This window comes from Miniopterus natalensis, chromosome 5 (genome assembly GCF_054644295.1).
Source record: "Miniopterus natalensis isolate mMinNat1 chromosome 5, mMinNat1.hap1, whole genome shotgun sequence".
NCBI classification, from domain to species: Eukaryota; Metazoa; Chordata; class Mammalia; order Chiroptera; family Miniopteridae; genus Miniopterus; species Miniopterus natalensis.
The window spans coordinates 15,401,072-15,515,536 of NC_142085.1; the positions used below are offsets into that span (position 1 = coordinate 15,401,072).

Here is a 114,465-nt window from a genome sequence, read left to right on the forward strand (position 1 = left end):
CGGGGGCGGGGGGGAGGTTCCACACCCCCTTCCTCTTCCTCCCGCGCCCGCCCTCGCGCCGTCGCTGTCACTCACGCCTTCCGCAGCTGGGCGCCGCTGGGCGCGCGGGGCGAGACCCCGGCCCCGGCCCCGCGCCTGTCCCCGGGGCTGTCGGGCTTTGGGAGAGCGACGGGGAAATGTACCCTCATTTCTAGAGCTGGTGGGAGGGATTTGCCACCGGAAGTGAATGAGCCCAGCGGACGGCCGGGACCCGCCCGAGGTGTGAGTGGGCGGCCGCGGCGCCGCAGCCGCTGGCGGAACCCCGGCCGCGGGCGGCCGGCGCGGGGCGGCCTCGCGTGCTCGGGGCGGCGGCCGCTGTGACCCGGCCCACCCCGCCAGTCTTGGGTTTCACCCTCTCTCTCCAACACGCGCACACACGGACGCCTCCCGGGTTCATCGTTTTTAATTGGGGTATTTAACTGCCCAAGAAAATGGCACTTGACGTTCCCCGACATGCCTGCGCTTGTGGTGCAGAGAAAGATGGGAGGAAAGGAAAGAATAAGACCCGGCACCAATTCTGCACGCCCCGCTTTCCTCCTTTGCTTCCCATTTAATGCAAAAAAAAAAAAAAAGGCCAAACGCATATATTCCCGTATTTCTCCGCCGAAAGTCGGCACGGGTCACCCGCTGGCGAGTTGCGCGCGGGGCGCGGCGTGTCTGTGTGTCTGCACGGGCGCCCGGTGGGCATGGGGGTGCTGGAAAGTCCCTGCGCTCGCTTGCGCTCGAATGTGCTGTTCTTTGTCTTCATTTGCTTTGTTAATGACCAAGGCAGACGAGGCTTTGGGGTTTGTGCGGCGGCTCCGAGGCCGGTGAATAACTGGAGCTGTTTGTCTTGAAGTCACCCGGAGGAGTGCGCCAGCTGCTTCATTTTATGAGGAGTTGATTTAACCGAGGGAGGTTTAGAGGAGATTTATTTTGCCAGGGGGAAAAGACACCCTGACCTGCCTTAAGTTTTTCAGCAATCAAGTCTGTCTCACAAAAATTAAGAAACTTTGTAGCGAAACAAGGTTTCTTGGACTTGGGAGTTGCAGCTGGGCTCAGGCAACGTTTCTGCAGGAGCCGTAGCGAATCTGTGAGTGGTGGTTAGTGTCTCTATCAGAAGGCAACTGACTGTCATTAAACTCTTTCAGGAATTTTATTTCTGCCCAGCATCAGATTTTGGCACAGAGTCCAGCAGACTTTAGAAGTTTCTGAATATTTATAAGTTGGCTAGTTCAAACTTTTATGAGAAAGAAGCAGTAAAGGGCAAAAGTGAGCAGGTCACCCGGCTGACCCAGTGTGTTAGGGGCAGTTTCAAAGGCTGATGTGAAGCCGAGTGGGAATGGGCAGGGGGCAGGGGTGTGGTCCTCATGAAGCATTGGCTTGACAGCGTTTGACAGCCCCCAGCACAAGGGCTGGATGAAGATATTGATGTAAAGCTACATGCCTGGCCCTAGCCAGTTTGCTCAGTGGTTAGAGCGTCGCCCCGGCCACCGGAGGGTCTCAGGTTCACTCCGGCCAAGGGCACGTACTTTGGTTGTAGGCTTGGTCCCTGGCCCAACCGGCTGTGTGTGCAGGAGGCAACCAACTGATGGGTCTCTCTCACATCGATGTTTTTCTCTCTCTCTTTCTCTCCCACTCTCTCTGAAAAGCAATGGAAAAAATATCCTCAGGCGAGGATTAAAAAAAAATAAATGATAAAGCTACCTGTCTGAGTAGGAAGGCTGTGAAACCTTGGGCACTGTCGGACTGTATTTGTATCTTTTTGACATTTGAGGGCAGCCGGTGGGTGCACATCCTTGAGTGGGTCCCAGCTCCTGAGAGGCAGGTGCCGGATGTGCTGGGAGTAAAGGGGATGTGCTGCAGCAGGGACGAGACCAAAGCCAGCAGCCAGGAGGCCTGAATCCTGCCTTCAGAGGTGCCTTGAAAGGCTCGTAAATCAAAGTACCTCTCTCTTTTAGACGTCTTTAAAAAATGAAAGAATTCTAAGTTAGTACAGACTTTAAAAATTATTTAACGAAAACTTAGGTACTTTGGGGTTCTCTTAGTTAGATTCACGTCTTAACTTTTTGAAAATTTCAGTTCTCTAAGCATGTCAGGTGTACCCATCACCCAGCTTCCCCCATTAACAACTGACCGTCTTCTTTCTTCTAAATCCCTGGCCTCTTCCCCACTCAACTTCACTCTGATTATTTTATAGCAAATCGCAGACATTATATTACTTAATATTTTACGATCTATAAATATTTCAACACATATCTCAAAAAGATTAGGACTTCCCCTTTAAAACATAACCACAATACTATCAGCTATCACCAGACTCCAAAAAAGGGGTGATGTGGCCTTAATATAATCAGAGTTCTAGTCTATATTCACATTTCTCTGATTATCCTATAATTTCCTTTTTACATTATTTTATTTGAATAAAGATCCAAACAAGTTCCATACAGTTGTCTAGTTAATACGCCCCTTAAATCACTTTTAAATCCCCCCCACCCCCTCAATTGTTTTGTGGGGGGGAACCTGCTCATTTGTTCAGTAGCGTTTCTGACAGGCCGCATTTTGCCGGTTGCACCTCCATACCATGCTTGTTAGATTTTAGATATTTGTCATATGTGTTTGATCTTTTAATGTCATAAAATGAATGTCTGTGTATGGATATGCCACAGGAAATCAATAACCACGTAGTGAAAGCGTTAAGCACAATTAAACGGTCATTGGCTATGGCTCTACAGCGCAGAATAAGGTCTTTTGCTGTTCTGTGGAGTTTGTCAGGGACCGGTGCTGTGGAAGATGCCGGCCACGCGAAAACACAATAAAACAGATACATGCCCTGTATTCTGGTAGCTTGGTGCCAGAAAGAGGTGTCACTTATAGTGGACAGAAAGCATTCATTAAAGAGCTCTATCTGTCAGGTATCAAATGGTGAGCAAATATTCCTACCTTGGCCACATTCTCACACAAAGACAGTGAAAGATGACAGCCCTGGGGGTAAATGCAGATCTTGAAAAGGCTCCAGATGGTCTGGGAAGCTGGACAGGAGCAGCCCCTCCCTTTTCCTTTTGCCCCTGGCTCTCCTCCTTCCCAGCACCCTTCCCTTTCCAGAACTTCTTTCCTTGTACTCCTAAAGGCTAGCACGGAGGCCGGCACTGTGTATTTATCTCACCTTAGTTTATTAAGCACCTACTGTGTCCAGCACCGAGCCAGGGAGGCCCTCAGGCTACCAAGGTAAATAAAAACAGACTCGGCCTCTCACCTTGGGGAGGCTAATCTAGGCAAATAATCGCACAAACATGTAAAATTTGAACAGTGACAACTGACAGCCGTTACAAAGGAAAGAGGAACAGAGAGCGCCACTAGTGGGTGGTTTGACCTTGTTAGGAAGGTCAGTGAAGGCTTCCCAAGGGGCCGGAGGGGTAAGAGGAAATTAACAAAAAGCGAGTGAACACTGAAAAGTGTCTTCTGGATGTGTGGGCTCCGGGGGTCACGGGGACTTTCTGGAGAGCTGGGCCAGGGGAGCGCGGTGGGCGGGAGGCGACTGCAGGGGTGGGAGTGGGGTGACGGAGCTGGTGACAGACTCTTTGGAGAAGTTTGACTGGGAAGCGGAAGGGAGAGTAACTGGGGGGTGGGAGGCCAGTGAGGTGTTCTTGATTTTTACAGAAAGAGAAGACTTCAAGTCCAGAATATAAGGGTCCTGAAGAGGTGGTGGTGGGAGGGGACCCAAAACAAGGCTTAGCTGTGGGTAGGAGGAGGGACAGCTTCTCTGTTGCAGTGTTGTTGTTTTAACTTTTTATTATGAAAGTTTTCCAGTATACACATACTTTTTAACCTCAACCCATTGTAACAGTTGCTTCATAATTGAAACAGAAGTTTTAAGAAACATAAATTACTCTGTGCAATAGTTAATATTTTTTTGCTCTATTTATTGCATTAAAAAATGCTGATCGAGACCCCCTAAATGAAACTGCAGCTTAAAAATGTTGTATCAGCAGGAGAGGGTGCAGCAGTAGGTAAATTTGTGTGGTTGGTAGATGAATCTGAGGATTTCTATGTTCTTTATAAAGGAGGCAGTGAGGTCCCCTATTGTTGTGGGAGGGAGGGACTGGGGGTGTCTGAAAAGTGTGGGGAAGGTTTGAAAGGCCTGTGGGGAGAGGGAGAGTATGTCGCCCGGACAAGTGGGGCTCGGCGGTATGGATGTCCAGCAAATACTTGGAGAATGAATGAGGGAATGAATGAGAACCTTCCAGGGGGCAGTCTAGGCTGGGGACCAGTTCCGGGGAGGGAGATGGAATTGGGGGGCAGGCCAGAGGAGAGAAGCTGCTATTGAGAGCCAGACCCTCAGGAGCAGGAAAGCCTCATAGGAGTCTCGAGTCTTGACTCCTGCGGCCCCTCACGCATTCCCTACAAAACTTAGGAAACTATGTCAGTCTTCCCAAGACCCGCACTGCCTGTCGCCAGATGACCTTCCCCACTCCTCACGGAGGAAAAAGGCCACTAGATGTGAACCTCACCTTGCCTCCATCTCACTGACAACTTACCTGTGAAGTTCCACCTCTCTGTCTGTCTTCTCACCCAAAGGAAAACTTTCCACCTGAGTACCTCGTCCCTTCCCTCCCATGTCCTAGGACCTCCAGCCACCAGTCATCCTCTCTCTTCGGGACCTTTAATCTGTGTCGTCTTTGGCATTTTCTTTGGCATCGTCTAGTAGCGAGCAAGTTCCCTGAACTTAAAATAATTTTCCTTTTGTCCTGTCATCCACCCCAGCAAATACTCTAAGTTTCTTCCTTCTTTTAACAACGGATTTTTAATTTTATTCTATTCCCCTCCCCGGCTTTATGGAGATATAATTGATATGCGATATTGTGTGAGTTTAAGATGTACAATGTGATGCTTCTGTATATGTATATATTGCCATGATAAGGTTAATTAACATATTGATCACCTCACAGTTACCTTTTTTTGTTTATGTGGTGAGACCTTTGAGATACACACTTAGCAACATTCGAGTGTGCAATACTATTATTAACTGTAGTCACGTTGTACATTACACCCCCAAACTTACTCACCTTAGGATGGAAGTGTGTACCCTTTGGCCACCTTCACCATTTCCCACCCCCCCAGCCCCAGCAACCACTAACCTATCTCTGTTTCTATGACTTCCATTTTTACAGCAGACTTTTAAAAACAGTCATCAGCATCTGCCGTGTCCAGTTTCTCAATCATCACTCCCTCCTTAGCCCTTCATCATCCAACTTCCACCTCTGTCGCTTGATTTTTATTTTCTTTTAAGAGAGAGGGAGAGAGAGGGAGAAAGAGAAACATCGATCGGCTGCCCCCTGCACACCCCACACAGGGGATCGAGCCTGTCACCTTGCATGCGCCCTGGCCAGGAATTGCACTGAGGCTCCTGAGTCAATGCTCAACCACTGAGCCACACCAGCTGGCCTCTGCCACTTTATTTTATTTTTTGTAATCCTCACCCAAGGATATTTTTTCCATTCATTTATAGAGAGTGGAAGGGAGGAGGAGAAGGAGAGAGAGAGAGAAACATCGATTGGTTGCCTCAAGACCAGGGCTGGGGGCTGGGGTCGAACCTGCTACCAAGGTACATGCCCTTGACCTGGAATTGAACCTGCGACGCTTCAGGCTGCAGGCCGATGCTCTAACTCCTGAGCCGCACCAGCCAGGGCTGCCGCTTTATTTGAAACAAATTCCTCCTAACTTTCAAATCCATTGCCCTTTGTAGCTGTAAGTTCTCAGTTCTCCCTTCTCAAAGCACAGCTCCCTGGTCCTGTCCCAGCTCTCTGTCCGTCCTTGATCACTGCTTCTTGTCTCCGTCACAGACTTCTCTCCGTCCACCCCTTAAATGTCCGTGAGGCCGGAGTTCTGTCCTGGTGCCTCTTTTCTTGCGCCTCTCACCTCCTTTGACCAGCTTGCTTTCTCCCAGGGCACCAAGTGCCGTCCATATGCTGACTCTTAAACTGCTCTCTTCCCTCCATCTCTCCTGAGCCCAAACATGAACTTCCAGCGCCTTTCTAGATATTGCCATGTAATTATCTCGCTATTTCCACATAACTGTGTACCCTCCTGTAAATGATCTACTGTCCAAAATACCGAACAGTTAGGATGGCCTCAGATGAAGTCCTCACTGCTCCAGTTACGTTTTTGTCCTTCTGTACGTAAGTTCCAGTCATTTATTGCTGTGTAACAAACCAGCCCAAGCTTACGGGCTTAAAACAGCAATAATTTCTTATTTCTCATAATTCCGTGGGCTCAGCTGAGGCTGTAGCCGCCAAGACAGCCTCGCTCAGCCTGGGGCCTCGGTGCCGGCCGCCAGCCGGCTCACCTCGCTTCCCCTGTGTGGCCTCTGTCGCACTTGGTCCCCTAGCATTCGGGAGTCGGCTCAAGCTTCTCCACACGGCGGCTGGCTCCCACGGGGCGGTGTCACAGTGTAGTGCATGCATTGCGTCAAAGCAGATCAAAGCCAGCCCAGCCCTGGCCAGTGTGGCTCAGTGGTTAGACCATCGGCCTGCAGGCTGAAGGGTCACAGGTTCGATTCCTGGTCAACGACACGTACCTGGCTTGCGGTTGGCTCCCAGCCCCCTGTCGGGGCGCATTCAGGAGCAACCAGCGGAACCAGTCAGTGCGTCTCTCTTACATCGATGTTTCTCTCTCTCCCCCTCCCTCCCTCCCTTCCACTCTTGCTCTGAAAAGCAATGGAAAAAATTCTCACTAAAAACAAAAAAGCCAACCCAGATTCAAGAGGGGGAGAAACAGACCCTCCCTCCTGACAGGTGGGCAGCGGGCACTTAAAGGGATGGAGGGAATTGCTGGCAGCCATCTGTGCAGATAACCCACCCTGCTGTGTGTGCATGGCTTTGCTGACTCTCTTATGGCACCTGCTATGTGACAGGCGATGGCTGAGCATCTACAAGTATTACCTTGCTCGGTCTTCACAACATCCCTGCGCTGCAGGTACTACTATCCCCACTTAGCAGGTGAACTGAAGAGGCGGCTCCCTCAGGACTGAGAGCCAGTAAGTGGGGGAGCTAAGGCGTGAATCGAGGCCATGTGGCCGCTGGGCGCGGTGCCACACCCGGCCACGCTCCCAGTGCCGCATCCACTGTCTTCCAGGCGGGAAGCCGGTGGCCCGCAGCGCCTCCGTGTCCCTCACTGGTCCACAGGCTCGGCCAGTACTGTCCTCCCTTTCTGTCTCTCAGGTCTGGCCCCTCTCTTCTTGCCTTGGCCCCCTCCGCATCTTCTCCCCTGCATACCCACCTGGGCCCCGGCCCTTGTGTTTCTCTGAATTCCCCCGGTCCCGCCCGCATGCCTCAGCACCTTATTGCCTTAAAATTCAAGCTGGTCCTGTCACTTTACTTAACACACCTCTGCTGGCTCCCCGTTGTCTACACTGTTCAGAATCCTTAGCGTGGGTGCCAGGCCCTTGACGACCGGTGTAGCCATGCCTCTCCAGCCCCCTCTCCCACCGCCGCTTTTACTCCAGCCACGCCATGGCCTCCGTCGGGCGGGCACACCGCGCGCATTCGCTGCCCTTCGTTCATGCCGCGCTGACTGAGTGAGCGCCGACCATCTGCTAGGCGCTCTGCCCGGTGATGGAGGCACATTGGTGAACACACAGCCTGGGCTCCCTCGGAGCTTACAGGCTGAGCGAGGGGTACAGTTACGGGGTGGTATGACACAGGCTACACTGGGAGGGATCTTAGGTGCTGAGATCACCAAGGGCTTCCTAACCCAGACCAGGGGCATCAGGGCTGGGGGTCGGAGTGTCTTTCAGGAAATCTAAGCCGGATCCTAAAGAATGACCGAGATCTAACCCGGTGAAGGGAGGAAGGAGAGTCTCTCATTCATTCCTTTCTTTCTACAAATATTCGTGGAGCACCAACTATGTTCCAGGCACTGTTCTAGGTGCTGGAAACACAGCAGTGAACAAGACAGACAAAAAGTCGCAGGCTTCGTGGCCAGGAAGCAACGGACAGAGCATGGGCCGCAAGCCTGGACGTGAGGAAAAGACGTGCTAGACTCACGCAGTGTCCGCAACCTGGCTGCACATTAGTGTCGGGGGGGGGGGGTGTGTGTGCAGCATCCTGATGGCCAGGCCTTCCCTGGGTAATTCAGCCAGGATCTCTGGGAGTGGGACCTTGGCACTGGTATTTGTTAGAGCTCCCCGGGTGGTTCTCATGGGCAACCAGGGTGCTAAGCCACCGTGGCAGAGGAACTGAAGCACATTGAGCCTGGAAGCGGAGATCAGAGATGCGGTTAGGGAGGTGGGCGGAGGCCAGACCACCAAGGGTTTCATAAATCCCTTTAGGAGGTTTTGGCTTAATCATGAAGGACTGGGAGCTACTGAAGGATTTAAGCAGGATAATGACAGAATCAGATTACCCTTCCCCCCCATTTTTTTCCGTTTAACAAAGGCTCAGACGGGATGCTCTGTGTGGAATAGATTCAAATGGAGCAAAAGTAAACTGATGTCAGCTTGGAGGCTGTTGCAGGAGCCAGGGAGAAGCGGTGCTGTTGGGCGACAGTGATGGGAGTGAGGACAGAGACGGAGGGGAACTGTCAGAGATTTAGAAGGCGGCCAGACGGGACTCGGTGATTAATCGGAAGTAAAGGATGCAGGAGGGCAAAAAGTTATGGAGGAGAATGGCTTGAGGAGCTGATCTTGGTGCCTGAGACAGTGAGCCAGGAGGAGCAGGGTTGGAGAGAGGCTGGTGGGACCATTGGGGACCCACTGCTTGCTCCCCTCTCTCCTGCCTGCGATCCTGTGCTTTATCTCGTCTTGGGCCGAAGCAAGACGTTTCCTAGAACTGTGGTTAGAAGTGACTCAGGGGGCTTCCTCCCATTTCTAGCGTAAGGGACACAAGGAATCCAGGGGGGATCTGCTGAGTGATCAGGGAAGAGGCCAAGTTAAAGAGGTGCCTCAGCTGTTGACTCTACGATAAAGTGATAGATATATATAGTCAGCTATCTACATTGTCTTTTGAATATAGTTTCACATAAATCTCTTAAAACTGCTCTGCACCTATTCTCCTCTGAGTCTCTTCTGTCAGTGAGGTGTGGTGGCAATAAGTGGACAGATCTGAGTTTGAATTCTGACTACTAGCTGTGTGGCACTGGGCATGATACTTAACCTCTCTGAGCTCAGTTTCCACCAACAGTAAAGTGGGGATAAAGAAGTAATATATTTCTCCTGGGACTGTTGTAATGTTAAATCAAGCAGTGTGTGGAAAAGGACCAATACCGGGCCAGACCTGTAGTCGACCCTCAACAATCCGCAGGTTTCTTCTGTCTTCCTGTCGCTGGGCCCTCATCCCTGTGCTTTTCCCGCCCTCAGAGCGAGTGGCGGAGCCAGGATGTGCGGTGTGCGTCCTGACCTTCTCAGAAAGGGCCTGGGAATGGTTCTTCTATAAACAGGTCTGGCCTTTCTGCAGTTCTGGGGGATAATGGGGCAGAAGTGATATATAAATAGTGCTGAAAAAACAAAAAACCCACTCAGAATCCTAGAAGACTGAGCTGGGCAAGCCCTGGAGGGAGGGGTCCTTCAATTCCAGAACAAAAACTGGCCTATACTAAAAGGAAGAAATGTAGTGCTTATTTTATTATTATTATTTTTTAGTATATCTTTTTATTGATTTCAGAGAGAGGAAGGGAGAGGGAGAGGGAGAGATAGAAACATCAATGATGAGAGAACCATTGATTGGCTGCAGCCCACAACCCGGGCATGTGCCCTGACCGGGAATCGAACCTGATCGCCTGGATCCTAGGTCGATGCTCAACCGCTGAGCCATGCCCGGCTGGGCTGTAGTGCTTATTTTAATGACACTTCATTCATTCAGTTTAAAGAACTGTATTGTGAAATCATATCCCTTTCTCTCTTTTCTTTTTCTCTTTTTAAAGTGTTTCTTTTATGAAAGCCTTTCTATCTGTGGAATCTTCCATTTTGGCAACCACTGATCTGATCTTGCCTCACTACACAGTGCAGAACAGCCACATGTTATGTGTTGTTAATGGAATGTGCAGTATTTCCCCAAACACTAAGCTCTTATTTGACTGTAGGCTCCATGAGGGCTCTGGTGTGCTATTTTTGATACCCCATAATACCCGGGTATGGCATCATGCCCAGCCTAGAAGGCTCACGATAATTATCTGTTGGGGGATAAATGAAATACTCAGCCCAGGCACTCTAGAGTCCTAGTTTGTAATGATATTTAGCCAGTAAACTCCTTGAGGGGACCCTCTGTCCTCTGTTGCCTAGTAGGGCAGGTGCTCAGTGAGTGATTAAGTCTGCAGATCACACAGAAATCAGGCAGGTCCAGGAAAAGATAATCTAAGAACCTGATGATAACAGGAGCCACCAGGCACCTCCCTTATATTATATCATTTAATCTTTGAGGTAACTTTGCTAGGAGGGTGATCATTGGAAGCAACAGCAATTTTAAGATTCATTTTGTTTTTTAATTTGTCTGTATTGTTGAAAATATTACAGATATCCCCCCTTTTCCCCCCATGGATCCCCTCCACCCCGAATGCATCCCCCCAAGGCCTTCTCCGCACTATTGTCTGTGTCCATGGATTATGCATATATGCATATAAGTTCTTTGGTTAATCTCTCCCCACCCACTCCCCCAGACCTGCCTGCCCACTGAGATCCCTCAGTCTGTCCCATCTTTCTCTGACTCTGGATCCATTTTGTTCCTCAGTCTGTTTTGTTTATTAGATTCCACATATGAGTGAGATCATGTAAAACTGAACCAGGGAGAATCAGAGAACCTGAAAAGGCCAATAACAACAACTGATGAAATCAAAGCAGTAATAAAAAAACTCCCAGCAAACAAAAGCCCTGGTCCGGACAGCTTCACAGGGGAGCTTCCTAATTCTTTAAGTTGTAGGATTAGATGGTGTTTTTTGTCTGAAAGATCTATCCAGTGAAGTCAATGGGATGTTAAAGTCCGCGACTGTATTGCTATTGATCTCTCCCTTAAAGTCCTTAAGGTTCTTATTGATAGGTCCTTAGTTATTGCCATTTTAATTCTTTATGCCTATGTTTGTCTATTTCTTCTTCTTATTACAGCAGTCCCTTTAATATTTCCTGCAATGCTGGTTTGGTGGTGATAAACTCCTTTAGCCTTTTTTTGTCTGGGAAGCTATTTATTTCACCATCTATTTTGAATGATAGCCTTGCTGGATAGTAGTCTTGGTTTCAGATCCTTGCTTTTCATTACCTTGAATACTTCATGCCATTCCCTTCTGGCCTGTAGAGTTTCTGATGAGAAGTCAGCTCCCAGCCTTATGGGAGCTCCTTTGTAGGTAACAGATTGCTTTTTTCTTGCTGCTTTTTAAGATTCTCTCTTTGTTTTGAATTTTTGGCATTTTAATTATGATGTGTCTGGGCGTGGGCCTCTTTGGGTTCTTCTTGCTTGGGACTCTGTGCCTCCTGAACTTGTATGACTTTTTCCTTGACCAGATTAGGGAAGTTTTCTGCCATTATTTCTTCAAACAGATTCTCTAAACTTTGCTTACTTTCAACCTCCTCTGGCACTCCAATGATGCAAATATTATTATGTTTCATGTTGTCCCACAGCTCCCTTAGATTGTCCTCCTGTTTGTTAATTGTTTTTTCTTTTTGGGTCTCTGATTGGGTGATTTTTTTCTACCCTGTCTTCTAATTCATTGATCTGATCCTCAGCTTCCTCTAATCTGCTGTTTATTCCTTCCAATGTATTCTTTATTTCTGCTATGTCATTCTTCATTTCCTTCAGTTTCCTTATCTTTTTTCATGCTGTTGAGCATCCTTATAATCAGTATTCTGAAATCTATATCTGATTGCTTATCTCCATTTCATTTAGCTCTTTTTCTGGAGACTTCTCTTGTTCCTTCATTTGGGGCTTGTTTTTTTGTCTCCCCATATTAGCTGCCTATTTTGTTTGTTTCTATGTATTAGGTAGGCCTGCTAGGACTCTCAGTCTTTTTGGAAGGTCTCTGGTGCAGGCCAATGTCAGACGCTGTTTGTGACTGGCCCTGAGTACCCTGTTTGGAGCTATCGAAAGCCCATGGCTTGAGGTCCCCTCTGTTGGGGCTGGGTGCATTTGAACAGGACCAAGATGCACACCAAAGTCTGCTTTTCCAAGGTTTGGGTCCAGAGGCAGATCAGGCAAAAACTCAAAGCACTCTGAGGTCTTCCTCTGCTTGCAGGCTGATTAATCTGATTCTCTTAGTGAGCCTCAGGCTGTAGAAACTCCACAGGGTGGGGTGGCTGATTGTTATCAGTCTCTTAATGAGTCTCAGGCTGTAGAAACTCCACCGCCTAGGGTGAGAGGTTTTCTAGCAGAGAGAGACAATTGCTTCCCCCTCAGGCAAGAGCTGCTTTTTGTGCCTCTGCAGAATGGGGGAGTGACTGGGCACAGGAATCCAGAGGAGTGCCCTCTGAGCTCCATTTCCAGAGCCCACAACCCTAGATTCTCCTCACACAGCTCCAGTCCCCTCTGCCCTCCCTCTGCTGGAGTCCAAGGTGAGTGGCTGCACACGAAACTTTGTGCGTTGGCCCTTTAAGAGGGTGCCTGCATTTCCAGACATCTCTCCCTGGCAGACAGAAACTCAGCTGCTTTTCACAGCCAGATGTCATGTGGGCACCTTTCTCAGTTCTGGTGCTCTTGGCTGGGAAGCCTGGGGTTTAGGCCCCAAAGTCCTCAGTGGGAACCCCCACAGCTGAGACATCCCTCCAGACCTTCAGCTGCTGCCTGTGGGAGCTCAGCCAGTCCTCTCCCTCCTCTGCACTTCCTACCAGTCTCTGTGTGGTCTCTGCTTTTCCTCCTTGGTTCTGAGGGTGCTCGTCAGCTCGTCTTCAATTGCAGTTGATTATTCAGGATGGTTTTTTATATTTTAGTTGTGATTACAGTTTGGTCCTGGGACAGTGTAGAGTGTAGCTTCCACTCAGTCTGCAGCCATATTTAATCTCTTTTTTTTTAAATCCTCACCCAAGGATATTTTTTCCATTGCTTTTCAGAGAGAGTGAAAGGGGGAGAGAGACAGAGAGACAGAGAGACAGAGAGAGAGAGAACATCAATGTGAGAGAGGCACATCGATTGGCTGCCTCTCGCATGTGGCCCAACCGGGACGGAGCCTGCAACCGAGGTATATGCCTTGGCCGGAATCAAACCCAGGACCCTTCAGTCTGCGGGCTGATGCTCTAACCACTGAGCATAACTGGCTAGGGCAGCAATTTTAAGATTCTTTAAAAGACACAGTCAGCCCTGGCCATATCGCTCAGTTTGTTTGGCGTCATCCTGTGCACTGAAATGTCACCCGTTGGATTCCCCATCAGTTTGTGGCTCAATCCCCAGTAGGGGGCTTGTAGGAGTCAGCCAAATAATGTTTCCATCTCACATTGATGTTTCTCTCTCTCTCCCCCCCCCCTTCCTCTCTCCATAAAAGTCAATAAAAAGACACAGCCAAGTTTAAATTCCCAAACAGATGTGAGTTTTTAATACAGATGGGGGGGTGTCTTTTCTGCCTCAGTTTCTTTCTTCTTCAGTGTAAGGGGAATAATGATGCATAGGTTTTGAGATAATTTAAAGGCTTTTGTATAAATGCTCATTCATTGAGATCAGTACTTTTAAAGTATCCTGGCAGTTAAAAGTTAAATAAGACGAAATAATTTCTTCCTCAACTCTTCTGATAGTTTTAAGACTTCTTCCTTTGGTGGGATTTCATTATTTGCTATAAGATGCCACTTTCCTGTGAAATACTGTAAACCACAGGTTTTCACACCATAGGTTCCAACCCAACAACGTCATGAAATCCATTTAGTGGATGACGGTCTGCATTTTTAAAAATGATAAAAGAAAGAAAACAGGCCCTGGCAGGTTTGCTCAGTGGTTAGAGCATCAGCCTGCAGACTGAAGGGTCTTGGGTTCAATTCCAGCCAAGTGCACGTACCTCAGTTGCAGGCTCAATCCCGGCTCCAGTTGGGGCTTGTGCGGGAGGCAGCCAGGTGATGTGTCTCTCTCACATCGATGTTTCTCTCTCTCTCTCCCCCTTCCAATGGAAAAAATATCCTCGGGTGAAGATTAAAAAAAATAAATGGAAAAAATAAAACAGAACATGAGGTGTCAAAGTATACTCTGCGGCATAAATAGGTTTATATTACATATATATTTTTTAAATACATGACTTGTGAGATAAAACGTATTTCTTTTTATAGGTGATGGCCAAAATAGTTTGGGGAAATGGTTTTGTGAGGGAGGCCTTGCACATTATGGTTCTCAGACGTGTTCTTTGATGTGGTTGAAGGGATGTCCCTTGTGTCATGTGACACGACCGCAATAAGGAAATATGGATGCTGAGCCAATTCCTGCAAAATGTCAAGTGGGAGCCTATTTGTGTTGCAGATATTTGTCCTCCGTTTGTAAGAATAATGAAAGTCTGCTTATAAAAAGTGGAAGATGCCGACTTGGACGAGGGAACAGCTGCCCATTCGGGTCAGGAACGTGGGCGGGGTGCAGGGGCTCAATATAAGGCACCGGTGGCTCTCAGAGCTGTGGTCCATGACATGGAGTAATCTGAAATTTGCTGAGGCTCAAATCCGAGTACGTCGTGGGAGGCGAGGCCTCTGGTTGGGGACAGATAGTCATTCAGCTCATGAGTGAGCCGCACCCCTTGCCCTCCATCTGCATTTCAATATTGCATGCAGCTTTTCTATTCCTTGTCTTAAGAGCATAACTCCCTTGCAGTAATGAAAAGCTTCTTTCCGTCAGAATGACCATGAAGTGAAGGGCAAAGCTTGAGTGAAACCTGGGCCGAAGGCTATGCTGAGAAGGATGGGCCCTGGACAAAGCTGCTGCAGGTCAGATTCCTGGAGCCCTCTGGAGGTGGCCCGATAGGGCCCAGGGGTCTGTGTAGTGTGCTTCGCTGCCTTTTTTTTTTTTTTAATTTAATTAATTAATTTATTTTTAAATATATCTTTATTGATTTCAGAGAGAGGAAGGGAGAGGGGGAGAGAGAGACAGAAACATCAATGATGAGAGAGTCATTGATCGGCTGCAGCCCGAAACCTGGGCATGTGCCCTGACCGGGAATTGAACCCCTATCTCCTGGATCCTAGGTCAACGCTCAACCGCTGAGCCACGCCCGGCCGAACAAGGATTTGTTTATTGATTTGAGAGAGAGAGAAACATCGATGTGATAGAAAAACATCAATTGGTTACCTCCCATATGCACCCCAAATGGGGATTGAACCGCAGTCTGGGTATGTGCCCTGACCAGGAATGAGACCCAAAACCTTTTGTTGTGCAAGACAATGCTCCAACCGAGCACCTGGCAGGGACTTACTTTTTATTTAAAAAGAAAGTTAGGCCCAGCCGGCTGTGGCTCAGCAGGTGAGCATAGGCCTAGGATCCAGGAGATCGCGGTTGGATTCCCTGTCAGGGCACATGGCCGGGTTGCGGGCTCGATCCCCAGTCGGGGACGAGCAGGAGACAGCTGATCAATGACTCTCGCATCATTGATGTTTCTCTCTCTCCCTCTCTCTTCCTCTCTCTGAAATCAATAGATATATTTTTTTAAAAGTAATAATAATAATAAAAATAGTGAAGTGACAAATCTTTTAAAAAAAGTAAAAATCCAAAAATAAAAAGAAAGTTAGGCTGAGACTCACTCATGCATCGCTGTACCATGAGTGTCAGCAGGAGTATAACTCTGCTCTCTCAGCTCTGCACATGCGGAGGCCAGGCGGGCACCTCGCCTCAACCACTCCGTCCCCAGGAAGCTTGTCTGTGCTGTCCCAACCGACTGTAACAGGTTCAGTGGCCATTTGTTGAGTGCCTTCCACCTCCAACACCAGCCAGGCGCCTTGGTACAGTAAACCTCAAGAAATATTCGTTTCCTGTGTCCATGCCAGATGCTCTAGCGGGCCCAGGGGTGAGGGGAGGTGTAGAAATGAACAAAACACAGTCCTGTTTCTTTGAGGCTCATGATCCAGGGGTAGACGTGGAGGCAGCTCACTGTAGTCAAGCCGACTGCAGTGTGTGTGAGTTTTCAAGGCAGGGGGAAGTTCTGTGGAGGCGCAAGGACAGCGGGAAGAGGGGCAGAAAGAGGAGTGAGGGAAAAGCGAGCAGCAGGCGAGGCCCCAGAGGAAAGGAGTGCCAGGCAGTGCGACCAACGTGAGCGGAGCTGGGAAGGCACCGGTTGCACCTGAGGAGCTTGGAGTGACGCCTCCTGGCAAGAGTGGAGCTTAGTCAGAAGGAGAAGAGGGGTGGGTGGAAGGGGGGCTGCAGCCCACAGTCTGGAGAGCCTCGGGGACCCATCAGAGGGTTCTGAGCGGGGAGGGCCTGGGGTGGGTGTTTTAGGAAGAGCAGTTCAGGAGAAGGGATTGGAGCTGGGAAGTGCTGTCGCCAGGCCGTTGCAGTGGTTCCCTGGATAAACGACAGGGCTTGACCGAGGGCAGTGGAAATGAAACGGAGGTTGCTCAAGAATGATTTACGCCCGAAAGCCAATTTGTGAATTTATGATGGCCATGAACCTACCCACCACCAGGGTGACTCGGTCAGCTGGCCAGAACACAACTTTTTACATTGAAGTACATTAATAATCAAAGGATTACCCGGTGAAATCGGAGTTAAGGCAAAAGGATTTGGATGGTCTGAAGACCTGCAGCTCAGTCCATAGCAGTAATAATAGAGCTTAGTCTCTGGCAAGTTCTTGTTCTCTGGAGAGATGCTTAGCCTGCCATGTAGGAGGAACTGTGCCCCAGCCAGCGCTGGAAGGAGCTAGCTGGCCGCATATTGGTGTACTCGAGGATCTTTTGGTTGCAGGAAAGGGAACTCACTCAGGGATGAGCAAGTGAAATGGGGAATAAATTATAAGGAAGGGGAATCTTCCAACTCAAACACTAGAAAGGCAGCCAGGCCTTATGTGGGGCTTAGAACATCATCAGGGCCCACCAGAGGGATGGATAAGTGCCCCAGCCCAAACCTAGTGCCCCTGCCCAAACTGCTTGGGCAGGGAGGGTCACGTGGTCAGGCAGGCACACCCAGGGCTGAGGGTCTTTCCCAGGGTGGGGGGGGGTTCCCAAAAAGATGCAGTCCTAACTGAGCATGCTCAGTCAAGGGCCCAACTGTAGGCACCAGCTAGGGGCGAACCCCCAGGGCCCAATGGAGGGAGAAGGAAGACTGGAGTCACTATGGAAAAGTACCAGGCTCCAAGTTGTCTCCTGACCCTGAGGCTTGGGGAGAGGGGGCCGAAGGTCTGGGGCTAGCCCTGGACCTGGACCTCCTGCCACCACCCCCAACCCCTGCTGGTTAAATGGTCACAGCCTCATAGAGACTGCAAGAGAGGTCCCACCCCAGGGAGGCAAGGGACCTGTTTTCTGGCGAGTGTCTGCCCGTAGCTCATAGGCTACCTCCAAAGGTGACTTCTTGGGTGCCCTTTGCCTCTCTGGGCCTCAGTTTACCTCTCTCTAAAATGACAGGTGAAATTAAGGACTCTCCAGCCTCACTTGTCTGAATGTGTGGAGTGGAAGGCAACTCCACCCTTCTCTCCCATGGCTCCATGTGCTTGGGCCCTTGGAGACAGGACACCCTCGGACGTCCAGAATTCATTCATAATCAGAAGCCCCCAAACTCTTAAAACACCCTGTCAGTAGTCCCCCATAGTCCAGGATTTGTGAAAATGTGTAGGACCTATAAACTTCACAGAAGGAAAGCTGCAGAATAAAAATGAATGAATGTTTAATTAAATGCTTCGATACATAATGTCAACTTTATGAAATGTTAGATTCAGTCTTTGTAAAAGCGTCATTAATCTGAAAATAATTTCTAAGTTGGTTTTTCCTCGCTTTGTGTGGGAGGACTACGGGGGGGGGGTCAGTCCGTGGTGAAGCAGATGAGTTTGTGGGGGCCAGAGAATTTGAAAAGCAAAGTTACTTTTTCAGGAAAAAAAATAGTCTTGATCTAACACACAGGTGCATTTTACCATTTAATTTGCTTCCTATGAGGGCCTAAGCATGTATATTCTCACAACAGCACAAACTGCTCAGGACATTGTCCCTGTTGTTCCCTCAGCAGGATTCAGGTCACTCACAGGGGCTGCACTGCAGAAGTCTAAGACTTTTCTGGACTCTGAAAGTCCCCAGACCCAGGGTCCATCCCCTACATCTCTCCTCTGCACCCTGCCCCCTTCCTCCATCCTCTGATAAATGTAATTCCATCATCCAGCCTCACTCCATAACCCCCATGTATGGCATGGCAGCCATCTAAAAAAAAAAAAGAAAGAATATCATCAGGAACTTTGTGCTCCCCTTTTCCCTCCCTCCACGGACCCCGTGAGACTCTCTTCTCCCTGACACACTGGCCTTTCTGTTCCCATCCACTTGCAGGGTCCCATTATTAGTGCTCCAGAATGATGGCCTTGACCCCTAGTCTTTCCAGCCGCTTAGTCTGCTCCCCACAGCTGACCCAGTTTCCCAAGTACTAATATCGGAAGAGAGAACCTGATTGGTCCAGGTTGGGTCAGGGGCCTTTCCTTAATCCAGTCAGGCTGAAGATGAGATATGACAGATTCTTTGAAAAAACAGTGGATAACTTTAATATATTGGTATTATTGACTCTTCTAGACTTCATGAATAACTTAGCGTATTAGTCGTCTACTGCCGTATAACAAAGTTCCCCAAAACTCAGCAGCTGAAAACAGCAAGCATTTATTATATCACAGTTCTGTGGGTCAGGGCCCAGGAACAGCTTAGCTGGCGTTTCTGCCTCAGAGTCTCTCTTGAGGTTGAAGTCAAGCTGTCCCCTGGGGCTGCAGTCATCTGAATGGCGGTCTGGGGGGTGGTCTGATTCCAGGACAAGCAGAAAGCCTCGGTTCCTCACTGACTGTTGGCTGAAGACCTGTTTTTCGACTGTCTCTCCATTGACAGTGTCGTTAGGACGGGACAGCCGGCTTCCCCAGAGTGAGTGTTCCAGAGGAAGCACCTGAGGTGGAGGCTGGTCTTCTATAAGCTAACCTCAGAGTGATGGTCACTCCTGCCCTATTTCTGGGTCACACAGACCAGCCCTGGTACAGTGTGGGAGGGGCATACCACAGCGAGAATACCAAGAGGTGAGGCTCACTGGGAGACGTCTTGAAGCTTAGTTACCATCCTCAGTCAACAAGCATTTATTTAGTGCCTACTGTGTGCCGGGAAGTGAGAGCTATGTGACTCGGGTTTCTGCTATTGAGCCCCCCATACTACCTGGTGTGGGAAAGCCTTGCAGGAACACAAAGCCATCACGTCCCCTGAGCCCTCACCTCTGTCCACTCATCGTTCACACCGCCACCACACTTACCCTCTAGAAATTCAGATCTGTTCACAGCGATATTATTGAACTGTCCTCAGTTGGGTCCCCTTTGCCTAGATGCGGTTTTTACAATTTTTTAATCACCCCCCACAGTGAGAAATACATTTAACATCACAAACCAGTACATACATACACGGACACATTTGTAACAGAAACAAATTTCATGGAAGAGTTTACACTCTCACTACCTGCCATGCAGCTGTTATTTTCTATTCTAGGCTATTTCCGTTTTTATGAAAGCTGGTCACAGTCTCATGAATTTCACAGCCTATTGCCTTGGGACCTGCCGTGTGGAAAGCAGTCTAAAGAATCATCTAAATTCCCTGCCATGAGCTACAAGCCCCTCACATCAGCCTGCCTGCAGCTCCCCCATCATTTATATTTAATGACCTCCCCCCCATCACCACCCCCACCCCCAAAGTTCCTCTACCTGGAGCTCTCTCCCTTCTTTCCCCACAGTATTTGGAGAACTCTGAGCCTTTAAACCCAGCTGTAAAATGTTCCCTCTCCCCTCTCTCCTTGGCCAGAAATGCCTGCTCCCTCCTGGCCCCAGGGCGCTGCAGTGACACTTGGTGCCTGCTCCCCCAAGCCCACAGTGTATTTTCAATGAATCACTCCAAGTACGTTTCCGAGGACACTGAGCAAATGAGCATCACACAAATGACGCTGCTGCAAATGAGCGGTGTGCAGAGTTGTGGGGTGTCGCAGGCAGGTTTCCTGTCGAGGGAGCCACGTGCTGCAGAAAAAGGCTCCCTCCCCCTGCGGGCTGCTGGCTCGCCCGCGCATCCATCACAGGTACAATTCGCACCGGAGCCTGCAGCCGGGCTCGGGGCCGCGGTTCATCTTGGCTGCTCTGGTTTCTCTCTGGTTTTTCTACTTTTTCATTTGTTTGTGCGGATGGGGACAGCCTGGCGAGCGACGGGCTCCAGGCTGTGCAGATCGAAAGGCCTCTGTGTGCGCCCGCCCCGCGGGAGGGGGTTTCCTTTCTGAAGTGGTAGGAAGGAGGGTTTTGAGGTTTTTGAATATTTGCTTCTAAGTATCTAAGTAAGAGATTTGTTGGCCCACATTTGCACTCTCTTGCCAAGCTAGCAATCCGACAAAATATTTTCTGGTTGGTGTTGCCTGTACGCGGTTTTTCTTTTTGAGGGGGGAGAGAATCGACACCTCGGTTACGTGGTGCTGCAATACAATGGCTGTTTTTAGAAATTGCTGTTAACTTAAGGGTTGAAGCCAGTGTGATTCCCAGGCCCAGCCTCTTGGGAGTCGCGGGTAGATTATGCTGCGAACCATACCCGGAAAAGAAAAAAACTAGACACGAGCAAAAGCACTGAAATTATTCCTTCACCAATATTCTCATCTCTGCATTTGTCAGTGGCTGTGTAACCGCCCCAGGATTTGCTGACTTGGTTGTGGTGTGCGCATATCTGGGGTACAGAGGCGGGAGGGAGGGGAAGACAGACTGTAAACAGATAATTACTGTAGAGTGTGATAAATAGTATAATAGAGGCATGTACACATGCACAGAGAGGGAATCATTTGTTCACTTCGAGCAGGATTTTTTAAATGAGGGTCTCCCCCATTGGTGGATCATGAAATCCATTTACAAGGTGGCTAACAGCATTTTTTTAAGTGAGAGAATAGAATGAAATATATCAAGTTGCATCCTCCATAGTAAGTTTAGATAGTGTTTTCCTAAGCCGTTGTTTTAGTTATATATTTATTGCATTGCAGTGTGAAATCTGTCTCTTGGGAGCGAGTCTCAGGCAAAGACGTTTGAAAGCCACGGCTGTAGGGGATGAAAGAGGGCTTCCCAGAGGAGGTGGCATTTGAGCTGGGCCTTGGAGAATGGTGGACTTGCCCCAGAGGAAGAAGAGGGCAATATCCAGGCAGAACAGGGTATGCCCGTATCGGGAGCAGTTTGTTCAGAGGCAGGATATTCTCTGTGATTTGACTGCAGGGTACTAGGGTAGGAGCTGCTGGAGATGCCCCTGGGGAGACAGGTGGAGCTAATTAATGAACCTTAAAAAGTATGTATGTCAGTGCCTCAGCTCTCCCCAGAAATTCCATTTCCCTGGTGATGGGTTTAGCCTTGGGAATCTGTTTCTTTTTTAAAAATTCTTATTTTTTTTCATTCTCACCCTAGGACATGCTTTTTATTACTGTTGATTTTTAGAGAGGATGGGAGAGGGAGAGGGAGAGAAACATTGATGTGGGAGAGAAACATCGATGTGAGAGTGAAACATTGATTGGTTGCCTCCCACATGTGCCCCAACTGGGGACTGAACCTGCAACCTGGGTATGTGCCCTGATCAGGAATTGAACCCACTACATTTCAGTGTATGGGATGACACTGGCCAGGGCAGGAATCTGTATTTCTAATAAGCTTCCTTGGGCAGTGAGGTGCGGACAGAGGTGTGACAGGAGCAGCTCTGGGTTTTAAAAAGGTGATTTAGATAGAAACTTGGTTGAATGGAAATAAAATTGGGAAAACCAGCAGGAGATAAGGGCCTGACTTTAGGTGAAGGTGGTTGGTGGAAAAGAGGGACTGGGCCTGAGGGAGGGTTTGGAGGTGGGTTGCATGGTCTGAGGCAGATGAGAAGGAAGCGTAGACAGTCCTACAGTATCAAGGGGCTGGTCTGTGAACACAGAGACTAGAGACAAGATCAGATTCCGAAGGGGAGATGATTACTTGGCTTTTGGTTTGTGCCCATGGTGGGCAGGAGTAATTCATTAAGTTTTCACCATGCCCCACGTGAACTATACCTCAAGAGTGTACTCTGATTGCCCATCTCTAAACAACCCCCCATTGTCTCATGCTAACCTAACTCACAAGGGACTGATAAAGACGCCCAGCCGCTAGCTGATCAGTATGATTTTCGGTGAGGGAGATGTATAAACCTTTTTGGTACAAGAGTACTTGTACCTTTGCTCAGGGTGTCACCTTCACAGCATCAGAGCACCTGGGAAATGGAACTAGTAATTAAATGATTTAGAGAAGAGAGATTGTATGGTCGGAGGAGTATTTCATGTGGACTCTTATAATGCCTGCTTAACTTTCCTGTGCTCAGATAAGAATATGGCTCTTTAGTGATCAGAATACTTATGGAAGTTATACTTCATTGGCTTTTTGTTTTGTTTTTTCCTGCAGTGTTGAGGATCTATCTTGGTGCCTGTTTAGTACTTAATTTCTTTGCTTCCACTTGTATTTACAAGTCATCTTTTCGGGTGGTTCATTTTTCAGATGTCTTACCTCTTGGGAGTTTCATTTTCAGGAAGGACACTGACATTTGTTGAGCAAGCCCCTTTACGTGGATACCCTATCTTGGAGGCTGGCTTTCTCACTGAATTCTGAGGGTGCTTTATAGAAGCACCCTGCAGCTATGAGACCCCTTCTACTGACTACAGTCCACCTTCCCCGGGGCCCTGGTGGAGTGGAAGGAACGCTCTGTTTTGGACAGTGCGGAGCCTGGCAGGGCACCGCAGGGGCCTGGAGCTGGGGCGGGCGCCTCGCGGCCCTGCCTTCCAGCAGCTGCGCCCTCCTGACTGCGGGCTGTCCTCCCCCTCGCATACTCTGTGGGAAACTGGCTGGATGTGTAAGACAGCAAGACCAGTGGGAGTGCTGAATGCCTCTTTTTTTAACAACAGTTCTGCTTATATTCCTTATCCTTGTACTAGAGGCTTGTAGGAGTTCAGATTTTTATTTTAAAACCTGTCAAGGAAAATAACCAGCTTGAAATATGTCATGACTAGAATAGCCTTAGTCTCTACAAAGGTGATTTAAAGTGTTTATTTCGTGTATCAAATGAAATAACAACGTAGGCAGAGTATTGAAAACATTTGTGATCACTCCAAATAAATTGCTTGTTTACTACTGCTTTGAAAACATTTTCACGTTACTTCTAATAATCGTATTAACCACAACAATAGTGACAACTGTTATTGAGTATTTACTATATGCCAGGCACTAAAGCCAGGGTTTTTACCTAATATCATTTAACTGTCCCCCTACCAACCTGAGATATAGGTATTGTTACTTTCACTTTACAGATGAGAAAACTGAGGTAAGTGAAGTGAAAAAAAGTAGGCCTCATGGGATCACATGGCTAGAAAGTGGCAATGATAAAGCTCTAACTAGTGGTGGTGGGGAAACCACAAGGCTACACTGCCTGTGATCAGTTGGGTCATGGTTTTATGTGGTTCAGGGAGACTTACTGGACTGCCTTAATATGGGGTGAGCAAAAGTAGGTTTACAGTTGTTTGTATGGGAGACAATACAATAATTAATAAATAATAATACAAGAATAAACTGTGTTTCTCATCCTCACAACTATAAACCTATTTTTGCCCACCCCTGTATATAGGTCTAGGTAGAGACACATTCATTTCTTGTGTTCTTACACCTCTTGTGGATGGGGCAGTTTCTCTTTTATCATATAAGTTCTGGTTGTGAGCTAACTACATACAAAGAACTCCGCTAGGCCCTTCGAGAATGGAAAGCCTCTGAGGAGCTTCCTATCATAGGAGAGACATGTGACGTTGAATCACATGAGGTTGCCACTGGGAATTTACATGGGAAGATTTCACATGGTGAGACCTGACACACAACTAAAATAAGGCGCCATGATAAACAGTTTACAAGAGCTAGTTCCTGAATCCTTAAAATAACTCTCAGACGTGGGTACTATAATTACCCCCATTTTATTGATGAGGAAGTTGAAGCACTGAGGGGTGAAGTGACCTGCCCATAGCCACATACCTGGTGTGTGAGACAGAGGTAGAATTTGAACCCAGGTCAGTCTGAGTATAGAGCCAGTGCACTAAAGCCCAAGCATGTAAGTTCCTCTAGAGGTACAGATAAAGGTGTGCACCTTATTTATGCAGATAGGGAATTCTTACATTTTTATTTCATAAACACTGCATGGAGCACTTACTTGCTCACCTGGTATATTTGGGTATTTCTGGGATCTGGGCACATCCAGTCATGCATATCAGCACCTCAGCTCAAGCATTTGCATTTACCCCCTCTGAGAATGGACAACCAACAAGAGAAACATTTGGAGGGAGAACCTACACACACACCAAAAGAACAAACTCAGAAGCATTTTCACTTTTAATTGTTATGTGGACATTGGGCCTGTTTATGTGGAGGCCCAGACTCATGCTCAAAAAGTTCAACTATAATTATACCTCTTTTTTTTTCTTCTGTCCAGTTGCCCTTCTTTCTAGGTCACCTACACAGATAGGAACCATAGGAGTGACCATTTAATTGTACATAATTAAATTGTAGGCAATACAATTAAAGTTATTTGCAATAGTCAAGCCATTTTAAGAAGGTTCCTCTTAAAAAGTTTCCTAATCTTACATTTAGATACCAAAATCCTGTCTACATATACCATAATTTAAATTTTACATACACAGGCATATTCCTTGTTTAAAATGGTTTTTTTAATCACATGGGAAAAATTAAAAAATGGTTTTTTGTTTTGTTTTATTACGTGATTTCAACTTTGGTGGTGCCTGATGAATCTGAAACTCTCCCCACTGCTATCTCAAAAACATTTAAAAGTAGATTTGACAACTGGCATTCTCAAAGTAGGTCTTCATAAAGTACAGAGTTGTTCCCCCTGCCTACACCACAGCACTGAACCCTGTTTATATTCAAACAGCAAGGACTGCTTGTTTCCAGGTCCTTTTCAGGGCTCGAAGAGTGTTTTAGAATCAACCTGAACTGGGTTTCCCCCACCAGCCCTTACTAGACCGATGACTCCAGGCAAATTACTAAAGCCATTAGGAGCCTTATCTGCAAAATCAGGGTAACTAAGCCTCATTCTACAGGTTTTCATGGAGGTTCAGTCAATAATGTATGTAAGTACATAGGAGGCACTTAGTAGGCTCTCTGTAAATGTCAGTGTTCTTACATTTGGGCATTCTTTAAAAAGCCTGCAATGTCTATACTCTTTACCGGTATATGAATTCAGCTTTGTTTGGTGATCTTTCAAAGTCCAATGTGTGTTTCTTTGGGGTTTGGGCCAACTTGAGAGAATCGCTTTCTGAAGTCCATTCATATTTCATGGAGCTGTGGAGCAACAGCTGTAAAACTTGCTTGGTGGGTCCTAATTGCATTGAATTATGGACTCTTTTGAAATGTAATCCTTCAAAAATGGGTATTATAATTAAATTCCAACCAATCCAAAGGCACTTTAAAACATGTTTAAAAATTTCCCAAGCCAATTAGAAAACTGGTCGGTCCAACCGTCAAATGTAGAGAAATATGCTAATTTATGCAAAGACGACTGTTCCAGGAAGGCCTTGGCTGGCTGTGAAACACATGAGAAAACACCTCAATGATACTATGTGATACAAAGTCACTGAATGTATGTATTTATAAGGAAAGCTTAAATACAACTCATACATTGTGAAGGAGAAAGTGGCAATTAGTACAAGAAGATATGGTTTGTTTTTCATGTCAGATCTCCTATCTTGAATATGACAACATTGATGCTAACTCTGACATTCATTTTGTGCAATACAGTATAGTTACAGTACTCGTATATAAGCAAGCAAGGTGCTTGAGGCTAAGGGGATATAATAACTAAACAACAATTTTGTGTAAGTAATTTAAATCTAGGGATAATTTTATTTAGAACTCACTAAATATCTGGGGAACATGGTTTTGGGCATTCTCTTTATCACAAGACCCCATTGCTGTGTGCATTACAAACTAATTTAAAATAATTTTGGAACATTTCTGTGGCTTACATATAAATTTTTTAAAATCCAAATCACATGCTTATACAACTCATCCTTTATCTATCCTTGATGCTTATTTAAACTAAAAGACAGCAACAAAAGCCCCACTGTATTTTCGTGGGCATTTACAGGAAAAATAAATGCAGTTAACCTAGACCACAAAGGCAGCCTCTCCCAATCCACACTATCATAGTTAACATTTACTTAAACGCTCTCTGTGTGCTAGGTGGTTCTTGGAGACTCTCAACAATGAGATTCGAGATTTAAAATGGGCGGTAATTACACTTAAAAGGTTGGGTAGCTCCTTTTTTAAGATGGGGGATTATGTAAGGAAAGTTCCACAAACGTGGTGATAAAGGATATCTACATATAAAGAGGAGGTAGTGGGAATTGGAGGTTTTGAGAGAGACTTAGTTCCTCACCTACTTCTTGGCCGCTAAAGTTGCTTTGTTTTTTCTGTTTAATGTTGATATTCAGGTTTCACAGATAAGGTTTTACAGCATTGTGTTGCAAAGGAAAGCTTAGTACATTTAAAAGTTAGAATGAGTGGATTATTTGCCAAATAACTAAGTTAAAAGTGACGTTTTCGTTTTTTTTTTAAAAAAAAATGCAAAAAAAAAAAGTATTTACTGGGGCTTGTTCTAATTAGAGTTCTAAACAAATATTGTTTTTAACAACCCCCCCACTTCGAGCTAAAACTGGAGAGTGTGAGTGTGTGTGCGTGCGTGCGTGTGTGTGTGTGTGTGTGTGTGTGCAGGGCGCCTGCGGAGAAGAGCACGTATCTTGTCGATTTTAATTTTTTTTTAAAAATAAGCCAAATAAAACCTGTTTCTTGAGTAAACTAGTATATTTCTGAAGTTAAAAAATCCCAAAGGAAACAGGAATTAACATCTTGGGAGCTTGCTTTTTTTTTTTTTTTTAATTTTTTTAATTAAAAAAATCCTAATCTTCACATTTTTTGCTAGGCGAGAACCGAAGTTTGGAGGTAGACGAGCAGCCGAGCGGTTTGCCCGGGCGCAGAGCATGAAGGCCGGGCGGGCGCGGGGAGCGGGCGCCCGCCGCCCGGCGCGGGGGTGAGCGAGAGAGAGAGAGCGGAGCGCGTGTGGCCGGCGCCGCTCGGCCGGGAGCTCCCGCGCCCGCGCCCCGCGCCCCGCGCCCGCCGCCGCCGCCGCCGCCGCCGCCCCTGGTGCGATGGCGCAGAAACCCCGTTGACAAGGCACTGCTTTTTCATGACGGTGAGTTTCCCTTTGAGTGTATTATAATTTTGTGATAAAAATTTCAAGGAGAAAAAAAAAAAAAAACACACAACCTCCTTCCTCTGCCTCTTTCCTTCGGGGAGGGGACAAGCGAGGGAGGGGGGACTGGAGATCTATCTCCAGACAGACAGAAAAGAAAGAGAAGCAAATTAAACACCGAGTTGCCAAAACCAGGATATTAGGTTTCAGCCCAGAGAGCTATTGGCTAAGGCTGTGTTTTTTTTTGGGGGGGGGTGGGTTTGTGGGTGGGTGATGGTGGTGGTGGGTGGATGTTTAATGGACACGGAGAAAAGGGGAATCGAGTGTTTATGCCTTTCCCAGCGCCGCCCGGGCCCGGGAAGACCAAGTTCAGTGTCTCGGGCGGGGGCGCGGGCGGACGGGGGGTGGCGGGGCCGGGCCGGGGGCGCCGCGGCGGGGTGGGGGCCCCCGGCGCCTTTTTTTTTTTTTTTTTTTTTTCCTTCCCCGCGGATGCAAATTTCTGGAGCGGGGAGAGGGAGAGCCTGGGAAGGGGGTGGCGTGGCGGTTGGTGGTGGGGAGGAGAGGGGAGGGAAGCCTTTTAATGACTCATTGATTGAGCCGGTTTAAAATTAGTTGTGTGCGCGAGTGTGTGTTTTCCGCCCCCCGGAGCCGCCGGGAGCCGGGAAGGAGGGAGCGGGCTCGGCGAGGGGAGGACGGCGCGGCGGGGCCGCGAGCAGGGGGCAGGGAGGGCCGAGTGACGGCGGGCGAGGAAGAAAAATCTGCTTTCCAATCTCCTCCCCTCGGCTTTCCCCCCCTCGTTTCTTTTCTTTCTCGGAAGCTCTTGGGTGTGAATCGCATTTTCTTTCTTCTCGGCAAAATGGACCCCGCGCCTCGGCAGGGGGAGGGGAGAGGGTGGGGAGGAGGCGGCGGGGACCGGGTTTATTTTCCACCCCGGCTTCCTCCTCGGCGCTCTCGCGGGCGGCCGCGGCGCGGAGCGGGCCGCCGTGGCGGGGAGAGCGCGGGGCCGCCCGCCCGGCCCGCTCCCCGGCGCGCGCCCGCCCGCCCGCCGGCCGGACCGTCCCTCCCCGCCGCCCGACCCCGGACACGCCGAGGACCCGCGGCCCGGCCGGACGAGCCCCGGCGGCGCGCGGAGGACCGGGGCCCCCGCGGCGGGCCGAAGAGGAGAGGGGCTCTGGCGGCACTATTGTGGCCGAGAGTGCGCGGGCCCGAGGCGGTTCGCGCCCCCCGAGTCGCCCCGAATGCGGGATCTTGCGGGGGGCGGCGGCGGCGGTTGGAAGGTGCTAAGATGGCGCGGGGCCTGGCCGGTCGCCAGGGCTGGTGGCGCAGTTGCTCCGCGGGCGCCATCTTCCCTGGCGGCGCGGGCGGCGCCCTTTGTGGGCGCTTCGGCGGCCCGGGCGCCGTGGGGTTCGGGGCGAGGGGGAGCCAGGCTCCCGGCGCCGAGACCTGCCGGTGGGGCCGGGCGTGCGGAGCCTTGTCCTCCTCCGGGCCCCCAGGCCCAAAGGACGAGCCGCCGGCGCGGAGGGGAAGGGGCCGGGGCGCTGCGCCCCGCTCCTCTCCGCTGTGTCGGAAGAGGGGAGTGGGCTGCGGCCGGCCTGGCGGCCGAGGGGTCCCCTCCCTGGGCCCGCGTCCCCGAGGCCGGCACGGGGGTGAGGGTCCCGTCATCTCTGCGGCCGGAAACTGGGCGGCTTTGTGCCCCGGCCCGGCGGCGGCAGCGCGCTGAGGCTTCTCCTCCGTCGCCTTCCAGTCGATTCTGACGGTGGAGTCTGAGCAGGTTACAGTTGCGGAGAGTCCGGGACGGAGCCAGTCTGCCTTCCAGTAGCGCGGTTCTCTGTAGCTCCCTTGCGTTCGTTTTATGTTTTTTTTTAGCTGCTTGTGTTTTAAAACAACCCTGGAGAGACATTCGTCTAGTTGTCAGGTCGTGGGACGGTGATGGGCTCCAGTGATTTGAAACTCCTTGCTGGCCTTCGTGCTGCCTATTCCCAGCGGCAGTAAATTAAAAAGCCTTAGAACTCTCTCCCCCTCTCCCGTCCTCTCTCTCTCTAAAAACCAGTAGAAATGTTAAAAACAAAAACAAGCACAACTGCCCTGTGTTCTGGGCAGTCTCTTTCTCATCGGTATAAGGCTTCTCACTTCCTTAACTCACTCAAGTGTTTTCTTAAAAGCATCCATTTAAGTATCTGTCCTGCAGTAGCTCCATACTGAGAGAGGTGCAGGTTTTAACGTTTAATTGTTACTGAAAAGATGGTTGGGAGGAGGGGAAAAGTCTGTTAAGCTTCTGTCTCTTTAGGAGTCCACAGAGATGGAAAGTAAATAGTTAATTTCTAGTGGATGAAAGTAACATAGTGGCACCAGTCTGTCCTCGTGTTTTAAAAAAAACCACATCCATTATATAGTATTTGAGAACTGTGCTTGGTGCTTTATTTAATTCCTGTTTATCATATCAGCCCTGCAATACTGATTTTATTCTACCTTTACCAGGGAAAGGAGCTAATGTTAACCAAGATAGACGAAATGGTCAAGATCTTGCAGATTTAAGTGGTAGAATTGACATTGGATCCCAGAAGCCAATGCTCTTGGCTCTGCACCTTTGGTTTCCAAATCTGAGCAATAGAATCCACTAGAGAGAGGTTTTTAAAGAGAGTTGCAACTTCACCTCGTCATTATTTGTTAGGGCCATTTGGGTTTTTCTCAAAGGTTCAATGCTTTAGACAGTCCTGAGTTCTAAGCTGACTTTTGCTTCTTGACGCCCCTAACTCCCTCCAGTTTTGAAATTCTGGCCCACCCAGGGCCTCCTGTATCCGAGTATGTTGCAGTCAGTGTTAGGGAAAAGCTCTCCAGGTGATTCCAGTGTGCCACAGAGACGCATTCAGAATAGCACTGCACTGCTGCTCTTTATGAATTGGACCACGAAACCTGGTCCATTCTCATTTTTATTTTTCTCCTGTAGCTGCCATTTATTCAGTGTCTGAACTATTTTCTTACAGAAAGAAGGCTTAGGTATCCTAAGGCTTTAAAATCTGAGCACATTTTAAAAAGCCTGTCATCTCATTCTACTGAGAAGTAACACGGGCTTCTACGCCTAGATGAGCCCTCTAGTTTATTCCAGACAGTTATGCAATAGAAACAGAGTTGAATCTGGGATTGATAAAGAAATTAGGAATAGGGTAGAAAGGGACCTAAAATAAAAGCCTAGCGAGAAATCCTTGGAAGAAAAGGGTGTTTGGGGGTTTTTTTGCTGATACTTGAATTTTATCTTTTGCGTTTGGGGGAAGTAGGATGGGGAAATTATTCTAAACATGAGGCCTGATAAGAAGAGTATGCATAAAGACACGGAGGTCAGGAAGAAACGTCAGAGCCAGTGGTGACAACTAGCCAACCTCACCAAAATGAGAACCGAGTCAGTGATGAATCATTGACTTCTCTGGAGCAAAGACCACATTTGTGCTTGCTTTTCTTTATTCTCAAATCACTGTTGTGTTTAGTAATTGCTAGGGGAAACGGTTGAAAACTTTGATCTTTTGATGTAAAAATTGTATGTCCACACTTTTAAATTTTTGTAAGCAGTAGCTATTGAATACCTGTGCAGTCTGCATCTAGTCTAGGCCAGTGGGTGGGTGGATTTCTAGTCTTTGCCTGGCCTGTGTGGCTTTTCTCCCCTTGTTTTTCATGGTAAATGCCAAAGTAATTATATTCTTTGACTAAAATCCAATAAAGCTTGAAAGGAAGGGGAATCTAAAATAAACCTGCTTACTGGGAAACAGCAGCTTCTTTATTTTAAAGTAGCCTTTAGTGGAATTCAAGACAAAATCTCTGCCCTTGTGGAATTTACAGTATAGTGGGGAAAACAGGAAATAAGTAAATAATATAATTGCAGGTTAAGAAAAAGTATTAGAAGTTAATAAGCTGGTGAATGTAACAGAGTTTGTTGTGGGGAATGACTTGCTGGTAAGAGCCAAGGAGCGTCCCTTTGAAGGGGTGACGTTGAGTTGGGACTTGAAACATGAGCTTGTGCTAGCCAGGTGAAAAGCTGGGGAGACGGTCCTGGCCTGGGAACAAGTGCAAAGACCAGAAATGCCCAGAAGGTCATGGGTGTTAGAACAGAAGCAGGAGGAGTAGGACTGAGATGGAGTTGGAGGATCCTACAGGGCCTTTTGTATTAGGCAGTATGGCTGTTGGGGGATTTTATTTTAATGAGAATGAGAAGCTTTTGAAGGGCTTTAATTGGGGCAGTGATTCGTTTTTTGTTTTTTAAAGATCACAGCTGCTGTGGGAAGCAGGGAGGCTGTTGCAGTGTCAGCTTGAGACTGGCAGGCGCAGTGGCAGTGGGCATGCAGCAGAGTAGACAGTGGGTTTCAGGTATATTTTGGAGGTGGAATCAGAAGTACTTGCTTACTGGGTTGGCTGTGGAGAGAGGAATCAAGGATGCCTTCAGGATTCTGGCCTAAGCCTTGGGGGCTGCTGGTGTTATTTGCTAGCTGGAGAAGACTGGGAGAGGAACAGGTGGGCGGGGTGGGTAACGAGTTCTGTGTGGAACGTGTTATGTTTTTTAAATATCTGTGAGACATCCAAGTGAAGTGAGGTAGGCAGTGAATATTCAAGTTGCTCTGAGGAGTGGACATGCAGTTTGGGACTCACTAGCATACACGTGCTATGTCATGGAACTGGTTGAGATTATTTGTGACCAGAGAGGCCTTAAGATCGAGCTCAAAACACTCCCAGTGGCTAAAGGAGACAGAGTTTCGGCCATTAAAGTGGGAGAGTGAGTTACCCTTTTCAGGAAAGGGGCTGGTCCCCCTGCCAAGTGCTGCTGAGAAGTTAAACCGTGAGGAGAAAGGTCCATTTGGACTTGGCAGCTGGAGGTGGTGTTTGACAAGTAGTGCCAGCGGCACAGGGGATGGAGGCCAGACTGGAGCACGTTGAGGGGACAGGGAGGGAAGTGAACGGAGACCGCTTGCTGGAGTTTTGTTGTAAAGTGAGGACAGAAGCAGCACAGCAGTGATTGGGGAGAGAAGTGGGGTCAAGGAAGATCTTTTTTTTAAAAAAACACCATGGGAAATAGATGAGCATGTTCAGATAGGCTAATGAGAGTAGCTAAGAGAGGGAGAGACTAAGGCAGAAGAGAGAAGGCAGAAGACCAAAAGGGCAGGATTCTGAGGTGAGAGGGAATTCTGAGCAGAAGAGGGCCTGCCTTTGGTGGGAGCCAAAGACTTGCAGTCGCAGGAGAGAAGGCAGAGCGAATGAGCACAAGGACAAGGCTTATGAATTGGAGGGAGAATATATGGTTGGTTTCCTCGGTGAAGTCTGAGGCAGGGCTAGTAACTTAGAGTAAAGGAAGAAGGGCTGTGGGTGGCTGGAGGTGAGAAGGACACCTCACCTCGGACAGCAGGACAGCGAACTCACTGGAAACCGAGGTAGGAATCCTGGGCGTTGAGTGTCTGGCTGTGGCTTGGGTCTGAATTTAAGGTGACCACTCAGTCGTGTTAGTTGCAAGGTTTTCTGCCAGCAACATCCACCTCTCACAAAGGAAACAAAGACAGGCAGGTGATCAGTTCAACCAGGATTGGAGTTTGCCTCCCAGGGGTGACGGAGAGGAGCTCGGAGATGAGGCCGGTTGCAGCGGTGAACCCTGGAGTGATGGCTGGGCAGCAAGGCGAGGGGAGCCAGTGGGAGTGGGGCCAGTGACTTTAACCATGAAAATCATTCTGGGTTAAAAATGAGTTAATGGGTACAGAATTTCAATTTGGGATGACTAAAAAGTTCTGGAGCCAGCCCTGGCCGGTTTGGCTCAGTGGTGAGAGCGTCAGCCAACAGCCTGAAGGGTCCCAGGTTCGATTCCGGCCAAGGGCACGTACCTCAGTTGCAGGCTTGCCCCCCGGCCCTGGTCGGGGTGCCTGCAGGAGGCAACCAATCGATGTGTCTCTCTCACATCGGTGTTTCTCCCCCCCTTCCACTCTCCCCGAAAAGCAATGGAAAAAATATCCTTGGGTGAGGATTAAAAAAATAAAAAAGTTCTGGAGCCGGCTAATGCCAAGTCGCCCCAACAATGTGAATGTACCTTAATGCCACTGAACTGTACACTTGAAAATGGTAAATCTTATATATATACTTTTTGCCACAATAGAAAAAGAATTAACATTTAAACATTGTGACAGGTACATATATTATTTGCATAATGCCTTGGACTATTTCCAAAGTACTGTATTTTCTGTGGAAGAAAGTAGCTTTAGAAATCAAATCTCAGATTACTGGGACTATGGAGGGTATTTCCTCACATCATGGTCTTGAACTTGAGTATGTGGGACAGTCACCTGTAGACAGATTCTGGGGTGGGACCCAGGAATCTTTATTTCTTTCTCTGTTCACTGACTTATTTTAAGCCTTTAGCATAGCACTTGCTGACTGGGTGCTGATGGGAGCCCGAGGGAGCGGGTTCTAGAGCAGGGGAGTCAGCAGAGCCCTCGCTGGGGGATCCTGGGTGTGACCCTCCACCTCTGCGGGTGGTGAGACAAATCGGAATACTTGGGGGTGGAGGGAGAGAGGTATTTTTTTCCTTTTTTAAATGGAATTTATTGGGGTAACGGTTAATAAAATTACGTAGGTTTCGGGTACAATGGAAATGAGTATTGGGGAATGGTTTTTACAGACAGTACCGAGTGGAAGTGTGTAGCACCCCTCCCCTCCCTCCCCATCCTCCCCTCGGACCCGCCGTCGTTCTCCTTTCGTGAGGCCCCTCGTCCCAGTTGTCTGCAGAACAAGTGGGGTGACGTGAAATCCGAGAACGGGGGAGTAGGGCAGGCGATGGGATGTCTGCAGTCTTCCCTGAGAAGACAGCAGGGACTTGGCGGGGCAGAGGCGGAGGGGTCCGAGCGTGAGGAGGGAGGAGCCGGGGTGCAGACCGCGTCAGGTGGGGGGGCAGCCGGGCCGCGCCTCTGCGCCACGGGCTCGCCGGGGCGGGTAACTTGGGGTGCAGGGGCGCGCGCAGTGGGGGTGCCGGCGGGAAGGGGTGGGGCGTGGACTGCGAGCCCTCAGTGGGAAACCTTGTGGGTGGGGTCCCCGTGGAGCTGCGCGGCCGGGTGCTCCCCTTCTGCAGTGCGGTCCACGAGGCTCACGTGCCGTCCGCGTGTTGTCAGGGAAGGCGAGGGGAAGGTCCTGGGGAGAAGCAGCTGGGGGTTTGGTCTTTTTTTTTTTCTTACCTCATATGCGCTTCCATTGAGGAAAAGATCCTGAGACCTCCCTTAACCAGGTCTCTTAATCCTAATCAATTTTAATTTATATGGTTGTGATGAATAAATTATAAATTTATTTTAAATAAAGTTGTAAAATTGAACATTTCCTGTTTTTGTGGGTTCTTTGGCTATCTTGAAAACACAAACACTTATATTACCTGAAATAAAAACTCTGAGTGTGTGGGAATGAGGTTTGAAAGATACTGCCTTTCTAGAAAAGGCTTATTTCAGTTCAACCAAAATCCAGGATGCTTCATTGTATCATCAGCAGTTAAACTTTGTGTCCTAACCTGTGACTGAAACATTTTCACAAGGAAAGAGAAATAATATTTGTTAAACCTTAATATTATTTCAAGCCTTGATGGGTTTAATATTATGAAATTCTCACAACAACCCTATAGATTGGTTTTATCTTCATTTTCTAGATAATAAAACTGAGGTTTAGAAAGGATAAATAACTTGCCCAAGGTTATATTACTACGCAGAGCTGGGATTTGAATATATACCACCCACCCATGCATCATACATTTTGCCACTGGTATTAAGCCCATGTATAAATTTAATTTACAAATGACTGCCAACCAGGGTAAACAAACATTTTGAGGTCTTAAAATGGGATCACCTTTGTTTCAATAGAAAGAATAGGGAAAAGTAGTGATTTAATGACTAAATAAAAATTGTGACCAAAAAAATAGTCTACTTAGGTGGGTTGTCAAGTTTTAGGTCTAAGCACTTATTCTGCCCCTTCTCCCGATAATTCAGTTTTTATTTGCATAGTATGATGAGTCAGACGTGGAGACCATCATAGCTCTATATTTGGTAGTATTTAGGGATTATGTACCATATCTTTCACTTTAAAAATCCTAATTGGAAAAGAGAATCTTTTAAAAATAAGACCTTTAAAATTGATATTGTGTAGCTCATGTTCTTCTGTTTGAAATATTGTCAATGTAAGCACAGTAATCATAGCACAGATTTGGGAGGAAAGTATTTAAAATATACTACATGTGAATTGCTTTAAGGAAATGTTATTTTAGAGAGGCCATATAAGTTGAGTGTAAGGCAGATTTACTCGGTTGTGGCCAGTGAGATAGCATGTCAAAACGAATCATTTCCTTTTTACTCTACAAGAAAGCTTAACCCTGACAGGCAGCGGTAGTAACAGACCTGGCAGCATTCTCACTGAGGATCCCTGAGTTCCCCGCGCCGGCTTAGAGCTCCTGAGCTTTCTGGTGCTCGCTGAAGCCTGAGGCGGCCCTTCATGCACGGCCGCAAGGACTAGAATTTGCCCCCTCGCCCAGGGAGCACGGCCCTTTCACTCCTTATTAGTGGTCAGCCTAATTTACCTAATTTAGGTAAGCCTGATGAAGAATTTCAAAATCTTGTGGTAAGTATATTGTGGGAGAGAATTTCAAAATTTGGTATGAAGACTAAATATTTTGAACATGAGTCAGGAGTGCTGGGACTGCTGTTGTATGTATGGAAATCAACCATCTTTCAAGTTGCTTGCAGTATATTTTAGATAGGATTCCTATGATAATTTTTTTAAAAAGACAAATCAGTTTATCTGATTTACTGGTTAAGTTTTTATTTTAGAATTGATATTCAGTGCTCCTTAGGAAGTATTTTATAGTGTTTGGGCCACCCCCATGAGTGGATTTTTAGCAACAATTTTTTCCCTTTTTGTTGAATTCATTGGGATGACACTGGTTAACAAAATTATACGGGTTTCAGGTGCACAATTCCACAACACATCTGTACACTGTTTTGTGTGTTCGCCACCCCAAGTCAAGTCTCCTGTCACCATTTATCCCCCCATCCCCTTCTCCACCTCTCCCCACCCCCTCTCCCCCCACAGTCCTCACAGTGCTGTCTCTGTCCATGAGTTTTTTCTCTTTTTTTTCTCAACCCCTCCCATCCCTTAGGAGTAGTTTTTAAAGCCTTAAGCATTTCTCCTGAATTGAAAAACTATAGTTGCTGACTAAACTTAGTTTTAGTGCAATGTACCTGAAAGTTTTACAAATATAAAGTAACTTAGAGAAGTTTATAATTCTTTTCAGAAATCATTTCTTAATAGTAGAACTAGAGACACCTGGATGCCATTTTGAGAGATTACATTTATAATCTTTGTGTTTGGCAAACAAAGATATTCCATACAAAGTTAGACAACTAACAGAAATTTCAAGGGACAGTGTCCAGCCCTGGAAGGAAATACTTGGAAATGTGAAATGGACATTGTGCTGCACAAAACACCTACTGCACGCCAGAGAAGGTGTGTTTACCTTGTTTGTATGATATTTTATGATATATCACTATACATTCTCTCTTCATGTGTGCTATAATATCAAAGTTTCAAGGTTAGATTAGACATATAATCAATTAAGAAATTAGCAGAACCCAGCCTGCGTGCCTCAGCGGTTGAGCATCGACCTATGATCCTGGAGATAACAGTTTGATTCCCGGTCAGGGCACATGCCCTGATTGCAGGCTCGAGCCCCAGCGAGGGGGTGTGCAGGAGGCAGCCAATCAGTGACTCTCTCTTATCATTGATGTTTCTCTCTCTCCCCGCTCCCTTCCTCTCTCTGAAATCAATAAAAAATATATTTTAAAAAAAAGAAATTAGCAGAAGTTGTGCAGGGGTCTGTTTGCAGATCCAGTCCTCACAGAGAACTGTACATGCACTACAGCCAGATGCCTGAAAAGACCTTCATCTAATGTTAGAACATTGTCTAAATGGTTTTTCAAAAATACTTTAGTTCTGTGAATACATGTATAGTATAAATTTAGATAAATTGTTTTATAGAACACATTTTCTTCATTATAGTTAGATGCTCCTCAGTTAGAACTTTCTGCTATCATTAGATTAAAAGATGTGACACAAAACCTATTTGACATTTTTTTATTTTTGTCACATATTACATAAATTCCCAACTCATAATTATTATTTAAAATATGTTCTGCTGGCTGGTGTGTTCGGTGGTTGAGCGTCGACCTATGAACCAGGACGTCAAGGTTCAATTCCTGGTCAGGGTACATGCCAGGGCTGTGGGCTCGGTCCCCAGTAGGGGGTGTGCAGGAGGCAGCCAATCAATGACTCATCATTGATATTTCTACCTCTCTCCCCCTCTCCCTCTCTCTCGAATCAATAAAAACATATTTAAAAATAAAATAAAGTAAAAATATTCCGTGTTTCAAATTACCTTACTATCAAAATGTTACCTTGAGCTTGACTCTCAAGAATGTCTTCAGGATATAAGATGCTGTAAAAGTCATGAAACAAATATCTTCAGAGCATGACATGGATTTGTATAATGTATATGCATTATATACACACACCTTTAAAATATTTCCATCCTTTTATGATTAATTTAAAATTAAATATTTGCATTTTTTCTTCTGCTGCTTTCCAGAATGTCTCTTTTCTAAACGGAATTTGAAAAATCATTACTGTAATGATCTATGAAAGAAAAAGCCACTGCCCTGATATTTCATCATATATTTATTAAGTGCTCATTTTGTACAGGGCCCTTGGAGAGTACAGGAACCCGTAATCTCACTAGATGCATAGCAAAAATACACGACAGTACATGGTAAGTGCCAAGTGCTTGAGACCAGCCATCCACCATTCATACAGCAAATACTGTTGGGCACTGAATGTGTGGCAGGTGCCACTCCAGGCTCTAGGATGCCTCAGTGAAGAAAAGACCAAGGCCCTGTTCTTGCAGGAGGACAGATAGTAAACCTAGGTAAACTTGGTAGTAAGTTACAGGGGAAATAAAGCAAGATGAGGAAGGTGTGGAATACTGGGGGGGGGAAGGGGGTCATAGCAGGTCATGATCATCTGAGCAGAGACTTGAAGAAAGTAAGGGGTGAGCCTGAGGATACCCAAGGAGCAGCCTTCCAGCCAGAGAGCAGCCAGCGCAGAGGGCCTGAGACAGGAGCATGCTGGTGAGGTCAGGGCCTGGCAAGTCAGCAAGGGCCAGAATCAGGTCAGAGAGGTGCGGGGTAGGGGGACACTTGTGTAGGCCTTCACATAGAAAGGATTTTTAAAAAATCTTAGGGAGAGAGAAACATTGATGCAAGTGGGAAACGTGAGTCGGCTGCGTCCTGCACACCACCTACCAGGGATCGAACCCTCAACCCAGGCACGAGCCCTGACCGTAGTCAAACCGGCAGCCTTTCAGTATGCTGGGCCATGCCCAGCCCAACTGAGCCACACCAGCCAGGGCTAGAGAAGGCTTTTGAGCACAGAAAAGGATTTTGGTTTTTACCATGATGGAAATGGGGATACACTGGAGGGTTTTGATTTATGTTTTTTTGTTTGTTTGTTTTTAAATATATCTTTATTGATTTCAGAGAGAGGAAGAGAGAGGGAGAGAGAGATAGAAACATCAATGATGAGAGTCATTGATCGAGCCCGCAACCCGGGCATGTGCCCTGACCGGGAATCGAACCCCGATCACCTGGATCCTAGGTCGACGCTCAGCCGCTGAGCCACGCCCAGCTGGGCTTGATTTACGTTTTAAAGGGCTTACTCTGGAGGCTGGGTTGAGAATAGATAGTAAGAGAGAAGTAAGTAAGGTAGGAAGTAAGAGAGACCAGATGGGAGATGATAGCTTGGACTAGGGAGATGGTGATGGAGATTGTATGTGGTTGAAATTTGGATCTATTTTGAAAGACTAGTCAATGGCATTTATTTTTTTATTTAAACCTCACCCAAGGATATGTTTTATTGATTTTAGAGAGAGAGGAAGGGGGACGGGGAGAGAGTGAGAGAGAAACATCGATGGGAGAGAAACATTGATGTGAGAAATATCAATCGGTTGCCTCCTGACCGGATCGAACCCACAACCTAGGTATGTGTCCTGACTGGGAACCAAACCTGCAGCCTTTTTGGTGGGCAGGACAGCACTCCAACCAGCCGAGCCACCCCGCTGGGGCTCGGTGGCATTTCTTGATGGGTGCGGTGTGGGGCATAAGAGAAGAGCAGCCAAGGGTCACATCTAGGAAATGGAATTTGAACTGAAGCCTAAAGGAGTTTGTTGGCCAAGAGATAGCATAAGCAGGGGGATTTAGATGGGAAAGAGCTAAATTAGGTGAGGAGTGTATGAGGGGAAGGCTGAGGAAACTTCTTTGGATGGAGTGAGCAGCTTGTAAAAGGAGAGGGGAAAATTAAAGGAGGGCTGGGAAGGGACATTGGGATTGGGTTGTGAAATGCTCTAAATGCAAGGCCTGAGTATCTGAATCTCTCCCTCACTTATTAACAAATCAAAGGTTTTCAAGCAAGGGAGTGATTTGACTTAAAAAGAAGGATGCATTGTAGTTAATAATAGCTTTGGAACCAGACAAATCTGAATTCCCTCTCTTGTTCTTTTCCTTGCTGTGCTGTCTTGAGTAACTAACAAGACCTCTCTGAGGGGCTGTGCCTCTCAGTTTCTTTGTCTGGATTGAAATTTGCCTTTCAGCGGGGGTTCATACGGGTTAAGTGAGATCATGCATATAAAACATAAACACAGTACTTGACCCATTTGGGTCTTAACTATGACTGCTTTTTAAAATTATTGTTATAAAAAAGTAGTATTACAGCAGTGTTTAATTAGACTAGTCTGCTCATACCGAATGAATGAGTGGCCCCCTTAGAAAATAAAATAGACTTGTTGTCTAAAGTGAACTATTCCTGTCACCCAGTATTTCCTCCCAGGACTGGGCATTGCCCCCTGAAATTCCTGTTAGTTGTGTAGTAGTACTTTTATCAGAACCGCAAGGAATGTAACACAGAGCTTTCCCCAACAACATATTTAGAGATTAAATCTAACAGATTCCCCTCTTGATATTCCCAGTTTAGTATAGGAAAGGCTCTGAGAAATTTAGTGGTAGAAACCTGATGTCACTTTAAAACCCAGTTTCTAAAAATTAATGTCCTGATAAACTGTTCAGCAGAACACAGGTTTTGAAATTGCTGGGAAAGTGGAGAATAGCGAATGGGTTTTGGTTTCATTTAAATATAAAAATATACCTTGACAAATAAATACATACTAAAAAGCCCTAGCTGGTCTGGCTCGGTGGTTAGAGCGTCGACCTGCAGACTGCAGGGTCCTGGGCTTGATTCCAGCCAAGGGCACGTACCTTGGCTGCAGGATTGATCCCCGGCCCCGGTCACAGCACGTGCAGGAGGCAGCCAGTCAGTGTGTCTCTCACATCGATGTTTTTCTCTCTCTCTCTCTCATCCTTCCTCTCTCTCTGAAAAGCAATGGAAAAATTATCCTCGGGTGAGGATTAAAAATAAGTAAATAAAAATTGACTACTGGAAAGTTTTAAATCACACAGGTGGCTCTCACTTGTGAGACAGCTGTGCTACTCGAGACCCCCTGGGAGTTAATAGGTGTTGAGAGTAGGGTGAGGGGGGTAAGAAAGGAGGGTTCTGTGGCAAAGTCAGTGTGGGAAACAATTAGTTTTTAAAAATGTTTTTATTGATTTTAGAGAGAGGTAGGAAGAGGGAGAAAGAGAAACATGGATCAGCTGCCTCTTACATGCCCCCCACTGGGGGTCGAGCCCAAAACCCCGGGCATATGCCCAGACCGGGAATCGAACTGGTGACCTCTTTGTGAATGGGACGACGCTCAGGCAACTGAGCCACACCGGCCAGGGCAACAATGAGTTTTCAAAAGCCAGAGGCCTGGTATGGAACCTCCGCCACCTTTTGTTGAAAGGACTCCTTCCCCTGAAGTCCTGTGTGGAAAAGACTAAACCACCGCTGTCGGCTGTGGTGTTACCAAAGCTGCTCTCTGCAAGCCAGTGCCGATAGAGTTCTCCCTGCTTAGGCACACCGTGGTCTAGTGATAGATTTAAAACAATATGCTTCACTTTTCTCAGCAAAAACACCTTATAAGTTGATCTTAAATTTTGGAATTTTAATTGATGGAGGAGTGAGGTGTTTTGCTGTGGGAGGAAGTGTTGTAAGATTCTCAATTGCCATCTTTCGACATGGGAAACCTTTACAGAAGTCAAACCTTCCAAAACTCATGTTTTCACCTACGGAGATGAGAAGCCGCAGGGCTTGGGAGTTAGAGATTTGAGATCCAACCTCTGTCTTGCCACTTACAAATTCTGCAGCATTGGCAAGTGTCTTCCATTCACTATAAAAATAGCGATAATAATACATACCTGGCAGGAAAATGTTAAAGGGTTCGACTGTGTGAAGGGCCTGGCAGAGGGTAGGGCTCTTAGGAAATGTTAGCTGCTGTTAGTTTATATCACCTCATGTGCCTTGATATGTCAGGTAGTTGTAAAAGGGGGTTAATATGACTGTAAATATCCCTACTAGCATATGTTTATTTTCATGCACATTAATAATGCTTTCTTACAGTTTGGAAAATTATTTCAGATGTAGGTGTCTTGCCTTTCCAATAAGATAATCAGCTACTTGAGAGCTGGGATACTTTATATACTTGTGTGGGTCTTTTGTGTTTCTTTAATCCTTTACACCACCCCTCCAGCACAGCCTTATTTTAATAAATAATCATTGAATCAAGTCTTTGCTATCATTATGATAAATTATAACAATACTGGGTAATATACCATGCTATTTCAATGTGCTTTCTTAAAGAAAAATTGTGATATTGTTAAGAGGTGCATTAACAAAAGTTACAAGCAAACATCAGAAGTTTAAGAAAAAGTTAAATAATGACAAACCTCCATAGAAAGATAATTTTACTGAGGCAAAATCTAAGAATATAAGTCTTTAGAGAGAGAAATAAGGTGTTCTTAAGGAAAGATTATGAAGACATAATGAAGCAAGGAAATATTATTCTAAAAACCAACCAAAAAAAACACCAAAAAGATAAAGAACAAAAAGAAAAGGAAACATTCTAATTTGTCCAAAAGGATGACACTGAATGATGGTGATGATAGAACTGCGGATCTGCCCTGTTATAAATGACCCAGGATTGATATAAGATAGGCTCAGCCCATCAACTAGCAGAAAAGTCTCTCTCTTTCCCAAGGAAAAGGGCTGTGTTTAGGCACAAACCTCTTAGAAGATGGGCAGTGTTCTAAATCAGCTATACAGTCACCCTAACACCATTCAGTTCTGGCACTGAACTGGGACTGTCACATGCAGAATGATGTGGCTTTAAGTTAAAAAATAACACAATTTTTACAAATCATACTGAGTTGGCCTTAAGAAGGAAATCTAGTAATTTATTCTTAGACCACTGGAGGCTGTTTTAAGTTACTTGACTCTTATGAGGGTTCAATAATCTATAGCATGTCCGGCCAGTGTGGCTCAGTGGTTGAGTGTCAACCCATGAACCAGGAGGTCACAGCTCAAATCGGGGCCAGGGCACTGCCCTGGTTTCCGGCTTGATCCCCAGTAGGGGGCGTGCAGGAGGCAGCCGGTCAATGTTTCTCTCATCGATGTTTCTGTCTCTCTATCCTCTCTTCCTCTCTCTCTAAAATTCAATAAAAACATATTTAAAAAAATAATCTATAGCAGTATAGCCCAGGAGTGAGTATAGAAAAAGGCGTTCATTTAGATGTCTATTAAATTCCCAGCATTAACCTAAAAAGTGGAAAAGAAAATGATTTGTGTGACTGTTTTCCACATTGGATCCCTGGTCTGGGCGCATGCGGAACGCAGCTGACCGATATTTCTCTCTCACATCGATGTTGCCCCCGCTCTCTCCTTCCTTCTCTCTCCCTCCTTCCCTCCCTCTCCCTCTCTAAGCATTTCCTCAGATGGGGGTTAAAAAACAAAATTTGCGTCCAGCCAGTGTGGCTCAGTGGTTGAGCATCGACCTATGATCCGGGAGATCTCGGTTCAATTCCTGGTTCTGTTCCCAGTCAGCACATTCTCGGGCTTCAGGCTCAATCCCCAGTAGGGGGCGTGCAGGAGGCAGCCGATCAACGATTCTCATCATTGATGTTTCTATCTCCCTCCCTCCCTCTCCCTTCCTCTCTCTAAAATCAATAAAGACATTTTTTTAAATTGATTTTTGCCCACATATCTTCCTTTTGCATCTGCTTTTATAAAAGAGAACCTCAGCTGCTTTCCTTGGAAGCATTAACTTTGTAAAATGGAATTTTGCTTCTTAATATTGTTAGTTGTTTTTATAGGGCTTGTTTTTCTTGGAACATACCGTAAAACCAACATATTTTGAATGTTACTCATTGACAGGAAGCAATGAGAGTCAAGAGTTTGCATAACAACTTTAACCAGATTGTTAACACTAATTCTTAACAAAAGAAAAATGGTTTAGAATTACTCCCATTTCAGAGTATTTTTTAAATTGGTTTTAGAGAGGGAAGAATGTGGAGAGAAACAATGTGAGAGATACAGATGCATAGATCGGTTGCCTCCCGTAGGCACCTGAACCGAACCCAAAGCCTAGGTATGTGCACTGACTGGTGCACGGGACGGTGCTCCAACCAATTGAGCCACACGGGCCAGGCTCAAAGTATTTTTTTTTTTAATATGTTTTTATTGATTTCAGGGGGAGGGAGAGAGAGATAGAAACATCAATGATGAGAGTCATTGATCGGCCGCCTCCTGCACGCCCCCTACTGAGGATCGAGCCCGAAACCCGGGCATGTGCCCTGGCCCACAATGGAACTGTGACCTGGTTCATAGGCCGACACTCAGCCACTGAGCCACGCTGGCTGGGCTTAAAGTATTTTTTAAAGCAGTTCCATAGTGAGGATAATAGCATACAAACTACACTCACGCAGAGCAATGGTGTCGTATTATATTTGAGGAAATATGGAAAATTTTCAGGCAGTTTTTATCTTAATAGCTTAATTATTACCATACTGTATTTTAATGAATTTGGGGAATGGAGATGCAAACAGCAGTTCTTTTTACTACTGATGACTGACACTGTGCAACAATATCCATTATTTTAAATTTTATTTATTTATCCATTATTTTTAAAAGTAGAAAAAAACCACATTGGTAGGATTTTTGCTCTTCATTTAAAATGTTTTCTAAAAGTGATCCCCTTTCTATTAGGAAAAAAACAAGTGACTCCGAGAAATCTCCATTTCATTTCATAAAAGATATATTTTCTGAATGAAACTAGAAATCAAAGTAGTGCTAGAGCAGGTTCTGTTTAATACTCAGAGTTTGCTTTCATGGAGCGGGTGCACGGGAGACCGGCTTCGGGCTCTCCTCGTGTTTGTCATCCCTGAAGTTCGACTCCGTGTTTGGTTGATACGGGACCAGGTTGATCTTTGGGTGGTTAGTTTCAGTGTTGGCATGGCCTCCTTTTTAGTGGACAAAAAGTAATAAATGTGTCAATCATGATGAAGACAGGAATTCACCTTTTATTTTGAAATATAGTACAAGAATTATTTAATTGAAATTTAGTAGGCTAGCCCTGGCTGGGTCGCTCAGTTGCTTAGTGTCGTCCCGATGTGCCAAGGTTTCGGGTTTGATCCCCGGTCAGGGCATGTACAAGAAACGACCAATGATGCAGAAATAAGTGGAACAGCAAATTGGTGTTTCTCTCTCTCAAGCCAAATAAATAAATAATAAAAGAAATTTAGTAGTATAACTGCAGAGAACTGACTTTTTTAATACATATTATCCTATGTACTGAAGTAGTATGAATTATCACAAAGATAGTTTCAATTTTATTTTATTTAATATTTAACAGCAGTCAGGCTAGCAGCACCTTATATCGTTTCTCAGTCATATCCTATGTATTGTCTTCCACAGTCACTAAAATGTTCATTCTCTTATAAAGCACAATAAAGAAATTATAAAAACATTTTAGCAGGACATCTCTCTTTTTCTATCTTGTAGAGCTGTTTTTTTCTTTTCTGTAAGGTCTAGTGTTGATTCCCTCAAAACATCATACATGGCTATGCCAGAGACTCTTCAACATAGAGTTTTGCTTCTGGGTTTTTTAATGAACACAACTATTATTAATATAATAAATGACTCTGCTAAAGATTTGGGGACTCCTAGGAATTACATTTATTTCAGTACGTAAAATCCCTGTTTTAAGGAAGTGTATTAAATATTAAATGTATTTCATGGAAGGATACACAATCTTTGTCCTATGGATCTTAAAGAATGACATTTGCTTAGGCCTCAGAGAATTGAACTGTCTGACCTGGAGCAGAGACAGGGAATCAGTTGACTTCTCATAGCTGTTTCTGCACAGCAGGGAAAGATACATAGGGGCCCAGCATAAGCCAGTGGATCCTGGGCGATGGACACCAGCCCTGCATCCCAAGTCCTGTACTTTAGGGTTGAGAAAAAGTGCTCAAGTTTCATATTCTTGGAAACTAAACGGTAAGGAACTAACATCCCTGCTGGAGAAAGTTACTCTTATAGACCAAAATCTTACAAAAATAATTCAGTCGAGTAAAACACATTTATTGGGCATGTTTGTATCAGGATTACACTAAATGCTGGTAACACAAAGATGGAAAGAAACTGATTCAGCTTTCATGGAATTTGCAAGCTAACCAGGGAGTCAGGAAAACAAAATTCTGTCATATGTATGTCATGCTAGTAACATGTCAGACGTTCTACGGATATAAATAAGTGAACAATTAATTTTGCTTGGGGATTGAAAAAATAAGAAAGGCAATATCACTTTACTGAAAGCCTTAAAAGATAAGTTAGGCACTGTCCGGTGAGCACTTGGAGGTGGGTGGAAGGAAGGTCTTCTGTCTTTTAAGTAGACAGGCAAGTGCAAAGCCAAAGAACTGAATACGAGGTATGATAGGTTTGGGGGACATCTAACGGTCAAGATGGCAAAGAGCCAAGGGTTCCTTATGCGGGAGGGTGGGGTGGGTAGAGGTATAAAATGAGGCTGTAGCCTATTATAATGGCCTAGTATTTTCAGTCCACTGATGCCAAAAACCATACAGTCTAAAAAGTTGCTGGGATGGAAGAATGAATGGCTCTCTCATCAGAACTCATAGCACTCAGTGCTGCTCTTATTTGAATTTTAGCTCTGCTTTGGTTGGGAATAGAAGATATGGGGCAATGAGAGTCATACAGGGCAGTGTCTGACCCCTCTCAGAAGGGGTTGTTGCTTTTAGATTCTGGGTAAGAGAATCCTAAAGACCAGGCAAGGTTGTCAGTGAAGGATTCACAGAGGTAGATTCAAGCTAAGTTTTGAATAACAGATGGAATTTTGGTAGCTTCAGAAGAGGAAGAAGAGCATTTTGGACAAGGGTCAGTGCTGGGAAAATGTGCATTGTGTTTGGGGACCAGGAGAGTGGCAGTGTGGGAAATAACTTCAGCCCATTGTACGTTCTAGTTTTAAATATAATTCTTTATTTTCCACTTTAAATTGCTCTGCCATAGGAATAACCTAGTCTCCAAAATAAGCATGCTTCCTTGGAAAACTGAACAGGGTTTCGAGGAGAAGGGAATAAGCCCTGGTAGGCCTGATCCTGTTGCAGGTCTTGCCACCTTGTGGCCAACGTGGTGGAAAGGGCGATGCAGTAGTTTCACTGTTCAGTATCCTCACTGACCACAATGAGATATCACCTCATACCTGTTAGAATGACTGTTGTCGACATGACAAGAGATGACAAGGGACAAAATGGGTCCCTCGTGCACGGTTGGAGGGGTCTGAACTGGTGCAGCTGCGAACTGGAAAACAGTCTGGAGGGTCCTCAAGAAATGGAGACTAGAGCCCAGTTAAGAATATGACCCAGCAGCCCCACTTCCAGACGTGTATCCGAAGGAAATGAAATCACTCCCTCAGACAGACGTCTGCGCCCCCACGTTCACCGCAGGCCCCCTCACAATGGCCGCGGCATGGAAACACCTAAGTATCTGTCGATGAATTATGGATAAAGAAGTTGTGACACGCTCGGGAATATTATTCAGCCCCAGGGAAGGAAATCCTGCGGTGTGTGACCGCGTGGATGGGCCCTGAGGGCGTGCACGTAAGCTAAGTGAAGGAAGTCAGGTAAAGAGAGACAGACACTGTATGTTCTCACTTACGTGTGGAATCTAAAAAAACTTACAGAAAGAGTAGATTGGTGGTTTCCAGGGGCTTTGGGGTAGGTGGGAGAAGTTGGCCAAAGGATACAAATTTTCAGTTGTAAGATGAATAAGCCCAGCCAGGGTGGCCCAGTGATTGAGCACTGACCCATGGACCAAGAGGTCGCTGGTTCGATTCCTGGTCACGGCACATGCGGTTGCGGGCTCGTGCAGGAGGCAGCCCACAGATGTTTCTCTCCCATCGATGTTTCTATCTGTCCCTCTCAATTCCTCTCTCTAAAATCAAGAAAAACTTTTTGTTTTAAAAAGATGAATAAGTCCTGGGGGTCTGATGTATAACATGGTGACTGTAGTTAGCAGCATAGTATTAAATACTTGAAGTTTGTTAAGAGAGTAGATTTTAAGTGTTCTCACCACACAGACACACAGAGAACTAGGTGAGGTGATGGAGGTGTTAACTAACCTTACTGTGATAATCATTTCACAATATATACATGTATCAACTCATCACATGGACACTATCTTATTTGTTATATCTCAGTAAAGCTGGGGGTGGTGAGAAAAAAATGTTCACTGAGCTCCTGTGTGCTAGGTGCTGCTCTGGGTGCTGATGTTCCGCAGTGAGCAGACACGAACCTCCGCCCCGGTGGAGCTGACATTCTGAAGTCAATATGAGTCACTATCATATAGAAGATATAAAGGAATTATTCGATGGGTAGGAGCAGAAAGAGACTGATACTGAAGGTGGCTTAGGGTGATGCATCCCCAAGTAAGATTTCACCTACAGCAATTTTCTTCAGTCAGATTACCAAGAAACTGACCCCTTCCCCTGAGTTTGGAAGCCTCAATTTATATTCCCAAGCTGACCAGAGGCTCTGTTTGCAGGTCCCACCTGACTGCAGTCGGGGACACACTCCCCAGTTTGCCTAAAATTTGCCCAGGGGTGTACTGTAGCGTGGGGGGGGGGGAGGGTGACCAACCTCAGGGGTTCAGAGAGAAAACCCCATAGGAGCCCCAGATTTTTGGTGAATCAGAATCTCCGGAGGGTGTCGGGGAGACTGGATTCCATGTTTTTAATAAGCAGCTCCAGTCTGTATTATTTTGAAGCAAATCCCAGATGTCACGTTAGTTCACTGATACCCATCTCAGTATGGATCTCTAAAAGATACGGTCCGTGTGAACAGTACAATCCCAGTCTCATTAGCACATCTAAACGTTTTTAACAGAATGTAGTATATTTATAAGTCATCAGGAATCACACATTTCAATGGTGATGGAGTCTAGGAAATTCTAACTTTCTTTGCCAGGACCAGCCTAGCATCGTGGAGCTGTTAAGTCTGCAGGGCTTTGGGAGCGCGGTCTCCGCGTGCGCTACGCCGCCTCGGGGTGAACCCGGGTGTTTGGCCAGCGCTCGCTGACCTGCTCGGGTGCCGTTTGCGGGGCACATGAAGACGAACGGAGCACGAGTCCCGATTCTGAGGGCAGCGCTGTGATGTCGTCGATACTGTGACTGTCTCGGTGATGGTTTATTAGTAACATGTATATTTGAGTCAGTCTTTTAGTGCCCGTAACAGAGCCGTAATTAATACCCACAGGCCTTCCCCACCACCCGCTGGGCAGTGCGAGTGAGCGGCCCGGCTCAGCCAACCTGCCGATGCCCGCGGGCCGCCTTTAATTTCAGAGTTGGTATCTCTTTTTCTTTTTTTTAAATATATCTTTATTGATTTCAGAGAGAGGAAAGGAGAGGGAGAGAGAGAAACAGAAACATCAATGATGAGAGAGTCATTGATCGGCTACAGCCCGCAACCCGGGCATGTGCCCTGACCGGGAATCGAACCCTGATCGCCTGGATCCGAGGTCGATGCTCAACCACTGAGCCACGCCCGGCCGGGCAGAGTTGGTATCTCTTGAACCACCACAGGTCTGAATCTAGATTCAGCAGACACTTTCGGAGCTCACCACAGGCTCTTTTGATGCCCTCCTTGGCGTAGACCTGGGACCCCCTCCCCCCCTAGCCTGGCACGAGTTGGCAGAGGAGACTGAAGGGTGGAGAAGAGCGGCCCGGGAATGCTTCCCGAGGGCCGCCTTCGCAGCACGCGGGCCGCGCACACGCAGGTCTGTCAGTACCTTCCCGGGGATCTGGAGATCTGGAGAGGCCTTCAGCAAACAGGCTAAGTGGACTTTTTAATGAGCCCTGAAGTTTTGCAGTGTGTATATTTCTGGATGATTTTAGAATCTGTTAATGTTTTTCAAGCTTGAGAACTCAAACCACCCAAGTTTATTTCTTCAGACCCCAGTTGGAGAAACATTGAAACTGTTGGTTAATGGTGCTATCATCAACAAACTTAGTATCATTAACACTGTGCTGGAATTTATCTTAAAGAAGTTTGATATATTAATCAAATAATATTTATCACTACAGTAGTCTTCTCCTATCCAAGGGGGATATGTTCCAAGACTCCAAGTGAATGCCTGAAACCATGGATAGTACAAAACCCTAAATATACTGGTTTTTTCCTATACACACATTCACTTTACGGCTTCTCTTTTCATATCTGAATTTGCAGCATCACTGCTCTTGTGCTTCTGAGCCATTACTAAGTGAAGTAAGGGTTACTTGAATACAAGCCCTGTGATACCACGAGTCGATCTGATAACCGAGAGGCTACTAAGTGACTGGTGGGTGGGTAGTGAGCACAATGTGGATATGCTGGACAAAGGGATGATTCACGTCATGGGCCAGATGGAGCAGGACGGCACAAGGCTTCATCATGATACTCAGCACTGCACACAGTTTAAAACTTATGAATTGTTTATTTCTGGAATTTTTCATTTAATATTTTCAGGCTGAGGTTGACCACGGGTAACTGAAACCTTGGGAAACAAAAGTGTGGATAAGGGAGACTCCTGTATTCACTGGCTTGCTAAAATAATCGTGAATGTCTTCATTTCTGTGGACCCTGTACTTCCATGGTCAGGTTGACCACCATTGAGAGTCATTCCTTCACAACACCCGACAAACCATGGAGTTCTGAAAGTTGGATAAATTAAGTGGTTTTCAAACTTTTTCCTCCCAGTTGAATAAGAGGCGAGTCACTCTGTTGAAGGGGAGGAGTGGGGAGTGGGAGTGTCAGAGTTCCTCCACAACAACATTTAGGCCTTCAAGACATCTCTTGTACACCTTGGAGGAGCTTAGGTCCCCAAGCAGCAAAGCTTAAAGAAACCACTGATGTAGCTACTAAGTTCATTTAGGAAGAGAAGGACCCTGAGAGATTGGGGCTTGTCGGTCATCACAAGGCTAGTCAATGTTAGTGTCCAAAACGAGCCCTGACTTGCAAATTGAGTGCTTTGCCCCATGTGTCCCTAGCCCTTGGAAAGCCCTGCCAGACTCCTCCCCACTCCTGAGGTTGGTCACTTATCCACTGTTTATCCAGCTGGATTGTTTAATGTATTAGGTTTATTTCTACCCCACCTCATTCTAAGTAGGAGTTAAGGCAGCGTAAAGGCCTTCAAGTTCTGCATTTTATGAGTTGAACCAATGTCTAATACTGCCCACATTCATGCTAACCTTTTCTGACCTTGAGGAATTTTTTTTAAATATGTCTTTATTGATTTCAGACAGAGGAAGGGGGAGGAAAGAGAGAGATAGAAACATCAATGATAAGAGCCATTGATCGGCTGCCTCTCATCAGTGATGAGAGCCATTGATTGGCTGCCTGACCAAGAATCAAACTGCAATCTCCTGGATCATTGGTCGATTTTCAACCGCTAAGCCATGCCAGCCGGGCAAGGAATTTTTTAATTCCTAAATTTTTCTCCTAATAGTGTTCCTTAGTGTTTTCCACCTTCTCTTTCTTGCTGCTAGAAGGCTCTAGCGGTGACAAAAAGGATGACGTTCTTGGTTGAATAATAACTGAAAAATCAAGAGCCTGTCATGTTGAGTTTGACAGCTGCTTTTTATTGCAAATGGGTACAATGTGAAAATATAGTCATGTTTTCTTCTAGTAAAATGTCATTATTTCACAAAAATGCCCAGTGACTTCACCTGTGAAGCTTGGGAACCCCTGCCAGAAACTAGCACGTCTCACGTTGCGTTGTAATGAATTGTTGCATGTCTCTCTTCCAAAGGGAGTGGGTTCCGTAAGATCAGGAACTGTGCCAGAAGGCTTCACACGGTCTTACAATTACAAAATTTACCAGCCTGTAACAATTGCAATACAGTAAAAGGAGTGAATTTTATGTCCTAACTGACATAATAGTTACTTGCCCTGGGTAAGTGGCTATTTTATTCACTTTTCAGTCTTGCTTTTACAATTCGACAAAAGCATTAAGGGTTTTACATTTATTATTACCTTTTATGTCATACTCATTTGATAGTCCCAGCCCTCAACACAGTACCTGGCACATTATAGGTGCTAAATGTGCGTTAAATGAGTAACAAATATTCTTTTCACCCTCTGAAGAGAGGAGAGAGCGGTATAGAGAGAAAACCCTGGAGATGTGCAGTGTCCCCCTCAAGTCTTCAGCTGATAACTGATAAGTACATGTGTGCGGGGAAACCACCCCAGTCATGGGAAAGAACCAGAAGATTGGAAAAACCAAAACTTGCGCCTTAGCCGGTTTGGCTTAGTGGTTAGAGCGTCAGCCTGCGGACTGAAGGGCCCCAGGTTTGATTTTGGCCAAGGGCACGTACCTTAGCTGCAGGCTCGATCCCCTGCCCCAGTCTGGGGTGCATGCAGGAGGCAACCAATCCATGTCTCTCTTTCACTTCCATGTTTTCTCTCTCGCTCGCTTTCTCTTTCTCCCTTCCACACTGAAAAGCAATGGAAAAAATATCCTTGGTGAGGATTAAAAAATTATAAATAAATAAATAAATAAATAAATAAATAAATAAATAAATAAATAAAATGAAAAAAGAAAACTTGGAACTTACACAGGGCAGAGAATAGTTTTTGTTATCACCTGCAACTGTGTGAAAATCCTTGTAATTCATGAGACTTCATGGGAAGTACTCAGAAGGGTATTATTGCCTCAGTATAGGGCAAAATTAGCCTAAAGATTGGCAGATTGACAGAGTTTAAGAGCAGACCTCAAGAAAACCAAACTGTTTACAAGAAACTTAATTGTGTCCTCGACAAAGTTCAAAAATATCTCTAGGGATACAAAAATATCTAGTACTCAATAATGTAAAATTATCAATGTCTATCATCCAATTAAAAATTAACCAGGCATGCGGAGAAGCAGGAAAATACCACCTCTGATGAAGAGGGAGAAATCAGTCAATAGAAACAGACCCAGAAATGATACAAGTGATAGGATTAGTGGAGAACATTAAAATGTTATCACTATTTTGCATAAGTTTAAGAAGGTAGAGGAAAGATTGAATATATTAAAGATATGGAAGATATTAAAAGGACCAAACTTCTGCCCTGGCTTGTGTTGCTCAGTGGTTAGAGCATCAGCCTGTGCACCGAAGGGTCATGGGTTCCATTCCCAGTCAAGGGCCTGTGCCTGGGTTGCAGGTTCAATCACTGGCCCCAGTCTTGCTGGAGGCAACCAATCAATGTGTCTCTCTCACATCAGTATTTCTCTCTCTCTCCCCTCCTCCCTTCCACGCTCTCTGGAAATTAATGGAAAGGGTATCCTCAGGTGAGGATTTTTTTAAAAACACCCAAATTCTAGAGATGAAAACTACAATGTTTGAAAATAAAAATACGTTGGATGGGATTAACAGCAAATTAGGCACTGAAGAAGAAAAGAATAGTGCCCCTGAGACAGTGATGGGAACTTCTAAATGAAAGCCTAAGAGATAAAGGGACTTCAGAGAAAAAAAAGCATCAGTGAGCTGTGGAACAAACTCAGGCAGCCTAATTATATACATGTAATTGGAGTCCCCCAAGGAGGGGTAGGGACACAAAATATATGAAGTAATGGCTGAATTTGTTCTAAATTGGAGCAAAACTATAAAGCTTACATATACTGGAAGTTTAATAAACCCCAAACACAAAAAGCATGAAAACTATGCCAAGGCATAGCTTAATAAAATTACTTAAAACCAGTGATAAAGAGAAAACTCTGGGGAGGGGAGAGATCTATTATGTACAAAAGGACAAAAATAAGAATGACAACATTATTTCTCTTTAGAAATAATGCAAGAAAGAAACTGTGGTCATACAGTTTGGCTCAGTGGTTAGAGGGTCGGCCTGTGGGCTGAAGGGTCCTGGGTTCGATTCCGGCAAAGGGCACGTACCTCAGTGGTTGCAGGCTCGGCCCCGGTCAGGGCTTGAGCAGGAGGCAACCAGGTGATGTGTCTCTCTCACATCGATGTTTCTCTCTCTGCCCCTTCCACTCTCTCTGAAAAAGCAATGGAAAAAACATCCTTAAGTGAGGATTAAAAATAAATAAATAAATAAAATAAAACTTACAAGGTGACCGCCCCGATAAGTGTAGTACCCATCTGCCATAGCCTTAATATCTTTTAGAGGAAAATTTGTAAATGTTTGGGAAATTTTGGCATGTACTGATGCTATGCTAAATTAATTGAAATAAAGCAAATGTCAGTAATTTTTTTCTATGTTGATAAGATAGCCTCTTGATTCTTGGTGGTCTTTTTTGTAGTTGTTGTTAATCACCTGAGGATATTTTCTCCATTGATTTTGAGAGAGGGAGAGGGAGAGAAACATTGATGAAGAGAGAAACATCGATTGGTTGCCTCCAGCACCCCTGACCAGAGCAGGGATCAACCCTACAACCCAGGCACATGCCCTCGACTGGGACTCGAACCCACCACCCTTCAGTGCACAGCCCGACGTTCTAGCCACTGAGCAACCTGCCAGGGCTCTTGATGGTCTTTTAAAGTTTTAGCTTATTAATCATTTTCACTAGGTTGTGTTTTTGGAAGAAGAAACAGAACAGAGAAGCACAGAAGAAAGAACAGAATCATTCGTTAGGCAGTCATAGACCAAAGTTCAGTTTGTGAAGTGTTTGAAATCCTGTCATGACTTTATAAGTGTTCTGCTACCAGCTTATACTATAGGCAGAGTTCATTTGTTTAGCCAGCTTTCCTGAAATACTGTTCTTGAAACCAATACGTTTCTTAATATGAGACCTCAGATTATTTACCGCTGTGTGAAAAAAAAAAGTTGTAATAGCCTGTCATCTTCCTTTATCTCTCTGCCTTGGAGGTCTTTGAAATCTGTGATCTTAATGAAAATCAAACTGTCTTTAAGATATTTCATTCAAGATAGCTGATGTAGATTATTCTTGAGGCCACTAGACTGCTTTAAATTTTCAGAGTTCAGTTGACCCTTGAACAACATGTGTTGAAATGCACAGGTCCACTTAGACACAGATTTTTAAAATAAATATACAATGGGCCCTCCATATCCCTGGGTTTCATATCCACAAATTCAACTAACCAGGAAGCAAAGCAATAATTTCATTCCACAGTTGGGAATCCATGGATGCGGAAGGCTGACTGTATGCACTGTTCCGTGGCATTTTATGTAAGGGACTTGGGCATCCCTGGATTTTGGTATCCTTGGGGGTCCTGGAACCAATCCCCATGGATACAGAGGGATGACTGTAAAGTTTGGTTCTCTTAACAAGTCTCATTATGGATGCTTAGGGTTTCCCAAACGTTTTTTAAATTCAGATATAACTTCTCTAGCGTAAAATTGACCCCTTTAAAGTGTGCAATTTGGCGGTTTAACTCCAGAACATCTTCGTCACCCCAAAAAGAAACCCTGTATCCATGACACCTAGGTTTTTCCAGCCTTGCTAAAACCAGTAATGCTGCTCTGGATGTGGATATTCTCATACCCGTGTCATTTCACACGTGTGCAAGCGTATCTGCAGGACTAGCACCCAGAATTGGATTTGCTGGGTGAAATGATGTGCGCACTTACAATTTTCAAAGGCATTGCTAACTTGCTTCTCTGGAGTTAAGAGTTTACACTCTCACTACCGAGATACACAAATCCCTGTTTCCCGCTCCCTGGCCAGCATAATTCCTCACCTAACTTCATCTTTGCCATCTGACAGGAAATGGTGTCTCATGTAGTTTTAGTTTACAGTAGCCCCCCTTATCCACAAGGGGATGTGTTAGGGGATATGTTCCAAATCGTGCCCCCCAATGCCCGAAACCGTGGATAGTTACCAAACCCTGTATATATTGTTTTTCCTGTACATATATACGCTTCATGGCTTCTCTTTGGCATGTCCAGCATCACTACCCTTGTGCTGTGAGGCCTTATTAAGTAAGAGAAGGGGGGCTCGAACACAAGCACTGCACTCCTGAGACAGCCCAGCTGATCACCGAGACCCTAAGTGTTTAAGGGCGGGGAACACAGACGCTGGACAAAGGGTGAGTCACATCCCTCGTGGGGCAGAGCAGGACAGCGAGAGATTTCATCATGCTCCTAAGAGCAGCGTGCAAGTTCAAACTTACCAATTGTTTATTTCTGGAATTTTCCATTTAATATTTTTGAACTGAGGTTGACCTTGGATAACTGAAACCATGGAAAGAGAAACCATGGATAAGGGGGACTGCTATATAACTTCTCTTATTCGAAGTGAAGTTGATTGTTTTTATACATTTAAGGGCTATCTGTCTTCCTTTTTTATGAATTAATTATTCATACCCCTTGATTTTCTGCAGGGTAGCTGATTTTTTTTTTTTTTTTTTTTCTTATTGATAGCCACTCTTTATGTGTCAGGAGAAGAGCCCTTTGTGATATGAGTTGGAGGTATACTTCCCACTTAAGTTTTCTGGGTGTTTCAGTCTGGCTTTATTTATGATTTTTTCTTTTACCATGCAGAATTTTTAAATTTTATGTCATCAAATGTGTCAGTCTTTTCTTTTATGATTTCTTTGTCTTGTGACATACTTAGACTTCCCCCACTCCAAGATTATAAAAACCAATTTCTCCCATGTGTTAGTCTAGTACTTACAGGTTCTCTTCCGCCACTCCCACCCCATTTAACTCTTAGATTCCTCTGGAATTTATTTCTGTGTAAGATGTGAGGTATGGACCCACCTTCTTTCCTCTATATGGCTAACATTTTTTTCCTAATTTGAAATGTCACTTTCACACTGTTTTGTATTTTGTTTTGTTTTTGGTGGGAAAGGCCAAGTGGATACACTGTGTTCTCTTGATTAAAGGTATTATTCAAAGTGTTTGTTGACTCAGAAGCAATTTTAAATATTCGCTTTAATTTTTTAAGAGTGGTAGTCAGCTCTCTGGGGCAGTGATTTCTGAACTCTTGGGGCGCCTGCCTGTCAGGGAGCTACGGCCCCTTCCGTGCATGACAGGTTCTGCTGTTGTACTCGGCTGTCACTGAGGGCGATGTGTCTCGCTCATGTGTTGTGGGCCAAGTGGTTTTTAACCACTGATCTAGAGATTTCCCTTTAGAGGGGAACTTATATTTCATACAGTCTCATAAAATCCACCTGTTGCCAGAGGCCCATCTAGTGATTCCAGGGCTGTTACTTTAATGAGAAAAGAGCTTTAACAAGAGTTCAGAAGTAAAGGGAGAACCTTTCCAAAGAAAACTGAGCTCTTCACTTTTGAGTCAGTTCCTGATCCTCAGATTGTCTTCCAGCTTCAGAATCGTAGTCACTCTATAAGCTGGCGATAGAGGGGTAAGGGTCACCTCTTTTAATTTGGAATTGTTTTAAGTCAGAAATGAGTGTGGCCCTTTAAAAAGTAGAATTCTCAGGGTGTCCCTGAGTATAAAGGCCCATAGAGTTCTACCCAAGGGGGGCGGGAGGGGCAGGCCTGTCTGCCAGGACCCATGCCACTGCCCAGGGCAGATTCCCCTGAAAGTGTTCTGCCAAGTCAGGTGTTTGAGCGGCCCATGTGGCTTGGTTGGGGAAGATGTACAGTGGCTTTTAATTGCATCCGCTATTGTAAAATTGTTTTTATTTGGGCTACTTGTCACTTTGAACTTTGGGGTAGCAGGTGTTCTCTATGTTTGAAAGTCCCAGTGGCAGTGACGCCTGGGTGGAGTGACTGGCGCTGACTTTCTTTCTCAGTGTGTCTGTTATCTTTGGGCATCTGGTCCTCAAGAGGAACTAGGAACAGGTGTAAACAGTGAGAAAAGCTGGGGTAGTTGTGAAACTGTGATGGGGTTTTGGGGGTTTTTTTAGGTTATCTTTCACTTACATTTTTATTAATTAGTTTGTTCCAGAGCCTGTTAAACACTTAAAAATAAATTCACAAAGAGTGCAGTGCATCTCTAAATAAATGGTCATGTTGAAGTAAAGAAATAAAATCCACTTTATAGGTTTAATTATACATCGTGACTGTGTAATTTAACCCACAGTTTTGATGCCTGGGAGACAAGCACACCGTACAATAATTAGCTATGGCCAGTGCAATGCTACCATAGAAAATATCCGATTTAAGGGAAGCCCTTCACAAATTTCTACATATCTGTTTAATAACAGTTTTCCTTCCTGGGCCGTTTGCGCTCCTGAAAAGCCGAGTTGGGTTAGCACAGTCGGGCTAGCATGCCCTGGAGTCGCTCCGCATCTTAGCCCTAAGAGCGAATTCACTTGCCAGCCGCCCGTCTCACAGCTGTCGCCGTGCAGGTTGCCTCTGGATAAACTCTCCCTCCTTCCTCACACCATCCCTCCTCTCCCTGGAGTTTCACTCGGACGGGTCGCAAACACCCGGCACCCGGCAGCGAGCTCAGCCCCCCGCGGGAAGGCCCACGCGGGGTACTTACCCTGCAGCTCCCTTCCACCGCAGGAGTCGCGTTTACATTTGTTCGGCCGCGTGGCCCGCTGGACGGGCGCTCAGGGGAAGCGGAGAAGAGATGGCAGCTTTAAGGGAGAAAACACAGTTAGTAGAAATGCTCCCTCTGCCTCGCTCGGGCGTGTCCCTCCTCCGGGCACCTCTTCAGGATTTCATTCCTCCGTCCAACTGCCGCTCCCTCTGCCCTTTCCAACCGCTCCAGAACCCTTGGCCCCCGCATTCCGTGATGTAAGTTATTCCACGCATGGCTCGAAATGGGTGTGAAGCAGTGTTGCCAGGTGTCGGATCCCTAGTGTGAGTTTACCGCATGTGGGGACGGCGGGGGAGGGAGGGGAGAGGGGGAGAACTGCTCTTGGAATTCGCCGGTGGTGGTTGTCACCGTGTGAGCCAGGACACCGCCACCGTCACTGCGCCCGGCTGCCCTGGCTGGGGCGGGGGGGTTCTGGGCCCCGCGCCGGGTGAATTGGGGTTGAGATTTTCTAGTGCTGGAATATAGATTGTTTGGAATCGAACAGTTGGCAGCGTTGCTGCCGAGGGAGGAACCTGGGACCTTTGGGGCAAAGCCTGTCCTGGACTGTGGCGTCTCTTCTGTCTCAAAAAGGAGGGACAGGGCTTTTCTGTTTTCCTAAAGAGAGCCAAAATATGGCAAGAAATCCCGATTGCTCACCATGTTTGGAAACATCCAGTCACAAACTTCAAAGACCTCTGTATCCGTGAGATTTTTTTCTGAAACAAAAATACTCTTTCTCCCCTCGTTCACGATACATTTTTGAGGAAGCTGCTGTTGATGGTTTACAGTCCCTCGGGGGAATCTGCGCCTGAGGGGTTGCTGCCAGATCTCTCTGGTTTGTCCAGATTTCTTGTTGACTTGTAAATTGAGGATTTGTGTTCAATAAAAACTATTTAAATTGAATACTTAATCTCTTGAATGATCACACACACACACACACACACACACACAAACAAAATCCCATTAGTAATAAGCAATTAAAGGAAAAACTCACATGAAGTAGTTATTTATCTAGGAAAGCATATGGTGTATTTATTTTTATGTTGGATGGGTGCTATGGCTCTAATCCACTTGCTGAAACACTGCTTTTTTATTCCTTTCTTGTAGTTGTCATGGATGATGATGATGACTCGTGTCTCCTTGATCTTATTGGGTAAGATGCTCGTTCCAAAATCAGAGTGAATCAAATGCGTGAGGTTTGCTCCACTAAAACAACCTAATAAGCATATTAAAACCAGATGGGTTTTTAAAATAAAAATTAATCATCATAGCATGGATTAACAAGTAGAGACTCGGATATGATAGGGGTAAAACTTAGCTATGTTTTATTTACCCTTTATTAAATTTATTTCTAACAAGTCCCAGGAAGTAGAAATGAGTGATAATAGGAAATAGAACAACATCAAAAAATAAAGTAAAACAAAAACTACTGATAAAATTGTTTTAAAATAGGGAGATAATTTTACTCAGGCTATTATGTCATTTTCTTTTTACCCTAGAAAAAAGATCCTTAAATATAGGTAACGTATTTATTGTTGCTTTCCCCCTTTTCACTGTTTTCTAGAGACCCACAAGCATTGAACTATTTTCTACATGGACCTAGTAGTAAATCTGTAAGTAGTACTTAGCACATCGCAGATGTAACTTTTGTTTCTTCTCTACAGTTGAAGTAATCACTGTTGAATTTGTGCCTTTACAGAGCAATGATGACTTGACTAATGCAGGATATTCTGCAGCCAATTCAAATTCAATTTTCGCCAACTCTAGTGTGAGTATTAGAGACAATGCAGTGGTCGGTGTTTCTGTCTCATTGATGCCTGTGAATTGAGGCCTAACTTGCCTTTGTATCTTGATGAGAACTGTATTACCTTGTCTTCTGTAATTGACATGGAAGGAAAATCTCTTGAATTATGTTTACATTCTCTACTTTTAACTTAGTCAAAACAAGCGACATGAGATTTATTCTACCATTTTCCTAAGCTTTCATCTTTCTTTGTAAACTGACTCAGAACTGTTGTAATCTAAGAAAGTAGTAACATCATGTTTTGAACCTGTTACGTAGCTTTAAATAAATTATTCTTTATTGTAGTTACTTGCTAAATATTTTCATCTTAAACAAGAAAAATAATAACAGAAACTTACTGAGCATTTAGTATGTTCGTGGCACTGACGGTTTAACATAATTAACTCTATTAATTCTCCCGATAACTCCATGAAGTAGGTCCTTTTATTATCCTTATTTTATAGACGAGGCCACGTTGCACAGAGAGCTTAGTTCTCCCCAGAATTACACGGCGAGGAGCTGCAGAGCTGGGGTTCCAACCCGGCCACCAGGTCTGGAGCCCATACTCTCAAGTTCCAGGAGCATGTAGACAAGACACCGGAGCTGGAGCATAGGGGCTCCTGCCTGGAGGCCATATCCAAATTACTGTGGTTAACCTGCGGCTCTTCAAATCCTACGGTGGCACCCGGCTAACTGAGACCACATTGGTCTCATTTCAGATGAAGCCGTCTTGGCTTTTCTACGTAGTTCCCGTTTCAGTAGCGTTAAGTGCATTCACATCATCACCACCTTCTAGCCCCCGACACCCTGTCAGCCTAGGGCTGAGGATCTCTACAGCTTTGCACGGTGGACCACTCCTCCTTGATGGATCTACTTTTAATTTTTTTCTTTTTAAAAAAAATTTTAATTGTGTTAAATCCATATATCAAAATTTGCCATCTTAATCTTTTTTTTTTAATCCTCACACAAGGACATTTTTTCCATTGCTTTCCAGAGAGAGTGGAAGGGGGAGAGAGAGAGAGAGAGAAACATTGATGTGAGAGGCACATTGATTGGTTGCCTCCCTCACATGCCCCAACCAAGGCCAGGGATCAAGCCTGCAACTGAGGTACATGTCCTTGGTCGAATTCGAACCTGGGACCCTTCAGTCCACAGACTGACTGTCTAACCACTGAGCCAAACCAGCTAGGGCCCATCTTAATCATTTTAAGCGTGCATTTCAGTAGCGTTAAGTACATTCACATTGTCTCCACCTTATTTTATTTTATTTATTTATTTTTTGCTAATCCTCACATGAGGATTTTTTTTCCATTGATTTTTTAGAGAGAGTGGGGTGGGGGAGAAGCATCTATGTGAGAGACACATCGATTGGTTTCCCTTCCACACGTGCCCCACCTGGGGCCAAGGATCGAACCTACAACCCAGGTATGTGCCCTTGACTGGGAATTGAACCCGAGACCCTCTGGTCTGCAGGCTGGTGCTCTAATCACTGAGCCAAACCGGCCAGGGCTTCACCTTATTTTAAATAGCTGTTGATTCCATACCTTTCTTTTTTAACAAGAGAACAAATTTACAGGCACATACCTAGGTTTTGTGTTCAGTCTCTGGTTGGGGCATTACCAGAGGCAACCGATTAATGTTTCTTTCTCACATTAATGTTCCTCTCTCTCTAAAAATCAATTAAAAAAAAAAAAATCCTCGCCAGGCTGATATGGCTCAGTGGTTGAGCATCAACCCGTGAACCAGCAGGTCACTGGTTCAGTTCCCTGTCAGCACTTGCCTGGGTTTCAGGCTTGATCCCCAGTAAGGGGCACGTAGGAGGGAGCCCGATTGATGTTTCTCTCTCATTGATGTTTCTATCTCTCTATCATTCTCCCTTCCTCTCTCTCTAAAAATCAATAAAACATTTTAAAAACTTAAAAAACAAAACAAACATATCCTCAGGTGAGGATTAAAAAAAAAAAAAAAGAGCTGTGTGCTCCCTCTGGTTCCAGAGACCCCACGTGTAGCCAGCAAAAATGGCCTCGGGCCACAGCCTTCGCACACACTTGTCCTTCGAGAAGCCCTGTCCTGTTCCCAGCAGCCTCCACAGGCTCCAAGATGAGGGATAGGGTCCGTATCTTTTCTTTTATAATTTTAACATATCCCAGGAAAAACTGCTGGCTGGTGGAATATATCTTACTTATGAGTGACCATGTTCTCTTCATATGCCATAAGGACACCTTAAGGACAGAAACAAACACATAAGAGGGTGCTCGATAAGTAAATGTTCATAGACTTTTGAATAAGGTGCTGGAGCAGTTTTTCCAGCATTATGAAAGCTGATTACTTCTAAGAAATCACATGGCCATTTACTCATTTTATGTAGAAAGCTCGTTTTTCCTGGACTGATCTTACGTGGGTGTGAGGGGTTCGAACCAGGGAAGTTCTGAGAAACCTTGAAAGACAGGGCTGAATCTGGGATACCTCCTGGACCTCTAGTAGAACACCCCGAGCTTCCAGAACTCACTTAGACTCTTCTTGTGCAAAGGACTACACATGGCCGTCTCCTCGATACACACCCACCCCAGGCTGAGTTCCACTTAAACGTTGAACTGGAAACAATCCTGAAAATTAATGTCTGTGTGCCAGTATCTCAAAAAATGAAGCTAGCCCTGGCCAGGTAGCTCAGCTGATTAGAGCGTCATCCTAACACACCAAGGTCGTGGGTTCCACCCCTGGTCAGGGCACATACAAGAACCAACCAATGAATGCGTGGATGGGCAGAACAACAAATCGTTGTTTCCCTCTCTCCCTTCCTTTCTCTCTGAATAATTTTTTTTTTTTTTTTAATGAAGCTAAACTCCAGGTAGTTGTCACTATGTTCCTCTTGTTTATCTATTTTCTATAAAATAATTTACCAGAGCAATGAATGTATATAATTATAAAAGTAATGTTCAGCATCATTACCAAGGAAACACAGTATTGGAATCAGGTGAGCAGGTTGGAGAGTTGTGCCTGAAGCACTTTATTCGTATTCGAAAGTGAGGTTAATTTTTTATAAGAATCTCCTTCAAAGGCTGGGTATGCCATGTAACATATTGCTTTTTTTTTTTAGAATGCTGATCCTAAGTCATCCCTCAAAGCTGTGAGCAGCCAGCTTGGAGAAGGGCCCAGTGATGGACTGCCGCTTTCCAGCAGCCTTCAGTTTCTGGAAGATGAGCTTGAGTCTTCTCCTCTTGCTGATCTCAGTGAGGACCAACCCTTCGACATTCTTCAGAAATCCTTGCAGGAGGCCAATATCACCGAGCAGACGCTGGCCGAAGAGGCGTATTTGGACGCCAGCATAGGCTCCGGCCAGCAGTTTGCACAGGCTCAGCTTCATCCCTCTTCATCAGCATCCTTTACTCAGGCTTCTAATGTTTCTAATTACTCAGGTCAGACGCTGCAGCCGGTAGGGGTGACTCACGTGCCCGTCGGAGCATCGTTTGCAAGCAATACAGTGGGTGTGCAACATGGCTTTATGCAGCACGTGGGGATCAGCGTTCCCAGCCAGCATTTGTCTAATAGCAGTCAGCTTAGTGGTTCTGGTCAGATACAATTAATAGGGTCATTTGGTAATCAACCTTCCATGATGACTATTAATAACCTAGATGGATCGCAAATCATATTAAAGGGCAGCGGGCAGCAAGCCCCATCCAATGTGAGTGGAGGGCTTCTGGTTCATAGACAGACTCCTAATGGCAACTCCTTGTTTGGGAACTCGAGTTCCAGCCCCGTAGCACAGCCTGTGACCGTTCCGTTTAACAGCACAAATTTTCAAACATCTTTACCTGTGCATAACATCATCATACAAAGGGGTCTTGCACCAAATTCAAATAAAGTTCCAATTAATATCCAGCCAAAGCCCATCCAGATGGGTCAGCAAAATACGTACAATGTGAACAGTCTGGGAATACAGCAGCATCACGTGCAGCAAGGCATCTCTTTCGCCTCTGCAAGCTCACCCCAGGGCTCAGTAGTTGGTCCGCACATGTCTGTGAACATCGTAAACCAACAGAACACAAGAAAACCAGTCACCTCACAGCCAGTGAGCAGCGCTGCGGGGAGCATCGTCATTCACTCTCCCCTGGGCCAGCCTCACACCCCCCAGAGTCAGTTCCTCGTACCTACAAGCCTTTCCGTCAGTTCCAACTCGGTACACCACGTCCAGACCATAAACGGGCAACTTCTTCAGACTCAACCTTCTCAGCTCCTTTCGGGCCAGGTGGCCTCAGAGCATGTCATGTTGAACAGAAACCCTTCCAACATGCTCAGGACCAACCAACCCTACTCCGGACAGATGCTCAACAACCAGAACACCGTCCAGTTAGTGTCCGGGCAGACGTTTGCCGCCTCTGGAAGCCCAGTGATAGTCAATCACGCCTCTCCTCAGATTGTTGGTGGACAGATGCCCTTGCAGCAGGCGTCACCAACAGTGTTACACCTGTCACCTGGGCAAAGCAGCGTCTCCCAAGGAAGACCAGGCTTCGCCGCCCTGCCCCCCGCGACAAGCATGTCAGGGCCCAGTCGGTTCCCTGTCAGCTCACCCAGCACTGCCCATCCTAGCCTTGGGTCTGCGGGCCAGTCGGGTGCGTCAGGATCCAGCTTCCCTGGAGATCAGCTGACCCAGCCGAACAGGACTCCAGTGCCGGTCAGTGCGTCCCATCGTCTTCCAGCCGCTTCTTCCAAACCTACCAGCACCTTCAGTAACGCCCCTGGAGCAGGAACCCAGCAACAGTTCTTCTGTCAGGTATGTTCCTTATCAAACGAATGCTTGGGTGGTTACAAAAATGGAAAAGCGGCCTTTGCGTCTAATAGAATATAATGTTCATCCTAGGCTCCCAATTTGCGATTCATTGCCTTTTTTCTCCTTGATGAAGATTTTTTTATCCAGCATAGCATTGTGGTTTAGACTGAAGACTGTCCTAAGTTTGATCAGTGGAGGCCTGCTTAAGCCGGCTGCTGTACTCCTGACACCTTCCCATCTCCTTTGAGCGCTTTGTGGCACGAGATATTGTAGGCTTGTCTCATGATTACCTTGCCTCGGACCTACAATCAGCCACTTTTCCTGGGAGCCCTGTGAACTTAAATCTCTTAATGCAGAGAGTAATTTACAGGATTGAAACTTTCTTGTAAATGGATTAATAATCGAAAGTCAGTGATTAAAGGAGGAGACTTACAAGTAGACAAAAGTAGACAAATTATTTTAAGTCCAAGTCTCCTTAGGTCACAGAAAGATTTAGTAGATTTTAAATTCCTTGAGAGCAGTACCTGCCATCCTTTGGGCACAAATTGCTGGGAGTGATGGAAACCGAAGTCTTCGGCCCGCCTGCCCCTCCCGAATTCCCTTTCTTCTCTAGCTCAGCCTGCCTACCTTACTGTGGAGCACCACTGTCTTCTGACACCCAGACTTCGAAATCTAGATGTTCTGCTTTCCCCTCCCCTTCTAAACCTTTAATAAGTTTTCAACTCCTGTCCTACAAGTTCTTTGAATGTCTCATATGCATCCTTTCTAATAAGAATGAAAATCATGATCATATTATTAACAACAGGTACAGTGTCAGGAGCTACACGTATTATTTCTAATCCTTACCTTGGGGCTACAAGTAGCACTATTGTTCCCCTTTCACAGTAGAGGACATAGGGGTTCAGAGCACGGGCAAGTTGCTCGCAAAGGCAGACTTTCCCTGCTAGCTCTCTGAACCAGTGATTTTCAACCCTGTACGTCTCGTGGCACACATAAACTACTAAAATTGCGCAGCACACCAGAAAATCTATTTTATGCCAGTCTGACAAAAAAAAAAAAAAGGTATAATTTTGATTCATTCACACAGGACAGCTATTGTGTTGGCTGCTGTCACTTTGTCTATTTGACAGTCTAAGGGAAAAGAGGTCAGTGCCCCTGCCTGAATAGCCAGGTATTTAGTGTGGCACAGTGGTTGAAATCACTGATCTATACCATATTGCTTTCCATTCCTCTCCTTTTCTACATTTATACCCTGAACTAGACTTTAAGAGGGACTGCAATAGCCCTGGCCAATGTGGCTCAGTTGGTTGGGCGTTGTCCTGTGCACCAAAAGGTTGCTGGTTTGATTCCCAATCAGGGTACATGCCCCAGTTGGGGTCTTGATCCCAGGTAGGGGGCATGCAGGAGGCAGCCAATCAATGTTCCACTCTCGAATTGATGTTTCTGTCTCTCCCCCTTTCCCTTCCTCTCTCTCTTAAAAAAAAAAATCAATTAAAAAAAATTTTTTTTCAATAAAGAATTTCAATATACTGGGAGAAACAACAGTTAGATTAGGATTCAGCGCTCACTTGTATGTCCTGCTTTGCCACTGACTAGTTTTATGGTCTAAGTTCTTAATTCTCTGAGCCCTAGATTTCTCTCTTCAAAAATGAGGAACCCTAGCGGTGCAATAGAATCATCCAGGGAGCTTTTTAAAAATATATGGTTGCCTGGGCCTCACTTCCGTAAATTCTGATTCAAACAGTCCGGAGACAGGGCTCTAGGCATCAGCATTTTTCAAAAGCTCCCCAAGGGATTCTAAAGTGCAGCCAGGAGAGAGAGCCACTGGGCTAGATGCTTTTCAAGGCCCATTCATAACCTAATCAGACAACTGTAACAATTGCCTGGATGATTAATCTGCTGTTGCTCTTTGGAAAGCCCAATTTCCACCTCATTCATCTTCCTAAAACATGTGTATGGTGACCTGAACCAAATCATCTGGGAGCTTCCTGTTGCCCCAGGAGAAAGCACATATCCCTGCCTCCACTTGGAAACTCTCCAGTTAGCCAGGCCAACCCCATTATGCCTGAAATCCCAGGCTCATGTGAACTCTGGCCTTTCCTATCAGGTCTCAGTGCTTTCCCTCCTTCAGGGCCCCACCCAAAGCCCCCAGAAGAATAAAGCCTTTTTCAGTCTGTCCCTTGATTTCTTCTCTGCACTTTTTGTCCTGCCCACTAGATGCCTAATCACTTACTGTGCTAAATGTTTCCTTTATTGATTCAGTCACTCAGTAGTATTTCAGTACCTACCACGGCCAGCCCTGGGGCATGTCCCAGGGACACAATAATCTGTTTCAGGGCACAAGGCAGACAGATAAGCCAGCAGCCACACGGGTGTAGAAGTGCTCAGGTAGAAGTAGTCCCACGCGCCAGGCTCCGGAAAGGAGCCTAACCCAAGGGAGGTGGTTGGGGAAGGTTTTTCCTTGAGACTGTTTTTTGACCAAGACCTTCTGAAGGAGAAGGAAGACGTACCCAGCAAGAGAGGGTCTGAGTGAAGAATGGCCAGGCGATGGAAACAGCGAGTGCAAAGCCTGGAGAGAGAAGAGCCCGTGGTACTGCGGGGGGAGGGGGGGGGCAGGAGGAAAACACATTCAGGTGAGGTGCGGAAGGTTTAGGTGGGAGAAGCGAGCAAGGACCCAGTCATCCAGGACCTTGTCTGTCATGTGAAGGAGCCAGTGTCATAATCTGAGCATGAAAGAGTGAAGACCTAGACAGCCTAGTGGCAGAGAGATGGTGAGAAGTGAATGGGTCGAGGTAGGCGAGATAGAACTTTCAGTCGGTTGGCTATAGTGGAGGAGTAAGGGTGACCCACAGGTTCGTGGCGGGGACAGCAGGTTCCCTGAGATAGAGCATGTGGTTTGAAGGGAAGCTAGGAGTTTAGGTTGTGTGTGTCAAGTCTGAGGTACCTGTAAGATAGCCAAGCTGTGGGATAAACAGCTTTATATACTAAAGCCTTCAACAGAGATGGGCCTGAAATGGGATTGACCAGCGTGTAAGTTGTCACCAAAGCAGTGGAAGTGAATGAAATGGATCAGGGAGAGTGTGTAAGTAGAGGAGAAAAAGCGCTGGGAAAGAATCCCCAAAGCACCTCAACACTTAGAGGATGGACACAGAAAGAGGAGTCCACAGGGAGACTCAGAAGGTTCCAGAAAGGAGGAGTGAAACAAATAGGGCCCAGCATTTTGGGAGCGAAGGAAAGAGAATGTTGCAGGAAGGAGGAAAGAGGGCCACAGAGTGAAGTGTCTGAGAAGTCACTGGAGGTAAGGACCAGAGCGTGGCCGACAGATTCAGCAATAAGGAGGCAGTAGTTGGCCTTGGTAGGACTTGTTTCCAGGGAGTGGTAGGTGCAGAAGCTCAGTAGGCCAAGGGGAGAGTGGGAGGTGTGGGCATGAGAGCAGACAACTTTCAGAAAAACGGAGGTAACAGACGGCCGTAGCTACAAGGACGTGTGGGGTCACGGGAATTATTTTATTAAGGTAAGGGCAAGGCTTGAGGTTTTTTCAAAGCCGACGGAGGGGAAGGACATGAATTCTAGAGCACTGGTGGGATTCTTTGTAGGAGAAAGGAGGGATGCCTGTTCCATTGTAACTAGTGAAGGGAAAGGATGGGAGGGGGTGCAGGCAAGGTGGTAGCTTTGAAAGTTAAATGAGTTCTCACCTGGCTTACAGGTTTGAAAATAATGAAATAGCATTCAGTGGGAAATGAGCAAAGGAGCCAGCCAGGGCAAGGAAAGGATTGCTGGACAGGCAAGAGGGTCCAGCTGAGGTTGGCCACCATAATTACAGGGCGCTGATCGGATGCGTCCTAGGGGCCTGGATGTTTCTGGATGGGAAACTTTCAGAGGGCAAGACCGTGCTTGGATTCTTCAGCTGCCTTCTCTGTGATTACCACAGCGCTGTATACACAGCTAACACCCAGAGGTCTCAGTCAAGGTACTTTGGGTTGCAACTATCAGAAACTCACTCTTAACACGTTTAGCAAGAAAATGGGGGAATGTCCAGAAAATATAGTAGGAAAATATAAGGGTGGGAAAGCATGCTCTCTGCTGTTCTTTCGGCCTCCTTGAAATGGCGTGGCCTCTCAGCTGTCCTTCACTGCTCTCTGCCACTCTTCTGGACCTAAATGGCCACCCGGGCCAGCTTTCCATTGTTATCCAAGCTTGTAACGGAGACTACAAATGCACTGGTTTCCAGGACTTAGCAATGCATCAGAATCACCTGGAGAGCTTTCTAAACTTACAAATTCCTAAGCCCCACATTGGATTTCTGAATTGATCTTTGTGATTGGAACCCAGAAACTTTGTCTTTCAGAAGCTCCCCAGTTGATCTTGATACAATCAGTCTATAAACCTGCATTAAAGAACCACTGCTCACATGTGAGTTGGCGTGGCTCAGCCATTGAGCATCCACTTATGATCCAGGAGACTGAGGTTTGATTCCTGGTCAGGGCACATGCCCGGGTTGCGGGCTCAATCCCCAGCATGGGGACGTGCAGAAGGCAGCCGACCAATGACTCTCATCATTGATGTTTCTATCTCTCACCCCCCCTCTCCTTTCCTCTCTCTGAAATCAATAAAATGTGTGTGTGTGTATACATATATAAAACTGCTCTTGGTATTTACCTCTCCTTCCCCACCTGCCCCCATTATAAATTTCCAGGAGAGGATCTGATTGTCCCCCTGTGGTCAGAGGAGCAGGGCTGTGGGTGACGTGAGTAAGTTATGCAGGGCCTCTGCTGCTCTATACCGGGCCTTTGTTCAAATAGGAGAAAGTGCTCCTGAGCCGAAATTTAAAAAGACACCTCTCTGCTCCACTGTTTACTCCACTGGCAGTCTTGGCACTTTTATTTATTTTTATTTTTTTAATTTTATTTATTTATTTTTAACCCTCACCCAAGGATATTTTTTCCATTGCTTTTCAGAGAGAGTGGAAGGGAGAGAGAGAAACATCGATTGATTGCCTCCCGCATTCTGCAACCGAGGTACATGCTCTTGGCTGGAATTGAATCCGGGACCCTTCAGTCAGAGGGCTGACACCCTAACCATTGAGCCAAATCAGCCAGGGCAGGCTTGGCACTTTTAGATGGGAAAAAAAAGGTGCTCCTTCCCTGGCTTTTGGCCCTTCACACCCTCTGGCAAGTAACACATCTTTGTGTGTTCTCTAAACTTGCTGGCTGACACATTTTTGTGGCAATGGGACATTTCCCAGAGGAGAGTGTGATTGGGCAGATCCTAAATGGTCTCCCTCATTCAGCAAATGCCTGTTGTTGGATAAATGTCATCTTGCTAATTTTTTGTTTGTTTGTTCTTAATTTTTACAAGAGTTTGAGTCAAACTGAGGACATATGCTGGGAGCAAGAGCTCAGATGCTCCCAGAAATAACTGCTTTGCAGCTTTTTTATGCATTTGAGATTAAGGTGGAATGTAAGAAAGGTTACCTGGAGATGGGAGAAAGCAAGGCGAGGATTGAATTACAAGATAGTTAACAAGATTATGTGCTCATTTGGGTGGCTATGGATTATTTCAAAAGTATGTTAACCTAGATGCACAGAAACAATGGACGGCTTACTTAAGACAAAGATAAACCTTTTACTAAAAAGTTATAAGCCTGGAGTATGGCTACCCACCATGACCTGCCCACTTAGGAATTTATGATCAGATCACCCTGCAAGGTTACCTTCCAGTGCCACATTTTGTTCACAGTTCCCCATTTTGGTCCTAAATCAACCCAAAGGATGAATTGATGACCAAACTTTTGGTTGTATCATTTAATTTGTAATTGGCTTCTTTTAAATTGTATCACAGAGGTAATCCATGGGGGTCTAAAGAGTTAAACTTGTACATTGATATTAGCAGGGTTCTTGAAGCCAAGTGCTCAACAAAATATCCTTAAGTAGCTTCTCTATTTGTGAAGAAAATATATTTCAAGAGCAGGTCTTCTCCAATAGTTCAGTAAAAACAGCAGAATGCTAAATGTTATTTCTGGAAGATTTTCATCTGTGAGCACAGGCAGAGAAAGGCGATGACTCCCGGGGAGAAGACGGCTGCCCTGGGAGCCCAGGCCCCTGTGACTTCTGCTGCAGTGGCATTCATTCACTCACTTTTTTTTTTTTAATGATAGTTTTTAGAAGCGTTTATTTGAGCCAAACTGATGACATATTCCAGGCAGCAAGATCTCAAATGCCCCTCGCTCATTTTTACTTAACAGCTGTTTCCTGGATGCTCACTGTGGTGCCAGGCCCTGTTCTGGCGCTGGGGGTACAGCAGTGAACAGAAGTCTTGCCCTGAGGATAAGTGGACTGGGAGCAACCTGTGCTCTCCTGGGGACAGGGAGGAGCTTTCGGAACGTGCAGACCTGGTGACGGCGATCCCAGTGCAGGGGCCAGACCAAGTCAGACCAGGTTCCACCCTGGCCCTCCCCACCCCACCCCAACCTCTCCATTCCCCCCACAGCGTAACAGCGGGACTGACTGCCCTAGTCCCAAGGGAAGGGACGCAGTGAGGGGCACAGGCAGGAGGGAATGAAGGCACACAGGGGCCAACGCCCACCCCCCACACGGGCCAGCCAGGGGCTGCGAAACACTAGCCCAAACGCCCTGAGAAGAGACACGGCCTCTGCAGATCCAACCATGTTCTCAGACGTGACCGTGCTCTGTCCCCTCAAATGATGGCACCTTCTCCAGCTTTGACATTGGATTAGATTGTTCTTGGTTTCTCCTTTTTATTACTCGTCTGTATTGTGCAACAGAACACATTTCGAAAAAAGCATAAAGCATAAATGTACAGTCAACAAATACCCATCCATGTAACCACTCAAGAAGGAAAATATTACCAGAAGCCCCAGAAACCAGCCCCTCCATGTGCCTCCCCAATCTCAACCCCATCTTCTGACTTTCACAGAGATCTCTTTCTTGCTTTTTTTTATTGTTTTACTACCTAACGGATGCCTGGATTTTGTTTTGTCTGTTTAATAGCTAAGAGTCATGCCAGGTCATTCTGATAAATAAGGTGGGAGGGCATTTTCTCAAAACAAAAGGTGTGTGCCCTAAAGCGGGGAGGGTGGCGTTGTTCTGGGCGACGTGCGCCAGGCACATTGACAGAAACTCCCAGCGCTGTGTGTGGCCACACTGCTGTAAGGACTGTGGCCGTTGGAACATAGGAATTCTGGTTTCTCTGTTCATCTGATGACCTCGTTATCTCAGAGTCCCACCTAATGCGTAGCCGTGCCCTGTTGAACTGCATTTTTCCAACTTTTATCTGTTTCCTTTCTTCCTCGAAGTGGCCCTCAGTGTGCATCCCTGGAAATATTTGTGAGGGAGGCCTGTACTCACCGCCTGTCCCAGGCCTCTCCACCGCATGGTGTCCGGGCGACGTGATTCCCTGTGGTGGGAGAGTGTGGACTTACATTCTGGGGGCAATGCATGAAAACTGTAGAATTTTCCCCTCAGGCTTTTCTTACTAAGAACTGATTACCTGTCTACCTAGAGTGGTGCAGGTCTCACCCTCCCTGCTAATGGCAGGATGAACAAGGGGACCATTTCCGACTTTTAAGGACCTCCTCCAGTCTTTCTTGGGTGAGGTCCAACCCCTCTCCATTTTTATATTAGAAAAAAGAAACAAATAGATAACTAATTGTTTAGAACAGAATTAGCATGAGCATTGCCAGGATCTGTGTGAGCGCCCACACATGAATGGTTGGTGAGAACATTCCACTTAGGCCAACGTAATAGTTCAAGGCCCCCGAGGAGGTGGTTAAACTAAACTCTAAATCCACTGTACAAAATATGAGACTGAAGTAAAACCTCTGAAAACCTAAGGCATTAAAAGTTGAAAGTAATTTAAAAACCCTTTATTGTCTTACCTTAAAAGAATTATAGCAATAACAGATTTTTTTTTTTTTTTAGTGAAAAGGAACTTGAGAATCCTTAAGCGTCATCCAACTCATTTTCCTCATTTGTAGAAAAGAAGCACGTAGTCACTTGAGTTTACATTTCCCAGTCACATGCCACCCGATGTTGACATGACCCAGAATAGAAGCAGACCGGCGGCAGGGGTGAAGTGTACTTTAGATCATCTGCACAGGAGAAACAGTGGGTGCTGGCCGTAGATCTGGGGCTGGTGCCTGGGCCCTGAACAGGTGCCCAGAGCCAGGGCAGACACTGTGCTGAGGCGGATCGTCAGGGTCAGTCCTCGCAGGTGTGATGTAAAATTCCCGGGGACGGAGACGGAGTGATTTCCTGGCTCAGCCTTGTCAGGGCACCGTGAGCACGGTCGGTGAGCAGGAGAGCAGCCTGGTGTCACTCCAGCTCCCTGCCGAGCAGTCTGAACAGCCCAGTGTGCCTGCAGCTTTAAAGGCTACTCTTCAGTTCTCCAGTGTGACAGGAGAGTGTCGCACAACTTGTGCCGTGTTTTGTGATCTAACCTGAGGTCACCCTCAGGTGACCAAGTAGGCATTAACGGGCTTGGTTGGCATTTTAAGTAACCTATTAAAGCTTTTAATCATGCAATTAATTTTTCCATCTTGGTAATATTTTTTGACAGGCTCAGAAAAAATGTTTGAATCAGACTTCCCCCATTTCTGCTTCCAAGACCCCCGATGGCCTGAGGCAAGCACAGATGCCTGGCCTCTTGAGCACCGCACTGCCAGGTCAGGAGCCTTCGTCACAAGCTCTCCTCGGTTCATCCCCACCCTCGCGACACCCAAGCACACCCTTCTCGCATCCCTCGTTCTGCATACAATCTTTCTGACTCAGTCTCACCTCTACTCTGATCCTTTCTTCTGAATCCTCTCCACATTGCACCTGTAGCATCATTTTATATACTACTAAGCAAGAAAAAAGTGCTTGTAATTAAATTATGTGAAAAAAATGTGCTGCTTAGAAACAACAAAATTTAGTATTATATGGCCCAGTTGACTTTGTAATTATCCTCATGTTGCTTTATCTGTATATATTTAGAATCCCCCAAGACTAAAAATATTGTGGCCTGTGTTCCCATTTTTTCTAAAGCTTTGAACACCTGCATTGCTCAGTAAGAACCAGAAAGACAAGAGCATGTACACTCTAGTCAGCCCCATTGGGGCCTTCCTGTCCTTAAGTTGTAGTTTGGATTTTGGTAATACCGACAGATTCCTGGCTTGAGCCTGTTCCTCAGACCTTGGATAATTTGAAACTGCAGCACTGGCAGCTTTTATTTACTTATTTATTTATGTATTTATTTCTACGAATTACCTAAATGGGCTTTAATAATCCCTGCCTCTGCCTCCAGAGCTTTTGTAGATAAATGTATTTCCTGCTCTCTTTTCTCATATTAAGCATCCATGATAGATAAATCCCTTCCAGAATGTTCCATAATCTGTATACATTGGACTCTAGGGTTATATGATGGGCCTGATTTACTATTTCTGTTGAACCACATCTTTCTTATATGTTAATTCTAATAGGACAGGATTCTGGGAGCAAAGTTATACCAGCGTCCTTAGGAATCGCACAACCACAGCAGGAGAAAGTAGTTGGAGCGTCTCCTGGCCAACCAGCTGTGCAGGTAGAACACAGTTTTCGTAGCTTCTTCTAATGGTTAGCATATTTGAAAGAAAATGTAGTTGTCACCTTCTCTCGGTTGTTGCCGCCCAGCATTGTCTCCACGGTCGGCCCAGTTGCCTGTGTGTCCACAGAAGTGCTCACTGAAGACCTTCCCCGCGGTCCAGGCCTTGCTATGTTGATGTTTATAGGATGAGTGGGTCTATTGTTTCACACACGTTTACAATGCTATCATTTTTTCGTGAATTAATAATATATCAGCATCCAACACAGAGTGGGTACTCAAAAAATGTAGTTTACTATTGAATGATACCACTTACTATCAGATCAAAAGTGGATCTGTTCCTCTTAGTTTTACTGAGAGGTGTTGTTTTTTTCTGCAGTAACAACCAGGAATGTATGAAGTAGTCCCTGTGGTTTTTGAACTCAACCACTGATCTAAAAAGAAAGGGAAAAAAGGTGTTTTTTCAGCTTACTAAGGCCTTAGTTTCTCCCCCATCAAACTTAGCAATTAGTAGTTTAATGAAACTTGTTACAGTGCACGCCTGCCTGGACCACTCGGCGAAGGATCTGGTTCAGTTCTCAGGTTCTGATGTAGGCGTATTTGTTTCCTTAATGTGATATAGAAACGCCTAGTAGATTCCACATTTAACTGTAAAACAGGAGCTCAAAAGTGTTTGCTCCCTACTGACCACTGAGAAGATGGATTAAGTAATGTCTCCTGAATTTTCAGATGTTCGTGGAGTTGGTACTCACAAATACACTTCTTCAAAAATATAATGATGCATCTGTACAGGGAGTTCGGAGTTCAGGCTTTCAGTCCAAGCTGAGTCCCTCTGAGGAACTGATGGTTCAGCTTTTGGTAATCTCGACACTGTGCGGCTTTGCTGCGTGGGTCTGTGGACTTGCTCATTTTGGTTTTTAGCAGGTCAAGTTCTACATTCCTAGAATATGCTCGACAAGGAGTTGAAAGTGTTCAAAACATAGTGACCTTGACGTGTGACTGTATTGAGCTTATGTTTCAACAAAAGGGAATTAAAGAGGTGTGTTTTGTCCGTAGGTGGATGGTCATTCCGGAGGACACAAGAGGCCCGCTGCAAAACAGCTGACTAAAGGAGCTCTGTGAGTGGCCTCGGAGGTGGCTCTTTTGCACATTTTTCTCGGTTTCTGACCTTCAATACATACACAATAGAAGTCAGGCTGTAATAACATGGAGAGTATTTTTTAAAATATACTTCGACCTGGCCGGGCGTGGCTCAGTGGTTGAGCGTCGACCTAGCACCCAGGAGATCGTGGTTCGATTCCCCATCAGGGCACATGCCTGGGTTGCGGGCTCGATCCCCAGCAGGGGGCGTGCAGGAGGCAGCCGATCAATGACTCTCATCCTTGATGTTTCTATCTCTTCCTCTCCCTCTCCCTTCCTCTCTCTGAAATCAATAAAGATATATTTAAAAAGTTTTTTTTAATATATATATATACTCCGAAAATCTCTTCCTATAGTTTGTTTCCATTAGGACCTATAAATATCTCAAGTGTAGTTTGAGCCTGTCTGCTCTTCGGTTCTTAAGGAGAAGGGACCTTTGCCATCTTACCACGTCCCCTCTGGTTGGCCAGGTGCCTCTGAGAAGCGTGGCCTGCCAAGCTCCTGTGTTCAGAACAGAAATGTTAGCATAAGCGTGGCCGGCCAGTGCTCAGCACTGCCCAGGTCTGTGCGCGCCCCACGCGTGAACGGTTGGTGAGAACACTGTGCTTCTGAGGCCAGGGCCAGGGTTTGCGTCCCCTGTGGAGACAGTGAGACCAAACTCTAAACCCCCCCGGTATACAGAGTGTGAAACCAAAGGAAAGACAGAACTACTACACTATGAATAACAGCATTCCTGTGTGTCGCACTCTCTCTGCATGTGGAGGATTCAGTTCCTTCGTTTTGGGGGGCTCAGTGTCTTCACGTGACTCTGCGCTGACAGGCGGTTTCCCCTTTGAAGCATTCTCCAGCAGGTGCAGAGGGACCAAGCCCACGCCGTGACGCCCGATAAAAGTCAGTTCCGATCACTCAGTGACGCGGTGCAGAGGCTGCTCTCCTACCACGTGTGCCAGGGCTCCATGCCCACGGACGAGGACCTGAGGAAAGGTAAACAGGCCGTGACCCCGCAGGCCACCTTGACACCAGGCGCCCTCTGTGGATGCCCCACAGAAGAGCGACAGCCCTTAGCCAGGTTATTGTTTTTAATCACAGGCCTGACTTGTTCCCGGTTTTCTCCGTTTCCCAGTCTGTGTTCAGGGTTGTGACTTACTCTTCTTGGTATTCTGGGAAAGGATACCCAAGTGCCAGAGTCTTTATGGACGAGTTTTGTGAACGCACAGCATTGTTTGAGCTGCTGGCTGCAGGTGGCACGGCTCTGAACTGGGTGCTCTGCTCAGCGATTCAGGCACTGTCCTTGTGTTTAGGTAGAGTTAGCTCCTGCTACCAGATCTATGAGTTAGACCGATCCTTTAGCCCCCAAAGCATTCTTAGAGGCTCCAGAGTGAGTCCAGGGCATTGCAGTGTATCAAGAAACTGGCAAAAAGGGGTTAAGGATAAGGACTCCTTCCTCCAGCCTAGGACTCCCCGTTCTCATGCCTGGGCCCGCTTCCTCTCCCAGCTGTGCAGCTTAGTTCTACCCTCCTGCCCACCACCATTCCCACGCCTTCACTCCGGTAGCTCCCCGCCACTGCTTTCACCCTTCCCTCAGCTGCCAGTCTTGCTCCCCAGCTGGGGCCTCTGATCTGAGTGTCATGGTCTTGGTCAGTCCACACTGAGCTTCCCTGGGAGGTCCAGGGAATAGGCCCAGATCCAGCATTGAACAGGGACCTGAAGCCTCTGAGAAGAGTGAAGCATAAAATGTGAGACCTTTGGAGACCAACAGACAAGGACAGAGCCACAGCACCATGGCCTGCAAGAGATTATGAGCTACTTTGATGTAGGACTTCGTTGTTTCAACTGTTTTAGTTTTCATACCACTGGAAGGAAGCAGAAGCTTGACATTTGTTGCTAGTCTGTGTAATGTGGTTTTCGTTTACGGGTGATGTTAAAAATACTGTGTGTATGGCTTCTTATATAAGGTTAATAAAAGCTAGTATTGAACTGAGTTTCCATGATCACATACCAGTGGGGAGTGCGGAAGGCAGTGCAGAAGCATGATGTTTAATCACGGAAAAGCTAATCTGAGAGAGAAAATTGCTACAGACAAGACCTGCTTGAACAATGGAAGACTAATGCATTTCAGTCCTAAGAAATGACAGACCTTGTGGTGGTTTGCACTCGCTCACTACTCACTATTTTCTCTCTCTTTTTACAGTCGACAATGAATTTGAAACAGTTGCCACTCAGCTCCTGAAAAGGACCCAAGCTATGCTTAACAAGTACAGATGCCTGCTCCTAGAAGACGCCATGGTAAGCTGCTACCAAGCACATTTGCTTTTTAAACTCTACAGGTCACAGCTACTGATTCTGAGAGAAAAACCTCAAGGAATTTTCCCAGCATAGTTTAAAAGGCACAGATATTAAGTTTGTAGAAAACCTTACACTTGACTTACTACTCACAGCTGCTAATATCTATTGCGTGTTACTTGGTCGATCACCAGCAGCGCTACTGTGGTTGTTCCAAATGAGGAACCTAGGGCTCTGGTTAAGTAATTCACCCAGGATCGTATAGCTTGTAAGTCTGTAGGATAATTAGCAGAGCCAGGATACAGCCCAGGACCACCGGACTCCCTGGTCCCCACTCTGACGCTGTGTGCTGCCTCCCACCAGCCCAGAGAGGTGGGGGGCCCAGGGGCACTGCCAGTGAAGGTTGTTCACAGCGACATCGGAAAAGACTAGGTGATGACAGATGTTACAATTAGTGCTGCCTTTTTTTTAACTGATTGTTAACATGACATAAAATTCACACTTAATTTTAAAATGTACAACTTGATGGTTCTTAGTATATTCACAAGATCGCACAACCATCACCACTAATTCCAGAACATTTCATCACCTCAAATGGGAACTAAAATTGGTTTTAAAGCACCAATTAGAGGAAGGACTGAGAAGCCTCAGAAAATGATGGAAAGACCAAACCTAGTCTGAGATTTTAGAAGCAGTTCTAAAATCATATGGGCTTTAACCTATAAATAGACCTCTTACAGTGGTTTTCAATTTAAGATCAACTTTGGAAATGTACCTTGGGGATTAGTTGAATTACATTATACACATATACACGATAGCGGAAATATGTAAGTATGTGTGTTTGTGCTTACTTAAATATATATATATATTTAAATATATTATATAATACTAATATCTTTTTACTTAAAATTATGCCTCCAAAGTCTGAAATGGTTGTTCTTATATTGACAACATTTCTAAAACAAAACTCTGAGACATCAAAAAGACTTATCTTTTTTTTTAATTATTATTATTATTTTTTAATATATCTTTATTGATTTGAGAGAGGAAAGGAGAGGGAGGGAGAGATGGAAACATCAATGATGAGAGAGTCATTGATTGGCTGCCTCCTGCACGCCCCCAACTGGGGATCAAGCCCGCAACCTGGGCACGTACCCTGACCGGTAATCGAACCCTGATTGCCTAGACCCTAGGTCGAAGCTCAACCGCTGAGCCACGCCTGGCCGGGCAAGACTATCATTTTTGAGGAAAGGAATACTTGTTTGGTCAAATTGTATCTGCCATGAGTTTTCATGTTAAATATGACCCAGAAATGTAATTTAAGATTTGATTCTATACGACATAAACTAACTTTAAGGAAAGCCCTAATAAAAAACACAAAGCAGAGTATAAAGTAAAAGGTCATTCTAATGAAAAGACGTCCAACATGTTATTAGGAGAAAGGATATTGAGAAAGGTACAGAACAGTGTGTGTTGTTGCTACCATTTGTGTGCAAAATATACCAAAAAAAAATAAGGACATGAATGTGTATATGTGCATTATATATTTCTGGAAGAGTGTATTAAACTAGTAGGCCTGGAGGTGCCTCCAGGGAAAGACACTAGGGGTGGGAGGAGGGCACAGGGAGGTGAAGAACAAAGGCTTACTTTTTCCATCCCCATTAATACCAATGTGTAGATTACCTTTCCCCAATAATACAATTTTTAAATAATGCATCCTATGTGGCAAGGAGAAATATGACTAAATGGGACACGACTGGAATCTAGACATTAAGCTCTCATTTCAGACTGCTTCAGTTGTTCCAAAGATGCAGGGAGAGACTTGCACTTGTTAAAAGGTACCTGAAATGACTGAACTCTCTCCTTTTCAGCGTATTAATCCTTCTGCTGAGATGGTGATGATCGACAGAATGTTCAACCAGGAGGAGAGAGCATCTCTGTCCCGGGACAAGCGGCTGGCACTTGTGGACCCTGGTAAGACAGCTAGGGTGGAGGTGGAGGTAGAGGTGGAGGTGAAGGTGGAGGTGGAAGAGCGCCCCCACCATAGCTCGGGGCCGCTGGCCTGTGGAGAGCCTGCCTGAACCTACCTTTGATGTGGAACCTGAAGGTAGAGCATGAATTCTGGGGAGAACAAGCCCAGAGTTGAGAGCAGGATAAGAATACTCTGGGAAGGTCTACAGTCTACAATATCCAATCTGGAATTTTATACTTTGGAAAGTGATTAGTTTTCCCCATAATGAACTCAAACTTCTCAGTTGTTCTCTAACTGTGGAGAACTAAATTAAGTCAGAAGCCTTCCAGAAGCAATTAAACCTCAGCAAATTATTGGATTATCTCACTGTGTACATGGCATTGTTAGGGAGAAAAGTCAGTAAAACACAGTCCCTGTCCACAAGCTAGGAAATTGTAAAACTCCTAAGTACTTGTCTCTCACCCACCAGTTTCCTGTTAAGTGTACACACATTAGAGTTGACCCACATTCTGCCCTTTAAAAATGAGTTCTAACTTTTTTCTAGCCTCTAAAATTGTTTAAATCCAATAGCATTATAACAATTCATGGGATACAGGTTTTACCCATACTTTCACCTTCCTATAAAAGAAATTTTATTCTCGAAGTTTTCTACCAGTTTTGGTTCCCATTTGCACGCGTCAGTGACATACAGTTATAATCGTGTGTCATATGCTAGATATAATTTTATGATTCTAATTCTTCTCCACTTAACCATCTGAAGTTTTTATCATGTTGCTAAAGTTTTCAAAATAATATTTAATAATTTTAATGCATTAATTTGCTAATTTAGCTAATCCATATCCCTATATTGGACTATTACAGTAAGTTCTCACTTAATGTCATCTATAGTTTCTTGGAAACTGCAATTTTATGCAAAGCAACTCTAAGAAAACCAAATTTTCCACAGGCTGATTGATACAAGCAAGAGTTATGTTCCTACGGCATATTTCTGGTCACAGAAACATCAACAAACTTCTAAATAAAAACCCAAAACACTTCTAATATTAAACATTGAAATAAATGTGAGCTATACATACATTTAAGAAAAATTAATAAAAACAAGTAAGATATTTTTTTTCAACCCTGTACAGGATGCCCTTCCATGGCAGGACACATCGCACACACCTCCACTCACTCAGCCTGGGGCAGTGTAGATACTCAGTTCACCTCGCGTGCACATCCTGGGGATGTGAGAGGAAATCAGAGTTCTGGGAGAAACCCACGCAGACGTGGGGAGAACATGCGAACCCACACGGGCAGTAACCCTGGCAGGGAACCGGAGGGTTTTTTCCCTCATCAATTTTTTTCCTCATTATATTTCCATATAAAGAAATGACGTTGAACAAAACATTATTTGAGGACTGCTGTATTTTCCTGTGGCTTTACTTCCATTCCATTAATGTCTTTTCTGATACTTAAAGATTAAGGTTCTGCCTTGTGTTTAATGTGGCTCAAGAAATTTCCGAAGAGAATATATAATCCTTGCACTCAGTGTAAAGGGAGAGCCCCACAGGAGAATCCTCAAATCTCTCTGAAAAGGACCAGAATAATGCAGGGTAGTTTTCTGACCTTTTCCCTTGACCCTGAAATCTGCTGCTTTTCTGGAGTGGGTTGTGGAGAAGCCCTCCAACTTAGTCACAGCGCCTGGACATAAGTGTGACGGCAGGGACTTGCTTCCTTCTCTTCGGTATTCAGTTTGTTGGATGGCATCAGCTTTTAGATTCCAAGGCTATGTCCCCTAGATCCCATATTTGCGATTTGGTGAACAATTCACGTTTGTGGTTTTACAGATGTCACCACAGCCCTGTTTCACTTCCATTACTCCCAGAGTTAACACTTTCTCCGCCCTTGCATAATAACAGCCTGTCCTCCTTCCCCTGCACCCTCAGCCCCCTAGGTCCTTACTACCATTTCTCTTGCCATTGTCCCTGGCTCTTCCGGCTGGCCCAGCCCAGTGCCCGCTGACCCACACGGTCCTCCATGCCCCGCTGTCCTTCCAAGCAGGCATCATTTTGGATCGGCGGTGACCTTTGTTTTGCGCGCTCCTGGCGAAGTGCAGCTGGTTATTCCAGGGCCCCTCACGGGTGTCTAGAGGGAACCAAGTGCCATCATCCCAAAGACAGGCAGTCGTGTCCATCACACCCCACTCCCCGCCAGAGCCTCATTCTCGAGATCTCTGCACCAAGGAAGAAACCAGGCTGATACTAGAACCTAATTCCTGCTTTCGGACTGTTTCAAAGCAGTCATTAACAACAAACTATTTAAAAAGAACAGTGAGAGCGCGAAACAGAGTCCGCCTGGTTTCCCCGCTGCCATCAAGCAGCTAGCTACCTTTGCAGAGGTGTAAGCTCCTCGCGGGAGGCGGGCCCGCGGCCTCGGTCACTGTTGCGGGCGCCCCCTAGCGCTGCGCTCCTGCGCCGCCTCGGCCGTGGCCGTCTCGGCGGCCTGGGGCCCGGGCCGGCCGGGGCTTTGCACGCGGCCCCGAGGGTCCGTGGTGTCGCCCGCCCTCATTACCGTTCTTTCTGTTCCCATTTCCAGAGGGCTTTCAGGCCGATTTCTGTTGCTCCTTCAAACTTGACAAAGCTGCGCCCGACCCGCAGCTGGGCAGGAGTGACCAGCATGGCAGCAAAAGCACCAGCTCCCTCCATGCGACGGCCCGGGCCCCGGGCAGAGACCGAGCCAAGCCGGGCGCGGCGGACCCCGCGAACCCCGACCCGCTTCATCTAGTGCCTAACCACATCGTGGTCTCCGCGGAAGGAAACGTTTCTAAAAAGGCCGAGTGCCCGGGCAGGGCGCCCAAGTGCGACAGAGCCGGCTCGGCGCAGGCCCGGGGCGCGCCCGAGGAGAAGGCCGGCCGGAGAGACCCGACCCCGGGCGGCGAGTGCGCGCCCGGCCCCGAGGGGCCCCGGAGGGCCTCGTCCAGGCCGGGGCCCGGGCCCGGGGCCGAGAGCAAGGCCCCCGGCGCCCTCGCCGACCCGCCCTCGGAGCTGACGTGTAACAACTTCCAGGACAAAACTCTGAGGAGTTCTCCAAAGAACGAAGTTTTACACACGGACATCATGAAAGGCTCGGGCGAGCCCCAGCCGGACCTGCAGCTCGCCAGGAGCCTGGAGACGACCTTCCAGAACCTCCTGGAGCTCAAGAAGGCCGGGCGGCCGGCCCCGGCGGACCCCGCCCGCGGCGGCCCCGTCGAGCTGGATTTCCCCAACTTCTCTCCCATGGCCTCGCAGGAAAGCTGCCTGGAAAAGTTCATGCCGGACCACAGCGAAGGCGTCGTCGAGACGGACTCCATTTTAGAAGCCGCTGTAAATAGTATCCTGGAGTGTTAATCGCCGCCGCCGCCCGCCCGGACCAGCGGCGCCTCCCGTCTCCTCCTGCTGGACCCCCCGTCACAGGTTCTCCCCCGCGCCCCGTCCTTTGTTTAAGAGCAATACTCGTCGTGGCTGCGGGGGTCCCGTAGTAAAACGAACCCTTGTTAGAAAGCAGTCTGATAGGCCCTACACATTTCAAGTGTTCTGACAGCGCTTGTAGTCCTTTTTTTTTTTTTTTTTTTTTCCGTTTACTTGTTTTTTTTGTTTTTTTACAAAAAACAAAAAAAAAACACAAAAAAACTATAACTCGATGAGATCATAGTACACTTGGCCCTGGGTAAAATTCTGACAATCATAAGTCATTTGAAAAGAACAGACTTATTAAAGAAAATCAAACAGGACTGATAGAAGCTACTTTTTAAAGAATATCCCACTGTATCTCCCAGTTTTGGCTTTTTGGGTTTTTTGGTTGTCGGAGGGGAGACGGCCCGGTTCTGGGCCTCGGCCCCGAGCGGCGCTGCTGGCGCCGAGCGGCCCGCGGGGCTTCCCCGCCCCGGCGCAGGGGCTGTGCCGACGCCGCGAGCGAGCGGAAGCTCTGCCTGCACATGCGTGGTGGGTCCACGCAGGCGGTGCTGCGCTGTCGGCGGCGGGGCGAGGCCTTTCCACCCGGCGGAGGGAAGGGAAGTGGGGACGTGCACAGGGGAGGCGGGGAGGAGCCATGAGGAGTATAACGTGTATATATGTAAAAGCATATATATGTTAACTGTTGAGGAAAAAAACAAGCATTTTGCGTTTTATGATTGGATATAGTCAACATATGGTGTACGTTTTTGTTTGTTGCTGGGTTCGTTTCATGGAGCCTCTCTTTGCACCCTCTCCCACAACAAACAGCCAAGCGTCAAAAGCACTTTCCTTGGAAAACCATGTTGTAATGTTTCAGTTTAAACCGTAAGGGGACTTTGGCCTTGTTTCTGCTTCTTGTTATCTGAGAACAGTAGTCGCCCCTGGCAGCAATCATTACCAAAACACAGACAAACCAAAGGTAACCAGCCAGCCCACCATGGAGCGAAGAGGCCTGAGACGTGGGGTTCCCACTCGAGAGCCAAAGGACACGCCCTGTCATGGCTTGTGTTTGGCCTATGTTCATATCAGTGAACATGACTTACTGCTTTATTTATTTATATTTCTTTTCAGGGAGCTTTCCCCGTTTTCCTTTCTTCTGTACCTGCCCCAGGTCGTCCCGTCTCTGTTGTTACTTTCATTCTCGGTGTCATTGTAACGTCAGTTACGTCCTGTCCCGGGGAAAGCTACGTAACGGTATTTGCTATGTACTGTCACACGTGTGTGTGGATGTGCCTGAGCTGTTCAGACCCCGAGGTCGTTGTGGTTACAGCGTGCACACGCTCTCATTTACTCTGTCTGTCTCTCTGGCTTCAGAGGTGCGCCCACTGGTCTCCACTCTGGCACGTTGCCAGGCTCTGCCTCTGGCTGTCCCAAGAATGGGCATGACTCCCATTGTCATCATGTTGGACGTTCTTTTCCACATTGGCCTGTGATGGAAAGGAAGGCTTCTGATTACTAGAAAACACAGCAACAGAAGACCTGTGTCTCTGCCCCTTTGTCCCCCCACACAGACAAATCCTGTGAGACAGCCAGTCTTCCTAGAAGCAAAATACCTTCTCCCTGCTCCCACCCTCAGCCAACAGAAATGGGAACATCTGGGCCACCTTAGGGTTACCATTTCTGCCTTATTTGTGCTAACGTCCCAAGTTGCAGATTTCCCCTTGTTCCTTTACTGTAACATGTTAGGTAAGTTGGTGCTGCCAGTCGGAACTTTCTGTCTGGGCAGCCCTGGGGTAGCACCCTGCCCTGAACCCCATGATTTCGCAGGCTCTTCTTCCCTTAGGGCCCATGCGCCCCTAATTCCTAGCAAGACCTAAAGATGGTCCCTCCTGATCAGAGTCTCCTCGTTGTGGAACTTACACCGGGAAGCCTTCGCAAAGGCTGCTAATGAGTTACATGAATTACTGCGAATCAGTGGAATTTTTAAGAGACAAGTTGAGCTTTGTGTGCATTTGTCGCACCTCTTCCCTGCCCTGCCACCCCGGTCCTAGCTTTTCTATGTACCATCTTACAGGGTTCTTAAGCCCTGACACTCGTCTAGCAAATGGAGAGCCTAATTTACCAAAATGAAACTTGTAAATTTCTGTGTCCTTGTATGTAAGTTTACTTTTTATGGGGGAAAGATTCTAGATAATGGCAAATGAAGATTACGAAATGTATTTTACTCCTGTGATTAGGTTGTGCGCACATAGGTCATGACCCGCACGTCGAGCCCTCTGGTGAAGGGTAAGAGAGCTCAGCCTCGGATGGCCAGCCTTCAGTTGTTCAGGTTCATAGTCAAAGTTAAGTTTTAGAACTACTTGTACTAAGTAACAAAAATCATTTTCTTTTCTTTTTTTTTTCTGTTGTTGTTGTTGAAAAGTATGAATTTGTTATTAAGCATTTGATTTTCTGTGTCCTTAAGTACTGCCTAAAGATAAAGCAAATTTTAAACTGGCAATTACGAAAAAAGAACTATTTTAGCTCTGAAGAATTTGGTAGACTTTGTTAGATTAGGGAGGCCTTACAGACTGACTTGACTTAAAGAGGACGCGTCACTCACTGTCAGTGTGGTGTGGGCTTTATTTGCTTAAATACCTTCATTTGTATAGTATGTCTCACTTGAAATTGCTTTGTATACATTTTGTAAAAATATTTATAAAATGTTTTGTAAAAAAAGTATAACAAATTGCAGTTTATTTTGTTATGTTGGATAAACACTGTTAAAAGAAACCAGTCAGTACCTATATTGTTAATCCATGGTTAGGAAATGTTTAGTTGGAGATTACAAAATGAAACAACTGTTGCAATACAGCCAAAGATTTGGGAAAATGTGCAACTGTGATTGTCTTGATTTTGCAAGTAGGAATGGCTGCTTTTCCCAGAAGAAACGGTAAGTGTTCAGTGGGAGTTCTATTTAAACATACTTACTATTGCCAAAAAGTAGCCTAACCAGTGAGGGGGCAGGATTTTAATTGATCGGCCTTTCCAAACAGTTACAAATTAAACAGAGTTGGTCAGTGAGAAAGTTTAGTCACATAGAACTCTGGCCTCCATCTCTACACCTGTCACCTGGGTCCTTCCTTAATTATGGAAGGAAAAATGCGGTGATTTGAAAAGTTAGATAAGTGAGCCTCAATCTGTAGGACATTTTCTTCCATATACATATATATAGATAGATATATTTAGAATAATTTATTTTTAGAGAGAGGGAGAGAGAGAAGAAACATCGATGTGAGAGTGTAACCTTGATCGGCCTCCTCCTGCATGCCCCCTACTGGGGATTAAGCCGGCAACCTGGACATGTGCCCTGACTGGGAATCGAACCAGCAACCTTTTGGTGCACAGGAAGATGCCCAACCAAGTGAGCCACACTGGCCAGGGCTTCCATATATTCTTTAATATGGTTTTTTTGTGTGTGTTTTTTTGTGTTTTATTTCAGAGAGAGGAAGGGAGAGGGAGAGAGAGAAACATCCGTGATGAGAGTCATTGATCAGCTGCCTCCTGCACACCCCCTACTGGGGATCGAACCCACAACCCAGGCATGTGCCCTGGCTGGGAACTGAACCGTGACCTCCTGGTTCATAGGTCAATGCTCAACCACTGAGCCACACCGGCTGGGCTCTGTATAGTCTTATATTTGTTTCTGCGAGGACAAGAAGGCTAAAAGAAAGACGAAAAGGCAGTGGCAGCTAAGGGGTAAGTAAAGAAAACTATTTTATATAAGACTTGTTCCAGCCCTGGCCAGATTGCTCAGTGGTTAGGGTGTCGTCCCAATACACCAAGGTTGTGTTTTCCATCCCTGGTCAGGGCACATACAAGAATTAACCAATGATGCATAATGAGTGGAACAACAAATTGCTGGCTCCTCCCGCCCCTCTCTCTCTCTCTCCTTCTCTCTCTCTAAAATCAATAAGAATTTAGCCCTGCCAGTGTGGCTTGGCTGGAGCGTCGTCCCACACACACCAGAAAGTTGCAGGTTCGATCCTGGGAGCTTGTGAGAGGCAACCAATGTTTCTCTCTCTCTCTCAAATCAATTTTAAAAATTAAAAAAGAATAAATTTAAAAAAGAAAACTTGTTCCAGAATTAACATGTTTCTCGCTGGAGTCATAGCTTTGACCAAACTGTATTGAGAAATACCTCTGTAACCTCATCTGTAAAATCAGCCCCACGAGGCCCTTCTGGGTTCTTGTCCTCACGAGTGTGACTCTACCCAGATTGTTAGGGAAACTACCAGGAAATGAAATGTCTTTCTGGGGTGAGAGTATAGGACTTAAATTGGGGGGGAGGCTAGAACTTATATTTACACCCTTACTTTATGGTTTCATTGCTTCCCCCCTGCCCTTAAGGCAGTAGCAGTTGTGAATACAAGATTCAGCAACAATCAATATATAAATAGGAAGTTGTCCTCATAAAACTAATAGAAATTGGAATTACTGCTTGAATCGTCCCCTAATGTCTTTTGCAGTGTTGCCCTGATGTTGAGCTGCTGTCCTTGCTAAGGATTAATGTGTGACCATCGTGACATTCTGTCCCTCTCTGGCCCTTTGCAGTGGGGGTGCACCCTGAATTAAGAGTTAGAAGGAGGGATCATCTGGCTGCTTAGTTAGGATCAGAGTTTGTTCCCAGAGGCAGGCCCAGAGCAAAGACCAGGCATCTTTTCTGAGGATGGTGGAAGCTCCCAGCCGGGAGTGTGGGAGGCCTTGCTTCAGGAGGGGCCCTAGTACTCCCTGATGTGGAGAAAGCCAGTGGATTCTTGGGGGGGGGGAGGGAAAAGAAACAAACCCCACCATCTGGGGATCGCAGGACTAGCTATGCTGTCCTCTAGGGACTAAGCTCTGAGTCCAGCCTCTGGCTCTGCTCCAGGCCTGTGTGTCTCCAAGACAGGACTCCTGGGGATCCAGCTGAAGGTGGAGAGCATTAACCAGCAAAGCTTTGAGCAGTTTCTAGACACTAGGGACGTGTGTAATTCAGGATGATTTCTATTTCCAAGGAACTCACAATCTAGAGAGAAAAGCAGATAACTACATTATATTTGGGAACTGACTGGAGTTCTGGAGAAAAGAAAGGAGGGCTAAAATTCTTCAGGAGTGCCACTTGGTAGAGAGCTACAAACTATTTCCATGCCCTGGTTCTTAGTACAGATTCTTGAGTTATGTTTGAGAAAAAAATATACTTTCTTCAGGGATGAAGGAAAAGGAATTTTGTAATTATAGTGTTAAATATGTGGAGAAATCTGGTTCAGCATACACACAAATGGTAGAGGCACATTTGTAGTATAAAGTAGACTCTGTTATATGAACAGCCTGGGTCTGCATTGTTCTAGGTCAGAGGCCCTATAAGAGACCTTAATCTGTATTCCTCGCATGCATGAGCTATAGCCCGGCCTTTGGCAACACTTGCAAAGGCAAGAAGAGCCTCCTGGGAAAATATCATTTCTGTGAAGGTCAAGGGAAGCGGTGCAGGGGGTGGGTACAAAGTGCCTTTGGCAGCAGAATCTGGAAACAAGTGCCAGTACTTCTATCTAACACCCAATCAGATACCTTCCTGCAAGTTACTCTCAGCCTCAGCTTCCTCCCGATAAATGAGGAGGACTCGTCCTGACCCTCCATTTCTTGGTGTAAAATGAGGTGTTGTTGAAGAAGTATGGAAGGTAGGAAAACCTAATACTCCATTACCCGTGAAATAATTCAGGAGAGGGTTGGGTTTTCCGGTTTTGTTTTTGGTCTTACCTACTGCACACTGTCTCCTTCCTACCCCAGCTTCCTGGGTCTCTCCTCGACCCTCAAAAGGCTGCTGCCTGCCCTTCACCTGTTCTCTCCTTTTTCCTTCCCACTTTTGCTCCCTTATGCTTGTTTTTCAACGTCAAAAGCTGTTGTCCGTGTTGCTTTCTCCAACTCTAGACTCACCTGGCTGCCCTCTCACTACAGTAAGTTCTCACTGAAGGTCATTGATAGGTTCTTGGAACTGTGGTGAAACTATACGAAACCAATTTTACCATAAGCTAATTGATATAAACAAGAGTTAAGTTCCTGTGGCATCTCATCAACATGATAACAAAACGGTATTATTCCAGGACCTGCTGTAATCCCTCTCCCACGTTTCCTGGTAACCTGTGTCAGCAAGGAAAGCTCAAAACAAAACAAAGTAGGCTGCATAATCCAAGAAAGAGGTGTGGGGCAGAAGGGAAAGGAAAGATGGAGCCCCTTTCGGGTGTGCTAGGTGTGGTGCTTTTGCCTTACTGCGCGATTCAGTGAGAGAGAGTAGCGTTCCAAATAATCCCAAAGTGCAGAGTAAACTAACATAACTTACTGTGGGATGTGTTAGCAAAGGGGTCCTGGGGTCAGTTCAGAGAACCACAAGATGTTGGTCCTGAAAGGAGTCTTAAAAAACATACAGTTAAGTAGTTTCTAAAACAGGCAAATCACAAGACCCTAATGACCTAGAGAGCTTTTTATTAAACTAATAAATACGTGATAAAGGGCATACCACAAAACATAAGTCTTGCTCCCATTCCAGGCCCCACTCACATTTTCCAAAAATAACACCCATCTACACTTTCTTGTATATCCTTCCAAAATTGTTACATACAAGTGCATCTATAGCCAAAAAAACAAAAACAACTAGGACCACTCTCTTAACATCCTATTCTGTATCTTGCTTTTTCAACAATACAGTATGGACATTTTCCAAATGTCTGGGGATATTATAGTCAGGATTCTTTGGTCACAAGCAACAGAAACCGATCTGGTTAGCGTGAAGGAGTTTTATAGGAAGGATAAGGGTTGAAGGGAAGTTTGAAAAAACACCAGACTTGAGAAGCACAGGAACAAGGAAATTCCAGGTTTCACTCAGTAGGCTGAAATCCTTAAAAGTTTTACCCCAAACCTACATTTCTTCCATCATCGCTGCTCAGGACTCAGAACCAAAGAAGAGAAGTTTAGGTTCTCATGCCCCTCCGACTGGGCAGGTGAGAGGACTGGGAAGATCTCCCAGAGACCCTTTTAACTTGTGTGTGGAGGGCAAGCATGTGGATTTAGGACTTCGTTCCCACAGAACGGACACGATGAGGGAAGAGACCAGTCCACAGGAGAAACAGGATACTGTTAGGAAATGGGAATGCATGGCAGCAGGCCAAAAAATGAAAAACACCTACCACTGAGATTTTGGGACTTGAAGGTCTACCTCACTGCATATAATTGTATAGTCTTCCATAATTTATGTATTTTTTTTTCTTTTATTGATTTTAGAGAGAGAAAGGAAGAGGGGGGAGAGATAGAAACATTGATTTGCTGTTCCACTTATTTATGCACTCACTGGTTGGTTCTTGGATGTGTTATATGTGCCCTGACTGGGGATTGAACCCGCAACCTTGGTGTATCAGGATGATGCTCTAACCAACTGAGCTACCTGGCCAGGGCCTTCCATAATTTATATAATCATTCCCTAACGATGGACCATTGAAGTGATCAAGAAAAAAGTGCCCTAGCTGGTTTGGCTCAGTGGTTAGATCGTTGGCCCGTGGATTGAAGGGTCCTGGGTTCGATTCCAGTGAAGGGCACATTCCTCTGTTGCAGGCTGATCCCCGGCCCTGGTTGGGGTGTGTGCAAGAGGCAGCCAGTTGATGTTTCTCTCTCTCCCTTCCACTCTCTCTGTAAAGCAATGGAAAAAATATCCTCGGGCAAGGATTAAAAAAAAAGAGAAGAGAGCAGAGGCCTCTGAAGACAAGCTAAAAAGAACAGGATTCTTAATGCTGTAAACGGCAATGCCACGTTCTCATTCAGTAACTTCACTTCGGAAAAACCCTGTATCTCACCTCGTGTTAGAGCACGTGGTCGAAGCTCAGTAAATATGTTCAGCTAGTGAACATCTTGGGACTCCATCCCTTGTTCTCCGACCAGTCTGATGGAACGACGGCTTTGGCACTGAGCATAAGTACTCTCCTAGCACCATCTGCTGGCATTGGAAACCTTTTCCTTAGTCCTGGCCTCCAAAGTCTTCAGCCAGGAGTATTAATACCCCTGAAATTCCTCCTCTCAGTATGTCTGTACCAGAGAACCTACCTCGTATCTGTAGACAGGGGAAGTTACAAAATATGGACTTATTTTTGTTCCTTGTTAGATAGCTAATGGATGTCTTACGCTTTGGTGATCCTTCTGTTTTCGGCTCTTAACAAAGTAAGATACATGGTGAGGTAATGAGTGAGAATGAGCCTCACACCATAGTCTGTGACCCTGAAGAGTATACTGTCCTTTGATATTTTAATTTTTTTTTAGAGGTAACTTACCACCATGTATTTCTGATGGATCTTAACTTATATATATCTACACACACACACATATATACATACACAGATTATATATAGATATAAACCTTATCTATATGACCTTTTAGGAAAATAACTGCATACTGTTAGTATACACATACTAATTTGTTGGTTAAAAATAGGTATAGTTGAATAGGTATGACTATTACTTTAATACTGGCTGTTTCATGAAGGTATCACCATCATTTTAGCCACCAGTTAATCATGTTTTCTAAATGGATGATAGTTTAAAGATGTTTCCAAAAAATAAATTGATTATAAAAAAAATGAACTCAAGAAAACTTTTTTTACTCTCTATAATACATATGTTTTTAATTTTTAACTTAGATGGTATCAGAATAGTGCCTGAATCACATTATACTTCAAGAGTCCAAAAATTTTAAAATTCATGGAGCTGATATAGTTTACACATAACAGTAACTTAAGAATAATCAAAGAAAACATTTTACAGATTTAAATACTATAATTAAGTAAAGATTTAAACATCCATTGCTATCACATACACGTTAAGAAATTCTGTATAAGTTCCTATAGAGACTTAAATACATAATTAATATATATTATCAGTTATTTTGCCTCAAGTTGTCCTTTAATATTTACTCATCAGGGAGTGAGCTCTGTGCATGACGCTATCTTTGTGGTTGGACTAGTTCCATAACATACAACAGTATGATGCCCTGAACTTAGTTAACAAGCCCCTGCAGGTGTCCAGGGTTGTGACAGGTGCTGTAGAAGGTTCAGAGAAGTTCCCGGCCTTCAGAGCACCCAATCTAATTAGGGAAACAATAAGCCAAACAGTGCAGGATAGAGTCTGTGGTGATCCCTGTAAGTGCTGACTGTCAAATAACAACACTGCCCTAGACCCTTAGGATAAACAAATACACTGTGGTAGGTACTTGGCAATTGCCTGGACACATTTTTGTCACATCTCGCGTGGCACAGCTACTGACTGACAGTGGGTGAAGTTTGGGACGCTGCTAAACATTACAATACACAGGCCAGCCCCCCACAGCAAACACTTACCTGGCCCCCAGTGCCAATGGTGGCAAGATTAAGACACCTGTGCTAGACCCTTAGGATCAGGGATGAGCAACGCCTTGCCCTCCTAGTATCATGGGGAAGAAACATAAAAAATACAGTGCTGCGCCGGCGGAATTGAGAGAAAGGAAGACTACTGCTGAGCCCTGCTGGCCAAATGTTAGTCCAGAGACCTGAAGCAACCGCATCCCTTTGAAGCACATTAAAAATGCCATTATCGACCAGAATCCCCCACCCCTTCCTGAGTAAAAATCTACATCTTAAGATCCTCGGGTGGCTCCTATGCCTGAGACGTTAATGCTTGAGACGCGACGCTCTGAAGGTTTTCAGAAAAGGCAGGAGTCGGGTTATTCTCCATTGTTTTATGAAGGCCAGAAGAGAAGGAAGCATATTCCAGGTGGTAAGAGGGAATGTTCTGAGATGACGAGGAGGAATGTCTAGCTTTCGGTCCGGCACTAATAACACAGTGTTGACCGCTTCCTGTCCGTCCTCGTGCCACGCGCTTTACATCAAGTGGCTCAGAGAAGCCTCGAGAGGCTATCGGGTAAGGTCATTATACTCATTTTATGGTAAAGGAAACTAAGGTACAGATCAAGGGCCCGCCGACGGAGCTGGGCAGACGGAATCAGTGCTGCGTTTTTACCATCCGACGCCGACCACGACACCTCCGCCCACACGTGAGAGCCGAAGCCGCCGGGCCGCCCCGCTCTCTCGGGGGGTAGCTTGAAAGGCTGTCCCGCAATTGCCGGTCGTCACTTCCGGAGTCGCGCAGCCCAGCGGAAGCCGGAGCAGCTGCTCCCGCCCCTGGCCGGAAGTCGTAGGTGCATTCTAGGAAGCGTTTCTTTTATAGCCCAGCCACTAGCATTACGAAAATATAGCTTAAGTGAAAAGGGATGGGTTTTGAATATTACAGAGCTCTAAACCATTTAGAAGCAGTGTAAATAAAGTTTTGTGCGGCTTTTAGCAGGAATCGGGGTTAGCACGATCTCGGCGGTTCCCCGATGCTAAGAGGACCCTCACTCTCCGGGTCGTGAGCTATAGAAAAGCCGACTCTATGGTCAAGTAAGCATAGAGCGGTTTCTCTCTTCCCCACGTGGTAGGACTGCGCATGAGCAGTAGCCGCTGCCTTGGGAAGATGGCGGAAGACGAGTGAGTATTTGGGGCTTGAATCTGTAAAGAGGATCCTTGAGCATCCGGCGCCAGCCACGGTGTTTATTTCCCGGTCGCGGGAATTAAGGATACTTGCGGACTGGAGGGAGATACTAGAAAAGTCTCCAGATTACAGAGGGTGGGGGTGAAGAGTGAGGAGCCGTAGGGTGCGGGCGGGTGGAGGCGGCCGTTCAAGTTCGGGTTACCTGGAGGGGCGAGGATTGACTTCCAGGCCGCGAGCTGGAGAGTGCCGGAATTGGGTTCACGCAGCCTGACTTAGGTATTCCCGCTACAGATGGGTCTGCACCCGCCCCGACCCTACAGGGTTTTACTAGGATGTCGTCGCTTCTAGTGTTTATAAAAGGCTGTGTCAGTAAAAGCTACATTGACATTACGAAGAACGGTAGCCAAAGGATTCATGGTTTTTTAACGCTTCGGGCCGAGGGAATGTTAAGGGTCCACTTTGAGGACTGGAGTCAGAAATCACAGGTTTCAGGAGCGTCTCGGTTTTTAGGAATTTGAAGACTAATGTTTCCCGAAGCCTAGGAAATGGTTTGGAAATCCATTCAAGTATATCTTAAGTATTGTCTCTGATGTCAATTTTCTGTATCAGGCAAAGAAAAAAGATCCCTTTGGTTCCAGAAAATCTCCTGAAAAAGAGGAAGGCTTATCAGGCCCTCAAAGCCACCGAGGCAAAGCGGGCACTTTTGGAAAAGAAGGAGGTAATGGCGAGGAACCGGGAGGATGGGGTTAGAATTTGTATTTGGTGGTTTTTATCCCGCAGGGATTGAACTAGATTTGGTATTAACCCGCCCCCCCCCAATCGGTTCAGTTGTATGTACCAGGTATATGGTTCATGTCTTCATTTAGCAAATATTTATCAAACACTTTGAGCGGGCAAAATACTGGAGTAGTTTGTTAAGGAAAACGTGTTTTTTTTAATGTACCAATTTTGCTGCTTGCTAAATGTTTTGGGGTAAATACATATTTTGGAGGCAGGGAACAAAACAAACTTATCCTTGTTTTGTACTTTGTGATGCTTAAATGTTAGGTTCCATAAACGCTTGTCCGGAAACAATGGCTAACAGCATGTGAACGAATTTATTTATCAGGGACTTTTCCCAGTATTTCCCACGTTTTCTCAACTACACCTTTCCTTGTGTATCTCACTTTTTCCTTTATATAAAAATAAAGGCATTTGTTTGCTCCCCTGTGCAGAACATAGGGGGAAATAAGCTCTGTTAGTAGTGACTGACCCATTACTGTTGTGGAAGTAAAGGTGACGGGACACAAAATGGTGATGGTGGTCTGCCTCTTTGTAGCGGAGGAAAGGAAAAGATTTCAAGTTTAAGCGACTGGAATGGTTCCTACACGATGCCTGGCGGCAACAACGTGACACAGTGCGCCTCAGACGGCTAGAAGTGAAACCTCATGGTTTGGAAGTGCCAGATGAACATTCCCTGGCCTTTGTTGTACGCATCCAAAGGTAGGTAACTTGCCAGGTTACATGAGGCTGGGGCAAGCCACTAAGGCAAGTAGTGCTAGGGTTTAGGGTTGAGCATAGCACAGGTTTTGTCTTCAAGGTTAAGGAAACTGATCCTAGGCAAACAGACATGAAAATACAGTGTTATGAGAGTCAGGTGCTGGATTGGTGGGGGTGCAGTGTGTGTACTGGTTGAGGATACTCTTCTAAAGCAGGAGCTTGAAGCTGAGGCTTGCAGACATGTAAGGAGTTCTTCACCAATGTTAGGGAAAGGCTGTCCAACATAGATGCAGAAAGTCCTGAAGTGGGGAAATCTTTCTAGGAACTGAACCAAGGTCAAGTGGATGGAGCACAGTCAGTGCTAGGGAGAGTGAATTGAAAAGCTTTTTACACATCTAGTGGTATATTCCTTACCTGTTCCTACCTGCCTATATAACTGCCTCTCCCTATTTCCCCTACCCAATCACCCAAATCAGAAACCTATGGGTTTTAAGTATTTATGAGCCCTGCTTAGTAGCCCTCCTACCACTGCCAATAGTCTCTTTCCTGGACTATCAGATTAGCTTTCTAACTTAGTTTCTTTGCCTCTGGTGTCACACTCTCAGATCTGACCTCTGTACCAAAAAAGAAACCTGTCTTTGTCTTCTTTACTTAACGTTTTCCATAGTTTTTACTGCCCACAGAAGCAAGTCCAGTTTCCTTAGCTAGATGTACATTGCCTTACACCCTCACACAGACACACCACAAATTCAGGGGCCACCCCTTTTCCCATAGCATCTCAAGCATTGCTCCACATTGTGTGGAAATGATCTGATTTTGTAGCTGCCTCCTCCACTGAACTCTGTAAGGCGCTGTCTGTGTGTTCCTCTGGGTGTCCAGTAGTGGCACACATCTCAGAGGTGCTTGCTGGGCTCACAAACAGAATGGAGGCTGACTTCCTCTGCTGTTCATTTCAGGATTAATGGGGTGAGTTTAATGGTACAAAGGACCATTGCAAGGCTTCGCCTGAAGAAGATTTTCAGTGGTGTCTTTGTCAAAGTGACCCCCCAGACCATAAAAATGCTACGTGTAGTGGAACCTTACGTGACCTGGGGGTAAGTATGGCTTTTGTGTTTGTGTGGATCCACATTAGATTGTATTTGACCACATTGAGAATGTTAGGGTGCAGAGGGTACTGTTCTCCAAGGCTCCTGTTTTGTGTTAAAGCATTTTGTTGTGACAAGCAGTGGCCAGCCATAAGAACCTTGGACTGGAGGGTAGGTAGAGCAGGAGACATCAGTGCTGCTGGGAATGTTCCGTGAACAGTACCTTGGCAGGACTTATTCCTCTGTAGGCCACGGCTGAGCAAGATGGGTAGAGAGAAACTAAGTCTTGGATTCTTGAAGGACAACTAGGAGCAGTGCTTGTGTAAGAGTAGTATTCCTTCAAATGTTAAAACCCAGCAGAGCCTTGGATTTGATTTCAAACTCTTGCACCATCCTGAGTAGAGGGTCACCTAAGGCCAAAGTCCTAGACTGTAAGCCAGGACTTATTTTAGTTTTGCCTGGGAAATAAGTTTTTTGCCTGGTAACATTCATATCCATAAATTTCAATTTCTTATTGTGTGGTCAGCCCACTCTGGTTTTTTACCCCTCCTTCACTGTGCATTCCCTAGCATCCTAGCTGCGGTGATTGCAGGACGCAGTGGTGAGGGGAAGAGTAGTTGGGAGAACCTGTCCTTAGCCAGGCCGCAGGACTGAGTGGCAGTGTGCCAGCGGGGAGCTAAGGCTGTACTTCATTCTGCTCACATAGATTTCCAAATCTGAAATCTGTCCGGGAACTCATCTTGAAACGTGGACAAGCCAAGGTCAAGAATAAAATCATCCCTTTGACAGACAACACAGTGATCGAAGAGCACCTGGGTGAGTATTGCATCTTAGGAATCAGTTTGGGCAAAAAGCAAGGACCTTTGGTGTTCCTGGTGTGGGGTCTAGGTTATATTCTTCTTGAGATCCCAGGAATCTTCCAGAGTCCCCAGCTCTGGCATATGAGAGCCTCTCAGTATGTGCTGGCGAAATGTTGAATAAAGGGAACTGCCCTTGTGTTTCTTAGGGAAGTTTGGTGTCATTTGCTTGGAAGACCTCATTCATGAAATCGCCTTTCCCGGGAAGAATTTCCAGGGGATCTCAGAATTCTTGTGCCCTTTCCATCTCTCGGTGGCCCGCCACGCTCCCAAGAATAGAGTAGGCTTCCTCAAGGAGGTGGGTTCACCTGGCTATCGAGGTGACCGCATCAATCAGCTCATCCGGCAGCTGAACTAAACCCAGGTGAGAGGGCTACAAACTGCCCGTGGGCTGACTTTACATGGGCTACACCTTGCCACTTAAAAAATTATTTTTGCATTTACCACTATTTGAAAGGAACTTTGGCCAGGGGGTGGGGGGCTGGTATTTACAAGTCTAGTGGGTGGAGACATGCTTGGAAGGGTGAATGCCTGGTTAGGACATGGGACTGTGTATTCTAAGAGTTACAGGCTGGAAAAGGTTGAGCAATTAAAAAATCTCTGTATTGGTGTGGTTATTGAGCTGGATGTGGGAAGAGAGTAGTATTAACCAGAAAGGATTCGAAGATTAAATAAACTATTTTGTTGAAGGAATCTTAACTCTGAAATTGCTCTTTCTTGTGGTTACTACAGTGCTCTTAGGTGCCAAGTCACAATTAATTTGTATTAACAAAATTGTGTTTTCCTTCCTCCCAGAATATCTGAAAGGACAATCCATTGGAAGCGTGTGTTTTTGTTTTTTGGAATTATCCAGTATCTTGAAAGATTTTTTTTTTCCTGCTATATCTTCAGAAACTGGAGGGGAAGGGTCGGGGACAAGATGATGATGTTCCTAGCAGATACTTCTCACCACAGCCCACTTCCAAAGGAAAAGTCCAGTGTGTTTTCCACATTGGCCACTGCTGCCACCGCTGAAATCAGCAGAGGACTCATGCCATGGAGGAGGGATCCTGCTTCATCACATCTTCTATCCAGGGGTTCAGTATTGATGAATGGGTGCCAAGCGTGAATGCAAGACGTCAGTGGGCCAAGTCCAGAGTCATACTTGAACCTGGGGGTTCCTAAGGCCTTGTTTTAGAAAGAACTTGAAATACATTTTCAAGAGCACAACAGTGCTCAGTTGTCTGTGTTGTGAGCCCATGTTCCAACTTTTCAGTGACAGCTTTGCCAAGCTCTCAGGCTTGGCTGGCTCTAAATGTATCTGGTGGCTTCCTTACCCTAGCTCAGGATTCAAACCTATTCTTGAACCTGTGAGAAGGGAAGGACCATTTCTCCAGGAAAGCATGCATGCACTCCAGTTTTTGCTTGGGAGTTTAGGGCGTTCATGTTCTTAGAGACCCATACACCTTATGTGAGAGAGTCCTGGGCTATCAGGATTGGTTACCCAGGCCCTGGCCTTGCTAATCTGGTTCCGTGTCCCGTGGAAGACCAGAGCTTGCCAAGACAGCTTCTCCCCTTCAAAGCTAATGGGTGTTTCATATTAACATAGTGGTAGAGCCCTAGCTGGCTTGGCTCAGTGGTTAGAGCATTGGCCCATGACTGAAGGTTCTCAGGTTTGATTCTGGTAGAGGGATTGTACTTCGGTTGCAGGCTCCATCCTGGCCCGGTTAGGGCACATGTGGGAGGCAACCAATTGATGTCTCTCTCATCAGTGTTTCTCTCCCACTCTGAAGAGCAATGGAAAAAATATCCAGGAGCATGTACCTCGGCTGCAGGCTTGGCCCCAGTCGGGGTGTGAGCGGGAGGCAACCAGGTGATATGTCTCACATCGATGTTTCTCCCCCTTCCACTCTGAAAAATGGAAAAAATATCCCTGGGTGAGGATAAGAGCACAGTGGTCGAGTGTGAGCCCGTCTTTCACTAGGAGTTACCCACTGCTTATTTTTGCTGTGCTTTAGGATGGAATCTTTTTGTTTCCCTGATGATCAGTCCTCTGCTTTAAGAACCCAAGTCAGGAAAGAACCATTTTCTTGGCTTGGCATGGATGAAATTGGCACTATTTGGTCTTTTAGGCCCTGGGCAAGCTTAGACCCTTCCCTTGCCTATTGTAGACTGCTGGCTGCTCCCGAAATCCTGCTCTCAGTCCTGCTGGTAATGCTGTAATAGACCAACACTGGGGCTCCTGGGACATGACACTTGAAAGGGGTCTGATCCTGCTTGTGTTGACAGTGTCTAGCCCTAAGTAAGTCATCTCTCTATTTTGTCACTCGGTTGCCTCAACCTGCCATCTAGGCAGTTGGCGGGGGGAGGGGTGCCAGGCCCAGGTTGAGACTTGAAAATATGCTTAGCCGTTGTGTTGCCTGGTCCCTTAAGCTCAGCTTTGCTGCAGTTTTGGCTCGTGGGGCCCTCAAACATAGCTGTGAGTTGAGTTAGCAGTATAGCGATGCCTTAAAATGTGCCAGGTTATGAGGTAATTAATTAGGTTGGTTGTCTCAGTAGGTAACCTGCCAAGAATAGATGTTCCTCTTACCCTGTACAGCATTGTGCAATCACAATGATTAAAGTGATTTGCCAAAAAGTCATGGGTATATGCACAACCCAAGGACACGGACAGTGGTGGGGAGGGGGATGGGACAGGGTGGAATGGGTCATTGGGGAGAAAAAGGGACATCTGTAATATTTTTTAAATAAATTTTTTTTAAAATATCATGGGTTAAGAGCCATTGTGTGGAAGCCCAGGATTTATCCCGGATCTGTCAACTAAATAGGGGAGTAATGTTCCCACTCTTGCCTATAAAATGAGGCTAGTGTGGTCTAGCCTGTGTGCCTCACATGGTGGTTAACAGGATTAAGCAAAATAAGTTTTTGACTTAGAATTCTATATAAATAAGAGGTTATGAAAATTACGCATTTCTGTATCGTCAGCTATGGTTTACCAGTAATTCCCTGAACAAGTGGGACTGCCCTTATTTCAGAGTAGGTGCAAGAGCCGCCTGGCCTGTTTAAACACTGCCCCTTGCCAGATGCAGCTGTTCTCAGAGCCAAGGGTTCTGGGGGTGGTTAGATTAGCTATTCTTCAATGCTTTGGGAGTTCACTTGTTCAGTGTATTTTTTCAGTCATTCTGAGGCCAGGTTTGATCATCAAACCTTTTATTAACTACCTGTCTGGAGAATGGCTGTCTAAAGTCAATGCCACTTAGATCCCAAATACACTTCCACAGCCATCAGAATTAAGCCGAAGCAGGAGTTAAACTGAGGTCCTCGGCGTTTCTAAGTTGTCCCCAGGGGGCCTAAGTTGCATTTTTAAAGTGAAAACACATCTATGCATCGCAGATAGTATGAGATTTGTTTCAATTACATTTAAGTGCTTTTTAAAAATTTTAATGAGTATCATGGTACGGAAACCCCGGTGGTGCTCCCAGGAGGCTTAAGTCCCGCTGAGGCAGGTGAGGGCGAAAGCAGAGATGAGGGGCTGGTCAGCAGGGTACTCAGTTTTCAGCCCGAGTTTGTCCGGAACAGTCACGTCCTTCGGGTCGCAGCTGCTAAGGATCTCGAGCCCCAGGAAGACTCAGCCACTGCGTCTGCCGAGCCGTCTGCCGAGCCGCCGGGCTCCTCCAGGAGCTTCCTCTTTCCTCACCGGAGTCCGTGTGTCCGGCCAGGGGCTAGGGCGGCGGGGCGGGGGCCTGGGCCGGGCTCGCGGCCTCCCAGGGCTTGGGCCTCCGCGGCAGCCTGGACGCCGTGGGTTCCCCGTGGGTCGCGGCGATCTGGCGCCTTTCCAGGCCCGGGAGCTCCCGGCCCTGCTGGACCAGCTGCAGGAGCTGCGCCAAGGTCACCGAGGCCGGGGCTGGCTCCGCGGGCGCGGGGGGCGCAGGGGGCGCAGGGGCTCCGCCCGGCGGGTCCATGGCGGGAGCGGAGGGCGCGGCGGCCCCACGGCCGGGGGAGGCAAACGTTTCCGGGAAGTGCGGGCGCAACCACCGTCGGAGGGGCCACAGGCCGTACCAAGCCGCTGGTAGGGGGAGCACTTGAGAACCGCGACCGGCCCTGCAGAGACGCCTGACACACACGCAACAACCCAGCCCCGAGCCTCCAGTGTGCAAGGCCGTGGAGGAGACTGGGAGGACCTGAACGCGCGTGTGGACACGCTGGTGCGCGTACCTCCTTTCAGGCACCCCCGGAATGCACATGTACACGGGGGACACATGCATTGACACATGGCAGGGGGGTCATCTCCGTCCTGGGCTCCACAGCCCCGGGCAGAGAGTGGCAGTGGAGCCATCTCCAGGGGCCTCAGACCTGGGGACGTGGTGCCACCGCGGAGCCTGGCCACTCTTCCCATTTCCCGCCGGCAGGACTCCCTGGTGTCCCCCAAGAGGATGAAGCTGGGCCGGGTGTGCTGCGGTCTCTCCGGCTGCTTGGAAAGCCAGTGCCTATAATTCTCAGGTTTCTAAGTTTATCCAAAGCTAGCCTGATCTGGGAAACACCACCTTAATAATGTAATCAAAGTTTCATTACTATTAACAAGACAGACTAACACCACGTCTGTCCTGATGTGATGTGCTGACGACACTACGAACATGGGCATGCTACCTCTCTTCTGTTGTATTCCTGCCAAAGATGTTCACTCTGAATCTGATCTTGAGGAAATAAACAGACAAACCAAAGTGAGCGTCATCCTGCAAAATGACTGGCCTGGACACTTCATAAATGCTAATGTCATGGGAGATAACTCTGGATCGTCTGGGTGGGCCAAATACCATGGCAAGGGTCCCCAGAAGGAGGAAGGAGGGTCTGAGACAGAAGGAGATGCAGTGAGTAAGCCGGATTCAAGATACATGCTGCCAGCTTTTTGTTGTTGTTAATCCTTACAGAGGATATTTTTTCCCCATCGATTTGATTTTTTAGAGTGGAAGGGAGGGGGAGAGACACAGAGAGAGAGAAACATTCATTGGTTGCCTCCCGCACACAACTGAGGTATGTGCCCTTGTCTGGAGTGGAACCTGAGACCCTTGGGGGAGGCGACGCTCTAACCACTGAGCGAAACAGCCAGAGTGATGCTGCCAGCTTTGAAAATGGAGGCAGGAGCCACGAACCCAGGAATACAAGAGGCCTCTGGCAGCTGGGAAAGGCAAGGAAACAGAAGGATGCAGCCCTGCCACAACTTGATTCTAGCCCAGTGAAACCGTTTCAGACTTCTGACCTCCATATTGTGAGATTACAAATTTGTGTTGTTTTAAATTTTTTTTAAAATATATCTTTATTGATTTCAGAGAAAGGAAAGGAGAGGGAGAGAGAGAGATAGAAACATCAATGATGAGAGAGTGATTGATCAAGCCCGCAACCCGGGCCTGTGCCCTGACTGGGAATCAAACCCTGATCGCCTGGATCCTAGGTCAACACTCAACCGCTGAGCCACGCCCGGCCGGGCTAAATTTTTTTTGAATGTCATACAAAAGAAAGAAAAAGAAAAGACTGAGGCCCTACCCAGTTTTGCTCAATGGTAAGAGCATCAGCCGGAGGACTAAGGGGTCCCAGGTTCAGTTTTGGCCAAGGGCACCTACCTGGGTTGCAGGCTCTATCCTGGCCCCTGTCCAGGCACATGCGGGAGGCAACCAATCTGTGTGTCTCTTTCACATCAATGTTTCTCTCTCTCTCTCTCTCTCCCCCCCTCCCCCTTCCACTCTCTCTGAAAAGCAATGGAAAAAATATCCTCAGGTGATGATTTTAAAAAGTAATTTTAAAAAAGGCTGAGGAGATATGAAAAATGCCAAGTGTGATCCTGGATTGGATCCAAGGTGGGGGGAAAGTCAGTCATAAAGGACACTTTACCCGTGGGAAAATTTGAATATTATCTCTATATTAGATGATAGTGTTACAGTGGCCCCCTTATCTTCAGGGCATACATTCCAAGACCTTTGGTGGATGCCTGAAACCATGGATAGTACTGAGCCCTATATATGCTGTTTTATCCCAGAGATACATACATACCTATGATAAAGTTTAATTTGTAAATTAGTCACAGTAAGAGATGAACAATAATAAAATAATAATAAAATAGAACAATTATCACAACATACTGTAATAAGAGTTATGTTAATGTGGCCTCCCTCCATCTGATAGCCCGTCTGTCACCTGAGATGGCTACTGAGTGACTAACAGGCAGGTAGCAGACACAGTGCGGATACACTGGAAAAGGGATGGTTCACATCCTGGGTGGGATGGCGCAAGACAACTCGAGGTTTTATCACAGCTACGGCTGATGATTTAAAACTTGTGAATTGTTTATTTCTGAAATTTTTCATTTAATATTTTCAAACCATGGTTGGCATTTCCAGTAACTGAAACCACAGAAAACAAAGAAAGGGGGACTACTGTATATTGATGCTAAATTTCTTGAGTGCAATAATTGTGCTTTGGTTATGTGGGAGAATGACCTTGTTCATATGAGATACATGCTGAAGTATTTAGGGGTGAACTGTCATGATGAGAGAGAGAGAGAGAGAGAGGGAGGGGGGAGGGAGAGAGAGAGAGAAGTAAAATTGCTAAGAATTGGTGAATCTAAATGGTTTGAAACTTGTCTAAATAAAAAGCTGGATGGGGAGGGACTTCAGAACTTGAGAAGCCAGTCTGGAGAAAACTGACCACACTAAGTGTTGAATAATAAAAAATTTGGCTGGCTTTTGTCCCTCATTTCTGGGAGGGAGGCTAAATCCTTGGAATTTCCCAAGTATTAGGAATGACATTTATGGTGGGTCAGGACTGAGTTTCAGGACTGAGGCTGACCGTGCCAGGAAAACCAACCATGTGATCAGAGGGTTGGGGCTTTGAGCCCTGTGAGGTTTAGGGAGAAGAGGGAGCCTGGAGTTTGAGTTCAATCGCCAGCCAATAATTTAATCAACGGCACCTATGTCATGAAACCCCAATAAAAACTCTGGACACAAAACTCAGTAGAGCTTTCTAATTGGTGAACACACTGAGGTGTCAGGAAGGTGACATATCCTGATTCCATGAGGGGAGGCACAGAAGCTGTGAGTTCAGGACCCTCCCAGACCTTGCCCTACGTGCCTCTTCCTTTGGCTGGTCCTGCTGATTTATGTCCTCTCTAGTAAAATTAATCATAAGAATGGCACTTTCCTGAGTTCTCTGAGTTGTTCTAGTGAATTATTGAACCTGAAGGGCGTTGTGGGAATCCCCAAAATTTTTACTTAGTCAGTTAGAAGTGCTTGTGGCCTTGGGACCCTTCTGAACTTGAAGTTGGCATCTGAAGTAAGAGCAGTCTTGTTGGGGACCATGCCCTTTAATATGTGGGGTCTGTTCTAACTCTAGGTGGTTGGCAATAGAATTCAGTTGCAGTACACCAGCTGGGTTTGGGGGGTTTTTTGGCGTGTTTTTAAAAATATATCTTTATTGATTTCAGAGAGAGAAAGGGAGAGGGAGAGAGAGAGAGACAGAAACATCAATGATGAGAGAGTCTTCATTGATCGGCTGCCTCCTGCACGCCCCCGACTGGGATCGAGCCCACAACCCGGGCATGTGCCCTGATCGGGAATCGAACCGTGATCTCCTGGATCCTAGGGCAACGCTCAACCCCTGAGCCACGCCCGGCCAGGCCAGTTGGGGTTTTTAACAGAACTCTGAATGAAGAACTCATCCTTCTCTCTGTGGCCTGTGCCAGTTTCCCGGACAATCTCCTGTAGTTCTTGCCCTAAGTCTTCCCTCCAGCTCACCAGGTTCACTTTCTTTCTCAGATGTTCCTGACCCGTTCTTCTCCCAGCATCCTAGCTGGAGGGGGCGGGGATCTGGTGTTCTGTGCCACCACTGTCTTCTTTCCTACCAGCCAAGTACAAGATGAAAACATTTCTGAGTTCAGGACCAACCTTGGAGACTGATGGTTGCCAGAGGGGAGGGGGTTGGGGGACTGGGTGAAAAAAGTGAAGGGATTAATTACAAATTAGTGGCCCTGGCTGGCTCGCTCAGTTGGTTAGAGTGTCATCCTTATATGCCAAGGTTGCAGGTTCTACCCCTGGTCAGGGCACTTACAAGAATCAACCAATGAATGCGTAAGTAAGTGGGACAACAGATCGATGCCTCTCTCTCTTACTCTCCCTTCTCTCTCTAAAATAAATAAATACATAAATAAATAAAGTACAAAGTGATACTTAGAAAGTAGTCATGGGGGCCTAATGTACAGCATAAGGAATATAGTCAATAATATTGTAATAACTATGTATGGTGCCAGGTGGGTACTAGAAATATTGGGGGAACACTTTGTAAAGTATATGATTGTCTAATCACCATTCTGTACACCTGAAACTAATACAAAATAATATTGAATGTAAACTGTAATTGAAAAATAAAATTTAAAAACGAAACAAAAAAACAACCTTGGGTGTCCTCCCAGGCACAATAAGGACCCAGTTGTCTCAGAATTAGGGAGAGTGATGACTGTGTGTTTGGGACGTAGGGAGTTTCCTGGCATCATTTTTTATTTTCTCACATTCTTTTTTAAAAAATATGTTTTTATTTATTTCAGAGAGAGGAAGGGAGAGAGAGAAACATCAATGATAAGACAGAATCATTGATCGGCTGCCTCCTGGACGCCCCCTGGGGGGATTGAGCCTGCACCCCGGGCATGTACCCTGACCAGGAATTGAACTGTGACCTCCAGGTTCATGGGTCAACATTCAACCACTGAGCCACACCAGCCAAGCTTCTCTCACATTCTTCCATCTTATCCTCAGCACAACTTCACATGGGCAGGAAGAGCCTAGGGATTAGGGATGGTCAGAAGGGACCTCGAACACCACTGAGCTCAACCTTCTTATACACAGAGCAGCAAACCAAGCCCACGAAAGGGAGTAACAGCTGGCGCTGGAACCTGGGCCAGGACTGAACCCGGGGCCCTTCAGTCCACGGGCTGAAGCTCTGATCGCTGAGCCAAGCCAGCTAGGGCTCATCCATGGTTTTTAAGTCTTATCTCAGCAGGAAATGCCCTTCCCTCTCCCTCGCTCGTTGACATCCAATTCATCCTTCAAAGTCTTCCCTTCAGTGGCTCTGCCCCTCCGTGCTGCCATCAGAATCCACTGATCCTTTCTCTGCACTCCCTCGACCCCCGCCCACCTCACCGTCCGCACATTGTGTCTGGATGGGACCCATCAGACAGCGAGCCTTGCTCAGCCGGTATCCCTGTGCGCTAGGCTAGAGCCTGTAGGGCCTAGTGGCGCTCAGCAAATGTTAGCTAAGTGACTGAATGACTGTATTGTTATCAGCTTAAGCGGGAAAGACTGAATTCAACTCCATGCCAGCACCGATTTGGAGCCCCCCTAGACTGTGCGCAGTGCCAAATGCTTGGGCACAGATCCCTGTCCTCAAAGAGCTCACAGCCAGTCCAGGGAAACCGTCACAGAAGTAAGTTATGATGATAATTATGACATAGATAATCATAGATAAGTCATAAAATTTATTATATAAATAAGATAGTGTGGCACTTGGTGTGGTTATGTGCCAACTGAAATAAGCAGCTTATACATTATACTGATTTTTATTTTATTTTATTTCATTTTTATTATTTTTTACACTGTACAGCCCCCATCAGTGCTCACAGCCCACAGGGAAGGAGGCTGGGCAATGGTTCGAGGCTGCAGTTTACTCTGGGTACACTATGAGAGGCTCACAGAGAAGGGCCCACCAGAGACCCATTACCATGTTCTATACTGGGGGTTTTTTTTGTATTTTTAAAAAAATATATCCTTATTGATTTGAGAGAGGAAAGGAGAGAGAGAGATAGAAACACCAATGATGAGAGAGTCATTGATCGGCTGCCTCCTGCAAGACCAGGGATCGAGCCCGCAACCTGAGCGCTTACCCTGACCGGGAATCGAACCCTGATCGCCTGAATCCTAGGTCGATGCTCGACCACTGAGCCACACCCGGCCGGGTTCTGTACTGGTTCTGAAATGTATTTGATCTTAGCGCACACATGTGTGAACTGCTCCCGTGGTCAACCTGCAGCCTGGAGGGCTGGCCCAAGACTGACTCTGGAGCCCAGGTCCTAATCCCACCTGTGGCGCTTATGAGCTGGGGGACTCCGGAGTGAGTTATTTCCCTTATCTACACTCAACTTCTTGCCTGTAAAACGAGGGTGGTGAGTGCCCACCTCTCAGGATTGTCCAACAGATTAAATGGGAAAAGAAGCGCTGCCCATAAGGCAGTTCTTACTACTCTTATCAGATGCATGGGCCCTTCCAGGTCCTCTCTCTACCCTTGTCCACCAGCCTCCTGGACAGTGACATCTACAGACACCTTCAATAGGCTCCCTTACCCTTTGGACAGCGGGAGGCCCAGCAGCTCCCTCCCTACAGAATCACCGCTGGCTGCAGGGTCCTCCTCACAGCTCCCTGCCAGGGCCCCCTCCCCTCGCTCCCCAGGCCTGGCCTGCTACAGGCCCCAGCTACGGCATGTCCCTTGGGATTTCCCTTCATGCTGCCACACTTCTGGAAATAGCCCTTCTCTGAAATTCTCCAATTACCCAATATAAGTGTGCCCCCTATTGCCTGCCTGTGCTCACCAATACAGAAATTGGTTCCAGGAGCAGCCTCATGCAGGACACTGAGATTGGACTGATTATAAATTCGAGGAGTGCAGGGGAAGCCTGTTTGCAGAGGGAGAAATGCTTCCAGTAATCCGCCCACACGGAGACATCACCATTACTCAAGCTGTCATTGAGGGTGGCGTGGGGTGGGTGTAGGTACCGCATTTCTGGAGCAGGGGGATGGGAGGTGGGTACTGGGACGCTTCACTCCAGCAAGGAATCATCTGGCTTTTGATGCCACAAGGAAAAGAGAATGTTATCCAGGTCTGATGGGACATGTGGGTGAGCAATCAGGACATCTTGATGGCACCTTGAAGGAGTCCCTAGTCCATACAGGCAGAGAGGGCTCACATGGCTGAGGGCTAGCCCCAGGATGTCACTGTAAGGGTTGCCAAGTTGCAGAGCTAATGAAATGCTCAGCCCTCTAGGTCTCTAATGCTAAGATAACGGCACTGATGGGGAATGGATGGGACACTGAGATGGGATGGGGACCTTTGTGCAGACATGGATGATGCTGAGAACTTTGAGACCCCAAAGTCTCTTGAAATGGTCTCATCTGTGGGGACAACATCCTTTCTAGGGCTCCTGTCTCCCAGGACGTTAGCCTCAGAACCCTTCCTGCCACCATTCCTCCTTGGCCCCAGGCCCTTCGTGAGTTAGATCCCAGCACAGCCTGCACAGGGCCCACGCTAAGAGGAGAATGCCCAGACAGAAAGAGTTACAGGCCTTGCCAAACTGCCTTGGCAGGAGCCACGGGAATGAGTGTGGGAAATAGACCCAGGAAGGTGGAATGTAAGGCTCAGCTTGGCCAAACTCATGGCCATGGATGCTCGTCCAGGATCTAGGATTTAATGTATTGGCTCGAGCACCTGGGAGAGGCATTAATAGTCTGCTGGGTTGGTTAATTAAAGCCTGAACTTAATGGTAGCCTATCGTTAATAAACTTGAAGTGCCAGCATTTCCTTGGCATACTATAGAGGAAGGAGTCTGAAATCTCAAAGAGATGGGAACACTGGATTGAATTTGTTACTGCAATCTGATTAGCCACCTCTAGCCACATGGTTTAAGGGGATCAGGAAAACACTCCCTTTGCCAAAGCATTAAGAAATGCATTGATGAGCCCAGCTGGCCTGGCTAAGTAGTTGAGCATTGACCTATGATCCAGGAGATCACGTTTTGATTCCCAGTCAGGGCACGTGCCCGAGTTGCAGGCTCGATCCCCAGCAGGGGGCGTGCAGGAGGCAGCCGATCAGTGACTCTCATCATTGATGTTTCTATGTCTCCCTTTCTCTTCCTTTCTGAAATCAATAAAAATATATTTTTTAGAAAGAAATGCTTTGGTGAGGGACACCAGCATCCCTACTTGCTCTGATGGCTGTCCTCTGTAGTCTGGAAATGCTAGTGGGGGATGCCAGGAGGATCACTGGAACTGGATTCCCCGATCCCAGTGACAATAATGGTATCCTGGGGATGTAAAGGCCAGGAGGTGATGTAAAGGCCAGGTGGCGATGTAAAGGCTAGGAGGTGATATAAAGGCCAGGTGGCGATGTAAAGGCCAGGTGGTGATGTTTAATCGTCAAAGGCAAGGTAACTACAATGACCCACAATAAAGTGTGGAAAGGAATAGTCCTCAGGTGGACAAGATGACAGTTGTGTTGACCATGATCAGCCGCTTTGTCAGGCACTCCAGGACTTGTTCTGTCTACCATGGTGGCAGGGATGGAAGCTATGCTTTGTCTCAGTAGCATGGTCCTCCCCTCTCTGGCTGTGGCCAGTGCTGAGCGCCCTTCCTACTTACAGCCCAGCGCTGAGTCCCTGACTGGGCACCATTCTCGCCTGGTTGTAGATTGACTTGATTGGGCCCTGCTATCACTGGAGGGCTGTGCTTTATCTTTGCAAGAACAGACACATTCCAGGTATGCATTCATCTCTGCCTCTTGCTTCTGTGAGCACCACCATTCATGGACCTACAGAATACCTCATCCATCACCACGGCAGGCCACACAACATCTCCTCCAACCAGGGAATACGTTTTATAGCCAAACAAGCTCATGCCCAAAGAATTTACTGGCCTTGCCCAGCCTGGCATGGCTCAATGGGTGAGCGTCAACCTAGGATCCAGGCGACCGGGGTTTGATTCCCGGTGAGGGCACATGCCCGGGTTGCGGGCTCAATCAATGACTCTCATCATTGATGTTTCTATCTCTCTCTCTCCCTCTCCTTTCCTCTCTCTGAAATCAATAAAGATATATTAAAAAAGAAAAAGAAAAAGAATTTACTGGTCTTACCATGTGCCCCATGACCCAGAAGCAGCTGGCTTCATAGGACAGTGGACTGGCCAGCTGAAGGTTCAGGGAGAGCAGAGCTGAGAAACTACCCCCTGAAGGTGAAGGTGCGATCCTACAGGATTCTTTCAGCCGAAATCAGAACCAAAGTCATAGGGGCAGCAGCCTGCTCACTGTTAAACCGAAAGTCTATAATTTTTCCTACCCATTTCCATATCCTTGACCTCAGGAAGTTTAGGGAAAATATTTGCACCACAGAAGGAACAGTCGTAGTACTGCTGACTTGGAAGCTGAGATGGCCCCCGGCCACTTCATTTCTCATACTACTGAGCCGACAGGCAGAGAAAGGTGTCACCATAATGTCTGGGTGGATGACCCCAAGTGCCAGTGAAATTAGGTTCTACTGCACAATAGAGGCCGGCACTAGCTCCGGAACCCAGGGGATTCCCTGGAGGGCCTCTTAACAATCCTCTGCCCAGCAGTTTGGTTAACAGAGAACTTCAGCAGCCCGACAAAGCCCAGGCCGCCAAGGACTCAGGCCCTACGGGAATAAAGGCTTGAGGCACCCTCCGAGTAAAGAACGCTGCCCAGCCAAGGTGCTGGCGAAGGGTGAGGTGACTATGTCCTTGGGGGTGAAAGATAAATCTGGGTGGCTGTGGTGATAAATCCGGGCCTCACAACCCCCAGGCCCCCCCTAACTTCTGTGAAGAACTCTGGCGGTAGCTGGGCCTCCGTAGGAGTATTGCCCAGTTGACATCCCCTCCCAATGATATAGTTGCTGAGGAGACACTGTGTGTCCTCTGTGCTGGGGACAGGGATTTTTTTATCTGGATCAAGGATAAGAGGAGCTTCCCCGTGACCCCCCCACCCCCAGATTCACCCTCCTCCGCCCTGACCCCACCAGCCCCGGTGAGCTGAGCGCTTCAGAGGACTCACACCCTCCACTCGGATTCAGCCCGTGGGAACTCGCCAGGCATCAGCAGTCGGGAGGAAGGTGACATCAGGAAATTTACTCTCCCTCTGCCCTCCCTGCAGGGTCAGCACTGACTATGGCCCTGACTGAAGGTCACAGCTACTGTGAGGCACCATCTCCCACAGCTCTCTGGCTCTGGGCTCCTGAAACTGCCCCTCCCACCCCCTTCGGGCCACAGGCGCTGCCCCCCACTATTACTAGCCACGGGCGGATTCATGTGGGAAGAACGGGAAAGTCAACAGGACAACGGGACACACAAGATAAAAGCTTGTCTTTCTTTTCTTTTTTTAACCCTCACCCGAGGGTACTTTTTCCATCGCTTTTCAGAGAGAGTGGAAGGGGGGGGAGAGGGAGAGAAACGGTGATGTGAGAGAGACACATCGAATGGTCGCCTCCCGCATGCGATCGAGCCCGCACCCGAGATACGTGCCCTACCTGCACCAGAATCGAACCCGAGACCCTTCAGTCCACAGCCTGACGCTCTAACCACTGAGCCACGCTGGCCAAGGCAAAGCTTGTCTTTCTTATGTAAGTTAAATTTGGTGTTAAGAAACCCAGAGCTGGTGTGCTGGCTCCATGAACATACCACGTGTACTTTTTCATCCTTTTGAAATTAACGCCATAAACCTTTCCCCTCGTCATTACAAACACTTCAGAAAGAATCAAAACTTGGCCCTGGCCAGTGCGGCTCAGTGGTAGAGCATCGGCCCCTGCCCTCAAGGGTCTCGGGTTCGATTCCCAGTCAAGGGCACGTACCTGGATTGCAGGTTTGTTCCTGCCTCGGTCGGGGCACCTGTGGGAGTCAGCCAATTGATGTGTCTCTCTCACATTGACCTTTCTCCCTCCCCTGGCCCCCTCCCTCCCTCTCCCTCCCTCCCACCCTCTCTCACCCTCCTTCCCTCCCTCTCCCTCCTTCCCTCCCTCCCTCCCTTCCACTCTCCTTGAAGGAAAAAAGAAAAAGAATAAGGCATTTTTCCTGCTGCTTACTCCAACTCTACAAGAGTAATCTCCTCCCCGGACCCCACTCTGTTCCCCGACACACACCCCCCTCAGCCCTGGCATCGCTTCCAGTCAAAGTCCCTTACCTGTTTAGGAGCCTGTCTCCTTCCTTGACTGTGGGGAGCCACCTCTTTTGTCTTATCCCAGCCCCAATTCCAGGCACAAAACAGAGACCAATGAATGGGTTTGCATGAAAAGCACATTTTAAGGCCCACATTTTTTTAACTTGATTTTTTTTAGAGAGAGAGAGAGGAAGGGAGAGAGGAACATCGATTTGTTGTTCCACTTATTTATGCATTCATTGGTTGATTTTTAAAAAATATATCTTTATTGATTTCAGGGAGAGGAAGGGAGAGGGAGAGAGAGAGATGGAAACACCAATGCTGAGAGAGTCGTCATTGATCGGCTGCCTCCGGCACGCCCCAGACTGGGGATCAAGCCCACAGCCCGGGCATGTGCCCTGACCGGGAATTGAACCCTGATCTCCTAGATCCCAGGTCGATGCTCAACTGCTGAGCCACACCTGGCCAGGCTGGTTGATTTTTTAAAAATATGTATTTATTGATTTGAGAGAGAGAGGAAGGAAGAGGGAGAGGAATAGAAACATTGATGAGAGAGAAACTTCATCAATTGGCTGCCTCCTGCACACCCTTCACTGGGGATCAAGCCCACAACCCAACCCATGCATGTGCCCTGACCGGGGATCGAACCAGTGACCTCTGGGTGCATAGGTCGGCGCTCCACCACTGAGCCACGCCAGCTGGGTTATTGGTTGATTCTTGTATGTGCCCTGACAGGGGACCGAACCCACAACCTTGGCATATCAGGACGATGCTCTAACCAACTGAGCTACCTGGCCAGGCTAGGCTTGCATATTTCATCATGAAGATGCACCTAGTTTATTTGGCTATTTCTTTACTGAACAGTTAGGTGATTTTTATTTTAAATATTATTGTTGGGTTTTTATTTGACCAATGAATAGGTGCCCCTGTCTGTGTTACTGGAGAGACTTCTTGATAATTTAGCACACACATGCCGACCCCCGTTTGCCCCTCTGGTTACAATGTTCTAATTGGATGTGTCGGATGCACACTCAGGAACTATTTGGTAATATCCACAATCTTCTCTAGTGAGCACTTTTCCTTAATGTCCTTTTTCACATCCTATATGGCTCATCTCAGTTTAACAAGGGCTCTCAATTTTCTACCCGTGTAGATTAAAAGGGAGGAGTGATAATTTGCCGGGCACTCAGATGAGTATTCGTATTTAATTTAATTCTCCCAAAACCCACATGGAAGGAGCTTGGAGAGAGACAGACCTGTAAGCACATCCCAGCTCCACCTCTGGCCTGCTAGCGCATCTTCAGCGATGTAACCTAGTTTTTCGGAGTCTCAGTTCCTCTCTCTTTGACTGTAAAACAAGGAATGAGAATGCCCTGATGATGGGCTGGCTGTGAGCATTCGTGAGAAGTCCGTGAACAGGCCTCTGGCTCTTAGTAGCCGGTGGCAAGTGGCAGGTTGAGTCCCAAGTGAGGAGCTCAGCAAAGGGATTCAGCTCGGGGATCTCAGGCCAGCGTATGGTGACATCCTCAGGGCCCGGGCAAGGGCATCTTGGACCAGCTGGGGTCCTGGCAGGAGGGAACCCGTGTGAGAGCAGACGAGGAAAGCTTCCAGCCGACCTGGGCCAGGGAGCTGGAGCGGCCCCGGGAAGAGTAGCTGCAGCACCAGGTGCCCCCAGAGAGCGGTGGGGTCTCCACCTTCCTCTCCCCGGGAAGGCCTTGAAACCCAAAAGAGGTCAGAGGGCTCTTCCCCATCTGTAATGTGGTAGCTGAGCCTGGGCCAGCACCTCCCAGGCTGGAGCGCGGGAGAGTCGTTAGGGACACCTGCCTCCCTCCCCCCCCTCTGGGCGGAACCGGCGGTGGCGGCGACAGTGTGCACCTGGCCGGCCGGTGCCTGGGAAGCGGAGGCGCCTGAGGCTTCCAGGCCGCCTGCGGTAACGGGCCAGAGCCATGCCGGGCTGGGGGGGTTCCCTCAGGACCCCCGAGGGGGTAAGCGACACGATTATTATAAAGAATCATGGGGGATTAATAAAATAGTCAAAGGGAAATGTGGGGAAGCTGGCACCAGAATAAAGAAATCGGAGCCAGAAGGACATAAACCTGCCAATGTAAAAGACATTATTAATATATAATAAAAAACGTTTCCCAAATAATGGGGACAGGAAGGATTATTCGATTAATAATCCTGGGATAATTGATTAGCTCTTTGGGGGGGGAAATAGATGCACATCTTCTCTCATACACCGAAAGGAATTCCTGATGGAGTTAAATTGAAGGTGAGGGGCT

The 114,465-nt window shown here is 46.5% G+C and overlaps 2 protein-coding genes and 1 pseudogene across 2 annotated transcripts; 2 read left to right on the plus strand and 1 right to left on the minus strand.

The window, feature by feature from the left end:
* Positions 1-27,277: 27,277 nt before the first annotated feature.
* Positions 27,278-86,130, plus strand: BICRAL (BICRA like chromatin remodeling complex associated protein). Its single transcript, XM_087817397.1, has 12 exons — positions 27,278-27,355; positions 59,429-59,474; positions 59,886-59,934; positions 60,021-60,089; positions 63,202-64,875; positions 73,450-73,555; positions 74,351-74,451; positions 75,508-75,569; positions 76,430-76,575; positions 77,783-77,877; positions 79,746-79,848; positions 82,424-86,130. The coding sequence occupies exons 2-12, from the start codon at positions 59,434-59,436 to the stop codon at positions 83,212-83,214; spliced, it is 3,237 nt and encodes a 1,078-aa protein (XP_087673523.1). The 5' UTR covers positions 27,278-27,355; positions 59,429-59,433; the 3' UTR covers positions 83,215-86,130.
* Positions 86,131-93,550: 7,420 nt separating this feature from the next.
* RPL7L1 (ribosomal protein L7 like 1) lies at positions 93,551-98,089 on the plus strand. Its single transcript, XM_016212857.2, has 7 exons — positions 93,551-93,812; positions 94,426-94,534; positions 95,135-95,298; positions 96,252-96,389; positions 97,087-97,196; positions 97,387-97,601; positions 98,033-98,089. Exons 1-6 carry the CDS (start codon positions 93,772-93,774, stop codon positions 97,593-97,595), a joined length of 771 nt encoding a protein of 256 aa, XP_016068343.2. The 5' UTR covers positions 93,551-93,771; the 3' UTR covers positions 97,596-97,601; positions 98,033-98,089.
* Positions 98,090-106,848: 8,759 nt separating this feature from the next.
* LOC148093050 (small nucleolar RNA SNORA42/SNORA80 family) lies at positions 106,849-106,976 on the minus strand (annotated as a pseudogene).
* Positions 106,977-114,465: the final 7,489 nt, after the last annotated feature.

Bases quoted from the DNA above. Each gene is read 5' to 3' on its own strand.
- BICRAL (XM_087817397.1), top strand. From the start codon at position 59,434: ATGGATGATGATGATGACTCGTGTCTCCTTGATCTTATTGG. The intron at 74,452-75,507 runs GTAGAACACAGT...TTTTGTCCGTAG, and splicing joins CTGGCCAACCAGCTGTGCAG to GTGGATGGTCATTCCGGAGG. The intron at 77,878-79,745 runs GTAAGCTGCTAC...TCTCCTTTTCAG, and splicing joins TGCTCCTAGAAGACGCCATG to CGTATTAATCCTTCTGCTGA.
- RPL7L1 (XM_016212857.2), top strand. From the start codon at position 93,772: ATGAGCAGTAGCCGCTGCCTTGGGAAGATGGCGGAAGACGA. The intron at 95,299-96,251 runs GTAGGTAACTTG...TGTTCATTTCAG, and splicing joins TTTGTTGTACGCATCCAAAG to GATTAATGGGGTGAGTTTAA. The intron at 97,197-97,386 runs GTGAGTATTGCA...TGTGTTTCTTAG, and splicing joins AGTGATCGAAGAGCACCTGG to GGAAGTTTGGTGTCATTTGC.